This window comes from Salmo salar, chromosome 16 (genome assembly GCF_965601325.2).
Source record: "Salmo salar chromosome 16, fSalSal1, whole genome shotgun sequence".
NCBI lineage: Eukaryota > Metazoa > Chordata > Actinopteri > Salmoniformes > Salmonidae > Salmo > Salmo salar.
Genome location: NC_138306.1, coordinates 27108513 through 27252691, shown reverse-complemented (window position 1 = coordinate 27252691; position 144179 = coordinate 27108513). Strand labels below are relative to the sequence as shown.

Sequence of the window (144179 nt, the reverse complement as noted above, 5' to 3'; positions counted from 1 at the left end):
TCGGACCACTTCTGTATAGAGCACGTCACTGGTACTTCCTGTTTGAGTTTTTGCTTGTAAACAGTTATCAGGAGGATAGTTATGGTCAGATTTGCCAAATGGAGGGCGAGGGGGAGGGAGATTTGTATGCATTTCTTTGTGTGGAGTAAAGGGGATCTAAAGTTTTCTCGCCTCTAATTGCACAGGTGACATGTTGGTAGAAATGAGGTCAGACAGATTTCATTTTATATGCATTAAAATCACCGGCCACTAGGAGCACTGCCTCTGGATGAGTAGTTTTTTGTTTGCTTATGGTCCTATACAGCTCATTGAGTGCTGTCATAGTGCCAGCATCGGTTTGTGGTGGTAAATAGACAGCTATGAAAAATATAGATGAAAACTTGGTAAATAGTATGGTCTACAGCAGGGGTATTCAACTTACCCTACGAGGTCTGGAGCTTGCATGCTGGTTTTCTGTTCTACCTGATGATTAATAAATCCACCTGGTGTCCCAAGTATAAATCAGTCCCTGATTAGGCAACAATGAAAATAAAAAGTATTGGAACTGGCTTTGAGGTCCAGAGTTGAGTTTGAGGGTTCTGTAGCGTATCATGAGGTTTTTTAACTCAGGCGAGCAAAACCTTGAGTATTCCTTAATATTAGAGATTGCGCGCCAGCTGTTATCAACAAAGAGACACAGCTCCCCCCTTGAGTTTACACAAATCTTCCGTTCTGTCCTGCCGATATATAGAAAAACCAGCTAGATGTATATTATCAATTTCCTCGTTCAGCCATAACTCCGATAAACATATCATATTCCAGTTCTTCAGGTCCGTTGACCGGATAGTCTTGAACGGAGCTCGTCCAGTTTGTTCTCCAGTGACTGTACGTTCGCCAATATAACGGAGGGTACTGTAGAGGTGGTTTATGTACTCGGGAACTTAGTTTTGTCAGGGTGCCCGCACGTCGGCCTCTCTTTTCTTTTCCGAATCTCTGGGATTAGGGCCTGGTCCAGGGTGAGCAGTATGTCCTGCACCTCTGACAAATTTAAATAGAAATCTTCATCCAAATCGAGGTTAGTAATCGCTGTTCTGATATTCAGAAGCTTTTTTCAGTCATAGGATATGATGGCGGAAACATTATGTACAAATACCTCCGTTTTGTTCGCGAGTTCAGGTCACTAATCCAAAGGCATAACGCGAGAGCGCAGAACCAGAGACGAAAAGTCAAATAGTTCCATTACCGTTCATAGAAACATGTCAAATTATGTTTACAATCAAACCTTAGGGTCTTTTTAACATAAAACGTAAATAATATTCCAACCGGACAATAGCGTATTCATTACAGAGGAAAAAGAAGGAGAGGCGCGCCAACATACCTGCGCAGTAAACAATTCACTGGTCCCAGGCAGTCCACTGATTGAATGATCTTCTATTCTCTGCCCAGTAACAGTAGACGGATGAAACAAGTTTCTAAAGGCTGTTGACAGCCAATGGAAGCCGTAGGCAAGTGCAAAATTACCCCACAGATACTGTAGTTTGAACAGGGATTACATAGAACTACAACTCACTTCCTGGTTGGATTTGTTCTCAGGTTTTTGCCTACCATATGAGTTCTGTTATACTCACAGACATCATTCAAACAGTTTTAGAAACTTCAGAGTGTTTTCTATCCAAATCTACTAATGATATGCACATCCTACGTTCTGAGCCCGAGTAGTAGGCAGTTTAATTTGGGCACGTCATTCATCCGCATTCCCGAATACTGCCCCCTGTTACTAAAAAGTTAAACCCCCGCCTGCGCCGGAGCATCTCTGGAGATTAAACCCCCTGCCTGCGCCGGAGCATCTCTGGAGATTAAACCCCGCCTGCGCCGGAGCATCTCTGGTGATTAAACCCCCGCCAGCGCCGGAGCATCTCTGGAGATTAAACCCCCACCTGCACCGGAGCATCTCTGGAGATTAAACCCCCGCCTGCGCCGGAGCATCTCTGGAGATTAAACCCCGCCTGCGCCGGAGCATCTCTGGAGATTAAACCCCCGCCTGCGCCAGAGCATCTCTGGAGATTAAACCCCCGCCTGCGCCGGAGCATCTCTGGAGATTAAACCCCCGCCTGCACCGGAGCATCTCTGGAGATGGACAGAGAGGTGGAAGGGAGTAGAGGTGGGATGGAAGGATAGAGAGTTGAAAACACAGATCTAGGTAGAGCCTGTCGAGGCCAAAGGAGTTGTGTGTAGCATCAACACTCCAGCCTGCTCTGAGATATGGGAGGGTGGATGTACCTCTAACTATGTGATGACAGGAAAGGCTAGATGGTAAAGCACACATTACAAGCCACATTATGACTACGACTCTAGTTTTGGCTGTCTGGGGAATGAACAGTCAGACAGAAACATTTGACAGATCGATCAGCGGCCTTGTAAACCCCAGCAGAGCACTTCAATAACAGGTATTTTACAGATCCTGTCCTTACTCACTTATTAAGTGTGTGGTGACAGTAAAGAGAAGCCAGTGAAAGAGACAGTGGCCATTTATAAAGAACAGATACCCGGTACAGTAGTAGTTTTTAGGGTCCCAGACCAGTACTAAATGTGTGATGACTGTATGAACTTAGTCCCTCTGCCGTAGAGCCGGTCTGCTGTCATCAGAGGTGGTCAGTGACTAACGAGAGGAAGAACAGCACATTAGAGTTCAAGGAAGAGAGCTGTGAGGGTTCAGACCAGACTCTCCAGAGTGTCCTATATGGAGCAGAGCCCCAGAGAGGGACTGACCCTTGGAGCTAAAGCCCCAGCTTGCCTGTCACCAACCTGGGAAGAGGAGGGGGTAGAGGAGACTGACAGCTCCAGCTACTGTATCTATCACGAAAAAGGGTAGAGGAGGAGGGTAGATGAGGGGTAATGGGGAAGGTAACTGCATTAGAGGATCATAACTTTATTATTTTGTACTAAGCCCCTCCACCTGATCCCAGATCACCCTCTAACATCTTTTAAATTTAGCCACCATGAGGTATTAAAGAAAGACAGTCCAGAGAGTGTGATAACCCAGTCCCAGAGAGGGCTGTCTCCTGGAGGCTTCTGGTCTCATGGCCTTGATGCAGACAGGGGGTTCAGACCAGAGGAGGCTGGTGGGAGGAGCTATAGGAGGACGGGCTCATTGTTATGGCTGGTATGGAATCAATGGAATGGTATCAATAACATGAAACGTATGGAAATCACATGTTTGATTCCATTCTATTTACTCCATTCCAGCCATTACAATGATCCTATCCTCCTATAGCGCTTCCCACCAGCCTCCTCTGGATCATACACTCCTGGGTACCCGGTACCATGAGCCTGTCCCTACCCTGGACTGTAAATATACACAGGAACTGATGACATGCACCTCTTGTCCTCTCTCTGTATTTCTTTCTCTTTCCTCTACAAGTTCAAAGGGATATTTTGTTTCACTTCTCAACAGATTTGACTGTACATCTGTAATGTATTTACAGTACAAAACCCTATTGAAACCACTCTCTCTCTCTCGCTCCTTACAGCACTCTGAACCCCAGCTCCCTCATTCTATCCCCAGCTTCATTAATTATGCAGCTTTCTTTCCTTTCATTCTCACTCTGACTTTCCTCTCCACTTTAATTATTTGCCAAATTAATTTCAGGCTGTGCGTGTATCAGAGTTGTAACATTTATGTTAATTACTAGCCCGGCCCGGGCCAAGCTACACGTGTTTCTGATTAGTTATACATTGCACTCTCCAGCTCTACGTCTCCAACATCGTTACAGTAATTAGCTCTTCCCTCAAGCATTACATTTTGTTTTGCATAAGTTCCAAAAATGTAATCAGTAATTATATTAGAGAAATGTAGAGCAAACTATTCTGCACTTATTTGAACTTTACCATAGTATGTTGGATGACAGGGTTTCTATTCTAGAGTTTCCAGAATAGAAAGAAAAACATCCTTATCATGTTCAAATATTGTCAATGCATACAGTATATAGTGAGATGGCTAAGTTAGCATCACACAGTGAAATCTCCTTACTGAGACCAATGCCTTGGTGGATCAATGGTATTAATAGTGCTGTGTGGTTCCTGAGTTCCCCAGTACACGTGTCTGCCTCTATGTGACCTTGTAAACTCGGTGTATGTATGTGGCCTAGTTGACTTTGTGTGGATGAACCTTAAAGTGGCCAATATAAACGTACTGCACTGAACTTCTAACAGTGTCTCAGTCCCTGCTTTCAATTTCACACTCAATAGCTTCCATGTGCTGGAGCATAATTGGACCACGGCATGAGGGGGAATGTGTGTGTGCCTATACAAATGAGTGTTGTGTGTGAGCATGTGTGATCCTGCTGTTTTACGGTCAATGAGGCTATTATAAAACACAATAATGCCTTCAGCGACAGTTTGTTAAGAACAGCACGCTTATTTCAATCTTTACAACACACACTTCACCCACACAGCTATTTATCATCTCCTAAAACTAACAGATCTAAGCTGAATATCAGAAACATGAAGATCACAGCGACATCAGGGGGTTATGCTACGAATCTAGATAGAGGAGTTAGTTAGCTAGCTAACTTTGGTCAAGTTGGATTTCAACTCGGGATAACCAGTGACATGAAAGTGTCTCACCGTTTAGCTAGGTCAATTTCTAAGGCAACAAATCCTTCAGAACTAACCTGCTATGGGGCAGGCTAACTCAGTGCTAAGTTCACTTATCCTGAATTAAGTGTCTGTGCCTCGAGTTTATGACGAATGAAATGAGATTTCCTCCCTCTCACAAAGATTGTGTCATTATCCCCTTAATTTGAGGAAGACGACTGATATATTATTTTATTAATCAAATGTGTTTTGTGTTAAAGAAATTGTCATATTAAAATACCTATCACATTACACATTTAGTAATCAAATCAAATGTATTTATATAGCCCTTCTTACATCAGCTGATATATCAAAGTGCTGTACAGAAACCCAGCCTAAAACCCCAAACAGCAAGCAATGCAGGTGTAGAAGCACGGTGGCTAGGAAAAACTCCCTAGAAAGGCCAAAACCTAGGAAGAAACCTAGAGAAAAAACAGGCTATGAGGGGTGGCCAGTCCTCTTCTGGCTGTGCCGGGTGGAGATTATAACAGAACATGGCCAAGATGTTCAAATGTTCATAAATGACCAGCATGGTCAAATCATTTATCACAGTGAACAGGTCAGGGTTCCATAGCTGCAGGCAGAACAGTTGAAAGTGGAGCAGCAGCACGGCCAGGTGGACTGGGGACAACAAGGAGTCATCATGCCAGGAAGTCCTGAGGCATGGTCCTAGGGCTCAAGTCCTCCGAGAGAGAGAAAGAAAGAGAGAAAGAGAGAATTAGAGAGAGCATACTTAAATTCACACAGGACACCGGATAAGACAGGAGAAATACTCCAGATATAACAGACTGACCCTAGCCCCCTGACACATAAACTACTGCAGCATAAATACGGGAGGCTGAGACAGTATGCATTTAAAACTTCACGCACAGTCAAACTTTGGAATGAATTATACAAATTATTTTATGGATAAGAGTGGGGAAAATAGTGCTTGTGCATCGATAAGCACACCAAAGCACACCAAAGACAACATTAATGATATGATTTACCCTTGTGTGGTGTTCGGGTCTGTGGGACCCATTTCAATGTTTAATAAAATAAAAAATAAATGTTTCAACCTGAGACTCATTGGCCTTGGCTTATTTTCTGTGAAGAACATGTGAAAGAACACATTTTCATTGAGTGCACACTGTGCACCCACGTAGACATTTATATTACATATGTGGTGTTCGGGTCCACTGGACCCGAGGGTAATAAAAGTGTGGAAAAATGTGTGTGTAGGTGAAAACAAGTAAAAATTAATCAAAAAGGTTTGCTGTGTGCCTTCACTCTGTCTTCGTCCTCCCTGGGCCTACTGTTTCAACATAGCACCAAGAACCTGTCTGTTTCCCTGCCTGTCAGCCTGTCTCCCTCTTTTCTCGCACTCTTTACCCTTTGTAGTATGTGAAACTACACAATGTCTTGCGGGAACCTGCACAATGTTATTACTATACATTATTTTGATACATTATTTTGATATGCCAGGTACAAATTGGGGGAGGGACACAACAAATTAATAGCTTTGCATTTGTGGCTCCTTACCACAATCAATCAGTATGGCAAAAAATTATCTCTGCTCAGAGGTCCTTAGAAATCATTTTTGCAGAGAGAGAAGCTAGTGTGGAAGGAGCATCTTCCACTTTGGAAGATGAAGAATTTTCCGAATATGAGGATCATGTCTCTGTCAATGGATGCAGAAACGGGCAGATAACTTTTCCATGCAACAATGTCTCTCGAAAACGTCTACATTATTTCCAGGATTATCCACTTTGATAACCGAGACACCAGACCAGCTCGGCGGTAGAGAGACAAGCTAGCTGCAATCTGGTCAGTGTGGGACAAGGGGGTGGACCACCTTCCCCTGTTTTACAACCCTGGGCCCAACTTTACTGGTGATGAGCAGCTTATGCCATTTAGAGGCCACTGCCCCTTCAGGCAGTATATACCATCTAAACTCGCCAAATATGGAATCAAGCTCTGGGCTGCCTGTGATGCTGCTTCATCGTATGCGTGGAACTTGAAAGTGTATACGGGGAAGCCAGATGGAGGAGCCCCTGAGAAGAACAAAGTGATGTGGGTTGTCCTGGAAGTGACACAGGGACTCCTTGGCCACAGGGACTCCTTATCACATGTGATAAGTTTTTAGTTTGCACAAGCTGGGACAGGAGCTCCTCAAGAGGCAGCTAATGATGATAGGAACAGTACAAAAAATCAAGCCAGAGCTCCCACCTCAGCTGTTGAATACACAGAACAGGCCTATGAATTCCTCTAAGTTTGTGTTCACGGCCGACACGTCCCTTGTGTCCTACATGCCAAAGAAAGGAAAAAATGTGGTACTCATGAGTACACTGCATAAGGATGGGAGAATCTGTGGCCAGGCACATCATCAAAAAACAGAAATCATAATGGATTACAATGCCACAAAAGGAGGGATGGAAAATTTAGACAAGCTGGTGACTGGCTACAGCTGCAAAAAAAGAACCCTATGCTGGCCACTTGTAATATTCTTCAACATCTTGGACATCTCAGCGTACAACGCGTTTGTCATCTGGATGGCGTTGAACCCAGATTGGAACAGAGGGAAGCTCCAGAGGACACGACTCTTTCTCGAGGAGCTGGGAAAGGCATTGGTAAGACCTCAAATCCAGAGGAGGCAACGTATCCCAAGGACCCCAGTTTCTGCAGCCATCGTGAAGAGGATTCAGGAGGAGGATGCTGGTGCCCCATTCGCCTGACCCACAGAACTAACAACTCCAATACCGGAAGTAAGTGTGAGTGATGTTGTTGCATGTGTATCTGTCTGACTCTCCTACCTTGGCCTGCTGTAACTATATATGTCAGTGAGTGAGTGAAATGTTAGTAGAATTTCTGAACTAAGTTTTTTCATCATTCTAGATTGCAGCTAGTAGCAACAAGAATAAGTGTTGCGAGAAGGACAGGAAGACACAGTACACATGCATCAAGTGCAAGAAATACGTTTGCAACACACACACAGTACAACTCTGTCCCTTGTGGTGTGTAGACCGGCCTTAATTTGTGTTCAATGAGGCTAACTTATAATTTCCATATAATACTGTATGTAAAATTTGTCCTTCCAATTTGTTAAGTTCAAAGCAATAAACATCAATAGTGATGAAAACCTTGTTTCGTTTATATTTGTTCAAGATAAACAGGATTTATTCCACCCATGTCTTGATTATAATAGATTTTTGTTTACAAAAATAATATTTTATAAAAAAATGTAAGAAATATCACTTTTATTGATAAAAGTGATCTAGCAGACCTTGTAAGTCATATAAGTCAACATCTAAGTATTAAGTATTTTTACGTAAATTGTTATGACTGTATTGTTTTAAAAACCCAATAATGTTGTGGGTCCATCAGACCCGTGTACATTAGCTGAATAACAAAAACATCAACACCACACAAGGGTTACCAAAGGAAAGACGGTACTTCTAACAGCCTATTTCCCGCCATAGCCCACTGATTGTGCATGATAACCTTTCAATTTTATATAAATCGTCAAAAAGGAAAATGTGGCACTGACTCGCCCATGGATTGCTGTTTCAACATTGTCTCAATGAAGAGTTTGGCGTTCAAATACCCATGTTCGACACAAACTCGCAATTACAATCTGGCTTGAGGTAACGGCGTTCACATTATCAATATACACCTTTGTAAAATGGATGAAGCCTGAGCTGGAATGTGAAACTAACTGAAGCTAGCTAACTTCAGAAAAGCCAGTGTAGCCTACATCTAGCTAGATTTGTAATACAACACCACTCAGGCATGTGGATAGATAGGAATAAATCTGTGCCCAGCGCATGCCCCTTTGCCCTCCCACTAACCAAGTGCCCTTTTTGGTGGTGGTATAATTTAAAACATTTTGTATAAAGTTTTGTCTTGTTGGTCTGCCCTGTACAGAGCTTGCGCATGCCAGGTTTCGTATTTTTTCCAAGTTTGCCCTGTACTGAGATTGTGTACCCTGGTATCCAAACATGCATGGCTTGAGACGTGGTCACCGGTCGAGTGTGTGTAGCTAGCTAGCTACCAGGGTTGTAACTGATTACCCAAAAAACTGTAACTGTAATCCATTACCTTACCAATAAAAATATTGTTGTCAGATTACAGATACTTTTGAAAAACTAGATGATTTAAAAAAAACATATATTTTCTCAATGGCATTCAAATCAATATTGAAAAATGGCACAGGTTTAAGTTTGTTCTGCCTGAGCACAAGTCAGAGACCTATATGATGACACATCAAATGTGTTTGATGGATTGCGAGAAAAGAGCAGGAATAGGCTTTTGTAAACTACAGTCTAAGCCATGTCTTCCAATGGTGCGAGTGCTGTCGGCATCCAAAGTTTATACATCCAATTTGAATAAACAGCCTACTGGTGATACAGATATCACTTATTACTGAAATCTACATAGTACAATTATGTGAATCACACTGCTGCTCTCTCATTTAGCTATTTGCACATTATGGATTGTGGTTGTTGTTGTTCACAAATGTATATGTGTATTTTAACCCAATAATGGTTGACTTGAGGAAGTTTAAGGTGGCTGTCAATCATTGTTTTTGCGACCAGTGGTCAGCCAGTGAAAAATGCACTCTTGCAATAGCTCATAGTCGTGCGGGCCGCTCACCCAGATCCCAGCCTGTGTATTAAATGTCTTGGGGAGTTCCTCTCTTCTAAACTCCTCCGTGGTATTGTGCTCCATATACTGACAAAAACAAGTTTAATTTCAGATTACTTCGAGTGGGGTTTTGATTGCTCAATCTAATTCATGCTGATACATTTTTTTTTACCATAGGCCTGAAGGACACATGCTCAAACTTGTGCACTTTTTGACTAAAACAGCTGCAAACGATCACGATATCAATATGTCACCAACAAAAACGTAAATACTATAGCAAATGCAGCCAGCATATAACATTACTTTTTCACATGCAAATAGCACTTTCGGTAGTGCTCAAAGAATGCCATTACATGAGGGCAGCATTTATTTTTCAACTCGAAGCAACTAACTCAATCAGTCCTCCATGACAACAAAATCATAAACAACAGAGAGGCTAATAAGTCCTTAGTTTTTGGGTTATTCTCAGGTAAAACAATTTGGAAAATTCTTGAAGACTTTGGTTTTTAATGTAAAGATATAGCCTAATCATATTATTATCTGTATAGAAGTAGAATGCAATGGGTTAGAAGAAGCCTACATAACCAATAAAGTAAAATGCAACATCCATTTATGACCAGCTATGTACTGTAAACTATAACATTGATTTATCCTCCAATAGATGTCATTCAATTGGTAATATTCATTGAAGTTTTCTTCATGTTCCTCTTAAGGGGAAAGTAATCTAAAAGTAACTGAAAGTAATCAGATTATGTTACTGAGTTTGGGTAATACAAAAGTTACATTACTGATAAACAATGAACCTAAAGTACCCAACCCTGCTAGCTACCTAGTTTAAATATCAACAGTTCTTCCACAGCAGCATAACATTTGATTAATGCTTGATAACACTTTACATCATAATCAATATTCGGGCCTGGTTGGCTGATATGCACAGCAGAGAGGCAGAAAGACAGAGACGAGCAACTGCATCAACAACCCTCGCTCCGAACCAACTCCATCCCTTCCTCAGTCAGAAGCAGCAACACAGGTAGTCTAGACTCTAGCTAACCACCATATACACAGAACAAAAATATAAACACAACGTGTAAAGTGTTGGCCCCATGTTTCATGAGCTGAAATAAAAGATCCCAGACATTTTCAATACTCACAAAAATCTTATTTCTCAAAAAATGTGTGCACAAATTTGTGTACATCCACGTTAGTGAGCATTTTTCCTTGCCAAGATAATCCATCCAGATGACAGTTGTGGCATATAAAAAATCTGATTAAACAGCGTGATCATTACACAGGTGCACCATGCGCTGGAGACAATAAAAAGGCACTCTAAAATGTGCAGTTTTGTCACACAACACAATGCCACAGATGTCTCAAGTTTTGAGGGAGTGTGCAATTGGCATGCTGACTGCAGAAATGTCCACCAGAGCCATTGCCAGAGAATTTAATGTTAATTTTCTCTACCATAATCCCAGCCTCCAACGTCATTTTAGAGAATTTGGCAGTACGTCCAAGTAGCCTCCCAACCACAGACCACGTGTTTGGCGTTGTGTGGACAAGCGGTTTGCAGATGTCAAGGTTGTGAACAGAGTGCCCCATAGTGGCAGTGGGGTTATGGTATGGGCAGGTATAAGCTACGGACAACGAACACAATTGCATTTGATCTATGCCAATTTCAATGCACAAAGATACCGTGACGAGATTCTGAGTCCTATTGTCGTGCCATTCATCCGCTGCCATCACCTCATGTTTCAGCATGATAATGCACAGCCCCAAGTCTGTACACAATTCCTGGAAGCTGAAAATGTCCCAGTTTGTCCATGCCCTGCATACTCGCAGACGTGTCCCCCATTGAGCATGTTGGGATGCTCTGAATCGACATGTACGACAGTGTGTTCAAGGTCAAGGAGTGGGACAAGGAATGGGACAACACAAGGTATCTGTGACCAACAGATGCATATCTGTATTCCCAGTCATGTGAAATCCATAGATTAGGTCTGATTTCCTTATTTGAACTGTAACTCAGTAAAATCTTTTAAATTGTTGCATGTTGAGTTTATATATTTTTTTAAGTATACTAAAACATCCACACAAACCTCTGGCCTGCCAGCCATATATCTTGAGTTAGACGATTATGAATATAATATTATAAAGTTCTTATTTAAGAACATTGAAGATAAATCACATTTGTTTTTATTGAGCTCACTAACTACCAGATTTACATCCAGCTTGGTAAGTTTTTGACGTTCAGCCATGTCTGAGGACGTCAGGAGATGACTTGGAAACCGGCCACTAGGGCAACAGTGAGCGCTGTTACCTTCAAGTAGGTTTCGGTTTTGCTAGGGTCTTGTGGAAGGGGATGATGGCTGGGCATAAGCATCTGGCTATGATTCCAAAGGCTGCAAATTCAGTCTAGTGATAGAAAGTTGCTTTTGTTTTAACTTGTTATGGATAGGGGGCAGTATTTTCACGGCCGGATAAAAAACGTACCCGATTTAATCTGGTTATTACTCCTGCCCAGAAACTAGAATATGCATATAATTAGTAGCTTTGGATGGAAAACACTCCAAAGTTTCTAAAACTGTTTGAATGGTGTCTGTGAGTATAACAGAACTCAAATGGCAGGCCAAAACCTGAGAAGATTCTGTACAGGAAGTACCCTGTCTGACCATTTCTTGGCCTTCTTTGTCATCTCTATCCAAAACAGAGGATCTCTGCTGTAACGTGACACTTTCTAAGGCTCCCATAGGCTCTCAGAAGGTGCCAGAATGTTGACTGATGACTCTGCAGTTACTGGCTGAAAAACAGTAGCGCATTTGGTAAGTGGTCAATCTGAGAACAATGAGACGGGTGCGCGCGTGCACGTGAAGAGTCCATTTTACTTTTTCAGTCTTTGAACAAAAACAACGACATGCTTCGAAGTACGGTAATGGAATATTTTGACATTTTTTGTCACGATACGCGTCCGCGCATGACCCTTTGTTACCCTTCGGATAGTGTCTTGAACGCACGAACAAAACGCCGCTATTTGGAAATAACTATGGATTATTTGGAACCAAACCAACATTTGTTGTTGAAGTAGAAGTCCTGGGAGTGCATTCTGACGAAGCAAAGAACAGCAAAGGTAATCCAATTTTTCTTATAGTAAATCTGAGTTTGGTGAGTACCAAACTTGGTGGGTGTCAAATTAGCTAGCCCGTGATGGCGAGCTATCTACTCAGAATATTGCAAAATGTGCTTTCACCGAAAAGCTATTTTAAAATCGGACACCGCGATTGCATAAAGGAGTTCTGTATCTATAATTCTTAAAATAATTGTTATGTTTTTTGTGAACGTTTATCGTGAGTAATTTAGTAAATTCACCGGAAGTGTTCGGTGGGAATGCTAGTTCTGAACGTCACATGCTAATGTAAAAAGCTGGTTTTTGATATAAATATGTACTTGATTGAACAAAACATGCATGTATTGTATAACATAATGTCCTAGGAGTGTCATCTGATGAAGATCATCAAAGGTTAGTGCTGCATTTAGCTGTGGTTTTGGTTTTTGTGACATTATATGCTAGCTTGAAAAATGGGTGTCTGATTATTTCTGGCTGGGTACTCTGCTGACATAATCTAATGTTTTGCTTTCGTTGTAAAGCCTTTTTGAAATCGGACAGTGTGGTTAGATTAACGAGAGTCTTGTCTTTAAAATGGTGTAAAATAGTCATATTTCGGGACAAAAAAATTCTAAATATTCCATTACCGTACTTCGAAGCATGTCAACCGCTGTTTAAAATCAATTTTTATGCCATTTTTCTCGTAAAAAAGCAATAATATTCGGACCGGGAATCTGTGTTTAGGTAAAAAGAGGAAAGAAAATAAAGCACGGGGTCGACTCGTGCACGCGCCTAAACCCATTGTCCTCTGATCGGCCACTTGCCAAACGCGATAATGTGTTTCAGCCAGAGGCTGTCTCGATATCATTCAGCTTTTTCCCGGGCTCTGAGAGCCTATGGGAGCCGTAGGAAGTGTCACGTTACAGCAAAGATCCTCAGTCTTCAATAAAAAGAGCCATGATGAACAACAACTTGTCAGACAGGCCACTTCCTGTTCACCAACAGGGTGACCTCAAAAGTACACCCGAAAGATAGGGCTACCTGTCGGGTGAAACATTTGTTAAAGATGAAATGTTTCCTTATTTCTCGACCCAAAAAATACATAATATACTACAGTATAAATAATATAGTATTCACTGTAGTGTTTTTGCAGACTTTACTAAAGTCAATACTATAGTATTTACTGTAGTATTTAGTGTAGTATACTGTACCGCCCTACCAAGCAAAAGAGTAGTAGCTGTGCATTTGGTCAAAAATGTGTTATTTAATTTTTTATACATTAAATACATGCTTTATCATGTGGACAAATATCCTGCCTCCATTGTGTTGTGTTATGGAGAAAATGGGCGGTCATGTTTACAGTAACTGTAAAAAGTTACTCATGTCAGTTACTGCCTTTTACCTTGGTTTCACTGAACTTTGGGCTGCAGTGTCTACGGTAAACCTTGGTATTATTTATTGTTCTTCGCTGATACAATTATCAAACTATATGACACTGACGGCCACATGCAAATAAATATATTAACACAAGTTAAAAAAAATAAAAATTGTTATGGAAACGTATTCAAATCAAATCAAAATCAAATGTATTTATATAGCCCTTCGTACATCAGCTGATATCTCAAAGTGCTGTACAGAAACCCAGCCTAAAACCCCAAACAGCAAGCAATGCATGTGAAAGAAGCACGGTGGCTAGGAAAAACTCCCTAGGAAAAACTCCCTAGAAAGGCAAAAAACCTAGGAAGAAACCTAGAGAGGAACCAGGCTATGAGGGGTGGCCAGTCCTCTTCTGGCTGTGCAGGGTGGATATTATAACAGAACATGGTCAAGATGTTAAAATGTTCATAAATGACCAGCATGGTTCCATAGCCGCAGGCAGAACAGTTGAAACTGGAGCAGCAGCACGGCCAGGTGGACTGGGGACAGCAAGGAGTCATCATGCCAGGTAGTCCTGAGGCATGGTCCTAGGGCTCAGGTCCTCCGAGAGAAAGACAGAAAGAGAGAAAGAGAGAATTAGAGAGAGCATATTTAAATTCACACAGGACACCGGATAAGACAAGAGAAATACTCCAGATGTAACAGACTGACCCTAGCACCCCAACACATAAACTACTGCAGCATAAATACTGGAGGCTGAGACAGGAGGGATCAGAAGACACTGTGGCCCCATCCGATGATACCTCCGGACAGGGCCAAACAGGCAGGATATAACCCCACCCACTTTGCCAAAGCACAGCCCCCACACCACTAGAGGGATGTCTCCAACCACCAACTTACCGTCCTAAGACAAGGCCGAGTATAGCCCACAACGATCTCCGCCAAGGCACAACCCAAGGGGGGGGGCGCCAACCCAGACAGGAAGACCACGTCAGTGACTCAACCCACTCAAGTGACGCACCTCTCCCATGGATGGCATGGAAGAACACCAGTAAGCCAGTGACTCAGCCCCTGTAATAGGGTTGGAGGCAGAGAATCCCAGTGGAAAGAGGGGAACCGGCAAGGCAGAGACAGCAAGGGCGGTTCGTTGCTCCAGCCTTTCCGTTCACCTTCACACTCCTGGGCCAGACTATACTTAATCATAGGACCTACTGAAGAGATAAGTCTTCAGTAAAGACTTAAAGGTTGAGACTGAGTCTGCGTCTCTCACATTGGTAGGCAGACCATTCCATAAAAATGGAGCTCTATAGGAGAAAGCCCTACCTCCAGCCGTTTGCTTAGAAATTCTAGGGACAATTAGGAGGCCTGCGTCTTGTGACCGTAGCGTACGTGTAGGTATGTACGGCAGGACCAAATCGGAAAGATAGGTAGGAGCAAGGCCATGTAATGCTTTGTAGGTTAGTGTAACGGCTGTCTTCAGAAATGAACCAAGGCGCAGCAGGTATGTGAATACTCATCTTTAATTACCCAACAAAAGGAGTAAAGCATCCACAGGAAACAATAAACACGACAGCAGCAACAGTTTGCAGGCAAAAAAAACGCAGTGCAAAACAACCACCCACGACCCCAAAGAAAAACACACACACCTATATAGGACTTCCAATCAAAGGCAACTCAACACACCTGCCTTCAATTGGAAGTCCCAATCAACAACACAAACATTTAACAAACACAAACCACCTGCCACATCCTGACCAAGACTAACACAATTACGCCCTCTGCTGGTCAGGACGTGACAGTTAGCAGTAAAACCTTGAAATCAGCCCTTGCCTTAACAGGAAGCCAGGAGGCTAGCACTGGAGGCTAGCACTGGAGTAATATGATCAAATTTTTTGGTTCTAGTCAGGATTCTAGCAGCCGTATTTAGCACTAACTGAAGTTTGTTTAGTGCTTTATCCGGGTAGCCGGAAAGTAGAGCATTGCAGTAGTCCAGCCTAGAAGTAACAAAAGCATGGATTAATTTTTCTGCGTCATTTTTGGACAGAAAGTTTCTGATTTTTGCAATGTTACGTAGATGGAAAAAAGCTGTCCTTGAAACAGTCTTGATATGTTCTTCAAAAGAGAGATCAGGGTCCAGAGTAACGCCGAGGTCCTTCACAGTTTTATTTGAGACGACTGTACAACCATCCAGATTAATTGTCAGATTCAACAGAAGATCTCTTTGTTTCTTGGGACCTAGAACAAGCATCTCTGTTTTGTCCGAGTTTAAAAGTAGAAAGTATGCAGCCATCCACTTCTTTATGTCTGAAACACAGGATTCTAGCGAGGGCAATTTTGGGGCTTCACCATGTTTCATTGAAATGTACAGCTGTGTGTCGTCCGCATAGCAGTGAAATGTAACATTATGTTTTCGAATGACATTCCCAAGAGGTAAAATATATAGTGAAAACAATAGTGGTCCTAAAACGGAACCTTGAGGAACACCGAAATTTACAATTGATTTGTCAGAGGACAAACTATTCACAGAGACAAACTCATATCTTTCCGACAGATAAGATCTAAACCAGGCCAGAACTTGTCCATGTAGACCAATTTGGGTTTCCAATCTCTCCAAAAGAATGTGGTGATCGATGGTATCAAAAGCGGCACTAAGATCTAGGAGCACGAGGACAGATGCAGAGCCTCGGTCTGACGTCATTAAAAGGTCATTTACCATCTTCACAAGTGCAGTCTCAGTGCTATGATGGGGTCTAAAACCAGACTGAAGCGTTTCGTATACATTGTTTGTCTTCAGGAAGGCAGTGAGTTGATGTGCAACAGCTTTTTCTAAAATTTTTGAGAGGAATGGAAGATTCGATATAGGCCGATAGTTTTTTATAATTTCTGGGTCAAGATTCGGCTTTTTCAAGAGAGGCTTTATTACTGCCACTTTTAGTGAGCTTGGTACACATCCGGTGGATAGAGAGCCATTTATTATGTTCAACATAGGAGGGCCAAGCACAGGAAGCAGCTCTTTCAGTAGTTTAGTTGGAATAGGGTCCAGTATGCAGCTTGAGGGTTTGGAGGCCATGATTATTTTCATCATTGTGTCAAGAGATATAGTACTAAAACACTTTAGTATCTCCCTTGATCCTAGGTCCTGGCAGAGTTGTGTAGACTCAGGACAATGGAGCTTTGGAGGAATACCCAGATTTAAAGAGGAGTCCGTAATTTGCTTTCTAATGATCATGATCTTTTCCTCAAAGAAGTTCATACATTTATTACTGCTGAAGTGAAAGCCATCCTCCATTTGCGAATGCTGCTTTTTAGTTAGCTTTGCGACAGTATCAAAAAGAAATTTCAGATTGTTCTTATTTTCCTCAATTAAGTTGGAAAAATAGGATGATCGAGCAGCAGTGAGGGCTCTTCGATACTGCACGGTACTGTCTTTCCAAGCTAGTCGGAAGACTTCCAGTTTGGTGTGGCGCCATTTCCGTTCCAATTTTCTGGAAGCTTGCTTCAGAGCTCGTGTATTTTCTGTATACCAGGGAGCTAGTTTCTTATGACAGATGTTTAAAATTTTTAGGGGTGCAACTGCATCTAGGGTATTGCGCAAGGTTAAATTGAGTTCCTCGGTTAGGTGGTTAACTGATTTTTGTCCTCTGACGTCATTGGGTAGGCAGAGGGAGTCTGGAAGGGCATCAAGGAATCTTTGGGTTGTCTGAGAATTTATAGCACGACTTTTAATGCTCCTTGGTTGGGGTCTGAGCAGATTATTTCTTGCAAATGCAAACGCAATAAAATGGTGGTCCGATAATCCAGGATTATGAGGAAAAACATTAAGATCCACAACATTTATTCCATGGGACAAAACTAGGTCCAGAGTATGACTGTGGCAGTGAGTAGGTCCAGAGACATGTTGGACAAAACCCACTGAGTCGATGATGGCTCCGAAAGCCTTTTGGAGTGGGTCTGTGGACTTTTCCATGTGAATGTTATTAAAGTCACCAAAAATTAGAATATTATCTGCTATGACTACAAGATCCAATAGGAATTCAGGGAACTCAGTGAGGAACACTGCATATGGCCCAGGAGGCCTGTAAACAGTAGCTATAAAAAGTGAGTGAGTAGGCTGCATAGATTTCATGACTAGAAGCTCAAAAGACGAAAACGTCATTGTTTTTTTTTTGTAAATTGAAATTTGCTATCGTAAATGTTAGCAACACCTCCGCCTTTGCCGGATGCACGGGGGGTATGGTCACTAGTGTAACCAGGGGGTGAGGCCTCATTTAACACAGTAAATTCATCAGGCTTAAGCCATGTTTCAGTCAGGCCAATCACATCAAGATTAAGATCAGTGATTAGTTCATTGACTATAACTGCCTTGGAAGTGAGGGATCTAACATTAAGTAACCCAATTTTGAGATGTGAGGTATCACAATCTCTTTCAATAATGGCAGGAATGGAGGAGGTCTTTATACTAGTGAGATTGCTAAAGCGAACACCGCCATTTTTAATTTTGCCCAACCTAGATCGAGGCACAGACACGGTCTCAATGGGGAAAGCTGAGCTGACTACGCTGACTGTGCTAGTGGCAGACTCCACTAAGCTGGCAGGCTGGCTAACAGCCTGCTGCCTGGCCTGCACCCTATTTCATTGTGGAGCTAGAGGAGTTAGAGCCCTGTCTATGTTCGTAGATAAGATGAGAGCACCCCTCCAGCTAGGATGGAGTCCGTCACTCCTCAACAGGCCAGGCTTGGTCCTGTTTGTGGGTGAGTCCCAGAAAGAGGGTCAATTATCTACAAATTCTATCTTTTGGGAGGGGCAGAACACAGTTTTCAACCAGTGATTGAGTTTTGAGACTCTGCTGTAGAGCTCATCACTCCCCCTAACTGGGGGAGTGATATTCCAGTGGGTGTACCAAGCAAGAAGGCAGTAACTGCCGTCTAGGGTCAAAGGTCATGTCAGAGGTCAGGGTCAATAGGAATAAAAAATAACCTCATACTACGACAACAGATAACTACATCTCCAATGATCTGCCTGCAATTCATTTGGCTGGACAAAAAAAATGTAGTGTTTTTGCAAATTGTAGTATACTGTAATATTTACTGTAGTGTTTCTGCAGACTGTAGCATACTGTAGTGCTTTTGCAGATATTACTATATTGTTTACTATAGTGTTTTTGTTTTAGTATCTTTGACATAGAAGTAGAGGCTTTATCCTTCTGGAAACATACTGGAGAAATATGAAAGAGCACATTTTCTATAACCTGTAGCTAGGACTGGGGTCTAAACATAGCTCTTTTTTTATATGTACAGAAAAAAAAAACAAGAAAAAAAAACACAATATGGCATGTAGGTTTCTAATATTTTTTTTTAAATTTTGGTCATTTAGCAGACACTCTAATCCAGAGCAATTTACAGTAGTGAATGTAGACATTTCATACATCTTTTTTCTGTGCTGGCCCCCCGTGGGAATCGAACCCACAACCCTGGCATTGCAAACACCATGCTCTACCAACTGAGCTACAGGGAAGGCATGTCACTTATGTGTGGCAAAAATTGTGATATGGGGGAGGGGAATTTGCAGGGTATATGGAAATTCTTTGCCTTCAAGTTTACTATTAAAAAAACGAAATACTTTGAACAACAGTGCAGAAAGAGTGGCTTCACATAAAACTATTTTCGAAATAGTGTGCCTTCAATGGGATACGACCTCACACCTTCACACCCCTGAATATTCCATAGTCCCGTACTCTACCTGCAAAGCTACCGGTCAGGTGAATTTTTTTATACAAAATCCTAACTATATTTGTGAGCATGGTGTCCAGTAGAGGTTGGCGTTTGAAAGCAGCTTGGAATCAAAGAACGCACCGGAGCCATGGCAAAATCAGTGGGATCTCGCATTTTGTAACACACAGTTTGAAAAAGCACATGATCAAATGAAGCTTTGGATGACATTGATGACATACAGTTGAAGTCAGAAGTTACCATACACTTTGGTTGGAGTCATTAAAACTCGTTTTTCAACCACTCCACAAATTTCTTCTTAACAAATTATAGCTTTGGCAAGTCGGTTAGGACATCTAGTTTGTGCATGATACAAGTAATTTTTCGAACAATTGTTTACAGACAGATTATTTCACTTATAATTCACTGTATCACAATTCCAGTGGATCAGAAGTTTACATACACTAAGTTGACTGTGCCTTTAAACAGCTTGGAAAATTCCTGAAAATGATGCCATGGCTTCAGAAGCTTCTGATAGGCTAATTGACATTATTTGAGTCAATTGGAGGTGTACCTGTGGATGTATTCAAGGCCTACCTTCATACTCAGTGCCTCTTTGCTTGACATTATGGGAAGATCTAAAGAAATCAACCAAGACCTCAGAAAAATAATTGTAGACCTCCACAAGTCTGGTTCATCCTTGGGAGCAATTTCCAAATGCCTGAAGGTACCAAGTTCATCTGTACAACCAATAGTACTCAAGTATAAACACCATGAGACCACGCAGCCATCATACCGCTCAGGAAGGAGATGGGTTCTGTCGTACTTTGATGAAAAACAATCCCAGAACAACAGCAAAGGACCTTGTGAAGATGCTTGTTACGTTCCCCAGTTTCTGTGTTGTAGTTTGTATATTTGTTAGTGTGTTTCAGGTAATGGCTTCCTGAAGTTCTCCAAGCAGCTGATTGGTCGGCCCCATTGCTGATTGGAGAGCTGACCCCGCCCCCTCGTCAGGACGCAGCTGTCTCAATTAACAACCCCAATATAAGCCAGTGTGCTGTTGCTCAGGGAGAGGAGAGACAGAGATGATTGCTGAGAGACAAGGCTAATGGCTGAGGGTTATAGCATGTTGGTTGTTTCCAAGAATTTTGGTATGTACTGTGTCCGTTGTTGCTGAGGGAGCTGATTGGTTGTGTGTGTCAATAGGATGCAGTGTTTTGATTATTGACTTACATTTGTGTAATTCTGTTTCATTTGTTCCCAGGGGGGAAGGGGAAGGCACCTAGGGAGTGTTTAGGCAAGAGGCCCGCGGGCATACATATACCCGTAGTAGTTTGCTGTCTATGCACACTAGGAAAGACCTGGGCGGACCATCCCCTGTATTTTGGTTAGTGCACCAGGTGGTGCTAGATAGGTAAGTAGTGGGTAGTCAGGTAAGGTAGGAGAGGGGGCTTTGATATTTACTTTCTTTGCTTTGGTTCCGTCCAGCCCCTTTTTCCCAAACCTTACCACGTGAAGGAATAAATTCCCTGTTAACGGTATTCTCTGCCTATTCGTCATACTTGTTCACACCTACACTTCCCTACCTTATTCACAACAAGGAGAGTTGAGTTGTAGCAGGGTGTTGCGTTCCCTCTTTCTAGAGGCGTGCGTAACATAATGGGGGCTCATCCGGGATACCATTAAACCCCCCGGACCCTGCTGCACTGAGCTTTCTGTGATTTGTGAGAAAAGGGTGACTAGTTTAGTTTGTGGTTAGTTCAGTGTTGAGCGTCATAGCATTAGCTATTTGTTGGCTCTTGTGTTTGGTGTAGTAGTTTACAATGGCTACTTTTGATGTACAATCCTTTTTGGATAACCCGTCGTGGGAGGTGTTTAATAAGTGTCGTAAAAGTGATTTAATGACCTTGGCTGACCATTATTCATTGTCTATTTCGCACAATTTAGTTAAGGCGGAGGTTAAGAAACTAGTGTTAAATGTATTGTTAGAAGAGGAGGTGCTTGAGTTACCGCTGCCTGAACCTACTACCCCTGTAGGGGATGTTGCTGCTCCTGTAAGCCCGTCGGTTTCTGAGACCGAAGGCGAGGCTAAAGCTCCAGCCACATTTCCCCGTTTTGATCCGCTCTCCCCACTGTCAACTGGTGATGCCAGAAGGGATGTCCGTTCTATACAGTTTCAACTGGAAGCGGAAGAGAGAGCCCAAATTAGGCGAGAAAATCTCCAGTTAGAAATCTGTAAAATAGAGGCTGAAAAAGAAAGAGAACAGCGGCATTTGGAAATCTGTAAAATAGAGGCTGAAAAAGAAAGAGAACAGCGGCAGATGGATTTCAAAATGCGCCAAATGGAATTGGAGGCAGAGACAGCGAGGCTAGCCTTTGTTCCTACTGTGCCTGTTAGTGAGTCGTCCTCACCAGCTGGAGCTTCCAACACGTTTGACATTAGTAGGCAGATTGCCTTAGTACCTTTGTTTAGAGAATCAGAGGTTGACTCCTATTTTTGTGTGTTTGAACGTATAGCCGTAGCCTTGAAATGGCCTGAAGAAGTATGGTGCTTATTACTTCAGTGTAAATTAACTGGAAAAGCCCAAGAGGTTTTATCAGCGCTACCTTTGGAAGATAGTTTGAACTATGAAGTGGTCAAAGCTACCGTTCTTCGTGCTTATGAGCTTGTGCCTGAGGCATACCGACAGAGATTTAGGTCTCATAGAAAGTCTCCTAGTAAGACTTATGTGGAATTTGCTAGAGACAAGGGAAATCTGTTTGATAAATGGCATGCTGCTAGTAAGGTAACTGATTTCAACTCTCTCCGGGAGTTAATTTTGTTGGAAGAGTTTAAAAATTGCTTACCCGAACGCATTGTAGTATACCTAAATGAACAGAAAGTATCCTCCCTGTCAGAAGCGTCTGTGTTGGCAGACGAGTTTGTGTTGACGCACAAGAGTGTGTTTTCGGCTCATACTGAGAGTAGAGCTACTGAGTTGCCTACTTTTAGTCCCAGTCGGCCCACAGTATATCAAGCACGCCAGAAAAATGAGCGTCCCTGTTTCTATTGTCATAAAGTGGGACATGTGATTAATGATTGCTTCCTACTAAAACGCAAACAAGGGATGCCTTTTCGTGCCAAGCCGCCAACAGGTGTTGGGCTAATTCGTACTGTTGTGAGGTCTGAAACAAAACAGGTGCCTCAGAGTAAATGTAGTTTGAAAGTCTCAGTACCCGACCGCAGTTACGAACCGTTCATTTTTGAGGGGTTTGTGTCCATAGCGAATGACGAAGCATCTCAGCGTCCTGTTAAAATCCTTAGAGATACAGGGGCGGCGCAGTCATTTATATTGGTTGATGTGTTGCCCTTATCCGACAATACATACTGTGGTTCCAGTGTGTTAGTTCAGGGTATTGAAATGGGTTTTGTCCCAGTGCCGTTGCACTTTGTGAATGTACACTCTGAGTTAATCAGTGGAATATTCAGAGTAGGGGTACGTCCTAAGTTGCCAGTAAAAGGTGTGACCTTTATAATGGGTAACGATATTGCTGGAGGAAAGGTAGTACCCGTATTGGAAGTGTTGGATAAAAGTGACCACTCTCTCTCCAATGAGTTGGCACAGAGTTATCCCCATGTGTTCCCCGCTTGTGCTGTCACTCGTGCTCAGGCAAGACAAATGGGTGACGTGATAGATTTGTCAAAAACTGTTTTGTTTAAAGAAGTTGATCAAGAGGATGGGTTGTGTACTACCTCTAAGAAGCTGATCACCTCTGACAAACAGCCCAGGGGAAGTGAAATCGCGCCCCAATTACATGACATTCTTTTGACTGTCACCCCCGAGAAGGTGATGGAATGTCAAAAGGGAGACATCAGTCTTCGCAAGTGTTTTGCTTCGGTAACTTCCATTGAGGAAGCTAAAACTAAAGAGACTGCCTACTTTATGGAAGCAGGAGTTTTGATGCGTAAATGGGCAGCTCATGACACCGTTAGTGACTGGAGTGAAGTGTGTCAAGTGGTTGTTCCTACACCATTCCGACAGCAGGTGCTGTCACTCGCCCATGACCAGGCGTGGTCCGGACACTTAGGGATCACGAAGACTTATAACCGAGTCCTTCGACATTTTTTTTGGCCAGGTTTGAAGTCTGACGTTGTCCAATTCTGTAAGACATGCCACGTATGTCAACTCACTGGGAAAGCGAATCAAACAGTTCCACGTGCGCCGCTCTGCCCGATTCCTGTGGTGGGGGAACCGTTTGAAAAAGTGATAATTGATTGTGTAGGTCCATTGCCGAAAACCAGGTCAGGTAACCAGTTCTTACTAACAATAATGTGCAGTGCTACTCGATACCCAGAGGCTATTCCTCTACGGACAATAACGGCTAAGACTGTGGTGAAGGCATTAGTGAAGTTCTTCTCTACGTTTGGACTCCCTAAAGTAATCCAAACTGACCAGGGATCCAACTTTATGTCAAAGCTGTTCTCTAGTGTGTTAAAGACGCTGTGTATTTCCCATCAGGTCTCCAGTCCGTATCATCCAGAGAGTCAAGGGGCTCTCGAACGCTGGCATCAGACGCTGAAGGCAATGCTACGCAAGTATTGCATGGATACCAGTACTGATTGGGATGAGGGGGTGCCCTTTGTCTTATTTGCTATTAGGGAAACAATACAAGAGTCCTTAGGGTTCAGCCCTGCTGACCTTGTGTTTGGACACACCCCACGGGGTCCGCTAAAGGTTTTGAAGGAGCATATCTTATCTCCTACACCCAGTAGCGCCCCTAAAAATGTGTTGGATTATGTCAGTAAGATGCGGGAGAGACTGCACGCTGCAGGTGCATTAGCCCAAAAGTCTCTCTCCTCTACTCAAAAACGCATGAAGTTGCATTATGACAAAAAGGCTGTTGGCCGTTCTTTTGCACCAGGTGATCAAGTTTTAGTTTTGTTGCCAATCCCTGGCTCATCTCTGTCAGCACGTTTTTCTGGACCATATCTTGTGGAAAAGAAACTCAGTGACACCAATTATGTGATAAAGACCCCAGATCGGAGGCGTTCTTCCCGAATGTGTCATGTTAACATGCTGAAAGCATATTATATGCGTGATTCTCCCAACAGCTCCTCAAGAAAGCCTGTCCAGCCCGCCGTTTCCAGTGTGGCTGCGGTGGTGCTGAAGCCTGGCTGGTATCTAGAGGAGGATAAGGAGGATGGGTTGGAGTTACGCCATACGTTACAGCAGTGTGAACGCTTATGTAATTCAGAGATGCTGAAAAAGTTACCGTCTCAAATGGAACATTTGGATAAAGACCAAACTAAGGATCTTATCTTATTGATAAACAGTTTTCTCACTGTGTTTCAGGATGTTCCAAGTCGCACGTCCATCTTGGAACATGACGTGGATGTGGGGGACGCTGTTCCTATAAGTCAGCATCCGTACCGGGTTAATGCAAAGAAAAGGGAGGTAATGAAAAGTGAGGTAGCTTATTTATTACAGAATGACATGGCAAAACCCAGTAACAGCTCCTGGAGTTCCCCGTGTATTCTTGTTCCTAAGCCTGACGGTACGTCTCGCTTATGTACGGATTATCGTCGAGTAAATGCCGTTACAAAGACTGATTCTTTTCCTCTACCTCGCTTAGATGACTGCATTGATAGAATTGGCTCTGCTGCTTACGTTAGTAAATTAGATTTGCTAAAAGGTTATTGGCAGGTGCCGTTGACCTCTCGAGCTTCTGACATCTCGGCTTTCGTTACGCCAGATAACTTCGTACAATATTCTGTGATGCCCTTTGGAATGTGTAATGCACCTGCTACTTTTCAGCGGTTTTAACCTCTTGAGGATACCCTAGGATAGGGGGCGCCACAGCGCATTTTGAAAAAAAATCGTTCCCATTTTCAACGGCCTACTAATCAAACTCAGAAGATAGGGCATGCATATACTTATTATATATGGATAGAAAACACTCTAAAGTTTCTAAAACTGTTTGAATGGTGTCTGTGAGTATAACAGAACTCATTTGGCAGGCAAAACCCTGAGACATTTTCTGACAGGAAGTGGATACCTGATGTGTTGTATTGAGTTTAAACCTATCCCATTGAAAAACACAGGGGTTTAGGAATATTTTGGCACTTCCTATTGCTTCCACTAGATGTCGCCAGTCCTTTCACAGTGGTTTGAGCCTTATAGAGTCAAAACTCAGTGAATGACAGGAGTTTGAAATTGGTCACAGGGGATGGGCCATCACCATTATGACGCCGGCGGCCATGTCTGCCCCCACCTTTGGAAACGGTTTTAAAGGCAATGAAATCATCCCCCTCGAATCTTATTGGCTCTCTTGGTGTTAGTGGCCCTGAACATTTATTTTATACAACGTTTGACATGTTTGAACGAACCTACATGCGCGAGGATTGCTTTCAGTATGAAGTGCAGAGCTGCGTTTGGAGAGAGCCATAGGACGCGCTACCAACATCAGGCTAATGGAACGTGAAGTATGGACTTTTTGACCGAAAATACATCTGTTGTGGACCTGGGATGCTTTCTGATGAAGACAACTAAAGGTAGGCGATTATTGACAATATTATTGAAGATGAGATGGTTCATACTGTTGCATCCAAGATGGCGCCGAGCACTGTATATTAGCTGATTTTCTGAGTATCGCATCTCCTTTTATCGCAAAGTGTGATTACCCAGTAAAGTTAATTTAAAATCTGGTATGACGGGTGTTCTCAAGAGATATTCATCTATAAATGTTAGATTGACAATATACATTTAAAAAATCGTTATAGTATAGCAATTTATTGAAACGTAGCATTGTTTACCGGGACGCTTTTGAGGGGAAATTAGGTAGTCAACGTCAGACAGAGATGTAAAATGCTGTTTTTATATATAAATATGACCTTTATTGAACAAAAGAATGCATGCATTGTATAACATGATGTCCTAGGGGTGCCATCTGATGAAGTTTGTAAAAGGTTAGTGCTACATTTAGCTGTTTATTGATAATATGTGATGGAAGTGGTTGGTCGGAAAATGGCTATGAAGCTGCTTTTTACGATGGACTCATCTAATATAATCTAATGATTTGCTTTTCCTGTAAAACCTTTTTGAAATCGGACGACGTGGGTCGATTCAGGAGAGGTGTATCTATAAAAAAAAAAAATATATATTTTTTATTTTTGTAAAAAATTATGATAATTTTTTAATGCTAATTGGCGATATGATTTTTCGCTGGATTTTGATCCCGCTAACGGGATCAGATGCTCAAGAGGTTTAACATTGTTTTTGCCGATATACCAAATTGTACTGCTTATCTTGACGATGTGGTAATACATTCGTCTACTTGGTCTGATCATTTCGCCACCTTGAAAAGTGTGTTTCAGCGGTTGGCGAATGCTTCTTTAACCCTCAATTTGGCCAAGTGTGAGTTTGGGAAGGCTACAGTGACTTACTTAGGGAAACAAGTGGGACGAGGTCAAGTGCGCCCAGTAACTGGCAAAGTGGAAGCAATTGTTGCTTTTCCTGCTCCCACGACTCGCCGCCAGTTGCGCAGATTCCTGGGGATGGTAGGTTACTATCGTACTTTCTGTAAGGATTTCTCGACGGTAGTAGCTCCCCTTTCATCTCTGCTTAGTCCGAAGGTACCATTTAAGTGGTCCCAGGACTGTAACTATGCTTTTGAGTCCGCTAAAGCGCTACTTTGTAGTGCCCCAGTGCTTGCCGCCCCCAACTTTGACAAACCTTTTAAGTTGGAGGTAGACGCTAGTATAGTGGGGGTGGGTGCGGTTCTCTTGCAGGAAGATGAAGATGGAGTGGATCGACCCGTCAGTTTCTTCTCCCGTAAGTTCAACTCGTGTCAGTCAAGGTACTCCACAATTGAACAGGAAACGCTGGCTTTATTGCTAGCATTACAGTTCTTTGAGGTATATGTGGGTTCCAGTGCCTTGCCTGTAATGGTCTTCACGGACCATAATCCTTTGGTGTTCTTAAAGCAAATGTACAATCAGAACCGCCGCCTTATGCGGTGGGCTCTGATTGTACAAGGATATAATGTACAGATAGCCTATGTGAAGGGCTCGGCAAATGTGGTTGCCGACGCTCTATCACGGGTTTAGTAACTGGGGAAGCGTTGATTTTTGTTATTGCAAACTGTATGTTTGCATTTTTTGTGGTGGGCGTGTTACGTTCCCCAGTTTCTGTGTTGTAGTTTGTATATTTGTTAGTGTGTTTCAGGTAATGGCTTCCTGAAGTTCTCCAAGCAGCTGATTGGTCGGCCCCATTGCTGATTGGAGAGCTGACCCCGCCCCCTCGTCAGGACGCAGCTGTCTCAATTAACAACCCCAATATAAGCCAGTGTGCTGTTGCTCAGGGAGAGGAGAGACAGAGATGATTGCTGAGAGACAAGGCTAATGGCTGAGGGTTATAGCATGTTGGTTGTTTCCAAGAATTTTGGTATGTACTGTGTCCGTTGTTGCTGAGGGAGCTGATTGGTTGTGTGTGTCAATAGGATGCAGTGTTTTGATTATTGACTTACATTTGTGTAATTCTGTTTCATTTGTTCCCAGGGGGGAAGGGGAAGGCACCTAGGGAGTGTTTAGGCAAGAGGCCCGCGGGCATACATATACCCGTAGTAGTTTGCTGTCTATGCACACTAGGAAAGACCTGGGCGGACCATCCCCTGTATTTTGGTTAGTGCACCAGGTGGTGCTAGATAGGTAAGTAGTGGGTAGTCAGGTAAGGTAGGAGAGGGGGCTTTGATATTTACTTTCTTTGCTTTGGTTCCGTCCAGCCCCTTTTTCCCAAACCTTACCACGTGAAGGAATAAATTCCCTGTTAACGGTATTCTCTGCCTATTCGTCATACTTGTTCACACCTACACTTCCCTACCTTATTCACAACAAGGAGAGTTGAGTTGTAGCAGGGTGTTGCGTTCCCTCTTTCTAGAGGCGTGCGTAACAATGCTGGAGGAAACCGGTACAAAAGTATCTATATCCACAGTAAAACGAGTCCTATATCGACATAACCTGAAAGGCCGCTCAGCAAGGAAGAAGTCACTGCTCCAAAACGGCCATAAAAAAGCCAGACTACGGTTTGCAACTGCACATGGGGACAAAAATTGTACTTTTTGGAGAAATGACCTCTGGTCTGATGAAACAAAAATAGAACTGTTTGGCCATAATGACCATCGTTATGTTTGGAGGGAAAAGGGGGAGGCTTGCAAGCCGAAGAACACCATCCCAACCGTGAAGTACGGGGGTGGCATCATCATGTTGTGGGGGTGCTTTCCTATAGGAGGGATTGGTGCACTTCACAAAATAGATGGAAACATAAGGAAGGAAAATCATATGGGTATATTGAAGCAACATCTCAACACATCAGTCAGGAAGTTAAAGTTTGGTCGCAAATGGGTCTTCCAAATGGACAATGACCCCAAGCATACTTCCAAAGTTGTGGAAAAATGGCTTAAGGACAACAAAGTCAAGGTATTGGAATGGCCATCACAAAGCCCTGACCTCAAGCCTATAGAACATTTGTGGGCAGAACTGAAAAAGCATGTGGGAGCAAGGAGGCCTACAAACCTCAGTTACACCAGCTTTGTCAGAAGGAATGGGCCAAAATTCACCCTACTTATTGTGGGAAGCTTGTGGAAGGCTACCCGAAACGTTTGACCCAAGTTAAACAATTTAAAGGCAATGCTACCAAATTCGAATTGAATGTATGTAAACTTCTGACCCACTGGCAATGTTACGAAAGAAATAAAAGCTGAAATAAATAATTCTCTCTACTATAATTCTGACATTTCACATTCTTAAAATAAAGTGGTGATCCTAACTGACCTAAGACAGGGAATTTTTACTCGGATTAAATGTCAGGAATTGTAAAAAACTGAGTTTAAATGTAAATGGCTCAGGTGTATGTAAACTTCCGACTTCAACTCTACTTCTGATAAAGTGATACACGCATTGGCACACTGCTTCGAAATTAGCTACTTAGTGATTTCGACCCATGCTTCGTAGCTATGGTATCAAATATATCACTACAGTTTATTATATAATTCTATAGTTAGTACTGTATTATTCTACAGTAAACTGTAGTATTTTTTCATGCGGGAAACCAGCAGTTTGTATCTGATGTTTGGAGAGTAGCATAGATGTCCCCTTGCAGAACTCTAAGTTGTGAAAAGTTCAACAGTCCTGCTGGAAATTGATTCTCCCTGACACTTACTTAATCAATTCTCTCACGCTGCCTTATTCTCCCTCCCCCTCTCTCTTACTAAAGACAGATACCAACTCTCATTCAAGGTTGGTTTATGCTGCGGATCGTACTTTGAAATGCAGTATCAATTTGTGTAGATCTAACTGATTCAAACTGGTACTATTCAACCAACATCTGCCAGCGACTGCTTTTATAGAGAGCTTCCTATTGGTCCAGCCCAGCTCTGAAGTGGCTGTTTCCTGACAGGCCTCTAAGGTGTTCATTGGAAGCTATAAATTATTATTTTACTGTATTTCACACTGAAACCTAATTAGGAGCATTTAGAGATCCAATTAACCACACATTGACAGATTACTGCAAAACCAGAAACCTCAACTTTTACACCGACGCTATCATTACCACAACTCCTACACCACCATATAACACCTTTTACCCAACTATTAGGAATAATGGGGAACAATTTAAGGCAGTTTCATTAAAACCAACTCACCCATATAGAATGATGTAACAGCACATAAACTGTGTAGCAGATTGATTGTATAGTTGGGTAGGTGGAAGTGTTTTAAAAGCTGCCGAGGGTCAGTGAGGTGGGAAATCTGCGTGTGTGTGTGTGTGTGTGTGTGTGTGGACGTGCGTGCATGCGTGCGTGAGTGTACAGTATGTGTGTTGTGTTTTACCTGACTGCGACAGGAGCAGACTGAGTTGTAAAAACACCTTTCCCTCAATTAGTGCATAATGCCAACTCTGTGTAAGGCTGCTATATGCACCGTTATGAGCCTCAGTATAAAGGAAATAATAAAATAACAAGTGATCGCCACAATGGTTCTCTCTGTAAGAGGGTAGTGGGCTTGAAGGGGGTTAGTGGCGCCAGTCCTGGGCTGGGGCTGGGCAGGGCTGGAAGAGAGGGCATATGGCTGAGCTCTAGGTCGGTTGATATTTGTAATGGTGTCATTGGTGGCCATTTACAAAAGTGATCAAGTTATTTAACATCACTATGACTGTGTTTGTTGTAAGAATGTGTATGGGTGAGGGGTTGAAACTGGTGTAGAAACCTTCACCTCTCCCTCCCTCCCACATAAACATCACATTTCAAAGGTTAAGTTTAGTCATTAATTGCAAATGACTAAGGATTCAAGTTTGGGATAGGATTAAAACAAAAACAACTCCACAATTAAGTTTAGGCATTCATTCGGAATTGTTAAGGTAAGGGTTAAATTTAGACACTCATTCTGAATGGTTAAGGTAAGGGTTAAGGTTTGGGATAGGGTAACGAATATTTTAAAAACTGTGTGCCTAATACTGCAACTGAACACGCAGCCGGAGCTTAAGGCTTATGCCCATCTCCCATCCACAACTAGGGATGTACATGGTTATTTGGATATTTGAATATGCGAACTGACGTTAGTATTCAAATACTTATGTGTGAAAAAATATAATATATAGACCTATTTTGAAAATGATTTTTCTAAATTAAATTCAAATATCCATTGACATTGATACATACAAGGATATACCATAACATTTACAACTATTAATTTAATAAAACAGCATTTTTATGTAGTTTTTATGACGTGCACCACATTCAATGTTCAATGTGTAGCAACTGGAGTGAGAGTTCACTAACGCAATGTGAGATGGAATAAATTACGGAATTAAAAGTTAGCGAAATGAGAAGGAGTAGGCTACAACGAGCAACCAGGTAGGCTGTTGTTTTATCTGAATGGGGTTGGGGAGGAGGTGCAGCATGTAGCCTTAATTCACTTAGCTAGCTAGCTTAGCCAGCTAGTGTAGCTTCTCTAGGCTATTCCAGTCAAGACAGACACTGTTTTATGGGATGATAAATAACATTGTGGCTGCTAAAAGTTAGCTAGTCTTGGCTGTAGCCGAGTTGCCTTGGCTAGTGGCTACAGCGTCTCTCTCTCTCTCTCTCTCTCTCTCTCTCTCTCTCCCTCCATCTGCTCACTCCTATCTCACACTTACTGGTCCATCTGCAGCTGCAGCAGTAGAGTGCCAGCTTCTCTCCCTTGCACAGCAGTGCTCAGGTTAAAAACGTACATTTAATAAAACATATGTATTATAATATCCGGATATCCGACAAATATTCATGATACTATTCGAATAGTAAAATGATTTCAAACCCCCATCCCTATGCACAACACCCTAGAAAAACCCAAGCTTACTTGATGGTAATTTCCTGCAGTGGACGGTTTTGTAAGTCATCTGCCGACGTCCTCCTTACCTGGATGGACGTTGAATTTCGCAATGGATCCTGAGTGACCTGGATGGGTAGCTAACATTTGAATTAATTGGAGATTGCAGCTAGCAATACTATACCATAGAGCTAAAGTACACTGCTCAAAAAAATAAAGGGAACACTTAAACAACACAATGTAACTCCAAGTCAATCACACTTCTGTGAAATCAAACTGTCCACTTAGGAAGCAACACTGATTGACAATAAATTTCACATGCTGTTGTGCAAATGGTATAGACAACAGGTGGAAATTATAGGCAATTAGCAAGACACCCCCAATAAAGGAGTGGTTCTGCAGGTGGGGACCACAGACCACTTCTCAGTTCCTATGCTTCCTGGCTGATGTTTTGGTCACTTTTGAATGCTGGCGGTGCTTTCACTCTAGTGGTAGCATGAGACGGAGTCTACAACCCACACAAGTGGCTCAGGTAGTGCAGCTCATCCAGGATGGCACATCAATGCGAGCTGTGGCAAGAAGGTTTGCTGTGTCTGTCAGTGTAGTGTCCAGAGCATGGAGGCGCTACCAGGAGACAGGCCAGTACATCAGGAGATGTGGAGGAGGCCGTAGGAGGGCAACAACCCAGCAGCAGGACCGCTACCTCTTCCTTTGTGCAAGGAGGAGCAGGAGAAGCCCTGCCAGAGCCCTGCAAAATGACCTCCAGCAGGCCACAAATGTGCATGTGTCTGCTCAAATGGTCAGAAACAGACTCCATAAGGGTGGTATGAGGGCCCGACGTCCACAGGTGGGGGTTGTGCTTACAGCCCAACACCGTGCAGGACGTTTGGCATTTGCCAGAGAACACCAAGATTGGCAAATTCGCCACTTGCACCCTGTGCTCTTCACAGATGAAAGCAGGGTCACACTGAGCATGTGACAGACGTGACAGAGTCTGAAGACGCCGTGGAGAACGTTCTGCTGCCTGCAACATCCTCCAGCATGACCGGTTTGGCGGTGGGTCAGTCATGGTGTGAGGTGGCATTTCTTTGGGGGGCCGCACAGCCCTCCATGTGCTCGCCAGAGGTAGCCTGACTGCCATTAGGTACCGAGATGAGATCCTCAGACCCCTTGTGAGACCATATGCTGGTGCGGTTGGCCCTGGGTTCCTCCTAATGCAAGACAATGCTAGACCTCATGTGGCTGGAGTGTGTCAGCAGTTCCTCCAAGAGGAAGGCATTGATGCCATGGACTGGCCCGCCCATTCCCCAGACCTGAATCCAATTGAGCACATCTGGGACATCATGTCTCGCTCCATCCACCAACGCCACGTTGCACCACAGACTGTTCATGACATGCGGATACTTTAGTCCAGGTCTGGGAGGAGATCCCTCAGGAGACCATCTGCCACCTCATCAGGAGCATGCCCAGGCGTTGTAGGGAGGTCATACAGGCACGTGGAGGCCACACACACTACTGAGCCTCATTTTGACTTGTTTTAAGGACATTACATCAAAGTTGGATCAGCCTGTAGTGTGGTTTTCCACTTTAATTTTGAGTGTGACTCCAAATCCAGACCTCCATGGGTTGATAAATTGGATTTACATTGATTATTTTTGTGTGATTTTGTTATCAGCACATTCAACTATGTAAAGAAAAAAGTATTTAATAAGATTTTTTCTTTCTTTCAGATCTAGGATGTGTTGTTTAAGTGTTCCCTTTTTTTTAGCAGTATATTTGCATGCAAACCATGAACTGTCTGACTAAACAGAAGAACCCCGAGGAGCACTGGAGTACAGAGAGGTACATGTGAGGACAATAGAGATATTTGGAATGCTATAGAGTAAGTCCTGCATGTGGTCAACTTTGTTTAATGTTGCATATCCGCTCTGATGGTGAATGCAACTCTTATCAGTTATTAACAGTTGTGAACACAGCTCTTATTAATGGCTGTGGCTGCGGACACCTATGGAGTCTGGGTCAGTCTGTAGCTTGACTCTGACTCTATGACACACATAACCACACAGGATGGTCGTAAATATGAGAGAGACAGAGAGAGAGAGAGAGAGAGAGAGAGAGAGAGAGAGAGATGGAGAGAGACGGCAGTAAAGTTAGAGAAATGAAACCCTTTCTCTGCTTTTCATCTTCCACTACTGGTCATTAGTTGTGTCTTTGTGAGGCTCGTAGACTCGCAGTAAATTTCCAACAGTTCAGTCTAAAAACAATCCTGTTTTTACTGTAAAAAATGTTACAGTGTGATATCCACAAATTCCAAAGAAACTTTAGTTTAACAGTACATTACTGTAAACTTAATTCAATACATTAATTTGTACAACTTGTTCTGAATCTCAAATCATTTTCCTTGGGATGGTTAATTAGATCAGACCTTACAGTGAAACAGAAACTAATACCAGATGGTAGTTAGAACAGGAGAACCCCCATTAGTGAGCTAGAGGTTGTCTGAGAACACACATGGCCTACGAGAAAAAGGGAGAGAGGGGGGAGGGAGTGATTTAGGGTGCAGAGAGATTGGGAGAGAGGTTGGGATAAAGAGAGGAGAGAGACTGAGGAAGGGAGAGAAAGAGAGGGAGGGAGATAGAAAGGGAGGGGAGCGGAGAGTTACATTGTCAATGTGTCTTTTTGAAAGGGAAAAGAGTCTGGAATGTCTCCTGATATCCGAGAATCACAAAAGGCTAATAAGGATCAATATATTTGTCTTCGATCAGGATCTATAGACACTGAACAAAAATATAAACTCAACATATAAAGTGTTAGTCCCATATTTCATACACTGAAATAAAAGATCCCAGAAATGTTCCAAAGGCACAAAAGCTTATTTCTCTCAAAGTTTGTGCACAAATTTGTTTACAATCCTATTAGTGAGCATGTATCCTTTGCCAAGATAATCCATACACCTGACAGGTCTGGCATATCAAGAAATTGATTAAACAGCATTCTCAAGAAGAGGAGGCAGTCTTGCCTAATACCTTGAATGTCCTGGAGACTTTAAGTAGCAACCACCTAGCAGACTGGGTATGGTAACTGCTGGTGGTGAAGGAAACCAGACTACAGAGGTAAAGAGGGAGTTTACCTAAAAGGGCTTTGTAGATGAACTCATACAAATGTATCTTTCTGCGCATATAAAGTGGCCTGAACAAGCTTCTTTCTAGCCATAATCGGGAAGCCTTATTATGAAAATAAAAACCCAATTTCAATATAAGCTTTGTCACACGATTATCCACATGAACTTTAAAGGACAGCTTGTCATCCAACCAAATACCTAGGTATTTGTAGGATGACACTTTTTCAATGGATAAGCCACCAGATGTGACAATGCTAACCTTCTCTGGCAGAGTTCTAGCTCTGGTAAAGGTCATGAATTTAGTTTTTTGTAATTTCAAGACCAGTTTGAGACCATAAAGGGAGGCCTGCAGTGACTGAAAACCAGTCTGGAGCTCTTCAACAGCCTGAACCATCATCAGCCTGTTCATTACACAAGTGCACCTTATGCTGGGGACAATAAAAGCCAATTCTAAAATGTGCAGTTTTGTCACACAACACAATGGCACAGGTGTCTCAAGTTTTGAGGTAGCATGCAATTGGCATGCTGACTGCAGGAATGTCCACCAGAGCTGTTGCCAGAGACTTTGATGTTAATTTGTCTAACATAAGCTGCCTCCAACATCGTTTTAGAGAATTTGGTAGTATGTACAACTGGCCTCACAACCGCAGACCACATGTATGGTGTTATAGGTGAGCGGTTTGCTGATGTCAACGTTGTGAACAGAGTGCCCCATGGTGGCGGTGTGGTTATTATATGGGCAGGTGTAAGCTACAGACAACGAACACAATTGCATTTTTATCTCTGCCAATTTCAATGCACAGAGATACCGTGACAAAAGGCCTATTGTCGTGCCATTCATCCGCCACCATCACCTCATGTTTCAGCATGATAATGCACAGCCCCATGTCGCAAGGATCTGTACACAATTCCTGGAAGCTGAAAATGTCCCAGTTCGTCCATGCCCTGCATACTTGCAAACGTGTCACCCATTGGGCATGTTTGGGATGCTCTGAATCGACATGTACGACAGCGTGTTCAAGGTTCCGCCAATATCCAGCAACTTCACACAGCTAATAAAGAGGAGTGGGACAACATTCCACAGGCCACAATCAACAGCCTGATCAACTCTATGCTAAGGAGATGTGTTGCACTGCTTGAGGCAAATGCTGGACACACCATATACTGACTGGTTTTCTGGTCCATGCCCCTACCTTTTTTTTAAGGTATCTGTGACAAACAGATGCATATCTGTATTCCCAGATGTGAAATCCATAGATTAGAGCCTAATGAATGTTTTCCCTAAACTGTAACTCAGTAAAATCTTTGAAATTGTTGCATGTTGCGTTTATATTTTTGTTCAATACATTGATACCTTAGATCAGGGGGTTTAACACTTTTCTTGCTAACTTCTGCCCAGACAAACCGGCAACCAAGGGACCCCCATCATACGTTAGCAGGTGAATGTTAATGGAATGTACAAGTAATAAATATTTTAAAATGAATAGATTTGGTAGACAGTTTTATTATTTTGACCTCCCCACAGTTAATTGGAAGAAGAAACGACCTCTAACTTCCTTCATACTGGATGCAGAGACATACAAATGGTATCCACAATGGTATTATGTTACAGTTAGCGATATTCATAAAATTGTACATATTTTTCACATAAAGAAATCCCCCAAAATATTTCTCTAAATGTTTGGTACAAAACATCTGAGGACCCCCTGCAGTACCTTGGGCCGCAGTTTGAAAATGCCTGTCTTTGATCTAAATCAATATATTTATCTTTAGAAACAATATATGTATTTAAATCATGAGCTGTATTTTTATATTACATTATGTCTGGGATTCTCAATTTCACAGTCAGCCTCTACTCCAGCAGCCATCTCCCCCATTTCCCCCAGCCCTCTCTACCCCAATCTCTGTCCCCAGCCCTCTCTCTTACCACAATTTCTGTCCCCCAGCCCACTCTCCCTTTCTACCCAAAGGCTCTCCCCAGCCCTCTCCCCCAATTGCTCTCCCCAGCCCTGTCCCTCTCTATCCCATTACCCTCCCCCAGTCCTCCCTCTCCCTTATTTTCCTCTCACCTCAGCCTTCTGTCCCCCAGCCCGCTTTACCCCAATCACTCTCCCCAGCACGCTTTGCTTCCCTCCCCCAATCTCTCTCCCTCAGCCCTCTTTACCCAAATCTTTGTCCCCAGCGCTCTCCTCTTTTCTACAGCAATCTCTCTCACCTGTCCTCTTCCTTTATTTGCCCCAATCTCTCTTTCCATCCCTCTACCCTTTCACATTCTGCTTCCTCGCTACTTCTCTCTCCTCCCAATCTTTGTCCACCAGCTCTCTCCCCAGGCCCTGACCACCTGTGGCCCCAGGAGACTCCAGTCTGGTCTGTTTGAAGTACAGTCAGTTAACTGATGACTTCAGCCCAGTGTTAATTACACCGATCTTCACAGCGGATGCATGACTTCAAGAAATAGTAAGTCAAAAGAGAGAACAAGGAAGAGGGAGTGAGAGAGCGAGAGGGAGCACGCTGTGGGGAGGTGATCAATCACTAGACGTGAGAGTGACATATACACTACCGTTCAAAAGTTTGGGGTCACTTAGACATGTCCTTGTTTTTGAAAGAAAAGCAAAAAAAATAGTCCAATAAAATAACATCAAATTGATCATAAATACAGTATAGACATTGTTAATGTTGTAAATGACTATTGTAGATGGAAACAGCAGATTTTGTATGGAATATCTACATAGGCGTACAGAGGCCCATTATCAGCAACCATCACTCCTGTGTTCCAATGGCACGTTGTGTTAGCTAATCCAAGTTTATCGTTTTAAAAGGCAAATTGATCATTAGAAAACCCTTTTGCAATTATGTTAGCAAGGATGAAAACTGTCGTTCTGATTAAAGAAGCAATAAAACTGGCCTAATGCTTCTCTGTACGCCTATGTAGATATTCCATTAAAAATCTGCTCTTTCCAGCTACAATAGTCATTCACAACATTAACAATGTCTACACTGTATTTCTGACCAATTTGGTGTTATTCTAATGGACACATTTTTTTGCTTTTCTATCAAAAACAAGTACATTTCTATGTGACCCCAAACTTTTGAACGATAGTGTACATGCACACAATGCTTTAGTCTGATGTGATGGCTCCAACTTACATATTCTTTTTATTGTTGAATATACAGCTCTGGAAAAAAATTAAGAGACCACTGCAAAATTATCAGTTTCTCTGGTTTTACTATTTATAGGTATGTGTTTGGGTAAAATGAACATTTTTGTTTTATTCTATAAACTACTGACAACATTTCTCCCAAATTCTAAATAAAAATATTGTCATTTAGAGAATTTATTTGCAGAAAATGACAACTGGTCAAAATAACAAAAAAGATTCAGTGTTGTCAGACCTCGAATAATGCAAAGAAAATAAGTTTATATTTATTTTTAAACAACACAATACTGATGTTTTAACTCAATATTTGTCGGAATAACCCTGATTTTCAATCACAGCTTTCAGGCATCTTGGCATGCTCTCCATCAGTCTTTCACATTGATGTTGGGTGACTTTATGCCACTCCTGGTGCAAAAATTCAAGCAGCTCGGCTTTGTTTGATGGCTTGTGACCATCCGTCTTCCTCTTGATCACATTCCAGAGGTTTCATTGGGGTACAGGTCTGGAGATTGGGCTGGCCATGACAGGGTCTTGTTGCCATAACAATGAAATATATCAGAGGGACATCCAATGTTGACACTTCAACCTCCGTAAACAGTAACGGGTTCAAAGAAAACCAGAACAGCACCAAGGTCAACTCTGTCTCTCCATATGAGACCAATGTTGGTTATCGGTCATAAAGCAAATCCAAGCACAACCAAAGTCAACTATTGTGATTCCAGGGAAGTAAGCCAGGGACTTCTCTGTGTTTTTATCAAGGAGATTCAATCACTTGAATCAGTGGTTGGGGGAGTTGTTTAAAGGGATTTTTGTGCTGTGTTTTCAGGTGGATTGTTGACTGTTTTCACACCAAGGCCAACCAGGGTTTCTACAACACTTGTGATATGACAGGCTTTCTAAAGGCTAAGTGTTCACTGGGTCATAGTTTCACCCTGTTATTTTCTTCCAGCTGTGCTGCCAACTACACTTAGTGTACAAAACATTAGGAACAGCTGCTCTTTCCATGACCAGGTGAATCCAGGTGAAAGCTCTGATCCCTTACTGATGTCACCTGTTACATCCACTTCAATCAGTGTAGATGAAGGGGAGGAGACAGGTTGAAGAAGGATTTTTAAGCCTTGAGACAATTGAGACATGGATTGTGTATGTGTGCCATTCAGAGGGTGAATGGGCAAGACAAAATATTTAAGTGCCTTTGAACGGGGTACTGCAGTAGGTGCCAGGCAAACTGCTGGGTTTTTCACGTTCAACAGTGTCCCATGTGTATCAATAATTTTTATTTATTTGTATTTATTTCACCTTTATTTAACCAGGTAGGCAAATTGAGAACAAGTTCTCATTTACAATTGCGACCTGGCCAAGATAAAGCAAAGCAGTTTGACAACATACAACAACACAGAGTTACACATGGAGTAAAACAAACATACAGTCAATAATACAGTAGAAAAATAAGTCTATATACAATGTGAGCAAATGAGGTGAGATAAGGGAGGTAAAGGCAAAAAAGGCCATGGTGGCAAAGTAAATACAATATAGCAAGTAAAACACTGGAATGGTAGATTTGTAGTGGAAGAAAGTGCAAAGTAGAAATAGAAATAATGGGGATGGTCCACTACCCAAAGGACATCCAGCTAACTTGACAAAACTGCGTGAAGCATTGGAATCAACATGGGCCAGCATCCCTGTGGAACACTTTTGACACCTTGTAGAATCCATGCCCTGACGAATTGAGGCTGTTCTGAGGGCAAAAGGGGGTGCAACTCAATATTAGGATGGTGTTCCTAATGTTTTGTACAGTCAGTGTATTTGTCTCTATCTGCTTCCTCCCTCTGTCTCTGTTTGTATTCCCATCTGTCATTGCACTGCTCTCTCCCTCTCTTTATTTTTTCTGTTGCAATAATTCTCAGAGCCTTAACTGCTCTGTTACTATGGATTTCTATACAAAATAGTTATTTTAGTGAATGAATTAATCAGAACAAATAGCTCGATGAAGGAAATACAGCTTTGACAGTTCTGTTGTTGTTGTTGTTGTTGTTTTGAAATTCTGAGTAGTGTCAGGGCCATGCCCAGAACGTTCAGGGGGCAGGTGCTCAAACTGAAGGAAAAAAAAGACTTTCCTAATTCATAGCGAATGTTTATACGTTGTTGAACACAGACCTATTTACTGCTGCAACAACACACTCACTTATCAAACATGGTAAGCAGGCTAGTTACAGTGCCTCCTGAAGACTTGACTGCCATTGTGAAAAGAGCGTGGGCTATCAGCTGATCATTGATGTTGATGATTGATGTAAACTACTAGCTCTCAATGTTTCACGTCAGAATTCGATGTTTATCCATGCTGTCAACCATCAAATTTCGAAGTTGTTGCAAACGTCAAATTTCAAAGTGTTTAACTTCATGAGGTAATTCAGAAATTCAGTTCAATAGGATTATAATATGAAGCATGATTTAATCATTTAGGATCATAACCATTCATCATAGTCATGAGATAGATTAGACAGAGTTGGGGAAGAGAAAGCAGCGAGGTCTGGTGGTGGCAATTTCCTCCTTTTAATTGGTTGAGATCTGTCGGACATTTCCACCTAACCTAATTAAAGTGCTGTTCAAGTGGCCATGAATTAAAGGCCGATTCCACCAACTCCATGGGCCCTTTCTACACAATGCATTCGGAAAGTATTCAGACTCCTTGACTTTTTTCATATTTGTGACTAACCGGCTCAAATCGGTCTTATGTAGCAAAATTTGAAATTGTGTTTTTTACATTGGATAAAAGTAGAGACTCAGAGCTACAAAGTGGTATATCATACACTGCATTTGAGGAACAATGGGGAAGTAATTCTGCTTTGAAAGTTGATAAACTTGTAAACTCACTTTTGAGAAAATGGCCATTGAATGTTTTGGTACCTACTGGAAAGCTCTCCTTTTTCTATACCCATTCAGCATTGTTCTTAAACCAGCTCCACCCATCTCTTTAAGGATTCACATGTGAGGGCATGTGCTAAACAGTGAGTAGTGTTGTTAAGATTAAGACTAAATGTGGTAAAAGTAGTAGCCTACAATAAGGAAAAATTCCAGGTAAACAGAAAGTGTCCAGATAAAAATATTTTATAAATATTAGATGACGCTTACCCAGAAACACTTGTCTACATTGATGGGTCATGTGAAAGAAATGCTATAACCCCCAGCCACATCCAGTGGTGGAAAAAGTACTAAATTGTCATACTTGAGTAAAAATAAAGATACCTTGATAGAAAATGGCTCATGTAAAAGTCACCCAGTAAAATATTACTTGAGTAAAAGTTTAAAAGTATTTGGTTTTAAAAATACTTAACCTGTTAGGGCTAGGGGGCAGCATTGACACGGCTGGATAAAAAACATACCCGATTTAATCTGGTTACCACTCCTACTCAGTAACTAGAATATGCATATACTTATTACATATGGATAGAAAACACCCTAAATTTTCTAAAACTGTTTGAATGGTGTCTGTGAGTATAACAGAACTCAAATGGCAGGTCAAAACCTGAGAGATTCCTTTACAGGAAGTGGCCTGTCTGACCATTTGTTGAACTTCTTTTCCATCTCTATCATTTACTAAGGATCTCTGCTCTAACGTGACACTTCCCACGTCTTCCATAGGCTCTCAGAGCCCGGGAAAAAACAGAATGTCGTCATTCCAGCCCCAGGCTGAAACACATTATCGCCTTTCTCAAGTGGCCCATCAAGAGACACTAGCTTATGCGCGTGACCCCGACCGCCCCCGCCTTTGGGATTTTTTCCTCTGTTTGCCGAAAAGGAGATTCCCTGTCGGAATATTATCGCTTTTCTACGAGAAAAATGACGTAAAAATTGATTTTAAACAGCGGTTGACATGCTTCGACGTACGGTAATGGAATACTTTGAATTTTATTGTCAGGAATTGCGCCAAGCGCGTGACACTTCTTTACTATTTCGGATAGTGTCTGGAACGCACGAACAAAACGCCGCTATTCGGATATAACGATGGATTATTTTGGACCAAACCAACATTTGTTATTGAAGTAGCTGTCCTGGGTGTGTATTCTGACGAAGACAACAAAAGGTAATGACATTTTTATAATAGTAAATATGATTATGGTGAGTGCTAAACTTGCCGGGTGTCTAAATAGCGAGCCCGTGATGCCTGGGCTATGTACTTAGAATATTGCAAAATGTGCTTTCACCAAAAAGCTATTTTAAAATCGGACATATCGAGTGCATAGAGGAGGTCTGTATCTATAATTCTTAAAATAATTGTTATGCTTTTTGTGAACGTTTATCGTGAGTAATTTAGTAAAATGTTAGCGAATTCCCCGGAAGTTTGCGGGGGGTATGCTAGTTCTGAACGTCACATGCTAATGTAAAAAGCTGGTTTTTGATATAAATATGAACTTGATTGAACAAAACATGCATGTATTGTATAACATAATGTCCTAGGGTTGTCATCTGATGAAGATCATCAAAGGTGAGTGCTGCATTTAGCTGTCTTCTGGGTTTTGGTGACATTATATGCTGGCTTGAAAAATGGGTGTCTGATTATTTCTGGCTTGGTACTCTGCTGACATAATCTAATGTTTTGCTTTCGTTGTAAAGCCTTTTTGAAATCGGACAGTGTGGTTAGATTAACGAGAGTCTTATCTTTAAATGGCTGTAAAATAGTCATATGTTTGAGAAATTGAAGTAATAGGATTTTTAAGGTTTTGAAAATCGCGCCACAGGATAGCCGTGGCTGTTACGTAGGTGGGACGAATTCGTCCCGCCTAGCCTAGAGAGGTTAACCTGTTAGGGCTAGGGGGCAGTATTGACACGGCCGGATAAAAAAACGTACCCGATTTAATCTGGTTACTACTCCTGCCCAGTAACTAGAATATGCATATATTTATTGGCTTTGGATAGAAAACACCCTAAAGTTTCTAAAACTGTTTGAATGGTGTCTGTGAGTATAACAGAACTCATATGGCAGGCCAAAACCTGAGAAGATTCCATGCAGGAAGTGGCCTGTCTGACAAGTTGTGTTTCATCTTGGCTCTTTTTATTGAAGACTGAGGATCTTTGCAATAACGTGACACTTCCTACGGCTCCCATAGGCTCTCAGAGCCCGGGAAAAAGCTGAACGATATCGAGGCAGCCTCTGGCTGAAACACATTATCGCTTTTGGCAAGTGGCCGATCAGAGTACTATGGGCTTAGGCGCGTGCCCGAGTCGACCGAATGCTTTATTTTCTTTCGTCTGTTTACCTAAACGCAATATAACGGAATATTATCGCTTTTTTATGAGAAAAATTGCATAAAAATTGATTTTAAACAGCGGTTGACATGCTTCGAAGTACGGTAATGGAATATTTAGGTTTTTTTGTCACGAATTGCGCCATGCTCGTCACCCTTATTTACCCTTTTGGATAGTGTCTTGAACGCATGAACAAAACATTTACATTTACATTTAAGTCATTTAGCAGACGCTCTTATCCAGAGCGACTTACAAATTGGTGCATTCACCTTATAATATCCAGTGGAACAACCACTTTACAATAGTGCATCTAAATCTTTAAGGGGGGGGTTAGAAGGATTACTTTATCCTATCCCAGGTATTCCTTAAAGAGGTGGGGTTTCAGGTGACAAAACGCCGCTGTTTGGATATAACTATGGATTATTTTGAACCAAACCAACATTTGTTATTGAAGTAGAAGTCCTGGGAGTGCATTCTGACGAAGACAGCAAAGGTAATAACATTTTTCTTATAGTAAATCTGACTTTGATGAGTGCTAAACTTGCTGGGTGTCTAAATAGCTAGCCCTGTGATGCCGGGCTATCTACTGAGAATATAGCAAAATGTGCTTTCACCGAAAAGCTATTTTAAAATCGGACATATCAAGTGCATAGAGGAGTTCTGTATCTATAATTCTTAAAATAATTGTTATGCTTTTTGTGAACTTTTATCGTGAGTAATTTAGTAAATTCACCGGCAGTGTTCGGTGGGAATGCTAGTCACATGCTAGTCACATGCTAATGTAAAAAGCTGGTTTTTGATATAAATATGAACTTGATTGAACAAAACATGCATGTATTGTATAACATAATGTCCTAGGGTTGTCATCTGATGAAGATCATCAAAGGTTAGTGCTGCATTTAGCTGTGGTTTGGGTTTATGTGACATTATATGCTAGCTTGAAAAATGGGTGTCTGATTATTTCTGGCTGGGTACTCTGCTGACATAATCTAATGTTTTGCTTTCGTTGTAAAGCCTTTTTGAAATCGGACAGTGTGGTTAGATTAACGAGAGTTTTGTCTTTAAAATGGTGTAAAATAGTCATATGTTTGAAAAATTGAAGTTTTTGCATTTTTGAGGTATTTGAATATCGCGCCACGGGATTACACTGGCTGTTGAGTTAGAGGTTAACAATTGTTGGAAAAATTACTTGTGTCACGACTTCCCAAAACTATAGTTTGTTAAAAAGAAATTTGTGGAGTGGTTGAAAAACTGACTCCAACCTATGTGCATGTAAACTTCCGACTTCAACTGTAAGCATCTTTGCCATAGATGAATAGGGTCAGCTTTTATTATATTTGCTGACACCCTACAGTCAAATTTTGGCACCAGTTGAGTAGCTATCTAGCTACAATGTACCAAGACCACACTCCTCTGCAAACACGCCTTCTCCAATGTTGTACTTATTTAAATTAGGTATGAGAATATCGTGTTACCATTGGTGTACTACAATGAGACTTAAGGCGATGTCACCTTGTCCCCTTAATAATGAATCCAAGTGTTTGACATGGGGGAGGGGACCAGTAACTTTATGATCAAGCTTTATCAATGTAGAAGCAACAGTTATTTTTTTATACTTTGCTCAACATACTTTGATATGGTTCCCTTCAAACATCATACGATTTCATGAAAAAACATATTTTGACTGTTCGTGACTTAAAAGATGTACTTTTATCCACTTTTTATCTCATTGGGGAAGTGCATGGGACTGAAAATGGATGAATGCAAGAACTGTCTGTCATTAACAAATACAGTCATGGATGGTAACTGTACAATTTACTCGAAAGGCAAGGCCATCTTGGAAATATTTGAATAACGCTTTGCACTAAACAGTGTGTTAATTTAACACTGTTCATGTGTCTATATGGGTCCACAGACTCAACACATTCAGTTATTTTTTAACACTGGGGGATTTGTGTGGATTCTACCAATGAAATATCTTTTTTAATGGCATTTCAGGAGGAGACAGGTTAAAGAAGGAATTTTAGTTCTCGAGACAATTGAGACATGGATTGTGTATATGTGCCATTCAGAGGGTGAATGTACAAGACACATGTTTTAAGTGCCTTTGAACAGGTTTGGTAGTAGGTGCCAGGCGAACTGCTACGCTGCTGGGTTTTTCACACTCAACAGTTTCCCGTGTGTATCACCACGCAAAGGAAATCCAGCCAACTTGACACAACTGTGTGAAGCATTGGAGTCAACATGGGCCAGCATCCTTGTAGAGTAAGTTTTAGCCAGTTTGCTACAGCAGGAAAATAATCCTGCAGCAACAGGAAATTTCAAGTTTGAAGCATTTTAACCCTTTTTGCAGTACTCCTGCAAAAGGAAGATCAAATTAAGATCCTACATCTATTGGCCTACTGTATGAGACAAAAGATACCCCAATAACTGTAGTTCTCTCTCTCTGTCACGTCGTTTGTCAGAAGAAGCGGACCAAAGTGCAGCGTGTGTATGGTTCCACATATTTTATTGAACTGTGAAACTACGCAAGATACACAAATAAACTAAAGAACAAAAACAACAAACCGTGACGAAGAGGTGCAACATACACTAACTCAAAAACAATCTACCACAAACCCATGTGGGAAAAACAAGTACTTAAGTATGATCTCCAATTAGAGACAACGATGACCAGCTGCCTCTAATTGGAGATCATCCCAAAAAACAACATAGAAATACAAAAACTAGAACATAACATAGAAAATCTAAACTAGAAAAAACCCCTGTCACGCCCTGACCTACTCTACCATAGAAAATAACAGCTTTCTATGGTCAGGACGTGACAGTCTCTCTCTCTCTCTCTCTCTCTCTCTCTCTCTCTCTCTCTCTCTCTCTCTCTCTCTCTCTCTCTCTCTCTCTCTGCTTGACTGACTGCAATTAAAAACTACAACCATTAGGGCTGACACAGGATACAGCAATGGTTAAAACTGATTCATTTGTGGAATGTAGAAAACGGACATACGTTCCCCTTCCCCTCTCTCCATTCTCCTCTCCCAATTTCCTCCCCTCTACTTCTCCCCTGACCATATCTGTATTCCTCTCTCTCCCCTTCCCTTCTCTGTAAGTGAATTGAGATGGTTGATAAGCTGTGAAAAATATGCACTGAGTTTAGTGTGGTGAGGTCCAAGGACCACAGGCAGCGCTCCACAACCAGCTACAGTGAGGTACCTAGAGGGGAAACAGCCACATGGCAGGGCTGATAAAGATCAGAATGTAGACAGTTAGAAAATATAGTGGGGAGAAAGGGAGGAGGAATAGAGATAAATAGAGAGAGAGAGAGAGAGAGAGAGAGAGAGAGAGAGAGAGGAGAGAGAGAGAGAACATCAGTGGAGTCTGATATGTGGTTAGAGTGACGGAAAATGATGTAATAAGTCTGTAAGAATCATTGTTTTTTTCTCTCTGATAGAGACATAGAGGGATAGTGATGCAGAAAGATAACAGATGGAGAAGAGAGAGAGAGACAGGAAGTAGGAAGAGAGAGAATCTAGATGTATCTATCCAATGCGACCCGGAGCACCACTGGGTGAAGTCCCACTGGCACACGCCAATTACACACACACTCATAAGAAGTGGAGAGCACATGCTTCTCACCCCCACTTCCTATCCCCTGTCACCAGCTGACAACATTTCACTCACTACCACTACCACTACCACACACACACACACACACACACACACACACACACACACACACACACACACACACACACACACACACACACACACACACACACACACACACACACACGCCACTGATGGCCTCTGACCTGCTCCAATGTCAATCTCCTCATGGTTTCATCATGACCTCAGAATGACATCATCATGACATGACCTCCCCAAGTGGTTACAATTCCAGCACATTGCTTGTCTGTTTATGCATTTTTGTAGAGCAGTACATTCAACACAGTGCTCTTTTAAAGGAAATGTTTAAAGGACACGTTTATTTATATATTATTGCTGATAGAGAATTGGAGTCAGATGCAAAAATATTTTCTGTCTTTAACGCTACATGTTTTGAATCAGTTTATTAAGGGAGGATAGGTCTTTACGATAACCTAACATCTGTGTTTTATCACACACGCACACACACACAGGGAGTGAGTGAGGATGTTCTTCTTAATCACGTTTGAGTGTAATGCTACCCAGACCATGACAGGACATGTGTTAAACTCATTCCGTTCTTCATGGTTTTATCTTTCTCTTAGAGAAAGAATGAGGGAGAGAGAGAGAGATCAAGAGAGAGAGAAGATGTATTGACGATCAGATAATCTCAACAGATGTTTATGTCATTGTGCAGGAATACAACATTCATCAATACTTGAAACAGTAGCTATGACATGGAGTCCAGACTGTAATAAAGAAATGCAAAGCACCTACAGTATCTGATTGAATTACATCAGATGTGTGAAGTTTCTATATGATTCAATTAATACTTGATTTGATTTTGAATTGAGGAAACTGAGGACATGATGCTTAGGCCTGAGGACTGGCTCCAAACTACTGCTATCTGGCTGAGAAGACTCATAAACAGATAGATTCTACTGAAACTATTCCTTAACATCCTCAACTGGTCAGGGCTAGATAAAGCTAATCTATTTCGTAGGACAGACACTCCCTCCTTCCTCTCTCCCTCCCTCAAGCCCTTCCATCCTTTCCTCCCTCAATCACCCACTCCCTAATCACTCTCTTCTTCTCACTCAATCCCTCTTCTCCCTCCCCTTCTCTCTTCTCTAATTCCAAGTCCCCTTCTTATACTCCCTTAAAGCAGAGGAATGAAATGTTAAAGAGATAATGATATTGATATTGGCAGCTGATCCTGAAAATAGTTATTGTAATAAAAGTCAAGACAAGTGTGTTTTCCCTGGTTATTTATCAAGCAATCATTAGTCATTACAAAGCAGATTTTAACCATGCCTCATTATCCGAACACTGTACAGGGCAAACTCATAACTAGACAGACACCACATGACCAAAGGTATGTGGACACCAGCTCATCGAACATCTCATTCCAAAATCATGGGCATTAAAATGGAGTTGGTCCCCCCTTTGCTGCTATAACAGCCTCCACTATTTTGGGAAGGCTTTCCAATAGATGTTGGAACATTGCTGCGGGGACTTGCTTCCATTCAGCCACAAGAGCATTACTGAGGTCGGGCACAGATGTTGAGCGATTAGGCCTGGCTCGCAGTCGGCGTTCCAATTCATTCCAAAGGTGTTCGATGGGGTTGAGGTCAGGGCTCTGTGCAGGCCAGTCAAGTTCTTCCACACCGATCTCGACAAATAATTTCTATATGGACCTCTCTTTGTGCGTGGGGCATTGTCATGATGAAACAGGAAGTGGCCTTCCCCAAACTGTTGCCACAAAGTTGAAAGCACAGAATCATCTAGAATGTCATTGTATGCTGTAGCGCTAAGATTTCCCTTCACTGGAACTAAGGGGCCTAGCCCGAACCATGAAAAACAGCCCCAGACCATTTTCCCTCCTCCACCAAACTTTACAGGTGGCACTATGCACTCAGGCAGATAGCGTTCTTCTGGCATCCGCCAAACCCAGATCCGTCAGTTGGACTGCCAGATGGTGAAGCGTGATTCATCACTTCAGAGAAATCGTTTCCACTGCTCCAAAGTTCAATGCGGCGAGCTTTACACCACTCCAGCCAACGCTTAGCATTGCACATGGTGATTTTAGGCTGGTGTTCAGCTGCTCGGCCATGGAAACACATTTTATGAAGCTTCCGACCAACAGTTATTGTGCTGACTTTGCTTCCAGAGGCAGTTTGTAAGTCGTTAGTGTGTTGCAACCGAGGACAGACGGTTTTTACCCGCTACGCACTTCAGCACTCTGTGGTCCTGTTCTGTGAGCTTGTGTGGCCTACCACTTCGCGGCTGTGCCGTTGTTGCCCCTAGATGTTTCCACTTCACAATAAGAGCACTTACAGGTGGCCGGGGCAGCTCTAGCAGGGCTGAAATTTGACGAACTGACTTGTTAGAAAGGTGGCATCCTATGATGGTGCCACGTTGAAAGCCACTGAGCTCTTCAGTAAGGCCATTCTACTGCCAATGTTTGTCTATGGAGATTGCAAGGCTGTCTGCTCGATTTTACACAGCTGTCAGCAACGGGTGTGGCTGAAATAGCTGAATCCACAAATTTGATGGGGTGTCCACATACCTTTGTGTATATATAGTGTACTCCCTTGTTTATCCACAGACTAAAAGTTACAGGTCTGTGTTCCCAGATACAGATTAAGCCTACTCCTGGAGTAGCGTGAGATGCTGCCAGGAGCAGCACAGCAGATATTGAGATGACTTGTCAAATAAACTTTGAAACTTGAGATTGACATGGCGAATATACTCTGAAACTTGAAATGTTATGAGTGCGATGCAAGACTTTGCTCTCACACAGTCACACACTGCGCATGTGCACAGGTGTGCTCCACGCTGCTACAATGTGATTACCTACAGGACCAAAACAGCTGAGAAGTTAACCTAGCGCTTCAAAACTCTTAGTTGTTCCAGGAATTGACCCACTACTGTTTACTTTGTGCATCTACGTCATCTCGCTGAGTCTACCTTAAATTGATCTGTTTCCAGGATCCGGCCCTTGGTGTCTCAAAGGATGGCTAGGATACAAAAAAACTATATTTTAAAAAACAAACACACACAAACCTGTTAAAAGGACATGTCTGTTGTGTTGGCTGCATCCATCAACCCCCTCTTATCTGATAGCCCCAGGGTACTGCAGGCAACTCCAAACCAACCAGAGCTCAGTGTAAACTACCCCACACAACCATCATAGCACAGTTTAAACAACTGTCTGACCTGCTGGAAACAAATAAATAATTGTATGCCTAGACGCTCGCCAATCACTAACTAAACAAACTAGCAAACAAATAGATGACAGAAGGAGAGCAAACTTCCCTCTCTCGCTCTCTCCCTCCCTCTCTGATTACATGTTGTTCCTGCAGTTGATCCCTGTGTTTCCTATTTTCCTTTGACTGTGTGCGTCTGTGAAGTCTGAAACCATGTTTATGTACCTTCTCTGTACTCTCTGTGGTGCAGACTCATACACATGAACATGTTCACATCTCATATGGCTTACAGGGTTTGTTTTTAGGAATTGTGAATACATGCTATCATTTATAAATATAATGCAGCCTAATGGTTAAGTCAAAGACAACGGGTTGAGACGTTGTTTGAGTTTATGCATGTGTGTTATAACAGTCACGTTACTCTCAGTAGCAGTGGCAGGGTGTCTAATTGTCTCGCCTTCTCACTGTGGGATGACCCCTCACCAGAGGTCACACGCAATGGTATTCTCTCTCACACACACAAAAAGAGAACAGCGAACAAGAGTCATAACCCGAAGTGTATAGCTACACCTGTTTGAGTACTGGTCGTATTTCATTATTCTCAGAGACAAACTTCCACAAGACATTAAAGAGATTTATAGTTACCTGTCCTGGAGAATGGGCTCTTAGGGTCAAGCGTACCTTGTAATTCTTTGGTCCATCTGAGAACTCTGGAGAGGGTGTGTGTGTGTGTGTGTGTGTGTGTGTGTGTGTGTGTGTGTGTGTGTGTGTGTGTGTGTGTGTGTGTGTGTGTGTGTGTGTGTGTGTGTGTGTGTGTGTGTGTGTGTGTGTGTGTGTGTGTGTGTGTGTGTGTGTGTGTGTGTGTCTGTTGACCAGCCATAAATAGTCTGTATATACTACACTCAGAAAAACATGTACATTTGTCCCTGTAGGAGAACCCCTTGAAAGTTGGCTCCAGATAGAACCCTTTTCAAGTCAGATGGAACTATTTTGTTTCCAAATAGAACCTGTTAAAATGTGCTATTTGGAACCAGAAAGCTTTATTTCTGATCTGATTTTTTTTTTAAAGGTAAAGGGTTCCCCTACAGAGACAAATAGTGCCACATAGCACTGTTTTTTCCGAGAGTGTAGTACAGGACAGCCATTTGTTAGGTCTGAAACAATACGTAAAAGCATTCAACCCCAATCCTAACTGGAATTCCCATCTGTTTTTTGCTAAAACGTGAGTAAATCTGCCATTCTATTGATTAAATGCATGACTCAGAAAAAATTGCAATATCTGCCTCCTGGTCTTCAGTTATTATTGGGGTCCCAATGACTGTCATGTGTTTCACTGGTTCTCAGATTACAGCAAAACTCTCATATTAACCTCACTTTACTGCCTCAGCCCTATTAGGCCCTCTTAAATAAACTCACTTACTATATTTTATCAAATCTTAATCTAATCTAATGACTTGATTTTCCACTGGCCCATCAGAGTGTGTGTGTGTGTGTGTGTGTGTGTGTCTGTGTGTGTCAGTGTGTGTATGTATGTGTCTTACAGAGCTCGTCAAAGTGTGGGTCCACTCCTTCAGGTCCAGGGATGGAACACATCATTCTGAAACATAAACACAACACAACCATAGAACCGTGTGTGCGTTCTACTCTAGGAACAAAAAGAGAAATCCTGTTCCTAGGTTGTACAGTACAGTACTCCAACAATCCAGAATGCTCTGGGGAGTATCAACATTGATAACAGCCCTATCCAGCCCCTGGCCCTGACTAGCTGAGACCTAATTATTGATCTTTATCCTAATTATTGATAAGAGATGATTACTGTGTTGCAGCTGTAGCAGAGCTACGGGTGCCTGCTGGCTTGTATGGTCTACTAATAGCATGATTAGCTAATGATTGCTAGCCTGTTAGTGCTAATGTGTTTCTGTTGGGTGGTGTGTGTGTGTGTGTGTGTGTGTGTGTGTGTGTGTGTGTGTGTGTGTGTGTGTGTGTGTGTGTGTGTGTGTGTGTGTGTGTGTGTGTGTGTGTGTGCGTGTGTGTGTGTGTGTGGTAAGTGCACTCTTGGGTAACGAAGGCTGGCTGACGTTCTCCTTACACTACAGATCTACTGCATGATTACTGTAGAAGCAGAAATTATTCACAGATTTCTCTACGTTTTAATTGAGCTGTGTGAGTTTGGACATGTTTAACTATTCTTGTGGGGACCAGAAGTCCCCACAAGAATAGTAACCAAACAAAAATTTGACCAGCTGGGGAATATTTGTTGGTCCCCACAAGGGCAAATGCTATTTCTATGGGGTTTTAGGGTTAAGGTTAGAATTAGTGTTAGGGTTAGAATTAGGTTTAGGGTTAGGAGCTAGGGTTCGTTTAAGGATTTGGAGCTAGGGTTAGGGTTAAGGTTTGTTTTTTGGGTAAGGTTAGGGTTAGGGTAAGAGTACTGTTTAGGGTTAGGGTTTAGGGAAAAAGGTATTTTGAATGGGACTGAATTGTGTGTCCCCACAAGGTTAGCTGTACAAGACCGTGTGTGTGTGTGTGTGTGTGTGTGTGTGTGTGTGTGTGTGTGTGTGCACGCGCGTGTTCCACTGTCCTAAAGTAATATGGATTTACTGACTGAAATAAGCTCTTTCCTTTTCCATAAAATCCAAGAAAACACACTCTCTCACTAACATAGTTGTATTGCTTGATTCCATTTGGCTCCCTGTGCCCTTCCCTCATCCCCTTATAGCTCCTTACCATAGCCAGTCCACAAATATGAAAGGGATGGATAGGTGAAATCAATACGGCAGAAACTCCATGTAGCCTTTTGGAAAGTGCAATGGAACCATCATCACAACTGCTTTCATCAATCCATTCCTATAGATCTGTGATAACTCAAAGGGTAGGATCTAAAAATGGGAGAATAGGGAATAAGGACCAAAATGAAATTGAGCCATAGAGTTAGTATTAAAGGTCATACTAGATATCCCAGGTCCATAACATGTTAGTGATAAATACATGTTCTTATCCTTTTAAAAGTGTTTCTAATCCTACTGATGGAGACCAGGGCCCGTATCCACAAAGCATCTCAGAGTAGGAGTTCTGATTTAGGATTAGTTTGGACTTTTAGTTCATAATGAATAAGATTGTATGGACAGATCCTAGATCAGCACTCCTACTCTGAGACGCTTTGTGGACATAAGCCCTGATCTGGTATTGTTATATAGTATTGGCTACATTTGGCTCAGGACTTCAAATGACTTATTCTCCCAGTTCAGATCCCCTGGAAGTGCTCCCTTTCAGTTACAGATGCTAAACATTATGGAGAAAAGTAATAAACAGCATTTATTTCTACTCTGTGTAAACGCATCGGTTCACTTCCAATATTTGATTCTCGTCGCGGGTACGCCAAATAAAAATGTGATTCACATTTTTTCAAATTAAAAGTTAAAACAATGTTTTTTTGTGTGTTTTTTTCACATTTTCAAACAGTACGTTTATATTTTCCAACGGGGCTATACATTTGGGTGAGGTTTTTTTCTCGCCTGAGTATCCTCGTTTCACTGCCAAAAATAAAATTAAACCATCTAGTGTTCAGCAAAATAACAACACAATGTCAAATACAGGTAGCCTAGTCAAATAATTAACATCCAATCACATTAACCGTTACTCTCTCGCAGGAAACCTTCACTCTTGCACAGACATTTAGAAACAAAACAGTTTTTTGAGCGAGAATAAAGACAACTTTCGAGTAGTAAGACATGTATTCAAGCAACAGATACCATTAATTAATAAGAAGGGGCTAGAAGCGTCTTACATGGGGAGCTACCGAGTGGCTAGGACAGGCAAGCCCCATACTATTGTGGAGGACTTAATTCTTCCTGCTGCCACAGATATGGCTGGGACAATGCTGGGGGAAAAAGCCCAAAAAACTATACAGACAATGTCTCCATCAAACAACATTGTTTCACAACGCATCAGTGACATGGCAGGAGATGTTTTGAAACAATTACTGCTTGGCATACATGCCAGTGAATTATATGTGTTACAGCTGGATGAGTACACAGATGTGGCGGGCCTGGCACAGCTCCTGGTATATGTCCGTTACGTTTATGTGGGGTCAATTAAGGAAGACATCCTCTTCTGCAAACCACTGGAAACCAGGACAATATGAGAGAATATTTTTATAGTACTGGACAGCTTAGTGACATCAAATGGACTTTGGTGGTAAAGCTGCGTTGGTATCTGTACTGATGGTACAAAAGCCATAACAGGGAGACATAGTGGAGTGGTAACGCGCGTGCAAGCAGTTGCTCCCGACGCCACTTGGGTACACTGCAGCATCCACCGAGAGGCTTTTTCTGCCAAGGGAATGCTTGACAGCTTGAAAGACGTTTTGGACACTACAGTGAAAATGGTTAACTTTGTTAAAACAAGGCCCCTGAACTCTCATGTATTTTCTGCATTATGCAATGATATGGGCAGCGACCATGTAACGCTTTAACAACATACAGAAGTGTGCTGGTTATCAAGGGGCAAAGTATTGACATGTTTTTTTAAACTGAGAGACGAGCTTAAAGTTTTCCTTACTGACCATAATTTTCACTTGTCTGACCGCTTGCATAATGACGAGTTTCTCACATGACTGGCCTATCTGGGTAATGTTTTTTCTCGCCTGAATGATCTGAATCTAGGATTACAGGGACTCTCCGCAACTATATCAATGTGCGGGACAAAATTGAGGCTATGATTAAGAAATTGGAGCTCTTTTCTGTCTGCTTTAACAAGGACAACACACATGCGTCAGTTCAACGTGCAGTTTTGATTTAAATTTGGTTGAGTTGTCAGTGTGAAATCAATAAAAATGTGATTGGATTTATGATTGGATTTAGGGTACAATTTGGGTGAAAAAAATACAGATTACTTTTTGAAAATCCAAACAGTTTTCCACGTTAATTCAACATCATCACATCGATTTTTTGGGTTGAAAGGATGTGGAAAAAAATGTTGATTCAACCAGTTTTTTTCCCAGTGGGCTCATGTTGAAATGAAATCCCCACTATGATCTTTTCTCTCATTCTAAATCTATGAGGTTAGGTTGAAATGCGAGTGTGTGTGTGTTTCAGCACTGTCATGGGTGAGTGGCATTGATGACACCAAAGACACACACATACGCACACCCATACTCTAGGGAACCGTGTTGATGGCCATCATTGCATGATGTTTTTGTGTGCAAATGAACTCAAGCTTACGGACAATGTCAAATGTGACATAGCGAAGCACCTGAGTGAGCTGGGTGCATAAATACGCAAGTACTTTCCCGAAACAGACGACATAAACAAATGGATTCGTTATCACTTTCATGCCCTGCCTCCAGTCCACTTACCAATATCTGAACAAGAGAGCCTCATCGAAATTGCAACAAGCAGTTCTGTGAAAATTGAATTTAATCAAAAGCCACTGCCAGATGATTTCTGGATAGGGCTGCGCTCAGACTTTCTTGCCTTGGCAAATCGCGCTGTTAAGACACTGATGCCCTTTGCAACCATGTACCTATGTGAGAGTGGATTCTCAGCCCTCACTAGCATGAAAACGAAATACAGGCACAGACTGTGTGTGGAAAATGATTTAAGACTGAGACTCTCTCCAATACAACCCAACATTGCAGAGTTATGTGCATCCTTTCAAGCACACCCTTCTCATTAACCTGTGGTGAGTTATTCACAATTTTTGATGAACAAATAAGGTTTTATATGTAAGATGGCTAAATAAAGAGCTAAATTATTGATTATTATTATATTGTTATTTGTGCCCTGGTCCTATAAGAGCTCTTTGTCACTTCCCACGAGCCGATTTGTGACAAAAACTCACACTCATTATTATGTTAAATAAATGTGTCATATAGTGTGTGTGTGTGTGGGAGGCTTACAATGATGGCAAAAAACAACATTTGAGAGTGCGCTGACCCTGGTGCTAGAGGGGGTACGCAGCTGGAGGTTGAATGTTTGAAGGGGTACGGGACTATAAAAAGTTTGGGAACCACTCCTCTAGTTAGTGTGTTAGTTAACAGAGATTAGGCAGCAAGCGTTTTAGGATTTGTTCACACAATGCCTTCCCACTGGGCAAAGGCATCAATTCAAAGTGCAGTTTTGATTTAAATTTGGTTGAGTTGTCAACAAACGTGAATTCAACGTGAAATAAATAAAAACGTGATTGGATTTATGATTGGATTTAGGGTACAATTTGGTTGAAAAAAAGACTGATTACTTTTTGAAAATCCAATCAGTTTTCCACGTTGATTCAACGTCATCACATAGATTTTTTGCATTGAAAGGACGTTGAACAATGTTGATTCAACCAGTTTTTGCCCAGTGGGCTCATGTTGAAATGAAATCCCCACTATGATCTTTTCTCTTATTCTAAATCTATGAAGCATTTGGGTGAGGTTAGGTTGAAATGCGAGTGCGTGTGTGTGTTTCAGCACTGTCATGGGTGAGTGGCATTGATGACACCAAAGACACACACATACGCACACCCATACTCTAGGGAACCATGTTGATGTGCGATGAGTTGACATGAGGAAGGGCAGGAGTACACACACACCCACCCATAACACACACACACACACACACACACACACACCCTGTCATAAATCTCAGAACCAGTGAGTGGAGGACATAGCTCTGACCCACCACACCTGTCTCTGGCTCTTAAACACCTGCCAAAGAATACACACACACACACACCTCACTACAAAACAAACTATTCTTCGCATGGGAAAATCAGAGTTCTATCTAACCTTGCCACACCTACCAAAAGCCTGCCAAAGTATATACTATGTGTGTGTGTGTGTGTATTTGTGAGTCTATATTGACCAATATCAACCTATATTTCTGTGAGACCCTAAGGAGGCATCTGTGTGTGATTGTCTGCACCCCACATGCTGATGCCTGCCAAAATATCTACCGTGTGTGTCTAATACATCAAGTTACGGCTCCTCTAGGGAACCCAGTGAACCAGGAAGACAGGCAGGCCAAAGACAGGCCTCTGAGGATCTCCTCCCTAACACAGCTGTAATCTCTAACCTGCACCTCTGAGGAAGACTGCAGGAATACACCCCGTAGAAGAAGAAACAGTAGGGGGCAGAGGAACATGCTAGAGAGGATGTGACAATGCAGCTTGGCACCGGCCTAGCTTAGTGTGAAAATTCCATTCAATTAAGTTGTTGCCGAATGTATAAACATTCGTTTGCTATTATGCTGTATAATTATCCCAGTAATAGTTATATAATCATCAAAGTCATTTTCAAATTATGACACTTCATTCAATCCTCTTGCCCCCCTTAGCTGCATACTAGGGCGAAGACCATGGCTCTCCACCTCGCTCTCTTCTGAACGAGGGCTTTTGTCTCTTGCCAGGAGAACCCCGCTTTACTCCATTCATGTAGAGTGGAGTGTCTCCAGTAGGTTTAAGGTCTTCCCTGCTTTCTTTTTCCTTGTAGGTTGTAGTCAAGTACCTCTCTTGTCATTTTCTGACTTTATCAATTGCTATGTGGTTAGAGATATGCACAGCGCCGTTCACATAGCCTTATTGCCACCAGATGGCGCAATTATTCCTTACGTCGTTGGTCATCTTGGTATCCTGCTTTAATGTGCCCAGCCAGTAATACACTCCTATCCTATATGTTTTTGTCGCAGGTACAGGAATGGCTGAAGAATTTATATTAAATATGTACCTGGAGCTCGCTCTGCAAATGGCACTGCTGGATGATTTGAAAAGTCATAGTCAATCGATCAATAATATAATAATACTCTTAGCAAAACATGTTACCTTTAATTTACAATCTGCAATACAATGCGAACAGAAAGGTTCAGGATTTTGTGAAGCATCACAGTACAGTTGAAAAATATATGGCTAATCAAAATTGTATGGTGTTCAGGGATAGATGGGAGCGGTTGAGGGAAGCTGAGGGGTGGGCCAAAAAAAAATAAAAATACATACACTCCTATCCCCGGCGACCACTTAAGTATAGAACATCCTCCATTCAGGGTGCACAGGCGTCGTTTTGTCTACAGATCGGATATGTCCCCTGTTTTTTTAGGCAGACTGGCTTTCAAATCGAGTTAACCTCTCTTGGGTATGTGGGACGTGACCGTCCCACCTGCGGGACACACTATTCAACAGCCAGTGAAATAGCATGGCGCCAAATTCAAAACAACAAAAATCTCATAATTCAAATTTCTCACGCATACAAGTATTTTACACCATTTTAAAGATAATCTTCTCGTTAATCCAACCACATTGTCCAATTTCAAAAAGGCTTCACGGTGAAAGCATAGCATTAGATTATGTTAGGACATCACCTTGACAAGAAAAACCACACAGCCATTTTCCAAGCAAGGAGAGGCGTCACAAAAACCCAAAATACAGCTAAAATTAATCACTAACCTTTGACGATCTTCATCAGATGGCACTCATAGGACTTCATGTTACACAATACATGTATGTTTTGCTCGATAAAGTTCATATTTATATACAAAAACCCCATTTTACATTGGCGTGTAATGTTCAGAAATGTTTTGCCTCCCAAAACTTACGGTGAATGAGCACATCAATTTACTGAAATACTCATCATAAACGTTGATAAAATATTAAACTGTAATTCAAAGAATTATAGATACACTTCTCCTTAATGCAACCACTGTGTCAGATTTCAAAAAAACTTTACAGCGAAAGCACACTTTGCAATAATCTGAGTACAGCGTTCAGACACGAAACTAAACCCGCCATTTTGTGGAGTCAATAAAACTCAGAAATAATATTATAAATATTAACTTACCTTTGATGATCTTCATCAGAATGCACTCCCAGGAATCCCAGGTCCACAATAAATGTTTGTTTTGTTCAATAAAGTCCATCATTTATGTCCAAATATCTCCTTTTTGTTTGCTCGTTCAGTCCACTACTCCAAATGCAGGAAGCGCGCAAAAATGTCAGGACGAAAAGTCAAAAAAAAGTTATATTTACGTTCGTAGAAATATGTCAAACGATTTATAGCATCAGTCTTTAGGATGTTTTTAACATAAATCTTCAGTAATATTCCAACCGGACAATTCTTCTTCAGAAAAGAAAAGGAACACAGCTCACACTCACGTGAGCGCATGCCTCTGAGCTCATGTCATTTCCTCACTCATCTGACTCCAGGCCCTCCTGTTCGTTCCATATTCACAGTAGAAGCATGAAACAATGTTCTAAAGACTGTTGACATCTAGTGGAAGCCTTAGGAAGTGAAAATGAACCCTAAGTCACTGTGTACTGTATAGGCAATCACTTAAAAAACTACAAGCCTCAGATTTCCACACTTCCTGGTTGTTTTTTTCTCAGGTTTTTGCCTGCCATATGAGTTCTGTTATACTCACAGACATCATTCAAACAGTTTTAGAAACTTCAGAGTGTTTTCTATCCAAATCTACTAATAATATGCATATCCTACCTTCTGAGCCTGAGTAGCAGGCAGTTAAATTTGGGCACGCCTTTCATCCGGACGTCAAAATACTGCCCCCTACCCTAGAGAAGTTAATAAAGCACCATTTTACACCGCCATGCTACAGTAGAGTGGCTAATGGTACTTCCCGATGTTGTACACCGTGTTCAGCCAATCAGGTTGCAGCAGTCTGTTGTTTACCCGTGGCTGAAGCTGGTGTGCAAAATAAGCAAGTAGCATTAGCCACTCTGGCATGGTTGTGGAAAATCGTGTTTTATTAAGACAGTACGCATGTTTCCTCAGTTTTATTCCGCTTTCTCATCATTAAATAGAGTTAACCTGTTGGGTCTAGGGGGCAGCATTTGCACGTCTGGATAAAAAAAATGTACCCGATTTAATCTGGTTACTAATCCTACCCAGTAACTAGAATATGCATATACTTATTATATATGGATAGAAAACACTCTAAAGTTTCCAAAACTGTTTGAATGGTGTCTGTGAGTATAACAGAACTCATTTGGCAGGCAAAACCCTGAGACATTTTCTGACAGGAAGTGGATACCTGATGTGTTGTATTGACTTTAAACCTATCCCATTGAAAAACACAGGGGTTTAGGAATATTTTGGCACTTCCTATTGCTTCCACTAGATGTCACCAGCCTTTACAAAGTGTTTTGAGTCTTCTGGAGGGAGATCTGACCGAACAAGAGCCATGGAACGATGATGTCCCATTAGACACCTGGCGCGCGAGTTCATGTTGGGTACCCTCGTTCCAATACGTTATAAAAGAGTATGCATTCGTCCACCTTGAATATTATTCATGTTCTGGTTAAAAAAGGCCCTAATGATTTATGCTATACAACGTTTGACATGTTTGAACGAACGGAAATATATTTTTTCCCCTCGTTCATGACGAGAAGTCCGGCTGGCTTACATCATGTGCTAACGAGACGGAGATTTTTGGACATAAATGATGAGCTTTTTTGAACAAAACTACATTCGTTATGGACCTGTGATACCTGGAAGTGACATCTGATGAAGAGAATCAAAGGTAATGGATTATTTACATAGTATTTTCGATTTTAGATCTCCCCAACATGACGTCTAGTCTGTATCGCAACGCGTATTTTTCTGGGCGCAGTGCTCAGATTATTGCAAAGTGTGATTTCCCAGTAAGGTTATTTTTAAATCTGGCAAGTTGATTGCGTTCAAGAGATGTAAATCTATAATTCTTTAAATGACAATATAATATTTTACCAATGTTTTCTAATTTTAATTATTTAATTTGTTACGCTGACTTGACTGCCGGTTATTGGAGGGAAACGATTTCCTCAACATCAATGCCATAGTAAAACGCTGTTTTTGGATATAAATATGAACTTGATAGAACTAAAAATGCATGCATTGTCTAACATAATGTCCTAGGAGTGTCATCTGATGGAGATTGTAAAAGGTTAGTGCATCATTTTAGCTGGTTTTATGGTTTTGGTGACCCTGTCTTTGACTTGACAAAACATTACACACAACTCTTGTAAATGTACTGTCCTAACATACTCTAAATTTATGCTTTCGCCGTAAAACCTTTTTGAAATCGTAAAACGTGGTTAGATTAAGGAGATGTTTATCTTTCAAATGGTGTAAAATAGTTGTATTTTTGAAAAATTTGAATTTTGACATTTATTTGGATTCAAATTTGCCGCTCTTGAAATGCACCTGCTGTTGATGGAGTGCACCACGGGTGGCACGCTAGCGTCCCACCTAGCCCCAAGAGGTTAATTAAGGAGGAAACCAAGGCCTTTGCAGTCTGAACGGAGTATGTTTTAAATACAAACCAGCCGACGGAGGACACACATTAGAGTACGACTCCAGAATGACCAACGATGTAAGGAATAATAGCGCCATCTGGAGGCAGTAGGGCTACCATTCACCTTGCTTCTGTTTGTTAGGTTAATCGGTCATGTTTACTGGGTGTGTCTCCTATAGACACCAATGCAATAGCAGCTGCATCTGGTCTACTTAGATCATTCACTTTCATTGAACCAGAAAAATTCATTTAAAAAAACAGTGAGTGAGGTGTCTCGCTTCCTCTTCCATCTGTGTTCATACCCAGAGAGAATGGAGGTGCCAACTTTGGCGCAGGGCTTTAGTTTCTCCCCATCCGTTTACATCTATGTATATTTCAATCAAGCAAACCAGGGAACTAAAAGCAACTTTCTAAACAATGTTTTTAATCGTTTCTAACTTGTTAGCTAGCTTCCTAACGTTAAGTTAGCTGGCTAGCCAGTTCAAATAATGACCATATCATATATCTGACAACGTCTTAACTTTAGCTAATTTGTATTCATTATTACAGGAAAATAAACTCACAACAAGATCATTGTTTACAAGTTATTGGCAAGCTAATTACAGAAAATAGCTTATGGTTGTAAGTGTGATGAAATAAAAGCAGGGCATTCTACCAGAGAATTTCAGAACTTGGACATGGTCTCGTTGGCCTAACGTTATATCCTAATTTGACTTCGTTGCAGGTCATGTTGTTCTTCACATTACTGTCTCTGGTAAACACAAATATAAAATAAAATCAATGTTTGTATGTCACATGCACAGGATACAGAAGGTGTAAAAGGTACAGTGAAATGGTTACTTGCATAGTGGAGTCTTTTGTTTAGACATGTAGCTAGCTAGGTAGCTAAACAATGAACCATAATCCCAACTCATAATGGTACTACCCTGCATGAATCTTCAGGTAGCTAAAGCTAACCATCAACTAGGTTCAATGTTAGCTAGTTAGCTAACATTAGGCTATATCTAGCAATGCAAATCGCTCTGAGATACGAATAATATTACTACACAGATCATACATGTAACGTTAGCTAGCGAGCCAGCCAGCCAGCTAACATTAGACAGCTAGCTAACAGTACACTAACTTGCAATGGTAATGACTTTCTGACCAAATTAGAAATAATATCTGAAAATGTAGTTAGCCAGACTCTCTTACCTATACACATTGTTAAACACTTCTCCCTCTCTGTCATGGTTGCCATGGTTGCCCTTAGTTTGAAGATGTCATCTGAAGACAGGTGTTTTAAACAACAGCCTTCTGTGTTCTCTTTTCGACTCCCTCCGCATTTGCAATCAATCGCCTGTTAGCTATCATACTCTACTTCCACCAGGCATTCTACTGATTTCAAAACTCGGTCCTCCAGAAAGTTGAGAGCTTTAGCAACACTTTTGCAGTTCTTTGTGATATCTTTACTAAAAAAAGCTGCGTTAGAAAGGATTACGTACACACACTGAGTCTATGTTATAGACAGAATCCTGCTACATGGCAGCCTAATCCAAACTCATCCATTATCTCAGCCAATCATGGCTAGCGTGAAGGCTCCTGGCTTTTTTTTGTCACTAAACCAACTAGGCTCATAATTTAACTATTTTATTCATATTTACAGACGGCATACAGGTTTGTTATTAACATGAAAGTTTACATGTTCCAGAAGGAATTTCATCCCACAAAATGACATTCAAATGCCTCTCCTGTGAAGTAATGTCGCTCAACATACGCCTAGTTTCCTGAAATGAGTCACATATATAATGTGCAAAAATATTGAATGAAAAGTGAACTTTGCAGTGTACAAACTTAACATGAACCGGAATGACATTTGCTCTCACACCTGGCCAAAATAACTATCGGGTAGTAGTAACATTATTATTGAAATTTTATAACAAAGTGGTAACTCTCCCAACATTGGGATATGCATAGGCACTTGAGTAAATCATACTGTTTTGTAAGGCTCATTAAAGCTACAAAAGTGTCTTTGCCTTCTTTTAACCCTTTAACCTAACTCCTAACCCTATACTTAACCCCTAACCCCTAGCCTAGCTAACATTAGCCACATAGGTTACATTAGCGCTATCCACATAGCTAATGTTAGCCACAACAAATTGGAATTCATAACATATCATATGTATTGCAAATGCATAACATATTGTACAAATTGCAATTCGTAACATATCATACGAATTGTAATTCCTAACATATCACGATGGACATCCATGCGAACTAACATACTGTATCATACTAAATGGAGGGATACAGATTTACATTTACTAAGTTACATCTACCTCTAAGTCCTGGTTGGTTCTGTACACTATTTACCCAGAGCTGGGTTGCTATTAACCCAGCATTTTTTGAGTGTAGGTTTAAAACAGAGTGGTGCCTAGATTCAATCAGATCAAAAGTTAACGAGCGATAGCTGACACCCACATATCTGAAAATGTCGGTCGTGTCAGAGGTGTAACTGCATTGAAGCTGTCAAATGGGTGAGCAACTGCTCTTGATCATTATCATGAAGCCACACCCATCCCACTGGCATTAGAAGTTCTGAATGAGAAAGTTTAGGCTAATAATGATGCTCCAATTAAAACATAATTTAATTAAATAATTAGGATTTATATCAGTCTAATCAGGTGTAGATTACATCTCACATTCCTGTGTCCGAACAAGGCTGCATTGGATTTCTCTTAATTTGTCTCCATGCAGCCAGTGACAATGTCAACTTTAGGTATAATGCCAGGAGCTTCTTGTGGATTTGACAGCTCTAACACAGTTCCACCTCCAACAGTGCCAAAACAACCGTTATGTGTATGTTGGCTAAAGCGGATTTGATTGAATAGAGCCCTAGTTTAAATATATTAAAATCAATGTGTTTTGGAGGTTATACAGCAGAGGTTATACAGCAGTCCAGTTTATTATTACCTATAACATAAGCATTTTTTCTATTGAGTGGGGGTTTGCCATCCCCACTTCCCTTGAGGCAAAACGCCGCACATCCAACTCATCCCTCTATCCATCCAGCATGCACAAGTGGAGTGCACAGAGTTCATCGCTGTGGCGGAGACTACCGAGCGTGCGTCAAACCGCTCAGAGTTTAATAAAAAGGAAGGGCGGGGAAATATCGGGGCAATTTAGTTTGTGCGACTTTTATTGCTGCTGTGATATAACCCAGCTAACCCTTTGACTGTTTTATTGTTTGGAGAGGGCAGTGCGCGTCAATGAAAGGTTTAGGGAAAGTTGTTGCTGAGTTTTGTGTGAGTTCTTAAACAGCGCTCCTGGGTCGTCTGCTCCTGTCATCATTACGCACGGGAGGAATCCTACTCCAGGAGCGACAAGACCACGTTGAGAACAGGTAAATTGATAAAGAATTATGGATTATTTTATTTTATTTATTAGGCTCGATTAACAATAAGTCAACGCTACATGTATGTGAAAATTCGTGTAGAACTTGACCATGCATAATGCAAATAATTAATCTGGTTAGAAAAGTGTACGATGAATAGCCAAATGCACGTGTTGTTAGGTACATATTTCATTGGGTGTTGGTATTTTAGGCAATGTGTTTTGTAAGCAGAATGTTTTGATGTCTTCATAGCCTCATCAGTTTGCCATCAGCTCTTAACTGCTGCATATTGAATTATGACTAATGGCACAGCTAGAGCACTTCTTGTCTGGAAACCCGACATTGGCAAACATGTTTTCTCTCACGACCTCTACAATCCAGAATGTTGAATCAAATCATATTTTAATGTACAGTACTTTACAGTTTGTCTGTGCGGTTGGTCCTTTTGGCAGTGGGAAAGTGAGACAATATATCCACAGGAAAGTATAATTACACCAACTTTTCAAAGCGCTTGGTAGTGCGTTCAGATTTATTTTACCTGAAGCATGCACACAAGATGAAAAGACATGCAGGTGACGCATGCATACTTGCCTAGGTCGTAAGCATGTTTACATGGCTCTGCACATGCTTCAGGTGTAGGGAATCTGAATGCACTACCACCACTTTGAAAATATGTAATTATACGTTCCTGTGGATATATTGACACACATTCCTACCGCCAAATAGACCAACCGCATGGACAACCTGTAAAGTAAGTTAACATATCATTTCATTCGACGTTCTGGCATCTAGAGGTCATGAGAGGAAACGTTCCTGATTCAAAAGCTAATTTCTGCCCTACTTAGAATTCATTGCAATTCAACATCGGGTTTCCACGACTAACTATTTCTCACAAAACAATCGGCCTACAAGATAAGCACACAAACAGTTTACTGACAAGGTTTAGATTGGTTTACTAACAAGTGGTGTGTTCCGAAGCTACAGAGGTGTAGGACAAAGCTTGTAGAATTTGATTTGTATAACCTAGCTAGAAGTAGAACAGCTGGATAGTTCTCATAAAACTAGGCTTTCATGAGCCAGGTGTTGAACATTGGATAAGCCTCATATGGTATACATATTTATTTCTCTTTATGATATAGTGTTGTCTTTATCTCTCACAGTCCATAAATACTGCATACGATGTGGATGAAAATATTTAGTCCACTGGGGTATAAGGAGTATTTCAGAGAGACAGACAGAATGTTTAAGAGGAGTTTGGTATGAGGACATTCTGACAGTCTTCTGACAGTAGTAAACTCTCCTCCTCGCTACACACTTTTTCTCACACCTCAGTGCTAATGTTCTGTGTCCTGAGGTTGTGTGTCTGTCTGGTCTCTGTGTGTGTGTGTGTGTGTGTGTGTGTGTGTGTGTGTGTGTGTGTGTGTGTGTGTGTGTGTGTGTGTGTGTGTGTGTGTGTGTGTGTGTGTGTGTGTGTGTGTGTGTGTGTGTGTGTGTGTGTGTGTGTGGGTGGGTGTGGTACTGTCTGGTCACTGTGTTGACTCAGTGGCTTAATACCCTTCTGTCAAAATCTGAAGTAGAGCTGAAGTTTTTCCTTAAAAAAAGCTCAAAGAGGCAGCATGGCAGAAGATTGACAAAGGAATAATATAATAGTTCATAATATTTTATAAGTATAATGATTCATTGTTTTTCTTTGGTTACATATGTGTGTGCTTGGTAACAGTTTTCATAATGTTACACACACACACACACACACACACACACACACACACACACACACACACACACACACACACACACACACACACACACACACACACACAGTGTCTGTTTTGAAGCTCTCTGACACCCTGTGGTCAGTGTAACAGGCAGGGCAGGATATAGACGCAGTCATAACCTGCTACCTCGTTATTCTAGCCATCCCAGGCCAGCCTGCTCCCAGCTATATAGCTGTACTTCAGCTCTGCAGACCCTACCAGGACACAGGGTAGGCAGAGAGAGAGAATGAGAGAAAGAGAGGGAGAGAGAAACAGGGAGGAAGAGAGAAAGAGAGAGAGACAGAAAGATCAAGAGAGGAAGAAAGACAGAAAGATCAAGAGAGAAAGACACAGATAGAGAAAGATCAAGAGAGAGAGAGAAAGATCAAGAGAGAGAGAGAAAGATCAAGAGAGAAAGAGACAGAAAGATCAAGACAGAAAGATCAAGAGAGAAAGAAAGAGCAGAGAGAGAAAGAGAGAAAGATCAAGAGAGAAAGAGAGAGACAGAAATCAAGAGAGAAAGAGAGACAGAGAATCAAGAGAGACAGAGACAGAAAGATCAAGACAGAAAGATGCAGAGAGAGAAAGAACAGAGAGAGAAAGAAAGAGAGAAAGATCAAGAGAGAAAGAGACAGAGAGATCAACAGAGCAAGAGAGAGAGAGACAAAGATCAAGAGAGAAAGAGACACAGAGAAAGATCAAGAGAGAAAGAGGCAGAGACAGAAAGTTCAAGAGAGACAGAGACAGAAAGATCAACGAGAGAAAGAGCGAGAAAGAGACGAGAGACAGAAAGATCAAGAGAGAAAGAGAGAGACAGAAAGATAAAGAGAGAAAGAGACAGAAAGATCAAGAGAGAAAGAGAGAGACAGATAGAGACAGATAGATCAAGAGAGAAAGAGACAGATAGACCAAGAGAGAAAGAGATAGAGACAGATAGATCAAGAGAGAAAGAGACAGATAGACCAAGAGAGAAAGAGACAGAGACAGATAGACCAAGAGAGAAAGAGACAGAGACAGATAGACCAAGAGAGAAAGAGACAGAGACAGATAGACCAAGAGAGAAAGAGACAGAGACAGATAGACCAAGAGAGAAAGAGACAGAGACAGATAGACCAAGAGAGAAAGAGATAGAGACAGATAGATCAAGAGAGAAAGAGATAGAGACAGATAGATCAAGAGAGAAAGAGACAGATAGACCAGAGAGAGCAAGAGAGACAGAGACAGATAGACCAAGAGAGAAAGAGACAGAGACAGATAGACCAAGAGAGAAAGTGACAGAGACAGAATGATCAAGAGAGAAAGAGACAGAGAGGTATGAGGATGGTGATTGCTCTCCTCTGTCTGGCAGTAGTGTCAGTCAGAGGAGACGTAGCTAAATAAATGCTGGCAAATTTTCTGCCGTTTCGCCTCAGAAAGACAACAGAGAAAACCTCCTGTGATTGGACTCTTTAAACAGCAGCCAATCATTGCCTCACTGACCATGCTTTGTCAGACATGCTTAAGACTGATTAGTGTATGCACAGGCATAGACATACAACACGCAAGCACAGACACACAGTGGCAGGGACAGGGTGCAAGCAAAGGACTGGAGGTTGATTCTGATACAGACATTTGTGTTTGAAAATATTTACCTTTTGGAAGAGGTAAAATTGATAGCAATGAAGAGGCCATTTCACACCTGCTTTTCTGAAATAAAACATCAATGCTACAATATATCCAGCTGTGCTGGACAGGCTCCAGTACGCATCAATATTCTGCTGTGTTTAGAATGGCCCTCAGCACCATTCCTGAGCTGTGTGACAGCGTCATGGGTTTTATGGCTGAACGTTTTCCTGGACTGGGCTGAAAGCATTCCCACTCTCTCAGAGCTCTCCTGGTCAGGGGTGGAAGGTGTGTGTGTGCGTGCATGTTTGTGTAATAATTATAGAATCTGCACTGACATTTTATCAATAGCATATCAGGATTTTGGAATGTTGAGCCAACGGAACTGTAATCTGTTATGTTTTGTGTTAGAGTATTTTGTTTTTTGTCAGGAGGTTAAATACCTAGAATCACCTCTGCAGTTGGAAGTTATCTGACTGGTGGTAATAGCATGTCCTTATATGGTTATGATTTTATATCCCTTTACGCAAACAGAGAGGGGTACCTTAGATGAGATGGTGTGTGTGTGTGTGGGTGTGTGTGTGTGTGTGTGTGTGTGTGTGTGTGTGTGTGTGTGTGTGTGTGTGTGTGTGTGTGTGTGTGTGTGTGTGTGTGTGTGTGTGTGTGCACGTGTTTATGTGTGTGCACATTTGTGTGTGTATGTGTGCATGTATGCGTGAAAATGAGTGTGTGTGTGCTCAGAGTCTACAACATCCAAGTGGCACAGAACAGCCCTGCTGGCTCTCATTCCTTCCTGTCTGTCCTCCTTCTCTCTCTTTATACATTGAGTGTACAAAACATTAGGAACACCTTCCTGATATTGTGTTGCAACCCCTTTTGCACGCCAGAACTGCCTCAATTTGTCGGGGAACGGACTGCAAGCTGTCGAAGCGGCCCATGTTGACTCCAATGGTTCTCACAGTTATGTGAAGTTAGCTGGATGTCCTTTGGGTGGTGGACTATTCTTGATACACATGGGAAACTGTTGAGCGTGAAAAACCCAGCAGCGTTGCAGTTCTTATATATCATTATGTCTACTTCTATTTCCCCTTATTCACTCCCCTTCACAGAAAGCAATATGGCAGAAAGTCAGTTCCCTCAGGTCCATGACCTGCTTATCACCATTCAGCTAATAATGTCCTACAAAAGCCTGAAACACCCTTTAGCTCTCCAGGATGGGAGTTGCCCATCCCCTAGCAGGAGTAAGTGTAATGAGTGTTGAAGAAGTATGGCTGTCTCCTCAGGCCATTGGGCTGATGTAAATGCAGCACTCAGACCTGTCAGTCCTTTTAGTCACAGGCGATTAATCCTATCAGTGTAGCTCTCAGGATGTTTAGTGTTTAGGTTTACCTGTCCTGTTACTGTCCGTCGGCCTAACCCTCTCAGGTGCGTAGGGTTACACACACACACACACACACACACACACACACACACACACACACACACACACACACACACACACACACACACACACACACACACACACACACACACACACACACACACACACACACACAAGCAATCTTCTGCACTGACCTGAGGGCTCTCACATTTATACATAACGGAAGATTAAATCGCTACAGTAAACATGAAATGAGCCTCTAATAACAGCAGCACATGTCTATTATCATAGACCGTAGTATTGTCTTACCACTACAGCACTGGGCTACAGATAACAGCTCTGTCATCATATAACAGTCTCATCTCTGCCAGAGTGCACAAGGACCACAGGGCTGGAACCTGATACTTTCCCTCTGGTTTCCAGCACTGAGTAGGTTTTCCTGTAAAAGCTCAACTGAAGGAATTCTGTTGTAATATCATCCCTTTGGAACCTCACCCTGTATTGATTGAATGCATTAAGGTTTTCGGGGGAAGTTAGTTCTTGGATTGCAGCTATTTTTTATCTGATGTTTGCATGATAAATGGTCTCCAAAAAAGAGTCACCGTTGAAATGTCCCCTAACCAAGTCCAGTTATACTGAAAAGTCCCCTAAAGCTGTTATAGGTCATTGGATCCGACCAAAGAGCTTTGTCAGGATGATGTATAGGATTTATTAGGAGGCACATTAGCACAGGAACTACAGCCTTTCCTCAGGCACAGGATCAAATAGTCACTGTACACTACTAAGAATGGACTGGGTGTTGGGTTTCTTTACCTCCTTACCTTCCTTTACTTTTTTGGCATGGATTAAAATGTTCTTGTGGATGATGTATGATAGCTATTTAAACCTGTAAGATGTGTTCTATCACTATTCATCTAATCATCTCAGATTAGATGGATTCTCACGTTAGCATGTATGGAAGTATGTCAGGGGCCTCTATAGCAATCATAACGATTAATCAGTTAATAACTTATGCTTAATTAATGTGAGTTTTTCATGTAATTATATAGAGATAAGCATATGCTGCTGTTATGCTCGAAAGCTATAACAGCGATAACATCTCAAAGCAGGCTATTGTTGGTTCCGATGTTGACATTCTGTCGTGTTGGATAACCCACATTCAAACTTCAGAGTGCAGATGAACACATATGATGCAATACAGACTGCTAAAACACTTTCACATTAGAGGTCGACCGATTATGATTCTTCAACGCCGATACCGATACCGATTATTGGAGGGCCAAAAAAAAGCCGATACCGGTTAATCGGCTGATTTTATTTATTTATTTGTAATAATGACAATTACAACAATACTGAATGAACACTTATTTTAACTTAATATAATACATCAATAAAATCAATTTAGCTTCAAATAAATAATGAAATGTTCAATTTGGTTTAAATAATGCAAAAACAAAGTGTTGGAGAAGAAAGTAAAAGTGCAATATGTGCCATGTAAAAAAGCTAACGTTTAAGTTCCTTGCTCAGAACATGAGAACATATGAAAGCTGGTGGTTCCTTTTAACATGAGTCTTCAATATTCCCAGGTAAGTTGTTTTAGGTTGTAGATATTATAGGACTATTTCTCTATATACGATTTGTATTTCATATACCTTTGACTATTGGATGTTCTTATAGGCACTTTAGTCTTGCCAGTGTAACAGTATAGCTTCCGTCCCTCTCCTCGCTCCTACCTGGGCTTGAACCAGGAAAACATCGACAACAGCCACCCTCGAAGCAGCGTTACCCACGTAGTGGAAGGGGAAACAACTACTCCAAGTCTCAGAGCGAGTGACGTTTGAAACGCTATTAGCGCGCACCCGGCTAACTAGCTAGCCATTTCACATCGGTTACACCAGCCCAATCTCGGGAGTTGACAGGCTTGAAGTCATAAACAGCGCAATGCTTGAAGCATTGCGAAGAGCTGCTGGTAAAATGCGCGAAAGTGCTATTTTGAATGAATGCTTACGAGCCTGCTGCTGCCTACCACCGCTCAGTCAAACTGCTCTATCAAATCATAGACTTAATTATAACATAATAACACACAGAAATACGAGCCTTAGGTCATTAATATGGTCGAATCCGGAAACTATCATCTCGAAAACAAAACGTTATTCCTGTTACATTGCACAATCTTCAATGTTATGTCATAATTACGTAAAATTGTGGCAAATTAGTTCGCAACGAGCCAGGCGACCCAAACTGTTGCATATACACTGACTCTGCGTGCAATGAACGCAAAATGACACAATTTCACCTGGTTAATATTGCCTGCTAACCTGGATTTCTTTTAGCTAAATATGCAGGTTTAAAAATCTATACTTGTGTATTGATTTTAAGAAAGGCATTGATGTTTATGGTTGGAGCAACGTGTACCTAAGCGATTATATGCAACGCAGGACAGGCTAGATAAACTAGTAAAATCATCAACCATGTGTAGTTAACTAGTGATTATGATTGATTGATTGTTTTTTATAAGATAAGTTTAATGCTAGCTAGCAACTTACCTTAGCTTCTTACTGCATTTGCGTAACAGGCAGGCTCCTCGTGGAGTGCAATGTAAAGCAGGTGGTTAGCGCGTTGGACTAGTTAACCGTAAGGTTGCAAGATTGAATCCCTGAGCTGACAAGGTAAAAATCTGTCGTTCTGTCCCTGAACAAGGCAGTTAACCCACCGTTCCTAGGCCGTCATTGAAATTAAGAATGTGTTCTTAACTGACTTGCCGAGTTAAATAAAGATCTAAAAAAAAAAAGTAAAAAAATAAAAAAGTTAAAACTAAATCTAAAATCGGCCAAATCGGCGTCCAAAAATACCGATTTCCAATTGTTATGAAAACTTGAAATCGGCCCTAATTAATCGGCCATTCCGATTAATCGGTCGACCTCTATTTCACATCATACTAGAATGTGCTATATAGTTATTATATTGATATTATCACTAATGTTAAGTCCTGTAGGGATGGTAAATGCAGAGGATATCAGAGTATTTGTTTACTGTAGCCTTTAGGGTTGTGCAATGAAACACATTTCACCCCTTTCACTTTAACCCAAGGAGTTCTCGCTCTCTGTGTGTGTGTGTGTGTGTGTGTGTGTGTGTGTGTGTGTGTGTGTGTGTGTGTGTGTGTGTGTGTGTGTGTGTGTGTGTGTGTGTGTGTGTGTGTGTGTGTGTGTGTGTGTGTGTGTGTGTGTGTGTGTGTGTGTAAAACACAACAGTTCCCATACAGTAGAACAGGGAGGTCTCTCTTCAGGAGTGAGGAGAGGTGAGTGAGACAATAGAGGAGGTGGCACTAATATTAGTGGAAATAATTGAAAATAAACATTAGTGGAGCATTTGTGAACAATATTACACAGACATCACTTCAGAGTTATGTTAGTGTAAGTCAATGGAAGCTTTTTATGAATGGAGAAACAACATACTAACACTGTGAACAAAACAGCACCAACACTGACTGTGAGAAATCCTGCTATAAGTTACACTGTTGTTTTAGGGCCTTCTGAGCTTCATTTTATTATGTTTCTCCCTTAACTGTGTTTTATACAGTCATTTGAGTCATAGCATAGAACATTTAAATGTTGTTAGTATATTTTATGTTGTGTATTGTTTCAACATAACATAGTGTCAGTCATGTATTTAGCCTAGTAGAACCACATGGGAGTTAGCAACATGCTTTCTTAAACAGCACAAAGAAACATGATTGACTGTTGCCAAGAAAAACAGCTCAAGTCCTGAGAGCTAAAACCAATTAGCTTTGTTATTACGCCAAGTCTGTGCCCTTGGTCAGGGAATAGTGTGTGTGTGTGTGTGTGTGTGTGTGTGTGTGTGTGTGTGTGTGTGTGTGGTGTGTGTGTGTGTGTGTGTGTGTGTGTGTGTGTGTGTGTGTGTGTGTGTGTGTGTGTGTGTGTGGTGTGTGTGTGTGTGTGTGTGTGTGATAATAGGAGGTCTAATTCACTTTGTCCTTGATAGATGGAGAGATGTGATTATGGCTTACTTACTGGGTACCTCAGTGGTAGCTAATGCTTTACCAAGGGTGGTCTTTCCTTGTTTCGCTCCCTCTTTCTCCTCTCACACATACACACACCATGCATTCAATGGATGTTCAGTCTCTCTCCATTCAGTTCAGGTGTTGAACCGAGAGACAAGGGATTAGAAAGTTTCAACTCATGCCAAGACACGCAGACATCCATGACCTGTTTCAACACACAACCTGTCTCTATGAAACGTCTCTCCAAACTGTGCTACGTTGTTTCCAGGTTCATTAAACCAAGTGTATTCTATGAATTCTTGATATACCAAACCAAACTTTTTCCTTGCATCATACTATGTGTATGAAAGTCTTCATGCATGCCTGTGTGTGTTTTGTACCCTAACTTTCTCCCCTGTTTTTCTCTCTCGCTCTCTCTCTCTCTCTCGCTCGCTCGCTCGCTCGCTCCCTCTATCTCTTTCTTTCTTTCTCCATCTCTCCCTCCTCAATTGTCGCTAAATGCTTTACTTAGGGTGGTCTTTCTTTGGAGGTAGTGCTACAGGGAGAGATAGAGGGAGGGAGAGCGAGAGAGGGAAAGAGAGAGAGGGAGCAATTCTAGGGAACATTCCTCTGGCACTGTATATGACCGCCATCAGCAATCCACGACAACTGAGGTTCCATTACAATGATTCCCAAATTATTTGTTGGGGACTCTGGTATGTCGGTTATGGCTGGTGGTTTAGAAACAGGATTTAGAATATTTAGTGACATGCTTTTGGGTTGGGTTTGTCACTGTTTGACCAAAACCGTTGGATAGTTCAAAGCGGAATGCTGTATTTTTGATGAGACATCATTTTGTCGAGCTGAACACCACAAGCTATAACAGAACTGAACTTTACACCGTCCAGACTCTTGCTGTGTGTGTGTGTGTGTGTGTGTGTGTGTGTGTGTGTGTGTGTGTGTGTGTGTGTGTGTGTGTGTGTGTGTGCGTGTGTGTGTGTGAGAGAGAGAACTATTAGCTTTGGTCTGTCACTGTCACTATCACCATCATAACCGCTTCCCCTTGCCCCCTGCACTGTGTGCTGCCCACCCTGCCAAAGATAACAGTTATTATTGCCCCGTCACACACACACACACACACACACACACACACACACACACACACACACACACACACACACACACACACACACACACACACACACACACACACACACACACACACACAAACACACTTAATGCAGTCCACCATGAAACAGGGATGTTAGCTTAACTGCATGGCACTGGCTGGACAACCAATTCTTCCTCTCCCTCCATCTTTCCCTGTGCCCCCTTTTCTCTCTCTCCCTCTCATGCGTTCTATCTAGATGAATGGTGCCTTCAGGATAAGTGTCTTCTGTAATGGAGGCATAGTTACATATTCTCTAGAGACATTCAGTATGTCAAAAGCTCAGGACTCCACACACACACACACACACACACACACACACACACACACACACACACACACACACACACACACACACACACACACACACACACACTGCACTCTCTCTCGCTCTTTCTTTCTATCGAGGCACATAGGGGATCTAACCTGACATCTCTTTAATACTTTAATAGGGCTTTACCTCTCTCTGAAAATAGTGTTTAGTACAGCCAAGCCCACTGCTTTCTCCCTCATTTGCTGTCTCCGTATGAGTTGGCTAAGAGGGTTGTTGAAGCTCCTCTCCTAAAGCTTGAGTCTCTCTCTGTTAACACTACATTCTCCAACACAGATACTGCAGAGGCGCTGGTGTTGAATGGTGTGTGTGTGTGTGTGTGTGTGTGTGTGTGTGTGTGTGTGTGTGTGTGTGTGTGTGTGTGTGTGTGTGTGTGTGTGTGTGTGTGTGTGTGTGTGTGTGTGTGTGTGTGTGTGTGTGTGTGTGTGTGTGTGATATGTCTGATACAGTGAGGGAAAAAACTATTTTTATCCCCTGCTGATTTTATACGTTTGCCCACTTACAAAGAAATGATCAGTCTATAATTCTAATGGTAGGTTTATTTGAACAGCGAGAGGCAGAATAACAACAAAAAAATCCAGAAAAACGCATGTCAAAAATGTTATGAAATGATTTGCATTTTAATGAGGGAAATAAGTATTTGACCCCTCTGCAAAACATGACTTAGTACTTGGTGGCAAAACCCTTGTTGGCAATCACAGAGGTCAGACGGGTCTTGTAGTTGGCCACCAGGTTTGCACACTTCTCAGGAGGGATTTTGTCCCACTCCTCTTTGCAAAGTCATTAAGGTTTCGAGGCTGACGTTTGGCAACTCGAACCTTCAGCTCCACAGATTTTCTATGGGATTAAGGTCTGGAGACTGGCTAGGCCACTCCAGGACCTTAATGTGCTTCTCCTTTGTTGCCTTGGCCGTGTGTTTTGGGTCATTGTCATGCTGGAATACCCATCCACGACCCATTTTCAATGCCCTGGCTGAGGGAAGGAGGTTCTCACCCAAGATTTGACGGTACATGGCCCCGTCCATCGTCCCTTTGATGCCGTGAAGTTGTCCTGTCCCCTTAGCAAAAAAACACCCCCAAAGCATAATGTTTCCACCTCCATGTTTGACGGTGGGGATGGTGTTCTTAGGGTCATGGGCAGCATTCCTCCTCCTCCAAACACAGCGAGTTGAGTTGATGCCAAAGAGCTCCATTTTGGTCTCATCTGACCACAACACTTTCACCCAGTTGTCCTCTGAATCATTCAGATGTTCATTGGCAAACTTCAGACGGGCATGTGTATGTGCTTACTTGAGCAGGGGGACCTTGCGAGCGCTGCAGGATTTCAGTCCTTCACGGCGTAGTGTGTTACCAATTGTTTTCTTGGTGACTATGGTCCCAGCTGCCTTGAGATCATTGACAAGATCCTTCCATGTAGTTCTGGGCTGATTCCTCACCGTTCTCATGATCATTGCAACTCCACGAGGTGAGATCTTGCATGTGTAACAGTGTAGGTTCCGTCCCTCTCTTCGCCCCAACCTGGGCTCGAACCAGGGACCCTTGCACACATCAACAACTGACACCCCACGAAGCACCGTTACCCATCGCGCCACAAAAGCCACGGCCCTTGCAACGCAAGGGGAAACCCTACTTCAAGTCTCAGAGCGAGTGACGTCACTGATTGAAATGCTATTAGCGCGCACCACCGCTAACTAACTAGCCATTTCACATCGGTTACACTCACCCCCCCCCTTTGACCTCCTCCTTTTTTCCGCAGCAACCAATGATCCGGGTCATGGCACCAATGTAACAGTGTAGGTTCCATCCCTCTCTTCGCCCCAACCCGGGCTCGAACCAGGGACCCTTGCACACATCACATGGCTTCCCTGTGGCTCAGTTGGTAGAGCATGGTATTTGCAACGCCAGCGTGGTGTTTGCAACGCCAGAGTTGTGGGTTCGATTCCCACGGGGGGCCAGTACAAAAAAAAAAAAGGGCATGAAATGTATGCATTCACTACTGTAAGTTGCTCTGGATAAGAGCATCTGCTAAATGACTAAAATGTAAACAACTGACACCCCACGAAGCATTGTTACCCATCGTGCCACAAAAGCCGCGGCCCTTGCAACGCAAGGGGAAACCCTACTTCAAGTCTCAGAGCGAGTGATGTCACTGATTGAAACGCTATTAGCGCGCACCACCGCTAACTAACTAGCCATTTCACATCGGTTACACATGGAGCCCCAGGCCGAGGGATATTGACAGTTCTTTTGTGTTTCTTCCCTTTGCGAATAATCACACCAACTGTTGTCACCTTCTCACCAAGCTGCTTGGCGATGGTCTTGTAGCCCATTCCAGCCTTGTGTAGGTCTACAATCTTGTCCCTGACATCCTTGGAGAGCTCTTTGGTCTTGGCCATGGTGGAGAGTTTGGAATCCGATTGATTGCTTTTGTGGACAGGTGTCTTTTATACAGGTAACAAGCTGAGATTAGGACCACTCCCTTTAAGAGTGTGCTCCTAATCTCAGCTCGTTTACTGTATAAAAGACACCTGGGAGCCAGAAATCTTTCTGATTGAGAGGGGGTCAAATACTTATTTCCCTCATTAAAATGCAAATCAATTTATAACATTTTTGACATGCGTTTTTCTGGATTTTTTTGTTGTTATTCTGTCTCTCACTGTTCAAATAAACCTACCATTGAAATTATAGACTGATCATTTCTTTGCCAGTGGGCAAACATACAAAATCAGCATGGGATCAAATACTTTTTTCCCTCACTGTACATTACATGAATTTTACTCACCCCCTGATGTGAAGGAGAAAGACCACCTTCTCACTCACTCACTCACTCACTCACTCACTCACTCACTCACTCACTCACTCACTCACTCACTCACTCACTCACTCACTCACTCACTCACTCACTCACTCACTCACTCACTCACCACTCACACACTCACACACTCACACACTCACACACACTCACACACACTCACACACACACACACACACACACACACACACACACACACTGATACATTTTCCATCATATCAAGCTTTTTACCTGTACTTTGTAGCACAGAAGCCCAAAGGGCCTGAGGTGGTCGGTCCAAGTAAACACGAGTCATTTCTATCAATCCCTTATCCCCTTCAGTATATAGAGCTGTAGGGAGATGGGTGTGTGTTGTGGATGAATTACTGCCTCTCAGCTCTGATTCCATTTTGTTTAAACAAGAGTGATATGGTGTATCTCTGACAATACAAGGATAAATTCCACATAGCTCTGTCTCTTGATCTCTCTTTCTCTCTCTCTTTCTCCCTGACTCTCTCTTTCTCTAAATTCCATTTCAATTTAAGGCTCTTTATTGGCATGGGGAACACATGTTTAAATTGCCAAAGAAAGTGAAATAGATAATAAAAGTGAAAAAAAATTATAAAATAACGGTAATCATTACACTCACAAAAGTTCCAAAAGAATAAAAACATTTCAAATGTCATATTATGTCTATACACAGTGTTGTAATGATGTGCAAATAGTTAAAGTACAAAAGGGAAAATAGATAAACATAAATATGGGTTCTATTTACAATGGTGTTTGTTCTTCACTGGTTGCCCTTTTCTTGTGGAAACAGGTCACAAATCTTGCTGTTGTGATTGCACACTGTGGTATTTCACCCAATAGATATAGGAGTTAATCAAAATTGAATTTGTTTTCGAATTCTTTGTGGGTCTGTGGAATCTGAGGGAAACATGTGTCTCTAATATGGTTATACATTTGGCAGGAGGTTAGGAGGTGCAGCTCAGTTTCCACCTCATTTTGTGGGCAGTGAGCACATAGCCTGTCTTCTCTTGGGAGCCAGGTCTGCCTTCGCTGGCCTTTCTCAATAGCAAGGCTATGCTCACTGAGTCTGTACATAGTCAAAGATTTCCTGAATTTTGGGTGTGTGTTTAGGGTCAAAAAGCATTCTAGTTTGCTCTGTTTTTTTGGTGAATTCTTAGTCAAGTAATTATCTTTTGGTTTTCTCATGATTTGTTTGGGTCTAATTGTGTTGCTGTCCTGGGGCTCTGTGGGGTCTGTTTGTGTTTGTGAACAGAGCCCCAGGACCAGCTTGCTTAGGGGACTCTTCTCCAGGTTTATTTCTCTGTAGGTGATGGCTTTGTTAAGGAAGGTTTGGGAATCACATCCTTTTAGGAGGTTGTAGAATTGAATGGCTATTTTCTGGATTTTGATAATTAGCGGGTATCGGCCTAATTCTGCTCTGCATGGATTATTTGGTGTTCTACCTTGCATACTGACGATATTTTTGCAGAGTCTCAATTTGGTGTTTGTCCCATTTTGTGAATTCTTGGTTGGTGAGCAGCCCCAGACCTCACAACCATAAAGGGCAATGGGTTCTATAACTGATTCAAGTATTTTTAGCCAGATCCTAATTGGTGTCACATTTTATGTTCCTTTTGATGGCATAGAAGGCCCTTCTTGCCTTGTCTCTTAGATCGTTCACAGCTTTGTTGAAGTTACCTGTGGCGCTGATGTTTAGGCTGAGGTATGTATCATGTTTTGTGTGCTCTAGGGCAACGGTGTCTAGATGGAATTTATATTCGTGGACCTGGCAACTGGACCTTTTTTGGGACACCATATTTTTGTCTTACTGAGATTTACTGTCAGGGCTCAGGTCTGACAGAATCTGTGCAGAAGATTTAGATGCTGCTGTAGGCCCTCCTTGGTTGGGGACAGAAGCACCAGATCATCAGCAGACATTTGACTTCAGATTCTAGTAGGGTGAGGCTGGGTGCTGTTGGTTGTTTGTGTACATGGATTTTATAATGTTGTATGTTTTTCCCCAACAGCACTTTCCATCAATGTGTATAGCTGACCCTCATGCCAAATTGAGTCGAACGCCAACAAAGCATGAGAAGACTTTGCCTTTGTTTTGGTTTGTTTGTTTGTCAATTAGGGGGGGCAGTAGAGGTCGACCGATGATGATTTTTCAACGCCGATACCGATTATTGGAGGACCAAAAAAGCCGTTACCGATTAATCGGCCAATTCTTTCTTTCTTTATTTGTAATAATGACAATTACAACAATACTGAATGAAAACTTATGTTAACTTAATATAATGCATCAATAAAATCAATTTAGCCTCAAATAAATAATGAAACATGTTCAATTTGGTTTAAATAATGCAAAAACAAAGTGTTGGATAAGAAAGTAAAAGTGCAATATGTGCCATGTAAGAAAGCTTACGTTTCAGTTCCTTGCTCAGAACATGAGAACATATGAAAGCTGGTGGTTCCTTTTAACATGAGTCTTCAATATTCCCAGGTAAGAAGTTTTAGGTTGGAGTTATTATAGGAATTATAGGACTATTTCTCTCTATACGATTTGTATTTCATATACCTTTGACTATTGGATGTTCTTATAGGCACTTTATTATTGCCAGTGTAACAGTATAGCTTCCGTCCCTCTCCTCGCTCCTACCTGGGCTCGAACCAGGAACACAACGACAACAGCCACCCTCAAAGCAGCGTTACCCATGCAGAGCAAGGGGAACAACTACTCCAAGTCTCAGAGCGAGTGACGTTTGAAACGCTATTAGCGCGCACCCGCTAACTAGCTAGCCATTTCACATCGGTTACACCACCCTAATCTTGGGACTTGATAGGCTTGAAGTCATAAACAGCGCAATGCTTGAAGCACAGCGAAGAGCTGCTGGCAAAACGCACGAAAGTGCTGTTTGAATGAATGCTTACGAGCCTGCTGCTGCCTACCACTGCTCAGTCAGTCTGCTCTATCAAATCATAGACTTAATTATATAACATAATAACACACAGAAATACGAGCCTTTGGTCATTAACATGGTCGAATCCGGAAACTATCATCTCGAAAACAAAACGTTTTTCCTTTCAGTGAAATACGGAACCGTTCCGTATTTTATCTAACGGGTGGCATCCCTAAGTCTAAACCTTCCTGTTACATTGCACAACCTTCAAAGTTATGTCATAATTACGTGAAATTCTGGCAAATTAGTTCGCAATGAGCCAGGCGGCCCAAAATGTTGCATATACCCTGACTCTGCGTGCAATGAACGCAAGAGAAATGACACAATTTCACCTGGTTAATATTGCCTGCTAACCTGGATTTCTTTTAGCTAAATATGCAGGTTTAAAAATATGTACTTCTGTGTATTGATTTTAAGAAAGGCATTGATGTTTACGGTTAGGTACAGTCGTGCAACGATTGTGCTTTTTTCGCAAATGCGCTTTTGTTAAATCATCCCCCGTTTGGCAAAGTCGGCTGACTTTGTTAGGAAGAAATAGTCTTCACAGTTCGCAACGAGCCAGGCGGCCCAAACTGCTGCATATACCCTGACTCTGTTGCAAGAGAAGTGACACATTTTCCCTAGTTAAAAGAAATTCATGTTAGCAGGCAATATTAACTAAATATGCAGGTTTAACAATATATACTTGTGTATTGATTTTAAGAAAGGCATTGATGTTTATGGTTGGAGCAACGTGTACCTAAGCGATTATATGCAACGCAGGACAGGCTAGATAAACTAGTAATATCATCAACCATGTGTAGTTAACTAGTGATTATGATTGATTGATTGATTGTTTTTTATAAGATAAGTTTAATGCTAGCTAGCAACTTACCTTGGCTTCTTACTGCATTCGCATAACAGGCAGGCTCCTCATGGAGTGCAATGTAAAGCAGGTGGTTAGAGCATTGGACTAGTTAACCGTAAGGTTGCAAGATTGAATCCCCGAGCTGACAAGGTAAAAATCAGGCCAAATCGGTGTCCAAAAATACCGATTTCCGATTGTTATGAAAACTTGAAATCGGCCCTAATTAATCGGCCATTCGACCTCTAGTGGGCAGGGTGAATACGTGGTCTGTCGTACAGTAATTTCTCTCTCTTTCTCTTTCTCTCTCTTGCTCTCACTGTCTCTTGCTCTCTTTTTCTCTTCCTCTATCTAATTTTCTTTATCTCTCTCTCTTTCGCTCTTTCGCTCTCGCTCTCTCAATTCAATTCAGTTTGCTTTATTGGCATGACATAACAATGTACATATTGCCAAAGCTTACTTTGGAGATTTACAATATTAACATAATTAAAATAATAATAATCAATATTGTCAATGGAACAACAGTAGCAACAATAATCAGGGGTTAAAATAACCATATATTGAACAATAACAATAAGCATAGAGGACATGTGCTGGTTGGTTGGTCTGTCTCTCTCCCTGTCTCCCTCTATCTCTCTCGCTTTCTCTCGCTCTCTCTCTCTCACTTTCTCTCTCTCTTTCTCTCTCTCCCTGTCTCTCTTTTTTCTCTCTCACTCTTTCTCTCTCTTTCTCTTTCTCTTTCTCCCTCTCCTTCGCTCTCTCTCTTCCTCTCTGTCTCTCTATCTCTCTCTCTCTATTTCTCTCTCTTTTTTCTCTCTCTCTTTATTTCTCTTTCTTGTCTCTCTCTCTACTACCCTCTGTCTCTCTTGCTCTATCTATCTCTCTCTCTCTATCTCTGTCTCTCTCTCTCGCTCCTTTTTGCTGTTGCATAGTTTGAAAAATGTGTCTATGTAGAATTAATCAGATTCATGAATTTAGTCTGACATTATTTATGTTAAACCTTGACAGGTTGATGTATGTTATCTGTGTGGGAGGTAGAGTGAGAGATGGAGGGAGAGAGAGGGATGAAGGGAAAGAGGGAGGGAGCGAGGGGGAGGATCTGCATTCTGAAGCATCCATTTGTGATTGGATAGTTAATCATTAACTAGATGAGATAGGTGAAATGTGTTAGGATTAATCACTGCAAGGAAATAACAGATTTTCTGAGAGTTCAGGAAACTGCATTGTTATTGGTTACTCAGCCCTACATACAGGCCTCTCCCTTAGTCTCACCCCTAGTGTCACCTCTGACCTTCTACAGACTTAACAATTACTATTAAGTCTGTGTCCACTCACAGACTTAAGGCTGCCCCTAAACCCTTTGCTGTACTCTCTATCCATCCTGTCCTGTATTATTGGTCTAAACCATGGGCCAGAATAATTTTGTCATTTAGGTACAGAATGCAATGAGAAAGAGAGAGACAGATAAAGAAAGATAGAGGGGGAGAAGGGAGGCGAAAGAGACCTTAGAAAGAAGGATCTATGTGTGAAAGATGGTGGCTGTTTTTGTTTGCCTGACCTTCTGTTTTGCGCAAACAGATTTAGAAGGACACAAAAGGAGAGGTAGGAAAAGGCAACAGCTGATGTTGGCCTGGTACAGAGAACACACATGCCTGTACGGTACCATGGAGAAACAGCTGAATACTCACACACACACAAATACAGACACACGCACACAGAGAACAGACAGACACACTCATGCAGGGAGAGAGAGGAAGAGAGAGGAAGAGAGAGGGAGAGGGAGGGAGAGAGAGAGAAGAGAAGAGACACAGAAGAAAGCCGACTTACCTTGGTTAACTCCCAAACTCCTTGACATTGCTCTCCTCCTTCTTTCAGGACTGTTGAGAAACAGTAGTGGAACAGAGAAGAAAACCTTCACTTTCGCATCATGAAGACTGGAGGGACTGAGTGTGAGCCTGTTGAGAGACTGTCCTGGAGCTTTACTGGAGGTCAGGGGAGGATTAAGCTGTCTCTAGCCCACCCAGGGCTGCTGCTTCTGGGGATGGTACTGCTGGTCCTCCTGCCCTCTGGAGAAAGTGTCAAACAGAGTGTCCCCAGAGTCCAACTTACCTACAAAGGTAAGAGATGCACTGATGGATGAATGTTATATGGCTTAGGACAAATTAAATAATCATGTTTAGTATATGATTTAACCTGATTAAATTATTATACTAGTTTTAAAAGATGCTTTAGCTAGGAGGATGAACTAGCTATGACCCACCAGTAGGTTCTGAACCAACATTTTGAGAAACAACGGCCTAACTTTAAGTTGGCACGGGTTTTTGGCAGCATGCTCTGAGCAAGAACTGACTGCCGCATCTACAAAGAGAGAAAATGATATCTACAACAGAGATGGAACCTAATATATGCATAAAGTGCAAAATACACAACAGCGTTTTCTCCATCATGCCAGTTACTTTAACTGTTGCTCTATGATAGCTACCTGCAGTATTTTCATCAGTAGCCATGTTGAATTATCTGTTAATGAGCCGTTCTCTGGCGCAATGTCCAGCTGATTGTTCTGACTTCTGTCTCTCTCTTTTTGATCATTTTACTTTTAGATTTCTTCACTTTTCTTTTCAGCTCATGTGAGTTTGAAGGGTCCAACACCAATTTTGACTAGTGTAACTTGGTAAAAAATAAAATAATAAAGTAACTGCCTATTAAGTGCCAAATAAAGTAACAGGGTTGACCGCAACAGGGTTGACCGTAACAGGGTTGACCATAACAGTGTTGACGATATCGTCTTAAATCAGCCGTAGATGCCTTTGTAACAGAGGGATTGGAAGCTTGTTCTGTGCAATAGGAAGGGGTAATTGAATGCAAGCTTCACGAAAAATGTTGAATTGTGAAAAAATGTCTAGCCTGTCTATCTATGGGTAACAGAGTTGGCATGTCATGCTCAACCCACTCACCACCACAAAACACCAGAAAATTGCCAAAAAGAGTAAAACCAGCTCACCTGCTTTTACACTATGATTTGACTATTAGATGTAAAATAGTTTCACCATAGTAAAATGAGAGTTCAGTTCATGTAACAGGGTTGACATTAAAATGAGGAACAGTTATTTTCTTCCTTAAAATGAATCCCTAATCAAATGAAATAGATAGTAATCTTTAGAAATTACTTTGTCAAAGCAACAAAATAAGGGCTTTAAAATTATGGTGAAAACCTGGAGAAATGTTGCTGTTAAGTGGGTTAAAATCTTCCTAGAAGTCACAGAGGATACACAGAGAGTACATGTCAAAATGCTGCATGCTGGCACAATTTTCCATATGGTCTATATTAAAGGACACTTCATTCAATATAACAGGCTTTTAAAATGCAATATTTGTGCACAATTTCTACTTAAAACGCAAAAGGTAATCATTTCGTGGAACGACCCACAACTGTTATCAGAACACACACACGTACCAATACACACACCAATAAACAATCACTTGGCCGCTGTGTTAAAAGATATGAGGTGTGAAAGATCGCTTGAAAACAGAGAGCTATGTGGGGTGGTCCGTACTGTAGGTACTAAAGGGAGAGCGTAGGGTTGGGTTTTATTTGTCAGGCTGTAAAACTACAATAACTGTAGTCTTTTCAGCCTCTGCATTGGCTTTAGTCTCTACAGTAAGGAAAATCTATTTTACACCCTGTTACCATGTTAAATCTATGAAGCATATATAGTGGTGATGATGGATAGGCAAACATTTAATTTGTTTTAAATACACATGTGCTTTATATAGTTCTATATTTATACAGAAATACACAATGAGTATGGTATGTAAAGTATGTAGCTCAGTCTGTCATACATAAATATACACTGAGTATGCCAAACATTAGGAACACCTTCCTAATAATGAGTTGCAACCCCCCCCCCCCCCCCCCCCCCCAAACTTTGTTGCCTCTCAGAACTGCCTGAATTCGTCTGGGAAGGGACTCCACAATGTGTCGTAAGCATTCCACAGGGATGCTGGCCCATGTTGACTCCAATGCTTCCCAAATTTGTATCAAGTTGGCTGGATGTCCTTTGGGTGGTGGACTATTCTTGATACACACAGAAAACTGTTCAGCGTGAAAAACCCAGATACGTTACAGTTCTTGACACAAACCGGTGCGCCTGGCACCTACTACCATACCTCATTCAAAGGCACTTAAATATTTTGTTGTTATGCAATTTAGCAGACGCTTTTATCCACAAAATCATTTTTATGCGTGCATACATTTTACGAATGGGTGGCCCCAGGAATCAAATACACAATCCTGGCATCCTGGTATCAAATCAAATCAAATCAAATTTATTTATATAGCCCTTTGTACATCAGCTGATATCTCAAAGTGCTGTACAGAAACCCAGCCTAAAACCCCAAACAGCAAGCAATGCATGTGAAAGAAGCACGGTGGCTAGGAAAAACTCCCTAGGAAAAACTCCCTAGAAAGGCCAAAAACCTAGGAAGAAACCTAGAGAGGAACCAGGCTATGAGGGGTGGCCAGTCCTCTTCTGGCTGTGCCGGGTGGATATTATAACAGAACATGGTCAAGATGTTAAAATGTTCATAAATGACCAGCATGGTCAAATAATAATAATCATAGTAGTTGTCGAGGATGCAACAAGCACGTCCGGTGAACAGGTCAGGGTTCCATAGCCGCAGGCAGAACAGTTGAAACTGGAGCAGCAGCACGGCCAGGTGGACTGGGGACAGCAAGGAGTCATCATGCCAGGTAGTCCTGAGGCATGGTCCTAGAGCTCAGGTCCTCCGAGAGAAAGAAAGAAAGAGAGAAAGAGAGAATTAGAGAGAGCATATTTAAATTCACACAGGACACCGGATAAGACAAGAGAAATACTCCAGATGTAACAGACTGACCCTAGCCCCCTGACACATAAACTACTGCAGCATAAATACTGGAGGCTGAGACAGGAGGGATCAGGAGACACTGGCCCCATCCGATGAAACCCCCGGACAGGGCCAAACAGGCAGGATATAACCCCACCCACTTTGCCAAAGCACAGCCCCCACACCACTAGAGGGATGTCTCCAACCACCAACTTACCGTCCTAAGACAAGGCCGAGTATAGCCCACAAAGATCTCCGCCACGGCACAACCCAAGGGGGGGGCGCCAACCCAGACAGGAAGACCACGTCAGTGACTCAGCCCACTCAAGTGACGCACCCCTCCCATGGACGGCATGGAAGAACACCAGTACGCCAGTGACTCAGCCCCTGTAATAGGGTTAGAGGCAGAGAATCCCAGTGGAGAGAGGGGAACCGGCAAGGCAGAGACAGCAAGGGCGGTTCGTTGCTCCAGCCTTTCCGTTCACCTTCACACTCCTGGGCCAGACTATACTTAATCATAGGACCTACTGAAGAGATAAGTCTTCAGTAAAGACTTAAAGGTTGAGACTGAGTCTGCGTCTCTCACATGGGTAGGCAGACCATTCCATAAAAATGGAGCTCTATAGGAGAAAGCCCTACCTCCAGCCGTTTGCTTAGAAATTCTAGGGACAATTAGGAGGCTTGCGTCTTGTGACCGTAGCGTACGTGTAGGTATGTACGGCAGGACCAAATCGTATCCTGGCATCCTGGCATTTCTCTACTGACTGAGCAATACAGGACCAGAATGGGTCTGGCTGTGTGGTAGCTGTGGTCCTCTGTGTGTGTCCGTGTGTTTAGGGTTGGGTAAACTAGAGGCTGTGTTTGTTTTTAAGCCCTACAGGTGAAGCTATAGCTCCTTAAAAACCCATTCTACCCCGTAGCAAAAAAATGACTCAAACTTTAACACAAACACTACAATAACACAAACACACTAACCACCCATAAGAACCTCATTACAAGCTTTACTCTGACTGTAACCCCCAAAACCCCTACTTCAACCCTGACCACCAAACCCTGATCTAACTATTAACTTGTAAACCCTCACCCCAACATAAAGTCACCAGTCACTAGTTCACAATCAGTACTCCAGGGGTAGGCAACTAGATGAGGCCACGGGACAATTTTTGTTGGAGTGAATGGTCGGAAAATAATAATACAAATTTCTATACTGCAATTTTGATCACAACTAAGCCCAAACATAGATTTTATTTCTAACAAACAATCGTTTGAAACCTTGATTGCATTGAGACACAGTCACGTCTCTTTTTTTGTGGGACTACTTGGGAACACATTTTTTGCTGAATTCCTGGTGATTTTACAGTACTTCTTGACCCCAAAACATTTTTTACTAAAAACTTTTTGGGGGCAAAAAATATATATTACAGGCCGGTTTTTGCCAACCCCTGCACTACTGTAACCCAGATACAAACCCCCGCATCCCAATTGCATCCTTGGACTCTCATCCCCTAACCCCAACCTTCTTCACTGGCCAAGTCTCCTACAGACCCAGCATCGCTGAAAATAGAAGCTCATTTACATGTTGTTATTTTACAACATAAATACATTGTAGTACATAAGTAGTGGTAGAAATAATAACTTCCTGAAACACTATTTATTTAGCAATTTGTCCTGTAGAAATATGCAGGTTCAGCTCTGCAAATTGCCTTGTTTCATGCCAGTTGAATACTTGAGCCTTAGATCTCAGCAAAACTCAAATATTCAGAATGTTGTCAGATTAGGCTCTGAGAGTGTATTATGAAATCCATCCAAGCAAAATTGTCCCTGACTGAAATCACACTTAAAAAATAACATCATCCCCTCTGAAAATACAGTTGGCAAAGTCAAACTCTACTGAAGTCAATCATCTCCGATTGAACAAACTCTACTGAAGTCAATCATCTTCGATTGAACAAACTCCTCCAAAACATCTTCATCCCTGATTGACCACATGCTTCAAACAACATCATCTCTTTATGATCACACACTTCAAATACACACGTCATCCCTGGCTGAATGAACTGGAGTTCAGAAAGCGTATTCGCAGTGAACTTTCCTCTCAGTAACCATCAGACAACGTTTGTCCTTTGATTCCTTCAGAGGTGAAAGCGTTCAGAATTTTTCAAAAGGGAGAACAATCAACAACATAGTACTGTGTTGTTTTGAACAACATTCAAGATTCACTGATATACCAGCCCTAGCTCTAGTCTGAAACCTCTCTCAGGGTCTTGGTGGATCAATCCATAACATGTATGGCCACAGTATGGAAGGAGTTTTTGAAACCCTGCATTTTGTCTTATGATAGTAGTACAGGCATATATTCTACAGAGTTAATCTGACTGGCCCTCCCCTCCCACTTTAAACTCATGTAAATCAATTGTTCCATAACCCACATGCTGATCCAGATCCAGACAAGCAGTTTACTTTATAGCCCTGAATTATATGTAACTGTAAATCCATGTTCTCCATATCTCTTTGCCAGGGGAACACTTCCATGTCATACATTTTTCCAAGCTGATTCAGGTCGATAGCTCTGTGATATTACACAATGTTCCTATACAGTATCGCGGGAGTGTTAACCCTCCAACCCTATATAGTTATGACATTCCAATCTGAAAACAATCCTCATTCTGTTTTACATGACACTGATTAAGTTTGACTGAAGATCTCAGTGTTTGAACTCTGTTATCTGATAAACTTGAGATAAAAACTATAATTTATTTCCCTGCAGGATATTCATCTGTATATCATACGCAGAAACATATTTCTCTGTCACTGTTGATTCCCATCCTCAGAGAATAGGTTGGGGAGGAGAGGAAGCCTCTTAGTCACCATATAGGGAACACGCCCTGGGCTGTGGCGCTGTAGCTGCCACACGCTACACATGCACTCAGACAGTCCGTCAGTAGGGTTATCTTAAGGCCTGATGCTAGCCACTAGCCGATGTGAAATGCTATCTAACTCAAATAAACCAGTAGAACTCCATGGGGATCAGGGTTTGCTGAACGGTGCCTGTGGAGAGACTGTGGAGAAAGGGGGGGTGTCATGGCTGGAGCTCAGCGCTAAGCTAAGTGCTAACAGTGAGGCTAAGCTTGGCCTATCCCTGGGATCCTAGTGCTGTGTGTTTACCGAGCAAATTACAGAGTTACCAAGGGCTAGCACGGCTAAGCTCTCTGTAGGTTTAGTGTGGAAAGGGCATAGTGGCTCTGCGTGTATGTGTGGGTTCGTGTGTGTGAGTGAGAGAGAGAACGAAAGAGAACGAGAGAGAGCGAGAGAGAGAGAGAGAGCGAGAGAGAAAGGTGAGTGCGTGGGGGTGATGTGTGTGTGCGTAAGAAGAGGTATTAGGGGGCAAGGGAGGGGTCTAAAAGTTCCAATATTGGTAGTGAGTAACCTCGCTAAGCCTTCACACCCTCAGGCTAATCACAGTGTCAAACCTCTCAGAGTGACCCCCTCACACACCCAGATCTCTGGAGTCACCAGCCTTCATTCATCCAGCATAGAAACATAAAGTCAACATCACCTCAATTTGGGGAGTTTGGGGTGAGGGAAGGTGTGTGCGTGTGTGTGCTTGAGTCTGGGTTGTCAAGTGAAGTAAAGTACCATATTAGCTACAGTGGTTTTGGGAAAACTCACCCAGAGCAATTACCCTCAACAAGAAAAGTACTTTCCTCCCAAGTATGATTTCATGCAGCCTGGTCTCATTGACGAGACTAAAATGAGTATGATATGTTACATTTGGTATGGTTAGAAAAGACAGAAGGTTACATAAGCCATTAAGGCAAAAAGAAAAGGAGGATGGTTGGGTGGGTGGGTGTATAACATGAACGTCTAACAACCCAAAGGTTGCGTGTTCGAATCTCATCACGGACAACTTCAGCATTTTAACAACTTTGCAACTACTTACTACATTTTAGCACTTTGCAACTACTAAGTATGTTAGCTAACTCTTCCCCTAACCCTTAACTCTAACATATCATACATATTGCAATTTCATAACATACTGCGTCATACAAAATGGATAATATACATCCACAATTTTTTTTTTTTTAACTAGGCAAGTCAGTTAAGAACACATTCTTATTTACAATGACGGCCTAGGAACAGTGGGTTACTGGCCCAACAGTCTAACCACTAGGCTACCTGCTGCCCCGTACCATACCAAACGTAACATACAAAGTATGTGGACACCCCTTCAAATTAGTATATCTGGCTATTTCAGCCATACCCGTTGCTGTCAGGTTTATACAATTGAGCACACAGCCATGCAATCTCCATAGACAAATATTGGCAGTGGAATGGCCTTACTGAAGAGCTCAGTGACTTTCAACGTGACACCGTCATAGGATGCCACCTTTCCAACAAGTCAGTTTGTCAAATTTCTGCCCTACTAGAGCTGCCCCGGTCAACTGTATGTGCTGTTATTGTCAAGTGGAAACATCTAGGAGCAACAACAGCTCAGCCAAGTAATGGTAGGCCACACGTGCTGTTGTGCGTAGAGTGTAAAAATCCTCAGTTGCAACACTCACTACCAAGTTCCAAACTGCCTCAGCTGAAGCGCGTAGCGTGTAAAAATCCTTGGTTGCAACACTCACTACCGAGTTCCAAACTGCCTCTGGAAGAAAGGTCGGGAGCTTCATGAAATGGGTTTCCATGGCCGAGCAGCTGCACACAAGCCTAAGATCAAGATGCGCAATGCCAAGCGTCGGCTGGAGTGTAAACCTCTCCGACGTTGGACTCTTGAGCAGTGGAAATGCGTTCTCTGGAGAGATGAATCATGCTTCACCATCTGGTCCAAGTCTAACGAACTTGGCGGATGCAGGTAGTGGTGCTACATGCACATACACAAAACAATATCCCACAAAGCAGGTGGGAACAGGGACTCCTTAAGTATGATCCCCAATTAGAGCCAACGAACATCAGCTGCCTCTAATTGGGAACCATACCAAGAGCACCAACATAGAGATGAAAAGACTAGAACACCCCCTAGTCACACCCTGACCTACAACACCATAGAGAACCAAGGGCTCTCTATGGTCAGGGCGTGACAATAACATCATGTTTCTAACTGCATTTGACCTATGGGGAGATTAGATAGGTTAGAGACAGGTGAATGGATATGGTGAAGACATGCATACATACCTCTCACTGGTCTGTCTCTGAAGCTCCGCTCTCACTCTAGAAGAAAGTATTCATGGATGAGCAAGATATATTCAGGGGTGGAGGGCAGGCATTGATGTGCATGGTTTAATATATGTATGTATGGGAGCTATTCAGAAGGCTTCCCCCCCTGGAACTGTAACTTTGATCAGGGTCTAATCTAAACCTAGTCTTGACAGACATGTGACATCAGTTTAATGGTCAGGTTTAACTGTCTGGAGATTTAGTGAAGATGGTGATGGATGATGTATAGGTATGGATATGTTGGGGTGACAGGGATCTGTTACAATGGTGATGGTGGGTTATTGATAATGATGCAGGTATGGCGGCGACTGAGGACTAACCCACTCTTCCTCATTTCCTTCTCCATCTACAGCCTGTCAGTAACACTGTGGGTCGAGATCAGATTATCCTGGCGTCTTTAACACTGTCACTGTCTGAAGATAAAACCCACTGTAATATCTCATTATGCCCTTATTGTAATGTGAGTGTAGCGTGCCCATGCATTAGCTTCTCTTTCTGTCAGTCTGCATTCTAAAGTCTTTGTGTGTGTAGGAGAGGTGATGAGCAATGACAGCAACTCTCTCTCTCTCTCTCTCTCTCACACACACACACACACACACACACACACACACACACACACACACACACACACACACACACACACACACACACACACACACACACACACGCATGCACGCACAGAAGGATTTTCACTCTCTTCGTTCAGTTAAGGTGTTGAATAGTGAGACAAGTGATTAGAAAGTTTCAGCTCATGCCAAGACACGCAGACATCCATGACCTGTTTCAACACACAACCTGTCTCTGTCTAGAAAATGCATCTCCAAACTGCTTATAGTTTCCAGGCTCATTAAGCTAAGTGTATTCTATGAAGTCTTGATGAACCAAACCAAACTTTTTCCATGCATCAGAATATGTGTATGAAAGTCTGCATGCAGTCCTGTGAGTGTTTTGACCCTAACTCTCTCTCTCTCCCTCTCTCTCTCTCAGAGCTGGTCCAGAGTGGTAGTGTATCAGTGTTCCTGAGTCCTACTGATGGTCTCCATTCCCACTCTGTGTTGTTGGATGAGGAGAGAGGCAGGCTGCTGCTGGGAACCAGAGACTCAGTTTACCTACTGGACCCTGACCAACTCAGTAGAGCCCCCAGGAAGGTATGCTACACCTGCAACCTTTCTGGAGAACCATTTACTTTAATTATGCAGGGAATTAGGGGGCACAATCTTCATCCAAATAGCTAGATAAATGTAATTGTGCAGGAAAGGACAATGTGGAAATAAAAATATCTAAGCCAACACAGTATAATTTGGCATGATTATGCAAAAAAGGGTATGAGCTGGACCTATAGGAGACAGTATAGTATATCTCTCCAGCAGAAGGAAGGAAAGCCCTGGGCAGGACTCAAGTCTTAACAGCTGACTAGCTATAACCCCATGCAGACATAAACTGCCACACCTCAGACATGCACACTCACGCAGGGAATCACCCAACTCTCTCCAATAGGCTCAGCTACAGTGCCTATAGGTTGGAAGTAAACACCCCCTTGAACTTTTTTCACATTTTGTTGCGTTAAAAAGTGGGATTGAAATAGATTTCATTGTATTTTTTTGAATTGATCTACACAGAATATTCCATAATGTCAAAGGGGTTAACATAATTTTGGAATGGCTACCACTTCCTCTATCCCCCATACATACAACATCTGTAATGTCCCTTAGTCAAGTATTGAATGTCAAGCACAGATTCAACTACATAGATGGACAGTGATTGGTAGATCGGTAGCAATAACAAATCAGACATTGAATATCTCTTTAATATCTCTTTAAGCATGGTCAAGTTAATAATTGAAAATTGCTGTCTAGCTATGATCCCCAACACCTTGACAGAGATGAAAGAAATTTGAAAATAATAATGACTAACATTGCACAATACAGGTATGCAATGCTCTTATTAGACTTACCCAAGAAGACTCACAGCTGTAATCGCTGCTAAAGGTTTTTCTTATTGACTCAGAGGGGGAAATGCTTAACTAATCAATGTATGTTTTATTTTTCATTCATCTTTAAAACATGTTAAAAAGGTTCTTCCACTTTGAAATTACAGAGTATTTTGTGTAGATCGTTGACAAAAAATGACAATTAAATGAATCCCACTTTGTAACACCATAAAAAGTGAAGAAATCCAAGAGGAGTGTAGACTTTCTATAGGCACTGTATGTATGTTCCAAGGACTCATTACTAGATACTAGATTTAGTTTCCCATCATTATATCTGAGCCAAGCCTATGGGTTCGTAGCCTCAACCCCACAGGACACACACACACACACACACACACACACACACACACACACACACACACACACACACACACACACACACACGCACACACCAATTGATTAATGGACTGCTGAATGTATATTTTTTCTCTTGCTTTGTCTGCTCTTTTCAGTGTTATGTCTATCTCTGATAAGCTACCCAGGAAAGGGCTGAAAATATCCCATATTAATATATGTAGCCTTAGAAATAAGGTTAATGGAATCAATAACTTTCTAACATCAGATAACATTCATATATTAGCCATTTCTGAGACTCACTTAGATAATTAATTTGATGATACATCAGTAGCAGTACAAGGATATAACATCTATAGAAGAGACAGAAATGCTTATGGGGGAGGAGTTGATGTATATATTCAGAGCCATATCCCTGTAATGCTTAGAGAATATCTTATGCCTAGTGTTATTGAAGTTGTTGCAAGCTCATTTGGCACATCTAAAGCCTTTTCTTTTGGGGTGTTGCTATAGGCCACCAAGTGCTAACAGTCATTATCTAAATAATATGTGTGAAATCCTTGACAGTGTATGTGATGTAAACAGAGAGGTCTACTTTCTTGGGGACCTGTATATTGACTGGTTTTCATCAAGCTGTCCACTCAAGAGGAAGCTTCTTACTGTAACCAGCGCCTGTAATCTGGTTCAGGTTACTAATCAACCTACCAGGGTGTTTACCAACACTACAGGAACAAGATCATCCACATCAGATCCACATCAGATGGCTTATTCATCACAAAACCATTTGATGTTACCAATTATTTTAGTGATTATTTCATTGGCAACGTGGGCAAACTTAGGCAGGAAATGCCAACAACGAACAGTGAGCAATTGTATTCATGCAACAAACCAAAAAATTATGAAAGAAAAGCAGTGCAAGTTTGAACAGAGTGCCACGTTTTTATCTTAATTGTAATCAGAGGGCTGATATAAATACTATGCATGCCAGTCTCTCTTGGCTAAGAGTTGAGGAGCGACTGACTGCATCACTTCTTCTTTTTATAAGAAACATTAATGTGTTGAAAATCCCACATCTTTTGCATAGTCAAGTTACACACAGCTCTGACACACACACTTATCCCACCAGACATGCAACCAGGGGTCTTTTCACAACCCCCAAATCCAGAACAAATTCAAGAAAGCGTACAGTATTACATAGAGCCCTTATTGCATGGAACTTCCTTCCATCTCATATTGCTCAAATGAACAGCAAATCTGGTTTCAAAAAACAGATAAAGCAACACCTCGCGGCACAACACCTCTCCCCTATTTGACCTAGATAGGTTGTGTTTAAGCATTGATATGTAGGCTACATTTTTAAAACTTATGTAGTTCTGTTCTTGAGCTGTTCTTGTCTATTAATGTTCTGTATTATGTCATTCTGTATTATGTTTCATGTTTTGTGTGGACTCCAGGAAGAGTAGCTGCTGCTTTTGTAACAGCTAATGGGATCCTAATAAAACACCAAATACCAAATTGAAGTAGTCATTTAAACCTGACTGTGCTTGTGCTACATATCTTCCACATGACTACTGACACAGCTATGTGGAGTGGATCTGGGAGGAATGCAGCGTAATCAGTGATGTATTGTAGTAGTGGGCAGAGTTTGTAGAGTGGATGGAATTAGCACCAGTCAATTAACACGGTGCTCTGTCTGTCTATCAGACTGTCTACCTGCTGACCTTGACTTTGACCTAGACCACACACACACACACACACACACACACACACACACACACACACACACACACACACACACACACACACACACACACACACACACACACATAGCTGCAAATGGGACACATATACTCAGTATCCAAAACATTAAGAACACCTGCTCTTTCCATGATATACTGTAGACTAACCAGGTGAATCCAGTTGAAAACTATGATCCCTTATTGATGTCACTTGTTAAATCCACTTCAATCAGTGTAGATGAAGGGGAGGAGACAGGTTAAAGAAGGATTTTTAAGACTTGAGACAATTGAGACATGGATTGTGTGCATGTGCCATTCAGAGGGTGAATGGGCCAGACAAATGATTTAAGTGCCTTTGAACGGGGTATGATAGTAGGTGCCATGCACACCGGTTTGTGTCAAAAACTGCAATGCTGCTGGGTTTTTCACGCTCGACAGTTCCCCGTGTGTGTCAAGAATTGTGCACCACCCAAAGGACATCCAGCCAACGTTACACAACTGTGGGAAGCTTTGGAGTCAACATGGGCCAGCATCCCTGTGGAATTGTAATGTGGTCTGTGTGTAGCTTGTGTAGAGCAGTCAGGCGCAGGACAGAAGATATGAGTAAATAAATGTAATTTACTCAAAAATAGACAAATAATATACAATAAAGCGAGCCCACATAATGGACCGTCTTACATACAAACAATTACTCACAAACAAACATGGGGGAACAGAGGGTTAAATAATGAACAAGTAATTGGGGGATTGAAACCAGGTGTGTAAGACAAAGACAAAACAAATGGAAAATGAAAAATGGATCGGCGATGGCTAGAGGGCCGGTGACGTCGACCGCCGAACGCCGCCCGAACAAGGAGAGGGACCGACTTCGGCGGAAGTCGTGACAGGAATGCTTTCGACACCTTGTAGACTGCATGCCCCTATGAATTTAGGCTGTTCTGAGGTCAAAGGGGAGGGTGCAACTAAATATTATGAAGGTGCTCCTAATGTTTGGCATACTCAGTGTAGATTTGCTGTTGTAGAGGTGAGTGTTTGTTTATGCAGCTGTGGTTGATCCCTGCGCCAGACTGAGTCAAGTTTCTTTGATCTTTATCGGGTTGTTGAAAGTCTGAGTGCTGCTCTCTAACTGTTGATTTCTGGTCATTGATACTGATGCTGGCCAGATAGTTAGACTAGATTGTTCTGTGGTAGAGCTGTGTGAATATGAGTATACAAAACATGTAGAACACCATGCTCTTTCCATGACATAGACTGACCAGCTGAATCCAGGTAAAAGATATGATCACTTATTGATGTCTCTTGCCCCGACTATTTGAGGCTGTTCTGAGGTCAAGATGTGTGGTATACTCAGTGTAGATCTAGTAATAAGATAGACAGAACATTAGACACACTCAGACAACACACAGAGTGCACATTTACAGGTGTGTCTCATTTTCCTTAGTTTGCAACACATCTTACTGTCCTATTTCAGCTGGTAAGAACATGATATTTACAACTATGACTACATTGAAATTGCACTATGGGTACAATGGAATTCAACATAATCCTTACTTACCTGCGACAAAGTGGTACCAGTTGCAAAAATGGTACCTGTTGCAATGAATTCCAAAGTGACCAACAAGTAACCACATGATATGCCGAGTTCTAAGTGAATACCAGGTACATTGCAGATTGTGAAGTCAAGAGTGACCCAATCCTCCCGTTGTGAAACGAATGCATTGATTGATTGGTGGTATAGGATTTATGTTACTGGTTTTCTCAAATCCAGCTCAAGACAAAATCCTCTCTTGCCTAGAACTGAAATATACTATACTGTACTGTACTGTACTGTGTACTCAATATGTAAAATCATAAGACGTGTATGAATTCCATGGAGCGAGGAAATGTTATGGAATCCTATTACGCTGACGTAAGTGCGTGTATATGCATGTGTGGGGGGGATGTGTGGAGTCTGTGTAACCCCAGTGATGTCGCTCCTTGGTAGCGGGTTAGGGGTGAACATTCTAAGAAGATAAGCCAGTTATAACACTTGTATGAACATCAGCTACATACAGTATACATACAGTACAAGGGACACAGAACATTATCCCCCCTTAAGATCACTGTTAGGACAGGCTGACTCCTATCTGATTGACATAAGTTTCCTCTCAGGGTTTTGTGCGTAATGCTTTGTTCTTATGTCTTGAGTTGTGTGGTTCTGATGCAGGATCAGTGGTATTGTTTGTGGTGTGTTGTCTGTCATGTAAACCTCCCTGTCCATCTATTCCCAGATCAGCTGGCCAGCCCCCAGAGACAGAGTTGAGATGTGTAAACTGGCCGGCAAGAGTGCTCATGTGAGTACAATCTGGAAAAAGCTTGAAGCCTTGTTTCATTCACATTGACAATAAAATCACTGTTTGAGTAAAAAATGACACTCCAAAAATATCTTACTCTTCTTGGTTCCTTTCTTCTTACTCTCAGTTGGAGTGTGGCAATTTTGTGCGTGTGCTCCACAACTATAACCACACCCATCTGTACGCCTGTGGGACAGGAGCCTTCCACCCCATTTGTGCCTTCATTGAGATCTCAGGACGCAGAGAGGTAGAGTCGGGGAGAACACACACACTCACACACACAGCACACACTGCTTACTTACACAGTCTTTCTCTATTTCTCCCTCTCTCTCTCTTTCTCTTCAGGAGGGTGTGTTCCAGTTGTTGTCCGGTACAGTGGAGTCTGGGAGGCTGAAATGTCCTTACGACCCCAGGCAACCTTTCACCTCTGTACTCACAGGTCAGACTACGCCCCATCATAATGTCCTCTTTTTACTAACCTAGACCTACTGACAGTACCTCAGCCCCACCCTGAGACCATTCTACACCCACATTCAGCCCTAACACTTTCTCTCTCATGTCCTGGTGTTCAAAACCCCTCTACATGGAACTATAAACACTCTGACTCACATAGTATCTCCCTCAAGATTCTCTCTGCTATCCCCAGGGTGTGTGTGTGTGTGTGTGTGTGTGTGTGTGTGTGTGTGTGTGTGTGTGTGTGTGTGTGTGTGTGTGTGTGTGTGTGTGTGTGTGTGTGTGTGTGTGTGTGTGTGTGTGTGTGTGTGTGTGTGTGTGTGTGTGTGTGTGTGTGTGTGTGTGTGTGTTATGAGTTAAGAAAGACATTGTAATCTACTAGGCCAACTCCTAAATTATTAGAAATATTTTTGTCAAGGCTAGATTCATTGAAACATATTTGCTCTGCATATCGTCTTTCAGAAATCTGGTTATGCCAAAGAATGTCATATCACTGAAAGCATGACGCACATTTTAGAGTGATTGACTAATTGTTTTTGTTCAGGTTTGCTTTCTTCCTTTTTATCTGAGTTGAGCTGGTTACTCTAATAGGTTCACATTTACAGTTTTACTTGACCCTCATCATCGTTGGTCCAGTGCTAACCCTCCTTTTGTCTGATTGGTTGCAGATCAATTCCTGTATGCGGGCACAGCATCAGACTTCCTGGGTAAAGACACAACTTTCACCCGCTCCCTGGGCCCGCCCCCTGACCAGCACTATATACGCACTGAGATCTCGGAGGACTACTGGATCAATGGTACACACACACACACACGCACATACACACATTGTAAATACTTAATTTGAATCCACAAATAACATTACATCGTAAAGGATTCAAACATTTCAAAGGTCATTGAAGATGCACTATGCAGAAATCTATGAATACATTTCATGGTTGCTATGGTTGCTAAAATTCTAGTAGTTTGACTAATTTCAGGTTATGTGACAAAATAAGCAAGTATAGTGTAGAGAATCATTTTACCATCTAAACCACTGTGAAATATGTTTTCCAAAACCAAAAATATATTTTTTCAGCTATTTGAAGCTGGTGTACAAAACCAAAAGTAAAAACCGCAAAAACTCAACTTAAGAATTGTAGGCATAGAAAAAGGTGCACATAGAACCGATCTACCACTTCTTAGACTTGCTTTCAATGACAAAGACAGATCTATAACTCAAATTTCTATGTGAATTTGGTCGGGTCGCCCAAAAAGTTACATATTGCAGCTTTATTAAGGAAACAAAAAGCACCTTCTCCACCACACTTTCTCCTGCCCATAACTGTTGAGACCGTACCTAGCCAGTTGATTTGCTCTACCCTTAAGCAGGCCTGCAATCTGAAGGCCACGTACCATATGCCTATGTACGTGGCCGAGACTGCCAAATAGCAATGCCACCAACTAGCATTTGTATCCCAGGTTGTCCAAGCATGATATTAGGGGCTGGTAAATAAAGGTGCTACACATAGTATTTTTTTGCATTGTAATTTCAGAAAATGTCCATAATATATCTGCAGTAATAGTAAAATGATAGTGTTTCACAGTATTACTTATCCGCCAGTGTTGTGATTGGCTGTGATATACGCCTATTGATTTCTCCCACCGTGCCGGCATCTGCTGTCAAAAAAGCTGTTTTGACTTTGTGGTTCTGTTATCTAGTGGATATCAGGGCAAGTGGCCAATGTAGATATCACTATCTCATTTCCTGGTTGCTAATATTCTACACTGTTCACTACAATTTTAGTTTATGTGAGAAAACAAGCACTGAATAGTCATCACAAGGCCTTACTTTGATGGCCTAGTTTTACCCTAACTCAGTGGCGTTATGAAACTCCTGGTTTACAGGCCACATCAGGCCTGCAAGTCACATTAAGCTGGCATGCAAAGTGATGTGTAAATCCTATTGGCATCCAGCCAGAGTTAGGATATCCAACAGTTTATTCACCCACAACCTGCATTCAGAATGACTGTATGGGTTAGGAAAGTTGATAAGAAGGCTATCTAAACCATTTAAACTGGAACAACCATTTCAGTAACTAACGCAACAAATGTAACTAACCGATTGGATTAGTTTAGAAAGATGTATGTTATTTATATTTGTGTGGCATAACATTTATCAACCAATCAATCAATCAATCAATACAAAAACACAAATATTTAAAAAATCTTAAAAGAAAATCGACCTGCACTAGAGCATGCTGGAAAATATGATAATGATGGGTGTAGTTTTGATGGGACTGTTTTACTCTGCAAAGTGTAAAACAATAACTCTGGCTATTAACACCAACACTGGGGGGTTATTTTACACTCTTATAGAGTGATTGTAACTCCTGAATCAACACTAGAAATGTTACATTGAAAAATTAACACTGGACAATTTGCTGTGCACACACACAACATACACACAAACACACACACACATGTTGTAGAGCTGTGAATTATCAGCTTGTAGAGCCATTCATTGTGGCATGACATTATATCTCAGTAACTGTTGGCCTAGTTCTTTAGAATACATCCTTCCTCTCAGTCTCGGTACATAAGGATTGAAGGGTTGAAGCAGGTGAGTTCATTCATAGGCTAGTTTTGTCATTGAGTGTTTCACTTCCCAGTCATTCCATTGATACACAGAGCTGCTTTGTGTTCTCATTTTGGGCTTGAGGGAGGTTATTGGCATTGCTGCCCAAAGCAAATAGTCCAGTTATTCATTTATGACTTTTACACAAGTTCCACACTATAGACACCACACCTACTGTACAGGGTATACGTACTGTACCAACTAGGGGATTTACAGTGTGTCACAGTTCACAGGTCCCTGGTCTACATACACACACTACAAGCACTATTCTATGATACACACTCCTCTCTGTCTATTCTATGAATCACTCTCGTCTACGTTTGTCATGTATCAAAAGATGTCACCAGTTTCCAACTCCTGACACACACTCACCACATTTCAGAGCCAGGGGCAGGGTGTGAGGGAGATCTCTGGAGGCGTGCTGTCACTGTGTACGTGTGTGTCAGAGGTTTTACCTAACGTACAGTAACAGTGACTATGTGTAGTGTGTGTGTGAGCAGGCCTACATTGGACTATGTTAAGGAATCCACCCAGAGGCTTCGGTTAGTTTCCAGGGTTGATGTCATGTTACTGTAACACCCAAATCACAGCCACTGACTCTTTCTTTCTCACTCTGTCTAGTTCCTTTCCTCTGTTCCATGGCTCTGTCTGGAGGTATTTTAACGTTCATAAATCAAGGTGCTCCAAGGAGACTGAGGCGCGTGCTAACTCTAACTTCTAAAAGACGCTCCGCTGTGTCCATAGGGTCAGGCTGGAAATGAACAATGTTGCTTTTATAACTCTCTCTCTCTCTCTCTCTCTCTCTCTCTCTTGCTCTCGCTCTCTCTCTAGAGGCCAGGTTTATATCAGCTCACCCTGTGTCCGACACCTACAACCCTGACGATGACAAGATCTACTTCTTCTTCCGAGAGTCATCACGCGACAGGAGCGATAAGAGTGTCCTGTCCCGCGTAGCACGCGTCTGCAAGGTGAGAGAGGGGAGAGGTGTAGAATGGTGAAAGAACGAAGGTGAGGAGTGAGGGATGGTTTGGGGAGATGTCAGGGAAGGGGCGAAGAGGAGGACAGGCATCTAACAGGGCGCGTGTACAGTGATAGATTTGTGTTCACTGCTATAGAGCTAGCTTCTCCCACAGATATACTTAAACCCCCCTGGGAGGATACTTCTTGGTACATTCCTCTTGTGTAGTTTGCTGACAGAGGAGCCGACCACTGCTGTCAAAGAGGGTAAATTAAAGTTTAACCTCTCTTTGTGTCTGGCTGACAGGGCAGCCTAATGTCAGGTCCCAGGACAGCAGTTGAGGTGTATGAATTAAGTATGCCCTTACAAAAAAAAGACAATGAAAAAAAGAATGTGAAAAACACATGGTTTTCAGACGTGTGGACAACTCAAATGTGTTTCTCCCCAGACAATTGCAGGAAAGAGGGAGGCGGTTTTTTTTTATGACTGAAAACTATTTTTTTGCATCCATTTACAATTAATTTGCTGCCACATTAAATGTGTTTATTTATAGTTTTTCACAAGTAGAACTGCATATCCTATTTTCACATGTGAACTTTTTTAACGTGAAACCTCAATTATTTTTGTAAGGATGACAGTAGGATAGTTGGTCCAGTCCCATATTGGTCCTGCACCTACTCTAGCCCCCTAGATTTTTTGGGGGGGTTTGTATCATTTGATTTACACAACATGCCTACCACTTTGAAGATGCAAAATCATTTTTATTGTGAAACAAACAAGAAATAAGACAAAAAAAACAGAAAACTTGAGCGTGCATAACTATTCACCAAACCAAAGTCAATACTTTGTAGAGCCACCTATTGCAGTAATTACAGCTGCAAGTCTCTTGGGGTATGTCTCTATAAGCTTGGTACATCTAGCCACTGGGATTTTTGCCATTTCTTTAAGGCAAAACTGCTCCAACTCCTTCAAGTTGAATGGGTTCCGTTGGTGTACAGCAATCTTTAAGTCATACCACAGATTCTCAATTGGATTGAGGTCTTGGCTTTGGCTAGGCCCTTCCAAGTGTTGCTTTAGCAGTATGCTTAGGGTCATTGTCTTGCTGGAAGGTGAACCTCCATCCCAGTCTTAAATCTCTGGAAGACGGAAACAGGTTTCCCTCAATAATTTCCCTGTATTGAGCTCCAGCCATCATTCCTTAAATTCTGACCAGTTTCACAGTCCCTGCCGATGAAAAACATCCCCACAGCATGATGCTGCCACCACCATGCTTCACTGTGGGGATGTTGTTCTCGGGGTGATGAGAGGTGTTGGGTTTGCGCCAGACATAGCGTTTTCCTTGATGGCCAAGGAAATACCCTCCTGATCTGTACTTCTCCACAACTCTGGATTGCTCCTTGGTATTCATGGTGCCGCTTGCTTGGTGGTGCCTCATGCTTAGTGGTGTTGCAGACTGGGGCCTTTCAGAACAGTTGTATATATATTGAGATCATGTGACAGATTATGTGACACTTAGATTGCACACAGGTGGACTTCATTTAACTAATTATGTGACTTCTGAAGGGAATTGGTTGCACCAGATCTTATTTAGGAGCTTCATAGCAAAGGGTGTGAATACATATGCACGCACCACTTTTCCGTAAAATCTTTTCCGTAAAGTTATTTTTTTCATTTCACTTCACCAATTTGGACTATTTTGTGTATGTCCTTTACATGAAATCCAAATAAAAATCTATTTAAATTACAGGTTGTAATGCAACAAAATAGGAAAAAGGCAAAGGGGGATGAATACTTTTGCAAGGCACCGTACCTCTAGCCCCTACCTGTAGCTCTTACTCCTTCCATGATCACGGTTCTGAAGGAGCTGAATTAATGAAGCAATACAGCAGCAGCTCTACTCAGGCTTGTTGGGGGCTAGATGGAGACTACAGCCATAGAAATAGAATCTCATTCTACACTGTAAAACAATCCTGTTGTTTTTATGGTAACTTACTGGCAGCCAGTTACCTGTGAATACTATAAAAAGGTACAATATGTTACTGTATATTCCTAATAAACATTGGTTTAACATCGAAAATAGAAAGAAGATTTTATTCCAATACTTGTATGAATATCACTAGCAACAACAGAATAAACACATTTTGAATTACACTAATTGGAGTGCAATTACACTGGTATATCTGACATAGGCTTTGAAAAAGCACCCGTGAATAGTGTGGCAAGTGTGTGGTAAGCTTTCTTGACTTGAACAATAATTCTTGCCAAAAAATGGCTAACCTTTGTTTAACCAGCTAACAGCTGCTCTTAACAAAAATGTGTTTGGAGTTACCTTTCTGTATAATAGGCTATGTTAGAGTTTACACTTCCTCCAATTATAATCTACCAAATCTATTCATTTTAAAATGTTGATTACCTCTTCTTACCATTATCATTCACCTGATGATAATACAAGACAAGATTTTGTTATTTTGTGCTAATGTATGATAGGGGTCCCTGGGCAAGAAAAAGTTGAAGACCCCTGCTGTAAAGTTTGCAGTAATGTACTGTTAAGCCAAAGATTCTTTGGAATTTACAGTAACATACTGTACCTTTTCTTTTACAGTAACTTACAGGTAACTGGCTGCCAGTAAGTTATCGTAAAAACAGCAGGACTTTTTGAGTGTAGTTCTGTGACTACAGCAGGTTGGTTCGTTGAATCAGGCGGGTTACTTCTTGGCTGGAACAAAAGTCTGCACCCAGACTTGCTATTGGAAGCTCCTGGCCGCTGCTGGAAGAAGAGATTCAGTTTCAGTTCCCAGCTATGTGAGGTTTGGTATTTTTAGGTAGTGGGGAGACTGTCCCTGTACTGAGTTATGTCGCCACATCTTCCCACAATAAAATGCCCAAGCTGTATTGCAACATTCCCAGTTACAGGCACTTGGAGTGTTTATGATTGGGGAGTAAGCTGTAAGGCTGGTGAGGCAGGAGAGGGATTCCTTTTCCTGTGTCTACAGCTGACCATAGAGGGGTTCCTCTCTGGATAAATGGAATAACAGAGCTTCGTTTGAAGATAATTCCATTTAGAAAACACTAAAGCCATTATCCGAACAGTTTTTTTATAATTGTGTGTCTATTTAAGATAGTCTCCAGGCCACGTGTAATAGGGAGGTTAGTCAAGGGCCCTTGTCCTGGATAAAGGGGCCCTGTACTTGAGATATACTTGAGTACTCCTGCCCTAGCCCTGAGAAAGGCAATGTTTTATTGAGAAGAGCACTCAGCCAAGGGTATACATATGCTAATTAGAATATCTGCATAATTAATGAACTCGCTAGTTTACCTTCAATTCTTCTTCCCTCATCTTTCTATTTTTTTGTTTTATTTCTCTCCTTTTTTCTTGCTTCAATTCCTCCTTCGTACTGTTATTCTTGTTTTACTAAATCCCTCTACCATATTCTCTCCTCCTTGTCAGTAATTTTCTTTTTCAGTCTTCTCTCCATCCTTTGTCAGTTTATAGTGACTGCCGTCATCATTACCGTTAATGAGCAGGCCTCATTCCTCTGCCAGTTGAATAATCACATTTAAACGGGGACATGTGTCTACCTTCACCTGGGTTTATTTAAACTAGTCTCAAACAGGAGTTTAGGATTTCAAGGTCTGTAAAAAGGTGTGCAGTTGTTTTGTGGTTGTTACAGTATGTCAGGTCTTTGGACTATGGTTTTAAACCCGATTTCAGTTGTATTTGTTTGTCAGACTATGTTTGTGTTATGGTTGTGTTGTGGTTGTGTTTCAGAATGACGTGGGAGGGTTGAGGAGTCTGACCAATAAGTGGACGACATTCCTCAAAGCCAGACTGGTGTGTTCCATCCCTGGACCTGAAGGAGTGGACACACACTTTGACGAGCTCCGTAAGACACAAACACACACGCACACCTGACATGCTTCCACGTCGACACACACAACGCATGCACACTAAATGCCACATTCTTAACTTTTATGTTTGTGTGTCTGTGATTGTGTCTGTGTGCGTGTGTGCGTGTGTGTGTGTGTTGTAGAGGACATATTCATGCTTCCCACTAGAGATGAGAAGAACCCTGTAGTGTATGGAGTCTTCACCACCTCCAGGTAAAATGACACTTAGTACACCATACCTTACGCCATACCTTACTGAGACATGTCTCTACCTCTCAGCTTATTTCTCCCACTATAACATACTTACTACATACACTGTACTGTGTTTTTCCCCCAGCTCTGTGTTCCGTGGCTCGGCGGTGTGTGTGTACAGCATGTCTGACATACGAGCTGTGTTCAACGGACCCTACGCTCACAAGGAGGGACCTGACCATCGTTGGGTAGAATATGAGGGGAGAATACCTTACCCTCGCCCTGGAACGGTACACTAACAAACACGCTCATCTCTGTTAACCATACCCCACTCCATTTCCCTCCTGCCTGAAAGCAGACTGAATATTGTTTCTGTCCAGGATTATTTAGAAAGACCCCTCTTAAATGGCTTACAATATGACCCAATCCTGATGTATGAACCAGTCCTGATTAACAATAACAAACACCTATCTATTGCATGTGCCTGTGCACATAATGAATTAATAGTCTGTGAGTGTGACAGAAGTCAACGTTTATATGTGAAAGCGTGCGTGTGTGTGTGTGTGTGTGTGTGTGTGTGTGTGTGTGTGTGTGTGTGTGTGTGTGTGTGTGTGTGTGTGTGTGTGTGTAACCCAGTCTCTCAGTCTCTGTCTTGATGAACAATAATAAACGTCAGTCTGGGGGGCAGCTTTGATGATGTCACTAAGTCGTCACGGTGATCAACGTCATATGTGTCCTGTTACGCAGTGTTTGTAGAACTGATTAACATGAGGTACTGTGACTGTGTATGTGTGTGGCAGGTGGATGTTTATTGGGATGAGTCTTGTCCTTAAGCCAGAACTAAGTGATTCTTGTTAGATGGGCCAGCTGCAAAGTAAAAATTGGCTATATTGTAAAAATTCATGATATTTTTTTAGCTTTTTGGTCTTAATTTAAGGTTAGGGTTAAGCATTAGGGTGAGCAGTGTGGTTAAGGTTAGGGTTAGGTTTAAAATCAGATTTTATGACATTGTGTGGTTTAGTTGGTAAAGCATGGCACTCGCAATGCCAAGGTTGTGGGTTTGATTCCCATACGGGACTAGTAAAAATGAAAATGTATCCACTCACTACTGTAAGTCACTCTGGATAAGAGCATCTGCTTAATGACTAAAATGTGAAATTGTGACTGTCAGCTAGTGACTTCTCTGCAGAGCTCCCTCCAGAACAAGATTCATGATGAAAAACACTACCCTGCTATGGACATGTTGAACTATACTTGTGGGGACCAGAAGTCCCCAAAATAATAGTAGATAAACTAAATATTTGATCATATGGGGACATTTTGTCAGTCCCCACAAGGAAAAAAACCTATTTGTAAGGGGTTTAGAGTTAAGGTTAGAATTAGTGTTGAGGTTAGGGTTAGAATTAGGGTTAGGTTTAGCGGTTAGGGAAAATACGATTTTGAATGGGAATCAATTGTATGTCCCCACAAGGTTAATTAAACAAGATTGTGTGTGTGTGTGTGTGTGTGTGTGTGTGTGTGTGTGTGTGTGTGTGTGTGTGTGTGTGTGTGTGTGTGTGTGTGTGTGTGTGTGTGTGTGTGTGTGTGTGTGTGTGTGTGTGTGTGAGAGAGAGAGAGAGAACATCCAGAGTCAACAAGCATAGGGCCATAAAGTGATGGCTTATTACTGTATTGTAAAAGGAACAAACCGGTACAAAAGGATTGTGTGAGCCAGATGTACTTAATTTAATGGAGTAGTACCACATGTCACCGCCAGAGGGTGACATATACCTATTATTCAGAGGCCACTGGCCATCCTGAAAAAATATGACAAGCACTTTAATGACAGCGAATCCCCAAAATGTCTGTCTTACCAGTAGGTACCTAGGTCAGTATTTGCTTTAAGGTAGACATCCATACTGTATTTTTCTTGACTGATCTTTCTACTGCCCTCTAATAGCTCCAGATAAATTGTGTTAGTTGATCTCATTTAGTCTCTGAAACGACACATTATTTGATTATCTTCAGGAACTGACAGTGTCTTCCGTCCTCAGTGTCCCAGTAAGACGTATGACCCCAGGATAAAAAGCACCAAGGACTTCTCAGACGAGGTGGTCAGCTTCATCCGCTTCCACCCACTCATGTTCCGCTCTGTCTACCCCCTGACCGGCCGGCCCGTGTTCACACGCGTACGTGTCGACTACGCACTGACACAGATAGTGGTGGACCGTGTCATGGCTGAGGATGGACAGTATGAAATCATGTTTCTGGGTACAGGTGAGGGATTCCAACACACACATCCACACACATGCTCAGACGCACGCTAACACACACAGTATTTTTTTCTGTTCTAATATTGATGTGTTTGAAGGCTGTTTGAAGGCTGTTCGGTTGCAATAGGTTTCATCTTCAGTGTATGAGCTCTATGAACCCCTTATCTTTGCTCTAATGCTCAGAGCTCTACATCATCATAGTCTGTTTGGAGCCAGTAGTCCCATTTCAGTAGAACTCGCTCCATAGAAAGTTTCCAAACGAGAAAGTCACTGTGTGCATGTGTCCATGTATGTACATGTTTCTTATGTGTGTGTGTGTGTTCAGATGCTGGGTCAGTTCTGAAGGTGGTGAGCATCACTCAGGAGAACTGGTCCACTGAGGAGGTGATTTTGGAGGAACTCCAGGTGTTCCAGGTAAGAAACACTCAGAAGTTAATTCTGTTCCCCCAAAGCCTGTTTAAACCTGACGTGAACTTTTTGAAGACAAACACTGTAGTTGTTTCTCTCAAGAGGTTGTCAGCTCATCAAACAGCAGTGAAATATGAATGTCCTATTCTAAACACACAGCAGTAGATCTAGGGGTACAGAGAGGAGACATGGTGTGTTCGTCTAGTATTACAGAGACAGAGTGAGTTCCTTTTCTCACATTGATTCACAGACTTATTGGTTGACCTCCCTAACATGAAGTCAGCTCTGTAGAAGGAAAGAGAGTGTTTTTTCCCAAACATAACTAATTAGCTAACTGTTCTCTGTATTAAAGTATGAATCTTTGTGTATATGTGTGTAGTGGAGATAATGGTTACTTTCTCCTCCAGACTCCCACTCCAATCCTGACTATGGAGATCTCTTCTAAACAGGTAAGAACACCCCTCTTCTCTATCCCTCCTTTCCATCTCCACCCCTCCCTAAATGTATCATATAGCTACAGTATAGTGCTTTTGGAAAGTATTCACAACCCTTGACTTTCCACATTTTGTTACGTTACAGCCTTATTCTAAAATGTATTAAATAGTTTTTTTTCCTCTCAGCAATCTACACACAGTACCCCATAATGACAAAGCAAAAACAGGTTTAGACATTTTTGCAAATGTATAATTTTTTTTAAACTGAAATATTATATTTACATAAGTATTTACTTTGTTGAAGCGCCTTTGGCAGCGATTACAGCCTCAAGTCTTCTTGGGTATGACGCTACAAGCTTGGCACACCTGTATTTGGGGCTCCCGAGTGGCGCAGTTGTCTAAGACACTGCATCTCAGTGCAAGAGGTGTCACTGCAGTACCTGGTTTGAATCCAGGCCGCATCACATCCAGCTATGAGGAGGCGCACAATTGGACCAGCATCGTCCGGGTTTGGCCGGGGTAGGCCGTCATTGATTTTCTCCCATTCTTCTCTGCAGATCCACTCAAGCATTGTCAGGTTGGATGAAGAGCGTCGCTGCACAGCTATTTTCAGGTCTCCCCAGAGATGTTCGATCGGATTCAAGTCCGGGCTCTGGCTGGGCCACTCAAGGATATTCAAAGACTTGTCCCAAAGCCACTCCTGCGTTGTCTTGGCTTTGTGCTTAGGGTCGTTGTCCTGTTGGAAGGTGAACCTTCGCCCCAGTCTGAGGTCCTGAGGGCTCTGGAGCAGGTTTTCATCAAGGATCTCTCTGTACTTTGTTCCATTCATCTTTCCCTCGATCCTGACTCCCAGTCCCTGCTGCTAAAAAACATCCCCACAGCATGATGCTTCCACCACCGTGCTTCAAGTAGGGATGGTGCCAGGTTTCCTTCAGAAGTGACACTTGGCATTCAGGCCAAATAGTTCAATTTCGGTTTCATCTGCACAGAGAATCTTGTTTCTCAGGGTCTGAGAGTCCTTTAGGCAAACTACAAACGGGCTGTCATGTACCTTTTACCTGGGAGTGGCTTCTGTCTGGCCACTCTAACATAATGGCCTGATTAGTGGAGTGCTCCAGAGATGGTTGTCCTTCTGGAAGGTTCTCCCATCTCTACAGAGGAACTCTGAAGCTCTGTCAGAATGACCATCGGGTTCTTGGTCACCTCCTTGACCAAGGCCCTTCTCACCCGGTTGTTCAGTTTGCCGCCAGCTCTAGGAAGAGTCTTGATGGTTCCAACCTTGATCCATTTAAGAATGATGGAGACCACTGTGTTCTTGAGGGACCGTCAATGCTGCAGACATTTTTTGATACCTTCCCCAGTTCTGTGCCTCGACTCAATCCTGTCTAGGAGCACTACAGATAATTCCTTTGACCTTTTTGCTTGGGTTTTGCTCTGACATGCACTACCAACTGTGGGAACTTATATAGACAGGCGTGTGCCTTTCCAAATCATGTCCAAATAGTTGAATTTACCACAGGTGGACTCCAATCAAATTGTCGAAACAAATCAAAGGATGATCTATGAAAACAGGATGCACCTGAGCTTAATTTTCGAGTCTCATAGTAAAGTGTCTGAATACTTATGTAAATAAGTTATTTCTGTTTTTAATTTTAATAAATTAGCAAAAGAATCTACAAACCTGTTTTCGCTTTATCATTATGGGATATTGTGTGTAGAATGATGAGGACATTTTTTTATGTAATCTATTTTAGAATAAGGCTGTAACGTAACAAAATGAGGAAAAAGGGAATGGGTCTGAATACTTTTTGAATGCACTGTAAATCAGGCTCAATGCCATTAGCTGCATTATCCAGAGCCACCTTCCCACTCGTTTTCCCTTCTATCCCCCTTCTCCCTCCCCCTCTCTTCTCCTCCCTCGTTATCTGAGGGTACGGGATGTCAGCAGACCCTTCAACTCCAATCACAGCCTCCCTTCATCTACCACAGCATGTGTGTGTATGTGTGTGTGTGGGGGTGTGTGTGTTTTCATCTCATCCCAGCCCAACCCCCAGTGTTTTCCATGTTTCCGTTCAGAGTTTGTTTTGAAATCCCTGGTTCAGACGAGTCCCGACAGATCCATACAAAACATCTCTCTCTCTCTCGCTCTCTCTCTCGTTCTTTTGCTTTTTTGTCTCTCTCTCTCATGTGTTGTTGAAGGTTTTGTTGTTTAAATGAGCTTTAGAGTTATGGGGGTTGACTTCCAGTAATAATAATTGGAGGTTAGAACCCCGAGGATACTGTACTATATACCACTGGACATGTGGGTGTACTAAATCACACATGTGCACTCAAATGGGCACACACACACACTTTCCAAAACTTAGATAAAAAAACAACAACATATACTGTAACAAGGTGAGTTGATTAGTTGATTAGTTGAAAAAAGTTGGCTGGACTGTACCCTTCTCTGAGGTTGTTTGTTCTCTCCATCTCTGTCTCCATAGCAACAGCTATACGTGGGTTCGGGGGCGGGGCTAGCCCAGGTGTCACTGAGCAGGTGTCACCTGTATGGTCAGGTGTGTGCAGAGTGCTGCCTCGCCAGAGACCCCTACTGTGCCTGGGACGGACACACCTGCTCACGATACATCCCTGCATCCAAGAGGTAGAGTACACACACACACACACACACACACACACACACAAAACACACACACACACACAAACACACACATCACATCACAGCTGGCCTGGTACATTGTCTGCTGCCTCTATTTGGAATGGCTCAATATTTTGGACAAAAACGTCCAAATGTAACTAAGGCTGTTAGGAGGATGTCATGTCATTGGAGGAGTGGGTGAGTAACTGACTTTTTTCCCCTCATATCGTTTTTCGGTGTCTATACACAGCTAGAGATGCAGGTGTCATTTGGTTAGCTAGCAAGAACTTGAACAATTGTTATCCAGTTATCATATTGATTGCGTTCGCACATTCACTCGGGCTATCTTCTCTGATTTCATAGCACTCTCGTCTGATTGTTCCAGAGCGCAGACTAACTGATGAATTTACGAACGCGCAGCACTCACAGAATATGACCGGCCAGTGGCAGTAAACGTAGGCAACTTAAGTAATAGTGAGTCACGAATGCTCTAGATAACATGTAAACAGCCCACCAGCTCTGCTAGGGTGAGTAAAATGGTCAGAGTAAGGTGTTCTCTCATCTGCGTCTGGAAGTTGCTAGCTAGCAAGCTAGCCAAATATGGTTGGGACAAGCATTCATTGTTGGCAGACAAGCTGCAGAAGAACGAGTAGGCTACAATTCCTCATCGTTTATTAGTGTAATTTTGACAGTCAACTAACTGAAAAGGTTTGAAAGGGTTTATCTAATGCTCTTTCGTTAGATTTTAGCTCATCTTTATCTGGCTCACATTAGTTGTTGATCTTTTTGTTGTTGATGTGCATAACTGACCATTAGGACTCCCAAGTGATATTTACATATTTGCAGAAATCCATTCAGGTGTATTTTGTGGCTTTAGGCAAATGCGTTCTAATGTCGCACTGTTGCAACTGTATGTAAACACACAGTCCAGTTCAAAGTGAATGATGGCAGGCCTATGTTGCAAATAAAGGCTTACTATAGCTCTGCGTAGACTCTGGTCCTAGACGAGACAGATGTTTTTGTTAGGCCACTTTCCCACTCTATATTGCTATAGAAATTTCACAAATGCCATAGTATACGTAATTCCCAAACATTCTAAGAATTCATGAAAATGTGAAAATGTCCATATCTAAGTGCTCACTTGTCATATTTTTTTTTTAAGTGACATATTCTTCCTGAGGGTGTATATGAACAGATTTGTATACGATTTCATGTTGCTAAATGCTGTCAGTTCCACTTTAAATCTTTTGTCTTGCCCATTCACCCTCTGAATGGCACACATATACAATCCATGTCTCAATTTTCTCAAGGATTAAAAATCCTTCTTTAACCTGTCTCCTCCCCTTCATCTACACTGATTGAGTTGGATTTAACAAGTGACATCAATAAGGGATCATAGCTTTCATCTGGATTCACCTTGTTAGTCTATGTCATGGAAAGAGAAGGTGTTCTTAATGGTTTGTACACTTAGTGTACATACATACACATTTCTCCAGGTGTAAAAATGTCCCATATTCTCTGTATATTAATATAACATTTTGTAGCCTGAAGAACAAATAAACTATATAGGAGCATATACAACAGCTGTGCCACATTGCTATTCTTTTCATCTAAGGTATCTGAACCATAGCAGGCCTCAGGATCAATAGATTACCTCTTCGTTATCCATGAAATGAGGTAAATTTGTCATTTACTCTGACATGTTCATCCTTCACTGTCAGATCAGGTATGTGAAGATGTCCGCAAGCATGATTTAATGAACCTGAAGAAGAGAGAATGTTTATATCCTACCTGACCTTGCCGTATTTTTGTCCCAATTCAGGGCTCTAGGGACTATTATAGAGTGTTCAGATATTTTCTCAAATTTTTGTTTTGGTGGGCTTTTGTTTCTTCAGCGTTTCTCTGTGCCACAGGGGTGTTCACTTACCTCTTTTGCTCTCTCTTATGGCAGAAGCATTGATTAGAAACTCTTTGATGGGCTAATGATTAATGTTACTGTTACTCTCCGTTGTCCTCTTTTTGTTTGTGTGTGTTTGTGCATCCAGGATAAATAGCCTAGTCAGACTATAGCAGTGGCCTAGTCAAACTATATAAACTCAGCAACAACAAAAAACGTCCTCTCACTGTCAACTGCGTTTATTTTCAGCAAACTTAACATGTGTAAATATTTGTATGAACATAACAAGATTCAACAACTGAGACATAAACTGAACAAGTTCCACAGACATGTGATTAACAGAAATGGAATAATGTGTCCCTGAACGGGGGGGGGGGGGGGGGGTCAAAATCAAAAGTAACAGTCAGTATCTGGTGTTGTCACCAGCTGCATTAAGAACTGCAGTGCATCACCTCCTTATGGATTGCACCAGATTTGCCAGTTCTCTGTGAGATGTTACCCCACTCTTCCACCAAGGCACCTACCTGCAAGTTCCCGGACATTTCTGGGGGGAATGGCCCTAGCCCTCACCCTCCGATCCAACAGGTCCCAGACATGCACAATGGGATTGAGATCCGGGGTCTTCGCTGGCCATGGCAGAAGACTGACTTTCCTGTCTTGCAGGAAATCACGCACAGAACGAGCAGTATGGCTGGTGGCGTTATCATGCTGGAGGGTCATGTCAGGATGAGCCTGCATGAAGGGTACCACATGAGGGAGGAAGATGTCTTCCCTGTAACACACAGAGTTGAGATTTCCTGCAATGACCCCAGGCTCAGTCTGATGATGCTGTGACATACCGCCGCAGACCATGACGGACCCTCCACCTCCAAATCGATCCCGCTCCAGAGTACAGGCCTCGGTGTAACGCTCATTCCTTTGACGATAAACACGAATCTGATTATCACCCCTGGTGAGACACAACCGCGACTCGTCAGTGAAGAGCAATTTTTGCCAGTCCCGTCTGGTCCAGTGAAGGAGGGTTTGAGTTTATTTTTAGTTTATTAAATTTTTTACAGGGACAGTGCACATTAATCAACATTTCAGTAAAAGTGCCGGTTTTAGCCAGCCGGCTAATTTTCAACCGCAGTCCCTGGGCAGGTTATTAAAAACAATTACAATATAGACAATCATTGAACAGTGAGCACACGCATAGTAACATAGGACAAGCAAGACATAGCATACAGACAGAGCAACATAGGACAAGCAAGATGTAGCATACAGACAGAGCAACATAGAACAAAAAAGCAACAAGACAAAATCCATAAAAACAACAGTGTTTCCACACCTCACAAGCTACAGACAACAGACAACATGGAAAGTGGCAATACACAGCTAGTGATTATGTTCACAAATCTGATTGACCTTTAGCCATGTCTTCATGCATTTTGTGAAAGTGTGATATGTGGTGCAGTTATGTGTGTCTGATGGCAGTGTATTCCAGACATGGGACGCTCTCACAGAGAAAGCGGATTTACCAAAGGTGCTTTTCCTTAAGGGAACTATACAGTCACCTCTCATGGCAGACCTTGTGGATCTGCTGCCATATGTTTGGGTTTTCCGTTTAACAAAAATACTGAGTGGGTTTGTGCCCATAGGCGACGTTGGGTTTGTACCCATAGGCGACGTTGTTGCCGGTGATGTCTGGTGAGGACCTGCCTTACAACAGGCCTACAATCCCTCAGTCCAGCCTGTCAGCCTATTGCGGACAGTCTGAGAACTGATGGACGGATTGTGCGTTCCTGGTGTAACTCGGACAGTTGTTGTTGCCATCCTGTACTTGTCCCGCAGGTGTGATGTTCGGATGTACCAATCCTGTGCAGGTGTTGTTACATGTGGTCTGCCACTGCGAGGACGATCAGCTGTCCATCCTGTCTCCCTGTAGCTCTGTCTTAGGCGTCTGACAGTAAGGACATGGCAATTTATTGCCCTGGCCACATCTGCAGTCCTCATGCCTCCTTGCATCATGCCTAAGGCACATTCACACAGATGAGCAGGGACCCTGGGCATCTTTATTTTGGTGTTTTTCAAAGTCAGTACAAAGGCCTCTTTAGTGTCCTAAGTTTTCATAACTGTGACCTTAATTGCCTACCGTCTGTAAGCTGTTAGTGTCTTTACGACCGTTCCACAGGTGCATGTTCATTAATTGTTTATGGTTCATTGAACAAGCATGGGAAACAGTGTTTAAACCCTTTACAATGAAGATCTGTGAAGTTATTTGGATTTTTACAATTTATCTTTGAAAGACAGGGTCCTGAAAAAGGGACATTTCTTTTTTTGATGAGTTTAGTTTGGGGTCACACCATTGCATGATGTGGGAGTAAGGGTCATGTTATTGCATTGTGGGATAGTGGGAATCCTGGTTTTACCTGTTGTGACTTTGAAAACTGATCTGAGGACATAAAGGCTGCAGAATACAAAACTCTACACATTACCTAAATCTATGACGGATAGAGAGAGATGGTGAGAGAGGGGGAGGCATATAGCTGGAGAGCAAAAGAGACAAAACGATTTAGGGAGGCATATATCTGAAGTTTAAGCTCAATATATAGAATGTATGTGGTTGACTGTGTAAACATCCATGGACCCATCCATAACTTTCAGAAAGAGAGGCACTTGAATATCTGGCTTAGAGCGTTGGGCCAGTAACCGAAAGGTTGCTGGATCAAATCCCTGAGCTGACAACGTAGAAATCTGTCGTTCTGACCCTGAGCAAGGCAGTTAACCCACTGTTCCCCGGGCGCCAAAGACGTGGATGTCGATTAAGGCAGCCCCCCGCACCTCTCTGATTCAGAGGGGTTGGGTTAAATGCGGAAGACACATTTCAGTTGAAGGCATTCAGTATAACTGACTAGGTATCCCCCTTTCCCTATTGTATTCAGTGTGTTATCCATATGTGGCTGTCAGTATGTTGGGTTCAGTGTGTTGTCCATATGTGGTTGTTGTCAGTATGTTAGACATATTTAACAGGGTTATCAGGACAGACAGAGCAGCTTAAATCCTAGCCTGAAGTAACTCCTGTTACCTGTAATATGAACTCAGGACACACATACACACACACGCCGCAGGTACCATTTTGTGTGTGCGTTTGAAAGAGTAAAATGTTGCCCCTGGTCTTGCTGTAGGCTAACTACTATGAACTCACCTCACACTGAAGAATGTATGTATGGAGCCAAACATTGCCTTGACAGAAGGACGTGACCTTATTACCTTTATTGACCTTTCACCCCTGACCCTGTGGCGTGTGTGTGTGTTTTATGTGTGCGTTTTGGGTTGACAGGAGAGCTAGGAGACAAGACATTAAACATGGAGACCCATCCAGCCAGTGTTGGGACACAGATGACAGTAAGTGATAAAACAAGACTTAAATGCTTCCCTGACCTGATACAGTACCTTCTCGTGTGTGTGCGTGCACATGCGTGTTGCTCAGACAATCACGATATTAACACTACATGGATTAATTTCTGTGTCCTCAGCTCTGCGTGGAGGCAGGGTGGAGGAGAGGATAATGTTTGGTGTGGAGAATAACTCAACCTTCCTGGAGTGTCTCCCCAAATCACAACAGGCCACCATACGCTGGTTCATACACAGACCTGGAGCTGAACACAGAGAGGAGGTGAGACAGCACTCACACAAGCACACACACAAGCACTCACACACACATGCACACACACAGGGATTCAAACTTTTCTGCAATATTCACCATTTTGTTCTCAAAATAGACTATCCACATGAATCGTGTACACAGTAAATGTTGCAGCGACAAATCAAAAACACTTAGAGTTCATTTTAACGCTACCTCAGATAACATATGGTCCTACTCTACAGAGTGTAAAAATTGCTCTGATTATAGTGTTACATTTTGAGTGTTAATGTAATACTTAAAAAAAAGAACACTGCTTTACATTTGCCAGTGTTACTCAAATTTAACACTATGGTGTAATTAACCCTCACAGTGTTATTTATATTCAACACTAGTGTTAATCTAGAGTTAACTCCTATTAGTGTTATGCAAAAACACTGTTACGGTGAGTGATTTTGGCTGTTTTAACACTATATGGTGTGAAGCCTATTTTGCATATTTCCCATTGTGCCTTTTCTTTTCGAGTGAATTGTAGGGTTGCCACTCATGACTGTACTTGTTAGTTACAGAGACATGGTTGTTGAATTGGTCTCCATTTTAACCTCCCTGGGCAAGCGTCCCACCCTAGTCAACAGCCAGTGGAATCACGTCGCGCGAAATACAAAACCTCATAAATGACTATTTTACACCATTTTATAGATACACTTCTACTGAATCGAACCACGTTGTCCGATTTCAAAAAGGCTTTACAGCGAAAGCAAAACATTAGATTATGTTAGGAGAGTACATCGACAAAAACAACCACACAGCCATTTTCCTAGCAACTAGCATGCATCACAAATACACAAAACACAGCTAAATGCAGCACTAACCTTTGACGATCTTCATCAGATGACACTACTAGGACGTCATGTTACACAATACATGCATTTTTTTGTTCGATAAAGTTCATATTTATATATAAAAACAGCATTTTACATCGGCGCGTGACGTTCAGAAAATATTTTCCATCAAATCAGCGCCACAATTTACAAAAATACTTGTCATAAACATTGATACAAAATTAAACTGTCATTCAAAGAATTATAGATGAACATCTCCTTTATGCAAACGCTATGAAAGATTTCAAAAAAGCTTCACGAGGAAAGCACTCTTTGCAATAATCTGAGTACTGAGCTCAGAAAAATACACTAGGCTATACAGATAGCCGCCATCTTGGAGTCATCTAAAATCATACATTGCATTAGAAATATTCCCTTACCTTTGATCATCTTCATCAGAAGGCACTTCCAGGTATCCCAGGTCCACAACAAATGTTGTTTTGTTCGATAAAGTCTATAATTTATATCCAAATAACTCCTTATTGTTCGTGCGTCCAGTAAGCTACTACAAGTGTAGAAAGCGCGTGGACGATGTCACGATGTTCGTTCAAACATGTCAAACGTTGTAAAACATCAATCTTTAGGGCCTTCAGAACGTGAAGATTCAATAATATTTCAACCGGACGGTTCCTGTGTCTTGAAAAAGGTTTTGGAACGGGAGGGATCCATCCTCATGAATGCGCTCCAAGAAGTGATGTCAACCCCTGCCTCAACAACTTCCCTTCCTTGTCATTCGGGCTCTGTTCATCGTAGAAGCTTCAAACAACTTTGTAAAGACTGTCGACATCTAGTGGAAGCCGTAGGAAGTGCACAATTATTACTACATCACCGTCTGTGTATTCAATAGGAAACGACTTGAAGAGAGCCCATGCATCCAGATTTCCACTTCCTGGTAGGATTTCTCTCAGGTTTTTGCTTCCCATATGAGTTTTGTTATACTCAGACACCATTCAAACGGTTTTAGAAACTTCAGAGTGTTTTCTATCCAAATCTACTAATAATATGCATATCCTAGCTTCTGAGTTTGAGTAGGAGGCAGTTTAATATGGGCACATATTTTTTCCGAAATTGTCAATACTGCCCCCTAGCCCCAGCAGGTTTTAAAGGTCTGTGGCTTTTACCAAATGATTACCTAGGCAAATGTTATCATATCTTATTTTACTTTATGTTGTTGGTCTAGTTTTACACTAACGGGGTGTTAGGAACATCCTGGTTTATACAAATAACAGGCCACATCAGGCCTGCAAACCATATGATACTGTCTGACAAAGTGTAATTCCTTTTGGAATCCAGCCAGAGTTAAGATATCCAACAGTTAGAATTTTTATTCACCCCTCTACCTGCATTCAGAATGACTAGCATTATTAGGCACTCAGGTTAAGTAGACGACCTAAACAATTTAAACCGGAACAACCATTTCAGTAACGGGTGCAATAAATGTCTCTAACTGATTGGATTTGTTTAGAAAAATATATGTTATTTATCTTTGTGTAGCATAAGATTAATCATTCAATCAATGTACATGCAAAAACACAGATATTAACCCCCCCCCCCCCCCCCAAAAAAAAATAATACTTGCAAAGCATGCTGGGAAATATGGTAATGATGGGTTTGGTTTTGATGGGACTGTTTTACTCTCCACAGTGTAAAACAATAACTCTGGTTATTAACACCAACACTGGGGTTATTTTACAACACTGAGTGTTAATTTCACTCTAACAGTGTGAATTTAACTCCTGAAACAACACTAGACATTTTAGACCAAAAAAAATCAACACTGGCCAATTTGCTGTGTAGATCCGAAGTTTCATATCGAAATCATTGGCTGAGCGTCTGGACTGAGCACAGAAGGTTAAATGTATGTACTTATTAGAAACGTAGTGAAATTGCACTTTCTCATAATTCATGAAAAGAATGCATCAGTGATTTGTATTTCCTGCAACTTTCTAAAGAATAACGTCTGTTTCTGTGCACCTGTGTGTTGTAGTGTACCCAATTAGTATGCCTAAACTTTCCAAATGAAATGTTGATTGCAATGGCAGAATGATATCATAATAATTCGTATCAAATGGGTGGGTATTTGTTTAGCAAACTCTCCCGTCACATTAAACACCACTACAAGAACCCCTACAGAAACACTGTTAACGAAACACAATGGTCTCTTGTTGGTGTGCAATTTAATTAAAAGCAACTACACCCCCCCCCCCCCCTTTTAAAAATGTTACAATTTTCCCCAGACCTCAAAAGTGGTCTCCTGATGTGGAAAGTGGTCTCTTGATGTGGTTGAAGCATTGTTGTGGACATAGAACTTCCAATTGCGTTGATTTTCTATTTTAAAAAGTGTGATTTTGAGAGTGAAAAACTGAAGAAAAGATTTTATAGTATCCTCCCCCTGAGCACAGACATCAATTCAACGTCTATTCCACGTTGGTACAACCTGTACAAATTTCATTGAAATTACATGGAAACAACGTTGATTTAGTGTGTGCCCAGTGGGCTATGTATTTCTGTCTGGGGAGACTGAGATTTTCATTCCATGTCATGATAAACCTTGAGCACAGACCAAAGACCCCAACTCTCTCTGGAACTATTTTATCTGTCTATTGTGGTTTGGAAAGTTAGGAGTATTGAGATTAATCAAATGTGTATTATGTTCTTATTCTCTGAAAATAGGCACATTTTTTCTTGCACTTCACACTGTGCTTCCGTGCGGAAATGTTTTTCTCGCCTTTTTTGGGTCCTCACCCGTTTGCCTCTCTGCGCACACACACAGCTTGTAGAGAGGGGTCAGGTCAGGAAATAAGTAAATCTTGTGTTATCAGAAGCTTATAGTACTGGCAGTACTACAGAGGTTCGTTGTAAGTCATCATGTCCCATGGCTGAAAAACAGACATTTTAACTGCTTTAACTGTTACATCATGTGCCCTTACATGACAGCAAAACAACAACCAAACCAAAACAACCTGGAGGGGTGCTTCAATGTTCTAGAACAGCAGTCTTTGCAAGAAAAAAATTATAATTTGCTTAGAGAAAAACATTACAATTTTATAACTCATGTCATGCAATTTTTGACATTCTGCCATAGGGTGGAGAGAAATGTTTTTAAGCACATTTCCTGCAATTCTACACATTTTGCCCTGACTTATGCCATGTTCATATTTTAGCCATTTAGCAGACACTCTTATCCAGAGTGACTTACAGCAGCAATAGAGTACCACAGTATGAGTCATAATACCTATAAAACCTACTGGTCAAACCACCATTCATTTTTCCCATAGGGGATTTTAGAAACACTTAAAATAAGGGCTGTGTTTCCGTGTAGGTTTGTTTTAATAACCGTGTGAATGTCTCTAGGACAAGGTGTCTTTGATCATTATATTAGCCTGTATTTACCCCCCCAAAATGAAACTAAAGAACTAAAGAACTACAAATGTCATGATGATCTGGACGAGACTGTTGAATCGAGGCAAAGGTAAGAATCTCTGGATTAACTATCTAATGTTAGCTAAATGTAGTAATAAATAAATTGCCAACATTTCTTTAAATGGACGATTCTGTGAACTGTCTTGTGCATGTTTTAAATTGACACAATACCTGTTAGCAAAGGTGTCAGCTAGAGATGACGTGCTGGAACTTGCAGGGATTTGTAGTTTTGTGTGATGTTTACTTTGATTCTAATTAGCATTTTAGAAACTGAGAGTAAATAGAGCTGAATATATTGATGAAAGTGAACTTGTCCAAGAGAGATTTACATGGTTATCAAAATGTCATGCCAGGGTAAGCCTACAAGAAACACAGCACTTATTTTAACAGTTCCTAAAATCCCCTATGGAGAAAATTAATGGTGGAGAAACAATTGGAACCATTGCCCTGTTTGACCGCTAGGTTTTATGACACCTCTGCTGTGGGTCTCTACTAGGGTTAAGTGTCTCGCTCAAAGGCACACCGGCAGATTTTGAACTTAGTCGGCTAAGGGATTTATGAATTACAGAAAATTACAGAAAATACACTTTGGACTTTGGAACTGCCAGAATTACTGTAGGAAGAGAAGGAGGAGAAAGAGAAGAATGAGAGGAAAAGGTCAGGAGAAGGGTACACTCTTAGAACAAAGGGTTCCAAAAGGGTTCTTTGTGGAAGGATATGATTCTACGGGTTCTTTGTAAGGCGAAGGGTTCTAACTAGATCCTTTAACATCCTAAGATCCGGTTTTGGAAAAAAGGGTTCTTTGATGATTCTTTAGAAGGCAAGAATGATTCTTTGGAAGGCAAGAATTATTCATTGAAAGGCAAGGGTTCTACATAGAACCATATATAATATTTCCCAGCATGCTCTATTGCAGGGAGTTTTTCAGAATTGTTTGTTTTACTGTAATATCTGTGTTTTTACATTAATTGGTTGATTCATTTTATGCTACACAAAGATAAATAACATTGAGTTTTCTAAACTAATCCAGTCTGTTAGTTATTAGTTGTTGCACCCCTATAACTAGGCACTAGAAGAAAGGCCTTATAAACAGTGCATTTGGAAAGTTTTCAGACCCATTAACTTTTTCCACATTTTGTTATGTTACACCCTTATTCTAAAATGTATTAAAGTACAAGCTCAAGTACATCCTGTTTCCATTTATCATCCTTGAGATGTGTTTGCAACTTGATTGGAGTCCACCTGTGGTAAATTAATCTGTAATCGCTGCCAAATTATTATAAATTAGCAAAAATATCTAAAAACCTGTTTTTGCTTGATGAGGAAATAAAATAATGTAATACATTTTAGAATAAGGCTGTAACGTAACAAAACATGGAAAAAGTCAAGGGGTCTGAATACTTTCCCAATGCACTGTAGGTAATGTATTGTCATAATTACATTTTAAAGCCTATTAAGGCTGGTATAAATCTTCGTAAAGGGTTCTAGGAAGAACCCCCCAACAATAATAGGGTTCTTGATTAGAACCCTTCATAGAGGGTTTTAGGTAGAACCCTTCATAGAGGGTTCTAGGTAGAACCATATACAGGAGGTTCTTTGAAGAACACTACATATAGGGTTCTATTTAAAGGGTTCTACCCAGCACCAAAAAGGGTTTCCCGATAGGGACAAACCGATGAACCCTGTATGGTTCAACTTAGCACTTTTTTTCTAAGATTGTAGTACAGTGGTGTAAAGTATGTAAGTAAAAATACTTCAAAGTACTACTTAAGTGCATTTTTTGGGGTATCTGTACTTTACTATTCATATTTTTTTTACAACTTTTACTTTTGCTCCACTACATTCCTAAAGAAAACTTTTTACTCCATACATTTTCCCTGACACCCAAAAGTACTCGTTACATTTTCAATGCTTAACAGGACAGGTCCAATTAACACACTTATCAAGAGAACATCCCTGGTCATCCCTACTGCCTCTGATCTGACAGATTCACTAAACACAAATGCTTAATTTGTAAATTATGTCTGAGTGTTGGAGTGTGCCCTTGACTATCTGTAAATAAATAAAAAACAATACATTTGTGCTGTTTGGATTGCCTTATAGAAGTAATTTGAAATGATTTATACTTTTACTTTTGATACTTATGTATATTTTTGCAATTACATCTACTTTTGATACTTAAGTATATTTTAAACCAAATACTTTTATACTTTTACTCAAGTAGTATTTTACTGGGTGACTTTCACTTTTACTTGAGTCATTTTCTATGAATGTATCTTTACTTTTACTTAAGTATGACAATTGGGTACTTTTTCCACCACTGTGTGGTATGTAACAGTATACGCATCAGGTCTTCTCCTTGTTTGATGTTCGATGAGTAACCTTGTCTAAGACCTACACATTCAACTGTCAACTCTCTCTGTAGTGCAGAGAGCCGATGACCAGGGGTCAAACACTAGTGACTTCAAGATGGAGAGGAGTGATAATGATAGTTGTGCAGAAACACCGCCCATACAAATATCAGTATTTTTTTCTCTCTCTTTATCATGCTCATCTCCTCTTCCACCTACCACCTCATCTATTCTCTTCTCTCCCTGAACTCACTGATCGTTATGAGGAAATAGAACCTTCAGGAACCCTTTCTCTATTAGACAGGTGGTGATTGACTGAGACCAGACACTGGAAGAGCGAGAGAGAGCAAAAAACAGAAAGAGAGATGGAAATAGAGGAAAGGGTTTTATTTGTATTTTACATGGAAGAGGATGTATTTGAGGAGGCGTGAAGAAAAGAAAGAGAGAGATAGCGAGATACATGTGTTTGTGTTAGAGTAGTGGGTCTGGGAGGTGAGGAATCGAGAGAGGTACAGGGAGAGGGTGGGGGTGTTTTGGTAAGGAAAGGGGAGCAGAGAAACTCATTGAAGTTGACACTCATCTCCTTAACCAGATGACAGAGACTGGCCTAATCAACACCTTCAGTTATTACACCTTCTCCTTGTCCCTTCTACCTCACCTATCATTCTCTTCTCATCACCCCTCTCCTCTCGCCTTTCTCCTCCATCCTTTCTTCTCCCCTTATTTTACTTCTCCTAATGTCCCTTCTTTTCCCTGTCACCTCAACCTTTTACCCCAGACCTTCCCCGCTTTCTTTATTGGCCATGCGTGATGTGAGTGTGTATGATTGTGAGTGTGAATGTGCATATGCATGTGTTTATGTGTGCCTCTATAAGGGAAACCATAACCCTGTCCTCCCCAGGCAGGGCCATGGGTTTATGGGTTAGCAACACAATGGGAAGGAGGTTGAAAGATTGAATACAGGAGTACTGTCGCTGGAATAGTTTGACCATGACTATGTTGATAAGTGTGTGGCTACGGATGCTATTTAACATAATTTTCTTTCTAATCCAAGTCCCACAGAGAAAAGGGAGAAATCCCACAGAGAGGAACATTCACACTAACCGCTGTCCACACACACACTACTGGTGGAATAACCTTTAGAGAAGCTTTTCATCAACCTTTATTATGTACTGTACAGGAATTTAAAAGGTTAGGAGCACCAAATGAAATTTAGGAGCACAAGAAAATATATATTTTTTAATTGATTGAGATACAGCTTATAATGGGCCTTCATGAGTATTCATTCTAGTTACTTTTGAAGCACATGTTGTGCTCCATAAACAAATATGTAACACTGTTAGTTTATTATAAATGCTAAGATGTTGACACAAATATCTGTTATTGAAATTAGTCATGTGGAATATTAGGTTTCTGCATTGAGTAAAAGCACAATTTTCCTATTGAGACGCATTACATTGAAAATTGTCTTCTTAAAAATGTCAGATTTATGATGACGACATGCAAGAGATCTCTTATTCATTCATTGCGATGAACATTGATCTCCTGAGTAAGCTATCTCCTTTCCTTACTTTCTGTGCCCCCAAATGTTTGGATATACTGGTAAAATTACCAAGTTGTCAGCTAGCTAGCCAATGAGGTAACATCACTGTGTAAACAAATGGTTAACGACACACAAGTCGTTTTAGAACGGCCCACGACATGTTTTATGAATGTGGGGGTTTTCACATATGCAGTACCTGTCAAAGGTTTGGACACACCTACTCAATCCAGGGTTTTTCTTTATTTTTACTATTTTCTACATTGTAGAATAATAGTGAAGACATCAAAACTATGAAATAACACATATGGAATCATGTAGTAACCAAAAGAGTGTTAAACAAATCTAAATATATTTTATATTTGAGATTCTACAAAGTAGCCACCGTTTGCCTTGATGACAGCTTTGCACAATCTTGCCATTCTACATTTATATTTACATTTTAGTCATTTAGCAGACGCTCTTATCCAGAACGACTTACAGTAGTGAATGCATACATTTCATACATATTTTTTCATATTTTTAATTTTTTTTCTACTCTCAACCAGTTTGAGGTAGTCACCTGGGCTGCATTTCAATTAACAGGTGTGCCTTGTTAAATGTTCATTTGCGTTTGATGCGTTTGAGCCAATCAGTTGTATTGTGACATGGTAGGAGTCGTATACAGAAGATAGCCGTATATGGTAAAAGACCAAGTCCATATTATGGCAAGAACAGCTCAAATAAGCAAAGAGAAACGACAGTCCATCATTACTTTAAGACATGAATGTCAGTCAATCTGGAAAATTTCAAGAACTTTGAAAGTTTATTCAAGTGCAGTGGCAAAACCATCAAGCCCTATGATGAAACTGGCTCTCATGAGGACAGCCACAGGAAAGAGTTACCTCTGCTGCAGAGGATAAGTTCATTAGAAATACCAGCCTTGAAATTGCAGCCCAAATAAATGCTTCACAGAGTTCAAGTAACAGACACATCTCAACATCAACTGTTCATAGGAGACTGTGTGAATCAGGGCTTCATGGTCGAATTGATGCAACGAAACCACTACTAAAGGACACCAATAATAAGAAGAGACTTGCTTGGGGCCAGAAACACGATCAATGGACATTAGACCAGTTGAAATCTGTCCTTTGGTCTGATAAGTCCAAGTTAGATTTTTGGTTCCAACTGCTGTGTCTTTGTGAGACGCAGAGTAGGTGAACGGATGATCTCTGCATGTGTAGTTCCCACTGTGACGCATGGAGTAGGAGGTGTGGGGGTGCTGTGCTGGTGACACTGTTTGTGATTTATTTAGAATTCAAGGCACACTTAACCAGCATAGCTACTACAGCACTCTGCAGCGATACACCATCCCATCTGGTTTGCGCTTAGTGGGACAATTATTTGTTTTCCAACAGGACAATGATCCAACACGCCTCCAGGCTGTGTAAGGGCTATTTGACCAAGAAGGAGAGTGATGGAGTGCTGCATTAAATGATCTGGCCTCCACAATCACCCGACCTCAACTCAATTGAGATGGTTTGGGATGAGCTGGACCGCAGAGTGAAGGAAACGTAGCCAATGATTGCACAGCATATCTGGGAACGCCTTCAAGACTGTTGGAAAAGCATTCGTCAGGAAGCTGGTTGATTGAATGCCAAGAGTCTGCAAAGCTGTCATCGAGGCAAAGGGTGGCTACTTTGAAGAATCTCAAATATAAAATATATTTTGATTTGTTTTACACTTTTTTGGTTACTACATGATTCCATATGTGTTATTTCATAATGTTGATGTCTTCACTATTATTCTACAATGTAGAAAATAGTAAAGATAAAGAAAAACCCTTGAATGAGTAGGTGTGTCCAAACTTTTGACAGGTACTGTAGTCCTCTTTAAAATAACGGATCTCAGTCCTCTTTAAAGTGAACTCTGGGGTTAAAAAAAGTGAGGTAACTCAGTTATGTTTGTTTTCACACTGCCCTTGCCTTTTACTGAGGACTAAGCTCTTTTGCCAGTTCACTTCACCTACTTTGTGGTTCGAGTCCTCTTTGCATTCACATTGCTATGTTTACAAAGGAACCAATAACGTTTTCCAACATTCACTCAATGCACTCTGGGTTTTTACAAAGTGCAGGACAACCCATTCCATCAGAATGTGTTTCCTACTTACATTTTGGAAGCTAATAGATTGTGTTTAGTTAAAACATGGGACATAATAATTGTAATCAGAAGATTCTATTAACATATCAATATTATTGCTAACAGAATAAATAATGCTGTCATTGAAAATTGTACATCCAATGTAGGCTTCTGCCACTTTAAAAGCTAGAATTGATTTTGTCCCCTTTGTCGTGATTCTCACCAAATATGTTGTTGTCTTCTCACACTATTCAAACCCCACTATTGAATAAACAGCTTATGAAGCTCTCTTAGCATATAGAGCACATCTTGTAAATATTCTGAACCTAAAACTCCACACACATTTTGGAATTTCTGTGCATCCTTGAGAATCGCTAATCAATATCCAAAAACGGCATGTTTTTTTCTGCAAACATCATCATCTTCTCTCTTTTGTGGCACTAATGTGAGGGTTTATGGCAGGGGAAACAGTGTTGCAGTAGTCAAGCGTGGGGTGGGGGAATAATGACAACTGCCTTCAAAAAGGGAATCAGACCACGGAATTCAAGTGAACGAAACTCAAGACCAACGCTCGAGATGGTCTCAGTTCAGTTTGCTTTTGGGGCTCTTTTGATGGGTCTGAGTTCCTGTGGAGTGTTCACACTGCACAAAAAAAGTAAGCGAAGCGCACTGAGTTCACAAAAATTGGCTTAAAGGGATCAAGTGTGAAAACACCCTAAAATACGTTTAATGCAATCTGCTATAGAAAATAAAATGTTGCAGCGGTAATATGGGTCAGATCTTTTGACCTGGTTGGGCTACAAGCAAGCCATTTACGCTGCAGTTGTGGTGCAACCATGACGCTATTGAATATGCACTTGCTTTTTTCTCTAGGGTACTCAGAAACAATGGTATCAAATCAAATGTATTTATATAGCCCTTCTTACATCGGCTGATATATCAAAGTGCTGTACAGAAACCCAGCCTAAAACCCCAAACAGCAAGCAATGCAGGTGTAGAAGCACGGTGGCTAGGCAAAACTCCCTAGAAAGGCCAAAACCTAGGTAGAAACCTAGAGAGGAACCAGGCTATAAGGGGTGGCCAGTCCTCTTCTGGCTGTGCCGGGTGGAGATTATAACAGAACATGGCCAAGATGTTCATAAATGACCAGCATTGTCAAATAACAGTAATCACAGAGAACAGGTCAGGGTTCCATAGCCGCAGGCAGAACAGTTGAAACTGGAGCAGCAGCATGGCCAGGTGGACTGGGGACAACAAGGAGTCATCATGCCAGTTAGTCCTGAGGCATGGTCCTAGGGCTCAGGTCCTCTGAGAGAGAGAAAGAAAGAGAGAATTAGAGAGAGCATACTTAAATTCACACAGGACACCGGATAAGACAGAAGAAATACTCCAGATATAACAGACTGACCCGAGCCCCCCGACACATAAACTACTGCAGCATAAATACTGGAGGCTGAGACAGGAGGGGTCAGGAGACACTGTGGCCCCATCCGATGATACCCCCGGATAGGGCCAAACAGGCAGGATATAACCCCACCCACTTGCCAAAGCACAGCCCCCACACCACTAGAGGGATATCTTCAACCACCAACTTACCATCCTGAGACAAGGCCGAGCATAGCCCACAAAGATCTACGCCACGTCACAACCCAAGGGGGGGGCGCCAACTCAGACAGGAAGACCACGTCAGTGACTCAACCCACTCAAGTGACGCACCCCTCCCAGGGACGGCATGGAAGAGCACCAGTAAGCCAGTGACTCAGCCCCTGTAATAGGGTTAGAGGCAGAGAATCCCAGTGGAGAGAGGGAAACCGCCCAGGCAGAGACTGCATGGGCAGTTCGTTGCTCCAGTGCCTTTCTGTTCACCTTCACACTCCTGGGCCAGACTACACTCAATCATAGGACCTACTGAAGAGATGAGTCTTCACTAAAGACTTAAAGGTTGAGACCGAGTCTGCGTTTCTCACATGGGTAGGCAGACCATTCCATAAAAATGGAGCTCTATAGGAGAAAGCCCTGCCTCCAGCTGTTTGCTTAGAAATTCTATGGACAATTAGGAGACCTGTGTCGTGTGACCGTAGCATACGTGTAGGTATGTACGGCAGGACCAAATCGGAAAGATAGGTAGGAGTAAGCCCATGTAATGCTTTGTAGGTTAGCAGTAAAACCTTGAAATCAGCCCTTGCCTTAACAGGAAGCCAGTGTAGGGAGGCTAGCACTGGAGTAATATGATCACATTTTTTGGTTCTAGTCAGGATTCTAGCAGCCGTATTTAGCACTAACTGAAGTTTATTTTCTGCATCATTTTTGGACAGAACATTTCTTATTTTTGCAATGTTACGTAAATGGAAAAAAGCTGTCCTTGAAACAGTCTTGATATGTGCGCCAAAAGAGAGATCAGGGTCCAGAGTAGTGCCGAGGTCCTTCACAGTTTTATTTGAGACGACTGTACAACCATCACGATTAATTGTCAGATTCAACAGAAGATCTCTTTGTTTCTTGGGACCTAGAACAAGCATCTCTGTTTTGTCCGAGTTTAAAAGTAGAAAGTTTGCAGCCATACACTTCCTTATGTCTGAAACACAGGCTTCCAGCGAGGGCAATTTTGGGGCTTCACCATGTTTCATTGAAATGTACAGCTGTGTGTCATCCACATAGCAGTGAAAGTTAACATTATGTTTTCGAATGACATCCCCAAGAGGTAAAATATATAGTGAAAACAATAGTGGTCCTAAAACGGAACCTTGAGGAACACCGACATTTACAGTTGATTTGCAGAGGACCTACCCTTCACAGAGACAAACTGATATCTTTCTGACAGATATAATCTAAACCAGGCCAGAACTTGTCCGTGTAGACCAATTTGGGTTTCCAATCTCTCCAAAAGAATGTGGTGATCAATGGTATCAAAAGCAGCACTAAGGTCTAGGAGCACGAGGACAGATGCAGAGCCTCGGTCTGACGCCATTAAAAGGTCATTTACCACCTTCACAAGTGCAGTCTCAGTGCTATGATGGGGTCTAAAACCAGACTGAAGCATTTCGTATACATTGTTTGTATTCAGGAAGGCAGTGGGTTGCTGCGCAACAGCTTGTTCAAAACATTTTGAGAGGAATGGGAGATTCGATATAGGCCGATTAGTTTTTTATATTTTCTGGGTCAAGGTTTGGCTTTTTCAAGAGAGGCTTTCCTACTGCCACTTTTAGTGAGTTTGGTACACATCCGGTGGATAGAGAGCCATTTATTATGTTCAACATAGGAGGGCCAAGCACAGAAAACAGCTCTTTCAGTAGTTTAGTTGGAATAGGGTCCAGTATTCAGCTTGAAGGTTTAGAGGCCATGATTATTTTCATCATTGTGTCAAGAGATATAGTACTAAAACACTTGCGTGTCTCCCTTGATCCTAGGTCCTGGCAGAGTTGTGCAGACTCAGGACAACTGCGCTTTGGAGGAATATGCAGATTTAAAGAGGAGTCTGTAATTTGCTTTCTAATGATCATGATCTTTTCCTCAAAGAAGTTAATGAATGTATTACTGCTGAAGTGAAAGCAATCCTCTCTTAGGGAATGCTGCTTTTTAGTTGGCTTTGCGACAGTATCAAAAATACATTTCGGATTGTTCTTATTTTCCTCAATTAAGTCGGAAAAGTTGGTACAGCAATGCCTTATCATTAAAACTATTATTGTCTGGGAGAAGTGTTTTCCTAGTCGCGCAGTGCTCCAAAACTGAAACTCCTGGTCGCACAGCAAAATATTTTGCGCCTATTCAAATTGGTCGCACTTTGTGTGTGTGTGTGTGTGTGTGTGTGTGTGTGTGTGTGTGTGTGTGTGTGTGTGTGTGTGTGTGTGTGTGTGTGTGTGTGGTCTTACAGCTGGACTTAATATAGGAGCGGGTGTTGTCTGTTTAATTTCAACATTTCACCCTCCCGCCTTTCCTTTCCTCCCATCACACTTTCTCTCTCTTTTCCGTTCCTTCCTTCTGTCCTCCAACTCATTCCGTGTGTCCTCTACCTCTCCTCAATCCCTTCCTCCCTTTTCAAATCTTCGCCCTCCGTTTCTTCAGTTTCTTCCCCCCACCCCACCTATCTCTATCTCTCCCTCTCCCTCTCTCTCTATACTTCTTCTCCTTACATAATTTCCAATCCAGACCGTCTGTGACAGGAAGTACCTTGGACCAGCTGGTCAGAACACCTGCATATCAGTATCTGTTAATTCACTGTGTTTCATGTCCCCCATATCCGCTGAACACATCCCCTTGTAAAACTCAGCTATAAAACCTAAGAGCTGGTGTCTCCAAACTATTGACTCAAACAAAACATACTCAGAATAAATGCAGAATCATGTGAAACATACAGTACATTCCACTCTACTCTCTACAAACTACAGTCAGATTCCACCTGTAAAGTATATATCTATAATAGCACAGTGCTAAACACCTCGCTATATGGGCCACCATGTCCAGACTCTAATCATATCCCAGCTGTACGGTCTGCTGCCTCTGGCTCAACTACACATCATCAACATCAACACACACACACACAGATCACACACACTAGCTGGCCAGAATGATCTCTTCCTCTTCACCGCTGGCAGGGGGGAGGTATGCTTTGAAACGTTCCCGCTTACTCCCTCTCTCTCTCACACGCGCACGCGCACACACGCACACACGCACACACACACACACACACACACACACACACACACAGAGCCCAGCTGTGTTGTTTTAGGCCGTGTCATCTGATGAATCATAGGGGATGTTTGTGGGCATAGTGGGAAGACCATTATCACTCTGCTACACTAGCACCACTGACCGTGACACACACACCTCTGACCCCATCAGTCGACAAACACCGCACCCAAACCTTTAATGTGCATCCTGTTTCAAGGGCCATTACCATGCTTAACACACCTTGGGTGCAAATTAGCTGTGTGCGTGAGTGAGGCATTGGTGTGTGTGTGACATGTTGTTGAAGGGTTACAGTCTGGTGTTGATGGGTCTGGTTTTCCCTGTTAGACCTTGTGAGTGTTCGTTCACCCAGATATAAGATACGATAATTAGGTGCTCACATTTGTCCTATTTTACATGTACAAGTGAATTGGATTTTATTTTCTTTGCATATCCCACTCCTCCTGAGAGTGGGATCCACCATTATTGACGGTGACCTTGGACCAATTAGGGTTAGGTGGCTTGCTCAAGGGCACATCGGCAGATCTTTCACCTATTCAACTCAGGGATTTGAACCAGTGACCTTTCTGTTACTGGTCCAACGCTCCTAACCGCTAGGCTACCTAATGCCCATATCACACATTCCACATGTTTCATTATCAATGTTGTCCTGCGTATCTCCCTGTGTTTTCTTGGTTGAGTTAGGCTAATAGTCTGTCCAATGTTTCATTCCTATTATATGGTTGTCTTTATAGAGTACTATAGTATATGACTGCTTATAGCAAGTGTACTCTCTCATCTCACCCCCTCTCCTAGGTGAGGCCAGATGACAGAGTGGTCCTTACTGACCGTGGTTTTCTCATCCGCTCTCTCCATCCTGCCGACGCTGGCGTGTATGTGTGTGTGGCACAGGAACACACACACTTCACACACACTCTGCTCCGCCTAACACTTCGTCTCATTCCCTACGGGCATCTGGATGGGCGGACCAAGCCCAGCGAGGACCCCAGCGTCGAAGTTCGCCCCGGGGCTGAGTCTCGTCAGCGCTATAAGGACTATCTGCGTGTGATGAGTTCTCCCATTGGCTCGCTGGAGGACTACTGTGATTCGCTGTGGCTGGAAAAGAGGCCGGCCAATAGGAGAGGGGGGAGAGGGCAGGGGGCGGGGTTAGGGGCAGGAAAATGGAAACACATCCAGGAGCTGAAGAAGAGCAGGAACAGACGACACCATGGAGAGAGGGGTGCAGAGAGGGATAAACAGAAGGATGGCGAGAGGGTAGGGCAGTGGAGGACTGGATGAAGTGGTGAGGGTACCAAATAGGAGGAGTTGCTACTGAAACAGCAGTAGCAAAAAGTGTAATCAGTCAAAAATATTAGGGGAGACCATCAATGTTTATAGGTGTAAGAGGGGACAATAGGGAAGATGATCATGTTGAGGGACAGTTATAACGGCATGGGAACAGGGGTCCTGCAGTTGATAATATGGACCCCGATAGACTCTTCTTACAGAGATATAATCTTCTTTCATACCAGTCAAACACTCATAGGGCTCACGTAGGCCTGGCTTCTCAAACTACACTACCCATGATCCCTATGGCTGTGTCTCAGCCCAGGGCCATGTCTCAATAGTGTCTCAGTGCCTTTGCAGACATAACAAAGTAACCTTATTTAAGAAGATCTGCAGCTAATGTCAAAAGTTATTTTAAATTCCAGTGAAAGTTTAGAACTTGTCTGCCGAATTTGGGACTTTGGAGAGTGTTTAGAATCATTATGTTTTACTACGAGGGGAACATTTAAGGGGAACATCACTGCAATCACTATGCCGTAGTTGTCAAACTGATATTGGCTACACTTGCTACAAACAACTTTCTTTGACAATTTTAACTACCGCCCTTGTAAGCTAGCAAGCATTAACTAACTAAGCTGGCTTTCGGTGGATGGGCAGGTTTGTTCAAAGTCTAAGTTCACAGTGAGAGTGTGACATGACTTTGACATTAGCTGCATCCCTTCTAGCCATAACTCTATTTTAGCCGATTGAGACGTACCCAGAGCTCAGTGTTTTGTGTCTTAATCAGATGCATTCATGTTGAATGACTGTAAATACTTCTATAACATGTACAGGTGAAACTGCATGCTCTAGTTAAGCTTAGATAGGACTGATACTATGATAATCACATATTATGTCTAGAATGAACAAAGAATCATATTTTTGTACAAAGTGAATGTTTTTCTTTTTGTAGGTAGATTTATTTTGGTAGAGTCTGAAAGTTATGTAAATAAACTCTTGTCTTATAATTTCTCATGGATGAGTATGGGGGGGAGAGAGAGAGAGAATGAGAGAGAGAAATGAAAAATGCACCGTAAGTTTTTTTTTTTACTGCAGTGAACTTTGTTTAGCTCAGTTGGTCCAGTCCTGATATAGTAACAGCAGCTGTACACACACACACACACACACACACACACTGATGACACACCACACACACTGATTACACACACTAGCTGGCCTTAATGCTTGGGCCAGAATGATCTATTCCTCTTCAAAGCATGTCAGGATGATTCAGTCCCAGCTGGCCATAGATGCTGAACAAGGAGAACTGTTTGTGTATCTGTATGTGTTTGTGTGTGTGTTTTCCATGGGAGATAAAGCTGATGAACAGGAGAGGTTGGTTTGTCAGTATTGGGCTGATTGGACAGACTGTAACAGTATAAAGCCCAAGGTGTTTTTGGTTTTTAAAAGTTCTTCTGTACTCTTAGAAAAAAGTGCTAAGTAGAACCATACAGGGTTCTTCAGTTTGTCCCCATAGGTGAACCCTTTTTGGTGCTGGGTAGAACCCTTTAGATATAACCCTCTATGTAGGGTTCTTCAAAGAACCTCCTGTATATGGTTCTACCTAGAACCCTCTATTAAGGTTTCTGCCTAGAACCCTCTAAGGATTCTACCAATAACCATTTTATAACGGGTTCTACTGAGAACCCTTTTATCTTTGGAGGGTTCTTCCTTTATAAATAGTTAGCTTTATTAGCCTTTAAAATGTAATTATGACAATACATTACATACAGTGCCTTCGGAAAGTATACAGACCCTTTGACTTTTTCCACATTTGGTTACTTTACAGCCTTATTCTAAAATGGATTAAATTCAAATAAATGTTGCATCAATCTACACACAATAGCAAATGTATTAAAAATAAACAACACAAATACCTTATTTACATAAGTATTCAGACCTTTTGCTATGAGACTCGAAATTGAACTCAGGTGCATCCTACTTCCATTGATCATCCTTGAGATGTTTCTACAACTTGTTTGGAGTCCACCTGTGGTAAATTCAATTGATTGGAAATTTTTTGGAAAGGCACACACACCTGTCTATATAGGGTTCCACAGTTGACTGTGCATGTCAGATCAAAAACCAAGCCATGAGGTCAAGGGAATTGTCCATAGAGCTCCGAAACAGGATTGTGTAAAGGCACAGATCTGGTGAAGGGTACCAAACAATGTCTACCGCATTAAAAGTCCCCAGGAACACAGTGTCCTCCATCATTCTTAAATTGAAGAAATTTGGAACCACGAAGACTCTTCCTAGAGCTGGCCACCCGGCCAAACTGAGCAATCAGGGGAGAAGGGCAATGGTCAAGGAAGTGACCAAGAACCTGATGGTCACTCTGACAGAGCTCCAGAGTTCCTCTCTGGAGATGGGAGAACCGTCAAGAAGGACAACCATCTCCGCAGCACTTCACCAATCAGAACTTTCTGGTAGAGTGGCCAGACGGAAGCCACTCCTCAGTAAAAGGCACATGACAGCCTCTTGGAGTTTGCCAAAAGGCACCTAAAGACTCTCAGACCACTTGACCCCTCTGACGTCAAAAACTTCAGACCGGAATCCGTTCTTTCTTTTCTTTTTTGCAGTAGTCCAGACGGGAGATGACAAGTTCCTGGATTAGGACCTGTGCCGCTTCCTGTGTGAGGTAGGGTTGTACTCTACATTGTCTAGGGTCACGCCAAAGTTCCTTGCACTCTGGGAGGGGGACATTATGGAGGTTTTGGAATGGGCAGGCCTTCCCTAAGAGGAAGAGCAGCTCTGTCTTGTCAAGATTGAGCTTGAGGTAGTGGGCCGACATCCAAGCTGAGATATCTGCCAGGCATGCAGAGACGCGTGTCACCACCTGGGTGTCAAAAGGGGGGAAGGAGAAAAGTGGTTGAGTGTCATCCACATAGCAATGATAGGAGAGACCATGTGAGTATATAACGGAGTGGAGTGACTTGGTTTATAAAGATAATATGAGAGGGCCTAGAACTGATCCCCGGGGGACACCAGTAGTGAGAGTACATGGTGCAGACAAAGGAGAGGAGGATCTGATGGTTCACAGTGTCGAAAGCAGCGGATAGATCTAGGAGGATGAGAACAGAGGAGAGCCTCCATGACACAGAGAATAGCAGTCTCGGTTGAGTAACCCATCTTAAAGCCTGACTGGTTAGGGTCAAGAAGATATTTTTTTATTTTATTTAACCTTTATTTAATTCTGAGAGATAGCGAGAGAGGTGGTCAGAGACAGCACGCTCAACTTGTTTTGGAAAGAAAAGAAAGAAAGAATACCGGTCTGAAGTTTTTGACGTCAGAGGGGTCGAGTGTTGGTCTCTTGAGGAGGGGAGCAACTCGGGCCATTTTGAAGTCAGAGGGGACGCAGCCAGTTGTCAGGTATGAGTTGATGAGGTAAAATTGGAATTGGAGAAGGTCTCCAGAGATGGTCTGGAGAACAGAGGAGGGGATGGGATCAAGCGGTTGGGTTGTCGGAAGGCCGAACCTCACTAGTCGCAGAATTTCATCTGAAGAGAGGGGAGAAAGAGGTCAAGGCAAAGGGTAGTTCTGTGTGAGTGGGACCAGTGGACTCAATAGGCTGAGTAAATGTTGTCAACCTTCTATTCAAAGTGGTTGACAAAGTTGTCTGCAGAAAGTGAAGAGGGTAGGGAAGGGGGTGGAGGTTTAAGGAGGGAGGAGTAGGTGGAAAATAGTTTCCTACGGTTAGAGGCAGAAGCTTGAAATGTAGAGTGATAGAAATTGACTTTAGCAGTGGATACAGGGAATGAGAAGTTAGAGAGGAGGGAGTGAAAGGATGATAGGTCCTCTGTAAGTTTAGTTTGCCTCCATTTTCGCTCAGCTGCCCACAGCACTGTTCTGAAAGTGACTGAAGGGCAGCATAGGCTGAGTTTATACACACACTCAAGCAAATGTTCATATTGATAAATCTCCCACTTTGCGTGAAGCGTTTCTCCTGCATGGTTTACGAGCAGATTTGTGCTTACGAATGATTGATAAATGAGGCTCCAGGAGTCTAAAAGAGTTAGGCTATTTAGTGTTGTATTTTTGAATATGTTGTGTTCCGGCTTTTAGTGTAATTGATACATATTGATGGCAACCTTGACATAAATCTGACAACGAAATTCACTGTGTATCACTGTGTAGCACACAGGAAGGACAACAATGGGATCACACAATTTTTTCACTCTCTTTAAATAGTACTGTAGTTGTTGTATGGCATTTAAAAATACAACAGATGTGACTTATATTGCTTGGTGTAAAAGGTTTTCCCTCTCCTTTCCGCTGTGAATTCTCTCTGTCCCATAACAAGGATGATGAATATTTCAGCATGACTGTGCGTTGCGTTGAGAAGCTCTTCTATCTTTGCCTATTGTTTATTTAACAGTCAGAGGAACAGACCACAAAGGAGGCAAACATGACACAGCTTTATGATTAACCTCCAGAAAAGCCTGAAACAACAGCCCTAATCTGCCCGTTATAATGTTCACACACACATTGTTAATGATTAGCATGTTCACACGACCGTGGTTGTTTTCTTCGTATGCTTTCTGAGGTTCATAAAAGAGCACATAAATCACTGGGAGAAATCCCCCGTTTGTTTCTAAATGTTTAATACCCTCTGATGATCTCAAATATCCTTTAGTATGGGATTGTGTTCCAGTCATACCCATGGCACCCACTACTTCCCCACTCACCAGCCTCCCACTGTCTCAGTCAGTTAGCCCACTCCATAGGGAGAGGAGAGGAGAGGAGAGGAGAGGAGAGGAGAGGAGAGGAGAGGAGAGGAGAGGAGAGAGAGAGAGAGAGAGAGAGAGAGAGAGAGAATTGTTACCAGTAGGCATAGACAGCATCAGAAGATCACTGAAGGGAGAGGAGAGGATGAAGTGTGGTTAAGGCAGGCATAAAGGGGTGATGAGTATGGGTGAGAGAGGTCTCTACAGGGGTAGAAGAGGGGGGCAGGGATGGTTAGAAGGCATTGGCAGGGCACAGTCAGGGAGCAGGGGTCTACAGATCTGGACAGGCGGAAAACTGCCTGCTAGTTAGGCTCCCCAGGATCTGGATACCAGACAGCCATTACCAGTTCCCAAATTAACAGCCAACCCCCACTGGTGTGCGCTGCTCTGTGGCCATTTTTTTTTTTACATTAACCCATAGCCTGCAATTTCCGCACACTCCGTAAAAAATCGAATTAACATAATAACAAATTCCCCATCAAAATCCGTCTTTTTAAGATAGAGATATCTGTGTTGCATGGGCTAAATCTCAATCCACTGCATCCACCAATATCGACCTTACACATCTGCGGTTAAAGGTGGCAGAGCTAGAGCGGTGTTTGTCAGACCATGAGAATTCCCGAAAATATCTCGGTCTGCGCTACAAAGTATTATGTCCACTCTATTGAAAGATGAGACTCTCATGAACACGATGGTGCTCTAGGATGCCCACACGCCTCATCTGAAGGTCCCCGGTACCAGTTAATAAAATTTATGGAATTATACAGTGCAAAGTATTATGACCCCTTGACTTGTGCAAAGTATTATGACCCCTTGACTTGTTCCACATTTTGTTACGTTACAGCCTTATTCTAAAATGTTTTATTTATTTTTCTCATTAATCTACACACAATACCCTATAATGACAGAGCAAAAACAGTTATTTTTTCTTTTAGCTAATTTTACATATATATTCAGACCCTTTGCTATGAGACTCAAATGTGAGCTAAGCTGTATCCTGTTTCCATTGATCATCCTTGAGTTGTTTCTACAACTTGATTGGAGTCCACCTGTGCTAAATTCAATTGATTGGACATGATTTGGAAAGGAACACACCTGTCTATATAAGGTCCCACAGTTAACAGTGCATGTCAGAGCAAACACCAAGCCATGAAGTCAAAGGAATTGTCAGTAGAGCTCAGGATTGTGTCGAGGCACAGATCTGGGGATGGGTACCAAAAAATGTCTGCAGCATTGAAGGTCCCCAAGAACACAGCGTCCTCCATCATTCTTAAATGGAAGAAGTTTCGAACCCCCAAGATTCTTCCTAGAGCTGGTCGCCCGGTCAAATTGAGAAATCGGGGGAGAAGGGCCTTGGTCAGAGAAATGACCAAGAACCCGATGGTCACTCTGACAGATTTCCAGAGTTCCTCTGTGGAGATGGGAGAACCTTCCAGAAGGACAGCAATCTACAGCACCCCACCAGACCTTTATAGTAGAGTGTGTCGTGTCTTTGGCATCATTAAAACTGAAGACATATTTATCAAATAACTCTCTAATTATTATTACGCGATTAAACTGATTAATCGTGTAACTGTAATTAACTAGGAAGTCGGGGCACCAAGGAAAATATTCAGATTACAAAGTTATAATTTTCCTAATATAACTTTCAGATATTTTAATATCTGATCACTTAGTCTTCTGATTATTCTTTACCTCGTCAGTCTCATTCCAAACGTCGTAAATTGTTGGTTATCTGCACGAACCCAGTCTTCACTATGAGTCATCCATACATCAATTGTCTTAAAATCATTTATTTACTAACTAAGTAATTCACAGAAATGCATAACAAACAGTAGATATCGTTACAAAGAAATTATGTGGGAATGTGCCCTAGTGGGCTAAACCGGCATGGCGGCTTGTTAGACAAAAGGGGGTTGGGGTCAGCTGAGAAGACACTACAGAGTTGATAATTATAACAATTGAAATGCTAACCCTTTGCACATGAACGCTCACTCATTCGGGAACAATTGCAATCTATATATATATATTTACGCTCAGTGTGTCGTCGGGATCTCTGTTGAACAGTTTGTTTCTGTTGGAGAGTTTGTCCGTTCTCTCTCTCTCTCTCTCTCTCTCTCTCTCTCTCTCTCTCTCTGTTGTGGTTAGAATGGGTTGTTCAGAGTGACATTCATTCATGTCGTTATAGAACAGATGTTTTCGGCGGTTGTCAGTCTTCGCGTTCAATGATACCGAATTCCTAGCTGCAGACTAGTAATTCATATCAAAGACTAGTTCTTATTCTGTCGGTATTGATAGTCTAAGAGTTTAACCACGTGGTATGATTAAAGTTCAGAAAGAGGAATGCTGGTCTCCAACCTTTAGCCATCTCGTAATTGAGGTAAGCTCGGTCTGCTGATAGAAAACCAAGGTGGGGGTTTTATTCGGGACATAGAAAAAGGCTGCCTCATGACGCCAGGTCCTGTCTGTGTCCCTGGGGGCGTTCCTTTGATTTAGTTAAGACCCCAAAGGGAATTGGAGTTTCCTTCATTAAACAGTCCAAAATCACATTACACAATTTCACAAACAGTTCCATCCTTATTCATTCATTTTATACAACCATTTAGATGTAAGTCTCATACCTGAGACTCTTCTATAAACATGATTATGGTAATGTGGCCGTATTGTCTCTCATGAGTTTCACAAAATTGAACCAAACAGACCAGTTCATTGCTGGATTCTTCACCGATCTTTTATACCTTCTCCAGAACATAAATGTCGTTCGGTTCTCCAGTTCTGTGAGGTGGAAGAACTCCTTTGTTCTCTCTATACTGGGGCCCTGAGGAGAGGGTCTCCTCATAGGAATGTATGACTGCTCTTACAGAGCCTGGTGTCAGAAGTATAGAGGTCAGGGGATGCTTCTTTCACATGCTTTGCTTGCTGTTTGGGGTTTTAGGCTGGGTTTCTGTACAGCACTTTGAGAATATCAGCTGATGTACGAAGGGCTATATAAAAATACATTTGATTTGATTTGATTTGATGGTGCTCGCAGTGTCCAAAGAGGGCAACGTCATGACAAGTGGCTGGACTGAAGCAATTCCTCAGTGAAAGGCACATGACAGCCCGCTTGGAGTTTGTCAAAAAGAACCTAAAGGACTCTCAGACCATGAGAAACAACATTCTCTGGTCTGATGAAACCAAGATTGAACTCTTTGGCCTGAACGCCAAGCATCACGTCAGGAGGAAACCTGGCACCATCCCTACTGTGAAGAATGGTGGTGGCAGCATCATGCTGTGGGGATGTTTTTTAGCGGCATGGACTGGGAGTCAGGATCGAGGGAAAGATGAACGGAACAAAGTACAGAGAGATCCTTGATGAAAACCTGCTCCAGAGCGCTCAGGACCTCAGACTGGGGCGAAGGTTCACCTTCCAACAGGACAACGACTCTAAGCACACAATCAAGACAAGCAGGAGTGGCTACGGGACAAGTCTCTGAATGTCCTTGAGTGGCCCAGCCAAAGCCTGGACTTGAAGCCGATCAAACATCTCTGGGGAGACCTGAAAATTACTGTGCAACGATTCTCCCCATCAAACCTGACAGAGCTTGAGAAGATCTGCAGAGAAAAATGGGAGAAACTCCCCAAATACGTGTGCCAAGCTTGTAGTGTCATACCCAAGAAGACTTGAGGCTGTAATCACTGCCAAAGGTGCTTCAACAAAGTACTGAGTAAAGGGTCTGAATACTTATGTAAATGTATCATCTTAAAACAATTCTGTATTTTAACTTTGCCCCCACCCCCCTCTAGCTTAGACAGGTCTTAGACTCTCGAGGATAAAAGCTAGAATCTGCAGTAAAACAAGCTTACATTCTGGGTTCTGATGGGGTACGACAATTGAACCAAGCTCATGAGGTATTTATAAGTCATATTCTTCAAGAATCAATGGGTTTACAGTGCAGTCAAACGATTGGACACACCTACTCATTCCAGGGTTTTTCTTATTTTTTTACTATTTTCTATATTGTAGAATAATAGTGAAGACATCAAATCTATGAAATAACACATATGGAATCACGGCAAGGGAAGTTGTGTATTGTCACTTCTGATTGCAGAGTGAAGCGTTAGGGTTTCATGGCCTATGCACAGAATGTCCACCAGTGGTGCCCTCGTACTCTCATCCATTGGGATTGACTGAGTGCCTCCTCTGTGGCTCAGTATGCTCCTTTATCAAGCACCAGTAGTATCTCTCTGCTTTTCTCTCATTCTTATATTTCCTCTTGGTGAAATACGCTGATGTGAGTTTGTTTGTGTGTTCTGTTGTAGCCTTCTTTAGATGGAACCTCCCCAGTGGATTGGTCAGGGTGCCACAGCGTTGCGTGTTGCTATGCGTGACTCAACCCAGTCTATCTGTCTCTCTGTCTGTAGCTTATTGCATAAGAGAGGTCAGTAGGTCAGGGCAACTGGCCCAGACAGACAGACCGACAGACAGACGTAAGCAAAGATGGTTTGTATTTTGTATTACACTGGGCTGAACTACAAGACACTTTCCAGAGCTGTAATTTATTTTTTCAAAATGCAAAATACTTTGCTACACTATTTTTTTTTATAGCGGTTCACCATTTTGTGGCCCCCTGTCACCCTGCATTGGAATCAGTCTGATGGCACAATGGTGTGATAAGAGCATCTGCAAAATGAACTACATATAAATGTATATGTAAAAATGAGCAAAGCAGGCCGAGTATTATTCTAATGAGCTCCGCCCCGAAAAAAGGCCAATAATAATACCCAGCGAGCTTTGCAGTTCATTTAGCTATGTTAATTTTCACATACCAGTATACGTTTATATTCATCCAGAGTGACCTACTGTCAGTACATTCAACATTAGGTAAATAAACAACAACATATCACAGTCATAGCCAGTAAAACATTTCTGTAACCGTTACCTCCTCTGTTCCTCTGGTGATGTAGAGGTTAATCCAGGCCCTGCAGTGCCTAGCTCCACTCCCATTCTCCAGGCGCTCTCATTTGTTGACTTCTGTAACCGTAAAAGCCTTTCATGCATGTTAACATTAGAAGCCTCCTCCCTAAATTTGTTTTGTTCACTGCTTTAGCACACTCTGCCAACCCGGATGTCCTAGCCGTGTCTGAATCCTGGCTTAGGAAGACCACCAAAAACCCTGAAATTTCCATTTTCCGACAAGATAGAACAGCCAAAGTGGGCGGAGTTGCAATCTACTGCAGAGATAGCCTGCAGAGTTCTGTCTTACTACCTAGGTCTGTGTCCAAACAATTTGAGCTTCTACTTTAAAAAAAATCACCTTTCCAGAAACAAGTCTCTCACCATTGCCGCTTGCTATCGACTACCTTCTGCCCCCAGCTGTGCCCTAGACACCATATGTGAATTGATTGCCCCCCATCTATCTTCAGAGCTCGTGCTGTTAAGTGACCTAAACTGGGACATGCTTAACACCCTGGCCATCCTACAATCTAAGCTTGATGCCCTAAATCTCACACAAATTATCAATGAACCTACCAGGTACAACCCCAAATACATAAACACGGGCACCTTCATAGATATCATCCTAACCAACCTGCCCTCCAAATACACCTCTGCTGTCTGCGGTCAAACGACCACCCTTCATCACTGTCAAACGCTCCCTAAAACACTTCAGCGAGCAGGCCTTTCTAATTGACCTGGCCCGGGTATCCTGGAAGGATATTGACCTCATTCAGACAGTAGAGGATGCCTGGTTATTCTTTAAAAGTGCTTT

At 42.0% G+C, this 144179-nt stretch overlaps 1 protein-coding gene across 2 annotated transcripts; it reads left to right on the top strand.

Moving 5' to 3' along the window:
- Positions 1 to 64457: 64457 nt before the first annotated feature.
- LOC106573452 (semaphorin-3D-like) lies at positions 64458 to 134670 on the top strand. Of its 2 annotated transcripts, none has more exons than XM_082962634.1 (18): positions 64458 to 64773; positions 83479 to 83720; positions 92671 to 92831; positions 97977 to 98039; positions 98167 to 98286; positions 98385 to 98478; positions 99161 to 99289; positions 101941 to 102077; positions 105837 to 105951; positions 106099 to 106168; positions 106293 to 106437; positions 108181 to 108403; positions 108725 to 108813; positions 109215 to 109256; positions 111728 to 111885; positions 117096 to 117160; positions 117292 to 117431; positions 118926 to 123783. In XM_082962634.1, exons 2-18 carry the CDS (start codon positions 83531 to 83533, stop codon positions 119124 to 119126), a joined length of 2142 nt encoding a protein of 713 aa, XP_082818760.1. In that variant the 5' UTR covers positions 64458 to 64773; positions 83479 to 83530; the 3' UTR covers positions 119127 to 123783. The 2 variants fall into 2 exon arrangements, with proteins under 2 accessions (XP_082818760.1, XP_014003988.2); XM_014148513.3 differs by lacking the exon at positions 118926 to 123783 and adding an exon at positions 133193 to 134670 and having other exon boundaries at positions 64460 to 64773.
- The last annotated feature ends 9509 nt before the right edge of the window (positions 134671 to 144179 follow it).

Coding starts and splice junctions, on each gene's coding strand:
- LOC106573452 (XM_014148513.3), top strand. CDS start 83,531: ATGAAGACTGGAGGGACTGAGTGTGAGCCTGTTGAGAGACTGTCCTGG. Junction 98,287..98,384: donor AGATCTCAGGACGCAGAGAG/GTAGAGTCGGGG, acceptor CTTTCTCTTCAG/GAGGGTGTGTTCCAGTTGTT. Junction 106,438..108,180: donor CTTACCCTCGCCCTGGAACG/GTACACTAACAA, acceptor TTCCGTCCTCAG/TGTCCCAGTAAGACGTATGA.